This window comes from Natrix helvetica, assembly GCF_964273705.1.
Source record: "Natrix helvetica genome assembly, chromosome: 3".
Lineage (NCBI taxonomy): Eukaryota > Metazoa > Chordata > Lepidosauria > Squamata > Natricidae > Natrix > Natrix helvetica.
This window is the reverse complement of record NC_138549.1, coordinates 173,215,579-173,359,757: the sequence shown is the minus strand read 5'-3', so window position 1 is coordinate 173,359,757 and position 144,179 is coordinate 173,215,579. Positions and strand designations below refer to the sequence as shown.

Genomic DNA, 144,179 nt, shown 5'->3' with positions numbered 1-144,179 from the left:
AATTTGGGTCTTGATTGCGGTTGCAAGGTGAAGGCTACCTGTCAACTCATCTGTCTGTCATTGAGTTGCCATGGAAACGTCTCCTGGGGGCTAGGGGGGCAAAATTAAGCAAAAAACTGGTCTGTTTTTCGCTCATTTCTGCTCTCCCCAGCCCCCAGGAGCACCCTATAAGCCTCCTAAAGGCAATGCAAGGCCATTTCGGTGAAGGGGGCGTGGTTATGGGAGGCAAAAAAAGCAGTGTATAAGACACACCCAGATTTTCACCCTCTTTTTTGAGGGAAAAAGGTGCGTCTTATGCGCCGAAAAATACGGTATATAAAGAAGCTGATGAATCCTGCTGAATCAGTTATCTGTGTGTGCTTTCTGGATTTGATTTTTGCAACCAACTCTGACAATTGCCACACTGGAGATGAGAGAGAGGGAGTGGGGAACGGAGACAGCTGGGGTTTTGTAGCCAAAACAAAATACTTTCCTCTTGAGAACCAAGGACATTCTCACACCTGGTCCGAGAGAGGAGGAGCGACGTTACCAGGCAACCGGGCGGCACCTTGATTGGACCATGTGACTGATTGTTTGGGGGAGAGGAAAAACTTTTAGTTTTAATTAGGTGGGAACTTTCAGAGTCGGTTTTCACCAGAACTGTGCCAATATGATATACCCAATAAAACTATTGTTTGAGGAATCTACCTGCCTCGGAGCTTTGCTTGCTGTGGGTGTATTACTTGGAACATTGACAATTGGTGTGTTTCCCCTCTGCAGACATCGCACCGGCCCTGCTGACTCTTCCTCACCCGTCGAACAAAGACGACAAGGCTGTGGACAGCTGCAGCTTCCTCATCCTCCCTCCGAGGGATCTGCCCAACGTCCCGTCTTCTCCAGACATGACCTACTCCAACCTCAGCTTCCCAAAACGAGGCGCGGTGACGCTATGCGAATCCCAGAGAGTGGACGGAGAAGAAAGACAGGAGATTCATCCTGTGGCAGATCAGATAGTGGAGAAGGTCCCTGGCCACCACACCCAGCCAGGTGGACCGAGCTACGCATGCGTTGTGAAGAAGAAGACGATCGATGGCAAACAAACCTGGGTGGAGGTGGATAAACCTCAAGAGATGTCTCTTCTCACCGGCACGGGGTTATCTCTGCCGGCAAAAGAGGTAGGAGATGTTTTTAAGTGGCCTTCAAGAGAAACATTCTTCTTCTGTTCAAGAATAGTGGCTTCTATTGTCAGAGCTCCCCTCCTAAGCCCTCTAGATTGACCATTCTTTTAGTGAACGTGGGAAATTTATCGATTGATTTATTAAATGTGCAGGGAGTCCTCGGCCTTGGTTCTGCTACCAACTGTGGTCATAAGTTGAGGGCATGCAGGCTGGGGAATTCTAAGTGTTGAACACAACTTGAATGTTGCCAAGGTTGAGAAACTTTGAAATAACACCGTAACATAGATGTCAAGCCTTAGATGATTTGCCTGCTTTGATTTCTGGAGAGCATCCCAATATTTTCATCAAGGCTCCACCCAGATAAACAGAACAGGATATCCTGGGGACCTTGAAGGTCTTCTAGTCCAACCCTCTGCTCAAAGCAGGAGAGCCTATACATCATTTCGGACAAATGGCTATCCAACATCTTCTTAAAGACTTCCAGTGTTGGGGCATTCACAACTTCTGGAGGCAACTTCTGTTCCACTGATTAATTGTTCTAACTGTCAGGAAGTTTCTCCTCAGTTCTAAGTTGCTTCTCTCCTTGATTAGTTTCCACCCATTGCTTCTTGTTCTACCCTCAGGTGCCTTGGAGAATAGTTTGACCCCCCCCCCTTTTTTTTCTTTGTGGCAGCCCCTCAAGCATTGGAAGACCCCTATGTATTCTCCTTCATCTTAGTTTGTTAACTATTTCCCTGTTTCTTCCTACGACTGGAGCTGAATTGAAGGATTACAGATCCATTGTGCTTGATTTTCTAGGGCAGGGGTCCCTAAAGTTGGCAACTTTGGGGCCTTCCATTCCCAGAATTCCCCAGTCAGAATGGCTGGCTGAGGAATTCTGGAAGTTGAACTTGCGGACTTCAATTCCCAGAATTCCCCAGCCAGACCGGCTGACCGGCTGAGGAATTCGAGAAGTTGAACTTGCGGACTTCAATTCCCAGAATTCCCCAGCCAAACTGACTGAGTGGCTGAAGAATTCGGGAAGTTGAACTTGCGGACTTCAATTCCCAGAATTCCCCAGCCAGACCGGCTGACTGGCTGAGGAATTCAGGAAGTTGAACTTGCGGACTTTAATTCCCAGAATTCCCCAGCCAGACCAGCTGACCGGCTGAGGAATTCAGGAAGTTGAACTTGCGGACTTCAATTCCCAGAATTCCCCAGCCTTACCGGCTGACAGGCTGAGGAATTCGGGAAGTTGAACTTGCGGACTTCCATTCCCAGAATTCCCCAGCCAGACCGGCTGACCGGCTGAGGAATTCGGGAAGTTGAACTTGCGGACTTCAATTCCCAGAATTCCCCATCCGGCATGAAGTCCACAAATCTTACAGTTGCCAAATTTGGAGACCCCTGCCCTAAAGCATTGTTGAGACCAGTGTGAAGATCTTTTTCAGGTCTGTAAAGCAGAACAAAAAGGCTGAAGTAAAATGATAAGATGGCGGAGTTTCACTTAACCACGGAATTGACATTCCCAACTGTGGTCACTAAACGAGGACTACCTGCATGGCTACTACGGCCCCTAACAACTCTTTCTTTTGCAGATAGAAGAAATGTACTCGGTGGTATGCAAAGATAAAAAGAAGAAGAGAGCCAGGCGTTCTGAAGGGGATGGCGCAGAGGCAGCCCCCCAAGCAAAGGGGAATCCAGGGCATTGCCAGGAGATGATGGTCAGTCTGGAATCTAATGGCATTGCAAGTTACCAGCCCTCATCGTTCCCTACCGCCACGGAGCCTTACTATGATACTGTGCCGTGTGAACCCTGGGCCAAGGTTGCAAGTCAGCCAGTGGCCGAGCCGGCTTATGAGTCGGTGGACACTTACTGGAACAAGGTGAAAAAGAAATCGAAGGCCCAGAAGAAGAAAATGGCGCCCGAAAATTTGTACGAAAGCATCGACCAAGTGGCCATTTAGGGCGGAGGCCGAACATCAGAAGTGGAAAGCTGACTCTTTCTGTGGCCTTTTTACGGGTTCAACAACCCAGGTTCAACCGGTAAAGGGAAGTACAAGCAGAGAGTCCTCAACTTACAACTAGCCAATCTATCAATTGATGAATCAATCGATTGATTAATCAATCAGGATACAGGCAGTCCTCGAAGTATGACCACAATTGGCCCAAAGTTAACATTGTTAAGTGAGACATTTGTCAAGTATGGTGTCAGGGTTCCAAATAGCATCCAAAATTAAATCAGAGTCCAAGGCAAAGTATTGCTCAACGTTCCAATTTATTAAAGGAGCCATGTTGGCACATCTGGGGAAACCCGAATCTGAAAGCTTCCCTGTTTCCCCCACCCAATTGAAAGTTCAAAATCTTGCCCCCACACCCACAAGCCCATCACATGGGCCAGTCTCCCACTGCCATGCTGGCAGTTCCACCCATCCAATTCCAGTCAGGTGAAGAGGTGTAGAGGCAAAGGATGACCTTGGCTTTCTAGAAAGAATGTTGTTATGGCTACATATCATCTAACTCTATACAATCCCCCCCCTCCCGTTTTCCCACAATAGAAAATGCATAGTAGAATGATAGAAAGTGTGGCAGGCCAAAGACCCAAAAGAAAAGATGGCTGCAGGCCTGACATGAGATTTGCCCCGTTTTATGTTGCCACCGTCGTTAAGTGAATCACCATTGTTGTCAAGCGGGTAGCATGGTCGCTAAGTGAACCCACGACTTTGCTTGTCAGAAGGCGGCAAAAAAGGGATCACGCGACCCTCCCCGGGACATTGCGACCGTCATAAATATGAACCAGTTGCCAAGCATCCTCATGTAACTGCGAAGATGCTGCAATGGTCATAAGTGTGAAAAACGGTCATAAGTCACTTTTTTTCCAGTGCCGTTGTAACTTCAAACGGCCACCAAATGACCTGTTGTAAGTAGAGGACTACCTGAGACTCACTTATCGACCGCCTTGCTTAGCAACGGAAATCATGGTCCCAATTGTGGTCGTAAATCGAGGACTATGTGTTTTATCTTAATACATAAACTTATAAGCTTATGGTCAATAAAATTCAACTCCCAACGGCAGGACCTGCCATGAAGAGGCCATTAACCATATGTGACCAGACCTGAGAACGGTTAATGTGCTTCTGATAAGCTGCCCACCTGTATATTTGCCCTCCTTTTGGTAGCCTCTGTGATTTGGGCAGCCACTCGGCGCATCTCTGCCCAGCCCTCCTTGTATCTGGTGGATGGGGAGGATGGGTAGTGTGGTCCAAACGCCTGTCGAAGGTGCCAGCTCAGACCGGTTGCTCCAAAACCTTTTTCCTTTCTCCGCTTCGACAAACGTCGTTTTCTTTGCCGGCTCTGATATATAAAGGAAATCTGCACTTCCCGCCATTGTGTGCGTTTGTGGGGGTGTCGCGGTGGATAGAATGCAGCATTGCGGGCCAACTCTGCCCACAGCCAGCAGTTCAATCCTGACTGTCTTAAGGTTGACTCAGCCTTCCATCCTTCCGAGGTGGGTAAAATGAGGACTCCGATTGTTGGGGGCAAGAGGCTGACTCTGTAAACTGCTCAGAGAGGGCTGGAAAGCACTATGAAGAGGTATATATGTAAGTCTAAGTGCTATTGCTGTCTATCTATCTATCTATCTATCTATCTATCTATCTATCTATCTATCTATCATCTATCTATCTATCTATCTATCTATCTATCTAATCATCTATCTATCTATCTATCTAATCATCTATCTATCTATCTATCTATCTATCTATCTATCTATCTATCATCTATCATCTATCATCTATCTTTATCAATCTATCTATCATCTATCTATCTTTATCAATCTATCTATCATCTGTCTGTCTGTCTGTCTCATATCTCTCTCCCTCCCTCCCTCCCTCCCTCCCTATCATCTATCTCCACCCACCCACCCACCCATCCACCCCTTTCTGTCTGTCCGTCCATCCATCCATCCATCCATCCATCCATCCATCCATCCATCCATCCATATCTATCTATTACAATGCAACAGTGCAGGCTAATGCAGCTCACTGACAGCAGTTCGATCCTGACTGGCTCAAGGTTGACTGAGCCTTCCATCCTTCTGAGGTGGGTAAAATGAGGACCCAGATGGTTGGGGGCAAGAGGCTGGCTCTGTAAACAGCTTAGAGAGGGCTATAAAAGCACTGTGAAGAGGTATATATGTAAGTCTAAGTGCTATTGCTGACTATCTATCTATCTATCATCTATCTATCTATCTATCTATCTATCTATCTATCTATCTATCTATCTATCTATCTATCATCTGTCTGTCTGTCTGTCTCATCTCTCTCTCTCTCCTTCCCTCCCTATTATCTATTTCCATCCACCCACCCACCCACCCATCCATTCCTTTCCTTCTGTCCATCCATTCATTCATCCATCCATCCATCCATCCTAATCTATCTATTACAATGCAACAGTGCAGGCTAATGCAGCTCACTGACAGCAGTTTGAGCCTGACTGGCTCAAGGTTGACTCAGCCTTCCATCCTTCCGAGGTGGGTAAAATGAGGACCCCAGATTGTTGGGGGCAAGAGGCTGGCTCTGTAAACCGCTTAAAGAAGGCTATAAAAGCACTGTGAAGCGGTATATAAGTCTAAGTGCTATTGCTATTGCTATCTCGTTCTCTCTCTCATCTATAGTATCCATCCATCTATCATCTATCTATCTATCTATCTATCTATCTATCTATCTATCTATCTATCATCTATCTATTTATCTCTTTCTCTCTCTCTCATCTATGGTATCCACCCACCCACCCACCCACCCATCTATCTATCTATCTATCTATCTATCTATCTATCTATCTATCTATCTATCTATCTATCTATCTAACTCTGCCCACTGCCAGGAGTTTGTTCCTGACCGGTTCAAGTTTGACTCAGCCATTCAGCCTTCCAAGGTGGGCAAAATGAGGACCCAGATGGTTGGGGGCAAGAGGCTGGCTCTGTAAACCGCTTAGAGAGGGCTGCAAAACACTGTGAAGTGGTATATAAGTGCTATTACTATTCCTTCCAACCTCCCTCCCCTTCCTTCCTTCAAACGCAGTATAGTAGACTAACTCTGCCCACTGCCAGCAATTCGATCCTGACCGGCTTAAGGTTGACTCAGCCTCCCATCCTTCCGAGGTGGGTAAAATGAGGACCCAGATTGTTGCAGGCAAGAGGCTGACTCTGTAAACCGCTTAGAGAGGGGTGTAAAAGCACCGTGAAGCTACCGATAAGCCTAGGAGCTATTCCTTTTTCTTCAAATATATATTCAATTACAGATTGATGGAAAGCCCAGCGAGGGATGGAGGGCGAAGGCAGGGGGATGCAGCCAGCTGAAAAGCTGAATAGCCATTTTGGGGATAAAAGGGGAAGAGGGTGTTAAGATGAAATACCACGGAGTGAAACCTGGGTGCCAAACGACAGTCATGGCCCTGGAAAGTTTGCAGACGGAGATGAGATAACCTGCACAGCTCTAACAGTATTTTTGGCATTGTTTCTAACAACACTGTGCAGTTACTCCTATCTCAAAAAAGAGACACCCAGGAGTTCAAAGGCTGAAACAGCAGCCAACAAGAATTAGGAGAGAAGGATTTATTTTCCTTCACTTTATTTTTTTTCCTTTTCCTTCACTTTATTTTCCTTTTCCTTCACTTTATTTTCCTTTTCCTTCACTTTATTTTCCTTTTCCTTTCTTTTATTTTCCTTTTCCTTTCCTTTATTTTTTCCTTTTCCTTCACTTTATTTTCCTTTTCCTTCACTTTATTTTTCTATTCCTTCACTTTATTTTTTTCCCTTTTCCTTCACTTTATTTTCCTTTTCCTTCACTTTATTTTCCTTTTCCTTTACTTTATTTTTTTCCCTTTTCCTTTCCTTTATTTTCCTTTTCCTTTCCTTTATTTTCCTTTTCCTTTCCTTTATTTTCCTTTTCCTTCACTTTATTTTTCGTGACTCCCAACTGTTCGTTTACTGACAGTTCGAAGTTACAACAGCCCTGAAAAAAGTGGTTTATGGCTATTTTTCACACTTAACGACCATTGCAGCATCCCCACGGCCACATGATCAAAATTCAGATGCAGGGCAACTGACTTACATTTATGACGGCTGCAGTGTACCAGGTTCACATGCTCCCCTTTTGCGACGATCCTGACAAGCAAAGCCAGGTTCACTTAACAACCGTGCTACTGACAACTGCAGCGAGTCACTTAACAATCGCAATAAGAAAAGGTCGTAAAATGGAGCACAACTCGCTTAAGAACCGTCTTACTTAGCTATAGTAGTTGTGGGCTCAATTGCGGTCGCAAATTGAGGACTAATTGAATTTCTCTCATTAATATAGCTGCACATCTCAGCAAAGTCAATTCTAGGCAGCATAAAACCAAGATAAAGATAAAGGTCAAAGATAAAGATAAACAGTGAATAGATACATGTAATCTTTGAGAACTGCGCGAATTGAATTATAATCCTAAAAATTAAGGAGAAAAGGATGTACTCATTACTCAGAGCTATCAATTGAGGGTGTCTGGCGCCCCCTGGTGGTGGTTAACTTGACATACCTGCAGAGATTTCTGTTTTAAAAAAAGATATTTATTTATTTATTTATTTATTTGATTTGATTTCTAGACCACCCCCTCTCCCCGAAGGGACTCGGGGCGGTGTACAGGTACCAAATTAAAAACCATACACATAATAATAAATATAATTAAAATCGGATTAAACTTTAAACCCCTGTACAAATTTATAAAAATTAAAAACTTAGCCTAAGACCACCCGTGAAATTTAAAAATACAGACTGAGGTGGGAGAGCTTGAATTAGGCCAGGCCGGCTAGCTGAAATAGGTGGGTTTTGAGCTTCTTGCGGAAGGAGCGGAGATCCGTGGTTGTTCTAATATCAGGGGGAAGGTCATTCCAGAGGGTCGGGCCCATCACAGAGAAGGCCCTTCCCCTGGGCGTCGCCCGCTGGCACAGCCTAGTGGACGGCACCCGGAGGAGTCCCTCTCTGTGTGAGCGGATTGGCCAAAGGGATGTGTGGGGCAGGATACGATCCCGCAAATAACTAGGTCCTGTGCCATGGAGCGCTTTGAAGATGATAATCAGCACCTTGAAACGCACCCGAAAAGCTACAGGTAGCCAGTGCAGCCCGCGCAGGAGAGGTGTTACGTGGGAGTATCTAGCGACTCCCGAGACTGCCCGCGCAGCTGCATTCTGAACCAACTGCAGTCTTCGGGTGCATCTCAAGGGGAGCTACAGATAATAGAATGGGATAGAATAGAATAGAATAGAATAGAATAGAATAGAATAGAATAGAATAACAGAGTGGGAAGGGACCTTGGAGGTCTTCTAGTCCAACCCCCTGCCTAGGCAAGAAACTCTATACCATTTCAGACAAGTGGATTGGAAATTTTGAGTAGTTCGGAGTACCGGTAAATACCACCTCTGACTGGCCCCGCCCCATATATTCTCTGCCTCCCGAGTCCCAGCTGATCGGGAGGAAATGCGAATTTTACAGTATCCTTCCCCTTCCACCACACTGATCAAACCACACCCACCAAGCCACAGCCACGGAACTGGTAGCAAAAAACTTTGAATCCCACCACTGTTCTGAAGGCAAATTGTTCCACTGATTAATTGTTATAACTGTTAGGAAATTTCTCCTCAGTTCTAAGTTGCTTCTCTCCTTGATTAGTTTCCACCCATTGCTTCTTGTTCTGCCCTCAGGTGCTTTGGAGAATAGCTTTACTCCCTCTTCTTTGTGGCAACCCCTGAGATATTGGAAGACTGCTATCATGTCTCCTCTAGTCCTTCTTTTCATTAAATTAGACATACCCAGTTCCTGCAACCGTTCTTCATATTTTTTAGTCTCCAATCTCCTCATCATCTTTGTTCCATACAATATCTCTGCTTTGAGAGCTGCACTGATGGCTAAGTTTGTTTCCAGGTGCAACTGAAATCCTCGTTGTCCCCTTTAAAGGATTGCACGCCTCAAGATCTGGCTATTTACAGAATCCCATTTTCCATGTGGTGTCTGGCTGGGAACCACACTTCTTAAAGCTGTGGAGGACTGACAAGAGACACTACGGCTTCCAATTTGATCCAGGGGGTTATGGGATTGCATGCACCCCAAATTTGGGGAAAGGAACAGTGAAAATTCTCCAGGCACTTTAGGCTTGCTACCACCAGAGGGCGCATGAAAGTCCTAAAACTGTTTCTCAACCTTGGAAGATGTGCGGACTTCAATTCCCAGAATTCCCCAGCCAGCAACGGATGTAGTACTTTCTTTGTACCAATCTGCAGGCTCTGATGGAGGAGGCAGAGAGGGGGCCAGGGCCGTCTGACAGTTATCAGCTGCCTTCAGAGTCAGATATCAGTGAGGCAGAAGAACAGCTGGAGCCTGTTCCCAGTGTGCGCATGCACAGAGTGGCCAGATGAAGCTAAAGAACGGGTCGGTTTGGGAGTAAGGCCAGAGGTGGACGATGAAAGGCCCCTCCCAGAGGGAATAAAAGAGGAGCAACAGGGGAGTGGAGTTTGCAGGAGACAATTAGTTTGCTTCATTAGTTCGTGACTCTCCAAGACTCCTTGCCAAGTTTTGCAGATATCGGCCTGGCAGCTCTCCAAGCCAGATGAGGTCTGTGACTGTAAATCCTCCCTTGAAAGACTTTGCTGGATGTGAATGAGCAGAATTCATAGTCAATTAAGAAAAGGGGACCAGGAGTTTGCTTCAGGCTCTTGGGAAGCCTCGGTCAGACTATAGAGAAGCGGTAGTAGAGCTATGCCTCGATGTACGACCAGAATTGAGCCTGACATTTCTGTTGCTAAGTGAGACAATGGTTAAGTGAGTTTTGCCCCGTTTTACGACCTTCCTTGCCACGGTTGTTAAATGCGTCGCTGCCATTGTGAAGTTAGTAACACGGTTGTTAAGGGAATCTGGCTTCCCCGTTGACTTTGCCTGTCCAAAGGTCGCAAAAGGGGGATCGCACAACAACCGTCGTAAAGGCAATCCCGTTGCCACACCTCCAAATTCTCATCACTGACCCTGGGCAAGCTAAAACAGTCGTAAGTGTGGAAAACGGTCATAAGTCACTTTTTTCAGGGCCACTGTATCTTAGGATGGTTGTAAGTTGAAGATTGTAAGTTGAGAACCACCTGTGAAAACACAATAAAAAGTTACAATTCTATATGTGCCGGTCTAATGCAAATATTATTCAAGGGTTTATTTGTAATACATTACGCAACTCTTTTTTTTTCAACCTACTGTGTAAAGTATAAATGAGCCGCATATTTTTATTATATTTGTCTCGGCAAAATCTATGTCTCCAGGCAGTTCACTCCTAGGTTACAATCAGATCTTCAAACTGCTGAGTAAATGAAATCATAGACTTATCTTTTCAGCGCTTAACCAGAGCAAACGGTCGCTTTGCTTAACGATAATGGTGGCCACTTGGAGTCCTGCGTCCAGTTTTGGTCACCACGGTGTAAAAAAGATGGGGAGACTCTAGAAAGAGGGCAGAGAAGAGCAACAATACAATGCAATACAATACAATACAATGCAATGCAATGCAATGCAATGCAATGCAATGCAATACAATACAATACAATACAATACAATACAATACACAATACACAATACAATACCAGAGTTGGAAGGGACCTTGGAGGTCCTCTAGTCCAACCCCCTACCTAGGCAGGAAACCCTATTTGTTTCAGACAAATAGCTATCCAACATCTTCTTAAAGACTTCCAGTGTTGGGGCATTCACAACTTCTGGAGGCAACTTCTGTTCCACTGATTAATTGTTCTAACTGTCAGGAAGTTTCTCCTCAGTTCTAAGTTGCTTCTCTCCTTGATTAGTTTCCACCCATTGCTTCTTGTTCTGTCCTCAGGTGCCTTGGAGAATAGCTTGACTCCCTCTTCTTTGTGGCAACCCCTGAGATATTGGAACACTGCTATCATGTCTCCCCTGGTCCTTCTTTCTCTTAAGCTAGACATACCTAGTTCCTGCAACCGTTCTTCATATGTTTTAGTCTCCAGTCCCCTAATCCTCTTTGTTGCTCTTCTCTGCACTCCTTCTAGTGTCTAGAGAATAGTTTGACTTCTTCTTCTTTGGGGCAACAAAGAGGATTAGGGGACTGGATGCATGCATAGGCGACCTCCCCGCACTCCCCCCTCCCCCCACTCATGCGCAGCAGAGAACTGAAAACCCACTGGCCAGTGGGAGGTGCTCGCACATGCGTGGTGGAGCTGAGCTGGGGCGATGGCTTGCGTACCCGCAGAGAGAGCCCTGCATGCTACCTGTGGCACCTGTGCTATATGTTTGCCATCAAGGACTTAGAACTAAAAATAACTTTCTTGACAGTGAGAATAATTAATCCGTGGAACGACTTGCCTCCAGAAGTTGTGAATGCTCCAACACTGGAAGTTTTCAAGAAGAGATTGGACAGGCACTTGTCTGTAGTGGTGTAGGGTTTCCTGCCTGAGCAGGGGGTTGGACTAGAAGACCTTCAAGGCCCCTTCCAACTCTATTCTTCACAATCACTGCAAAGCAAGGTTGTAAAATTTCACTACCTTCACGACTTAACAACTAACCAATCAATGTCATTTTTAGTTTGTTTGGGGTTATCTTTTTTTATTATGTTTTTATAAAAGATTGTTTTGTTTAACAAAAGAAATTAAAAAAATATATAAATAAATTACAGTGCACCCTGAAAATATTCCGTGCATGAAAAGCTTGGAAATTCTTCCCTTCGAACCCTCGGAGCGCCTCCGCCTTTGACCACGGGCTTTGGACTTCAAAAACCATCTCACAAGCCCACAGAATGATCCTCCTTCCTTCCTGCTGTAGTCAACCCTGCACTGGATGGGGGGCTGGACTGGATGACCTCTGGGGGACCCCCTTCGGATTCCGTGGAATAAATGAATGAGTGAAACAGCTTTCAAAGTGATGCCTGTGCCATCCACTTAATGGAAAAGGAGTGCACGAAAAACCAACAACGGTTGTCAGGCTTCTCACAAAGGTTTTAAAAGAGAAAAGAATAATAACGATATTATTTATCTTCATTTTTTCCCCCAGCCAGAACTGTGGTCCACATTACAGGTAGTCCTTGACGTACGACCAAAAAACTGACCCCAAAGTTTATGTTGCTAAGCGAGACACCTGAGTTTTGCCCCACTTTACGACCTTTCCTGCCATAATTGTCGACGTACAACCACAATTGAGCCCAAAATCTATGTTTTGCTAAGCGAGAAATATCTTAAGAGAGTTTTGCGCCGTCTTTCTAGCCACCGTTGTTACATGAATCACTGCAGTTGTTTAAGCGAGTAACACCGTTGTTTAGTGAATCACGGTAATTGCTAAATTTGTCATACTGTTGTGAAGTGAATCTGGCTTCCCCATTGAATTTGCCGGTCAGAAGGTCGCAAAAGGGGATCAAGTGACCCTCCCAAGACACGACAACCGTCATAAGAACGAGTCAATTGCCCAGCGTCTGAATTTTGATCGCGTGATCGCGGGGATGTTGCAACGGTGATAAAGTGGGAATGACGGAAGACACTTTTTTTCAGTGCTGTCGTAACTTTCGAATGGTCACTAAATGAACCCGTCGTAAGTGGAGGACTGCCCGTGTAGGGGAAGGCGAGAGAAGGAGCGAGTGGGGAAAGCACCCAGCCTGGAGGGGAGAGCCGAGGACATTCGTGTCAAATCTGGACAGCTTTGCGTTAGAGAGGCTCTTGCAACACCCTTCTATTTGCTATTGTGTAATATTTAAATTTTTTTTAAAGCAAAAAAGCCTGATCAGCATTTTTATGTCAAATATTAAACAAGAGCTGGAAGGAAGGAAGAAGTCAAGAGAGAAAAGGAGGCAGGCTCAGAACTTAAAGGGGAAAGGAAGAGGGAGTAAACGAGGAAAACCCACAGAAGGTCTTAGTTTTCCGGTGGTGGTGGGGAAAAAATTAATTCTGCCTTTTTAATTTTCTTGGCAAAGAAATTCCTGGCTTGATGGTTGATTACTCTGTTTGTTCGCTCTTCTCTTTCCCTCCCTCCTTCCTTCCCTCCCTCCCTCCCTCGCTGGGAATCACTCAGCCTTTCCTCCTGATATTAAGCGCAGGGAAATGTTTGTACAACCTTCAAGTCCCAAAAATAAAACTGTTGTAAAAAGTCAGTGAAGGTTTGAGACGAGGGGAAGACCGGTGGTGTTAGAACGGCCCCCCAAGTCTCTCTCTCCCCCTGTTTCTCTCTCTCTTTCTCTCTCTCTCTCTCTCTCTCTCTCTGTCTCTTTCTCTCTCTATCTCTCCCTCTCTTTTTCTCCCTTTCTGTCTCTCTATCTCCGTCTCTTTCTTTCTATCTCTCCTTCTGTTTCTTTCTCTATCTCCTCTGTCTCTCTGTCTCTCTGTCTCTCTCTCTCTCTTTCTCTCTCTGTGTGTGTGTTGACAACCTGACATCTCTTTCTTTCTCTCTCCCTTTCTACCTTTTTCTCTACCTCTCTCTTTCTCTCTCCCTGTCTCTCTCTCTTTGTTCCTCTCTTTCTCTACCTCCCGCTGTCTTTCTATCTCTCCCTCTCTTTCTCTCCCTTTCTGTCTCTTTCTCTGTGTGTGTGTGTGTGTTTCTCTTTCTTTCTCTCTCCCCCTCTTTCTCTCCCTTTCTATCTTTTTCTCTGCCTCTCTCTTTCTCTCTCTCCCTGTCTCTCTCTCTTGGTCTCTCTTTCTCTATCTCCCTCTGTGTGTGTCTCTTTCTCTCCTGTCTTTCTTTCTCTCCCTTTCTATATTTTTCTCTACCTCTCTCTTTCTCTCTCCCTGTCTCTCTCTATTATTCTCTCTCTTTCTCTATCTCCCTCTGTCTTTCTATCTCTCCCTCTCTTTCTCTCCCTTTCTGTCTGTCTGTCTCTCTGTTTCTCTTTCTTTCTCTCTCCTGTCTTTCTCTCTCTCCCTCTTTCTCTCCCTTTCTATCTTTTTCTCTACCTCTCTCTTTCTCTCTTTCCCTGTCTCTCCCTCTTTGTCTCTCTTTCTCTCTCTCCCTCTGTGTGTGTGTGTTTCTTTCTCTCTTTCTCTCTCCCTCTTTCTATCTCTCCCTTTCTATCTTTTTCTCTACCTCTCTCTTTCTCTCTCTTTCTATCTCTCCCTCTGTCTCCTTTTCTCTCTCTCTCTGTCTTCTCTCTCTCTCTCTCTCTCTCTCTCTTTCTCCCTCTCCCTCTCTCTGTTTGCATGGGATGAATCTCTGCAAAAAAACAGATGAATCCCTCCTCTGTCTAAAAAGCCCCCCGCCCCCAAAAACTCAGGAATTCCCTTCCCATAATAGAGAGAGACAGTTTGGGGTAGTGGTTAAGATGCTGGTTCTAGAAGCCAGGTGACAGTGAGTTCTAGTCCCACGTTAGGCATGAAAGCCACTGTAAGTTTGGGCCAGTCCGTCTCTCTGTCAACCCAACCCACCTCGTAAGGTTGTTTTGTTGGGAAAATAGGAAGAGGCAGGATTATCAGGTACATCACTTATAAAGTCATAAAAATCTAATAAATAAAACAAATGAATATATAATGTGGAGAACAACCTGATAAAGGCACCCGGAAAAAGAATTAAGATACAAATTCAGCTAAGCGTCTGAGATGACAGTCTTGTTTGGTTTCATTTATTTATTTAAATTTAAGGGGGGGAAATGAAAATATATTCTCTATATTTCCATTTCCCCCCCCCCTCTTAAGTTTAAATAAGTAAACGAAGTCTCAAAGCGTCCCATTCCTCCAACATAACAAAGCAATTTGTAAACCTAAGAAACAGATAGAAAAAGAAAATAATACATCTATCTTATTTCTTAAGCTTATAATAGTCACCCATTTACTAGTAAATGCCACGGCTGGCTCGGGAATTCTGGGAGTTGAAGTCCAGAAAGTTGTCATAAAGTCCTTCTCTGAGCTTTAGTATGCAACCTTCCAGATGTTTGTTGCACTACAACTCCCAGAATCCCTCACTAAGGGCAAGGCCTGATGGGATTTGCAGTTCCGCCGCAACTCGAAAGCAAATTATTTCCGCAGCTGGCGAGAAAGAAACCAGGATCCATCATAAACCACGACTGGTAAGATAATAATAGGCACGGCAATAAAGAACGACGAATATCTTACATTAAATGTGAGTGTCATTTTAACAATGAGGAAAAAAGAACAACCTGGTTTGTTTTTTCCTTTTTAAAGAAAGTTTTTTGGAGATGCAAAAATTGACACGTGGCAATGACATTTCAACAGGAAGTGTGGGTGGCTTTAAATTTAATAAATCATTTTTTTTCCGGCTGGAATTTGTACAATACTGTAGGAAGCTAGTAAAAGCAAAAAGGATGAAACTAATGCCTAGAGACCTTAGGTAACCTTACAAAGACATCAATTATTTGCCTTAGGTAAAGGTTCTCCTCCTCGCACATATGTGCTAGCCGTTCCTGACTCTAGGGGGCGGGGCTAATCTCCGTTTCAAAGCCAAAGAGCCAGCGCTGTCCGAAGACGTCTCCATGGTCATGTGGCTGGCATCACGTGAAGTGTTAATACCACTTTATAATGCCTTGGTAAGGCCACACTTGGAATACTGCATTCAGTTCTGGTCGCCACGATGTAAAAAAGATGTGGAGACTCTAGAAAGAGTGCAGAGAAGAGCAACAAAGAGGATTAGGGGACTGGAGGCTAAAACATATGAAGAACGGTTGCAGGAACTGGGTATGTCTAGCTTAAGAGAAAGAAGGACTAGGGGAGACATGATAGCATTGTTCCAATATCTCAGGGGTTGCCACAAAGAAGAGGGAGTCAAACTATTCTCCAAAGCACCTGAGGGTAGAACAAGAAGCAATGGGTGGAAACTAATCAAGGAGAGAAGCAACTTAGAACTGAGGAGAAATTTCCTGACAGTGAGAACAATTAATCAGTGGAACAGCTTGCCTCCAGAAGTTGTGAATGCCCCAACACTGGAAGTCTTTAAGAGGATGTTGGATAGCCATCTGTCTGAAACGGTATAGGGTTTCCTGCCTAGGCAGGGGGTTGGACTAGAAGACCTCCAAGGTCCCTTCCAACTCTACTATTGTATTGTATATGACTAAACGCCGAAGGTGCACGGAGCGTTGTTACCTTCCCACCAAAGTTGGTTCCTATTTTTCTACTTGCATTTTGTACGTGCTTTCGAACTTCTAGGTTGGCAGAAGCTGGGACAAGGAATGGGAGCTCACTCCATTATGTGGCGCTGGGGATTCGAACCGCCGAACTGCCGACCTTCCTGATCGACAAGCTCAGCGTCTTAGCCACTGAGCCACCACGTCCCACTTTTTATTTGCCTTAGTTGAGTAAAATATGCCAGGGCTGTGCATTCGATTTCCATCAACCCCAAGCTGCAAATCTAGACAAGTCCTCGCTTAACAACCAGTTGCATAATGACGGTTCACAGTTATGACAGACTAGAAGAAAAAGTTACAAAGTACAAGCAGTCCTAGGTGTACGACCACAAACGAAACCAAAATTTCTGTGGCTAAGCAAGACATTTGTAGTTTTGTCCCATCTTACGACCTTCCTTGCTACCGTTGTTAAGTGAATCCCTGCACGTTGTGAAGTTCGTAACACGGTTGTTAAGTGAATCTGACTTCCTCTTGGATCTGGCTTGTCAGAAGAGGATCACATGACCCCGGGACACGGCAACCGTCATAAATATGAATCAGTTGCCAAATGTCTGAATTCTGATCACCTGATTAAGAGGATGCTATGACGGTCGTAAGTGCGAAAAAAAGATTCTAAGTCACTTTTTTTCAGTGCTGTTGTGACCTCAAATGGTCACTAAATGAATGGTTGTAAGTTGAGGACTTCCGTATGCTGCAGGAAGGAAGGAACCAAGTCAAGAAAACTACCTTGACTTACAACAGTTCGTTTAGTGACTGTTCAAAGTTACAACGGCATTGAAAAAAGTGACAGGACCAGTTTTCACACTTATGACCGTAGTAGCATCCCCACGTGATCAAAATTCAGACATTTGACAACTGACTCGTACTTATGACCGTTGCAGTATCCCGGGGTCACATGATCCCCTTTTGTGACCTTCTGACCAGCAAATTCAACGGGGAAGCCAGATTCACTTCACGGCAGTGATTCACTTAAGAACCGTGGCAAGAAAGGTTATAAAATGGGGTAAACTCGCTTAAGAAATGTTTCACTTAGCCACAGAAACTTTGGCTTCCATTGTGGTCGTAAGTCGAGGACTACCCGTATGCGGGCGTACTCCCCAAGTGCCACCTAACAACCTTAGCTGAAAAAGAGAAGCAGGGCCAGATTTAAGTCGTTGGATGGGAGGCCACCAGGAAACCCAGGGGTTGAAACTAGTCTGGGAAGTAATGTAAGGTTCTACGTTTAGGCAACAAAAACAAAATGCACAGGTACAGTACAGGTGGTACCTTGCTCAATAGTAGTAACTGTGAGAGGGATCTTGGAGTCCTAGTGGGCAACCATTTAAATAGGAGCCAGCAGTGTGAAGCAGCTGCCAAAAAAGCCAGTTCTAGGCTGCATCAACAGAGGGATAGAATCAAGATCACGTGAAGGGTTAATACCACTTTATAATACCTTGGTAAGGCCACACTTGGAATACTGCATTCAGTTTTGGTCGCCACAATGTAGAAAAGATGCGGAAACTCTAGAAAGAGTGCAGAGAAGAGCAGCAAAGAGGATTAGGGGACTGGAGAGTAAAACATATGAAGAACGGTTGCAGGAACTGGGTAGGTCTAGTTTAATGAAAAGAAGGACCAGGGGAGACATGATAGCAGTCTTCCAATATCTCAGGGGTTGCCACAAAGAAGAGGGAGTCAAGCTATTCTCCAAGGCACCTGAGGGCAGGACAAGAAGCAATGGGTGGAAACTAATCAAGGAGAGAAGCAACTTAGAACTGAGGAGAAACTTCCTGACAGTTAGAACAATTAATCAGTGGAACAGAAGTTGCCTCCAGAAGTTGTGAATGCCCCAACACTGGAAGTCTTTAAGAAGATGTTGGATAGCCATCTGTCTGAAACGGTATAGGGTTTCCTGCCTAGGCAGGGGGTTGGACTAGAAGACCTCCAAGGTCCCTTCCAACTCTGCTATTGTATTGTATTGTATTGTATTGTATTGTATTGTATTGTGTGTGTGTGTGTATGTGTGTGTGTGTATTCACAAAAACAATTGCACACTCCTTCCCTATTGTTGTTAAGGGAACGAAGGCAGTGCAGCATGGGTAGGGAAGTGGTCTGTTGATTGCTGGTAAGATGCAAAGATACCCTTCTAAAGCATACAGGTAATCCTCAACATTTAACCATTCATTCAGTGACCATTCGAACTTACTTACAACCATTTTTCACGCTTACAATTTTTGCGGCGTCCCCACAGTCACGTGATCAAAATTCAGACATCGGCTAGCGGCTCATAGTTATGACGGCTGCCGTGTCTTCAGGAATTGTCTAAAACTCAACCCCTCCAAGACGGAGTGGCTGTGGCTTCCGGCCCCCCGGTTCAACCAGTTGCTTCCATCTCTGGCCATCGGGGCCAGCAACTGGCCCCCATGGAACGGGCGCGCAATTTGGGCGTCCTCCTGGATGCCCGGCTGTCCATGGATGACCATGTAACAGCCGTGGCAAGGGGGGCGTTCCATCAGGTTCGCCTGATGCGCCAATTGCGCCCCTTATTGGACCGGGATGCCCTACGCACAGTCACCCATGCGCTAGTGACGTCTCGCCTGGACTACTGCAATGCTCTCTACATGGGGCTTCCCTTGAGATGCACTCGGAGACTGCAGTTGGTCCAGAATGCGGCCGCGCGGGTGATTATGGGGAGGACCAGATACTCCCCTGCAACACCTCTCCTGCGCGAGCTGCACTAGCTTCCTGTAGTCTATCGAGTGCGTTTCAAGGTTTTGATTATGATCTTTAAAGCGCTTCATGGCACAGGACCTAGTTACATGCGGGATCGCATCCTGCCCCATATATCCCTACGACCAATCCGCTCACACAGAGAGGGACTTCTCCGGGTGCCGTCCACTAAACAGTGTCGGGGGGCGACACCCAGGAGCAGAGCCTTCTCTGTGATGGGCCCAGCCCTGTGGAATGACCTCCCCCGTGACATCAGGATTACTTCCGATCTCCGCTCCTTCCGTGTAAAGCTTAAGACCCACCTTTTTCAATTATCTGGCCTGGCTCAACCGTAGTTTTCTTATTCCTCCTGACAGTCCTTTTAAATTTTAAATTGTGTTATTATTAAGGGGTATTTTAATGGTTGATTTTTTAATATTCTTAATGTGATGTAATTGTTACCTCCTCCGTGCATGTATGTCTCTGTATATGTGTGTATTTGGATTTTTATGTGTTTGCACATATGTTTCTATGTTTTTATATCTTTTATTGTACGCCGCCCCGAGTCCTTTGTGGAGAGGGAGCGGCTAACAAATTAAAATTATTATTATTATTGTGCCATTCCCTTTTGCACAAAGCCCCATTCACTTAAAGAACCGTGTTCCCAACTGAAAAACTGCAGGGATTCGCTTAAGGACGATGGCGAGAAGGGTCGTAAAATGAGGCCGGGTTCACGTCCCACCTGCCTCACTTAGCAACAGAAATGTCGGGCTCCCTCGTGGCCGTACGTCGAGGACTTCTGCCGTAGAGAAGGAACGGTGCAGAGGAAGGAGAGATAATGAATTGTTAAAAGAAGGGGGGAAAATATTGGCACCGGTCCCAGCCAAGGAACGGGCCGACCAAACTTAGATAACGATTTTTAATTATTAATCCGATTTGCTGGTCGAGGCGCGGTGGCCTCTGGCTCTCACCGAGACTGTTTTGGCACGAGAAAAAGAGAGGATTAAGCAGACGGCCCTTCCTTCCTTTTTCCCTCCCACCTGCCACTTTCGTGCCCCTTCCCCAATTCTGGTAAGCCTCCCCTTACCCCTTTTAAGAGCAGAAAGCTCCCCCGTTGCGTACAGGGAATCCTCGTTTTAGGATCAGTATTGTTTTCTGTCGTTAAGCGAGACTTGTTAAGTGGCTCTTCCCCAAAGGTGCTTTGTTCAAGAGGCAACTGGGCTGTCTTGTTTTTTTCTTCTGAAGACGTTTCTCTTCCCATCCAAGAAGCTTCTTCAGCTCTGAGTGGATGAAGAGGAATGGAAGTGTTTATACGCCTTGCAGACCGCTGGTCATTTGCATCCTTTTTAGAGGGTCGTTGAGGCCACTTGGAGGTTTCTCTGTGTCATCAGGGTCACCTTAGGGGTGCAAATGGTTCCTTTAGTCCCCAATTTTTTCCCTCTGGAATTCTGTTCCTACTCCTGCATCCTCCCAAGGGTCTTCATCCCAAATTGCATAGGTAAAAGTCTGTAGAGATTCTCCATCATCCAGGTCACGTCATCCAGGTCACGGTTGTCCCAAAGGTGCTTTTTTCAAGGAGGCAACTGGACTTCCTTGTCTTTTTCTCTTTTGAAGACACTTCGCTTCTCATCCAAGAAGCTTCTTCAGTTCTGATTGGATGGCGGGGAATGGAAAGAACCATTTGCACCGCTCAGGTGACCCTGAGGACACAGATCTAAAGATCCAAGTGTTTCAACGCTCCCCTAAAAGGGTGCAAATGATTAGCCGTTCTGCAAGGAGTATCAATCCTTCCGTTCCACACCCTCCAGTCAGAGCTGAAGAAGCTTCTTGGATGAGAAGCGAAACGCCTTCAAAAGAAAAAAAAACAGTCCAGTTGCCTCCTGAAAAAGCACCTTGGGGGACAGCCTTGACCTGGATGACAGAGAATCTCTACTGACATTTCCCCATTTTACGACCTTCCTTGCCACGGTTGCTAAGCAGATCGCCGCAGTTGTTAAATAAGTAAGGAAGCTTTTGAAGTGGATTCAGCTTCCCCATTGACTCTGTTGGTCACAAAAGGGGATCAGATGACGCCCCGGGACGTTGTAACCTGTCATAAATATGATCCAGCTGCCAAGCATCTGGATTTTGATCACGTGGGGATGCCGCAGCGGTCATAAGTGTGAAAAAAGGTCATAAGCAGGGGTGGGTTTCAGCAAGTTCGCACCGGTTCGGGCAAACCGGATGTTAATTTTGCATCTGGTTCGCCGAACTGGCTATTGCAAGGACTGGCTGGCCTCGCCCACCTCTCCCCTCCCCTCCCAGGAGTCTCCATGCAGCCCATTCATCATGCCAGCTGCTGCACGGAGACTCTGGAAAGGTGCAAAACGGGCCTTCCCAAAGTCCGGAATGGGCTTGTTTCTGGCCTTCGGAGGGCCTCCGGAGCCTGGGAGAGGCCATTTTCACTCTCCCGGAGGCTCAAGGAAAGCCTCTAGAGCAGTGTTTCTCAAACTTGGCGACTTTAAGTCCTGTGGACTTCAACTCCCAGAATCCCCCAGCCAGCATAGCTATGCTGGCTGGGGGATTCTGGGAGTTGAAGTCCACAGGACTTAAAGTCGCCAAGTTTGAGAAACACTGCTCTAGAGCTTGGGGAAGGCAAAAATGCACATACACCCCCGCCATGGTACAGGAGGCCGAGTAGGCCATGCCCACCTGGTAAACAGGCAGAGAACTGGTTGCTAACATTTTGTCAATCCCACCCCTGGTTGTAAGTCACTTTTTTTCAGGGCCATTGTAACTTTGAACGGTCACTAAATGAACTGTTGTAAATTGAGGACTACCTGTACCTTGGAAATGTTCTTGACGGGGTGATCAATGGCAGAGTTTCTCAAACTTAGCCACTTTAAGATCAATGGACTTCAGCTCCCAGAACTCCCCAGTCAGCTGGGTAATTCTGGGAGTTGAAGTCCACACATCATGAAGTGGCCAATCTTGGGAAGATTTAAACAAACAATGGCGTCGAACAAAGAGAAGAGTTTCAAAAGGAACCGAGGAATACAAGTGTCAATCTTCCAGTCAAGGGTCTAGACCTCATGGTTGGGAAGGTGCCTAGGTAGTCCTCTGTTCATGACTGGGAGAGACATGGGAATAAGGTCAGCCAATGAATAGGCATAGCAACTAAGTCAGCCAATGGGAGCTTAAACAGATCTGAGTCTGTGCAGAGAATTGATACAGAAACTTAAGCAGTCTGCTGCTCTGAGAAGTAAACTTAAGCAGTCTGTCTGGGCTTGTCTAATGAAATGAAGCTAACTGCTTGTGTTTGCTTGTAACTCTCCTGCCTTGTGTTTACTAGGAAGACCCACCTGTTGGTATTGTACATTTATTCATCGATTCTTATGTATATAAAGAAGTTAATGAATCCTGCTGCATCAGTTAACTGCATGTGGTTCTGGATTTGAATGTATGCAACAAACTCTGACATCCTCGACTTACGGCCACAAATTGGGTCTGGAGTTTCTATTGTAAGTTGTTGCGATTGTAAGTTTCTTGGAAAATAGATGCAATCTTCACAGCTGGATTAGAACAAGGGCCAGATGTTGCCATGCCTGCCATACACAATACATTTCCTAGATTTACGACCTAAATCTCGGTTCCTTTGCAGAGAAATCAAGTGGCTTCTCCAACTCACCATTATTTAGTTATAACAACATTTGTATACCCTCCTGGTTTTTCCCCCCCCCCACAAGGCTCGGGGTAATTTGCATTCTGAAATAAAATCTCAACACAAAAATACAGGAAAGTCCTCACGTTACGAATGTGAGCCCAACCTTTACGTTGCAAAGTGAGACATTTCTTAAGTGAGTTTGTCCCATTTTGCGACATTTCTTGCCACGTTTATTAAGTGAATCGCTGCACTTAATGAGGCTGTGAAGCGAACCCGGCTTCCCCATTGATTTTGGTCCTGGGACAATGCCACTGTCAGAAATGTGAATCAATTGCTCATGTTGTGCATGTGTGTCTGAATTTTGATCATGTGACCGTTCGGAGGTTGCAACGGTCGTAAGAGTGAAGAATAGTCGTAAGTTGCTTTTTCAGTGCCGACGTAACTTTGAATGGTCACTAAATGAGCTGTTGTAAGTCGAGAGCTCCTTGTTGACAGGAACCTTCTCCAGCACCACAGCTCAAAAGCTCACTCAGTTACGTGGTACCAGGGATTTGAAACCGCAGAACTGCCAACCCTTTCTGATCGACAAGCTCAGCGTCTTAGCCACTGAGCCACCTTTAAAATAAAGAATAGATGTATATGAAGAATATTTATTCCCTTAAAATAAAGAATAGACGTATATGAAGAATTTGACTGTAAGCTATAACTAGTATGACACGAAAAAACATGAAGTCAGACGACACACTGATGAAATGTTTGTTTTAAAAGGGGAAAAAAATAGAAGTTTTACACACCCACAGTTTTGGTCACCACGATGTAGAAAAGCTGTGGAGACTCTAGAAAGAGTGCAGAGAAGAGCAACAAAGAGGATTAGGGGCTTGGAGGCTAAAACATATGAAGAACGGTCGCAGGAACTGGGTATGTCTAGTTTAATGAAAAGAAGGACTAGAGGAGACATGATAGCAGTGTTCCAATATCTCAGGGGTTGCCACAAAGAAGAGGGAGTCAAGCTATTCTCCAAAGCACCTGAGGGCAGGACAAGAAGCAATGGGTGGAAACTAATCAAGGAGAGAAACAACTTAGAACTGAGGAGAAACTTCCTGACAGTTAGAACAATTAATCAGTGGAACAGAAGTTGCCTCCAGAAGTTGTGAATGCCCCAACACTGGAAGTCTTTAAGAAGATGTTGGCTAGCCATTTGTCTGAAACGGTATAGGGCTTCCTGCCTAGGCAGGGGGTTGGTCCCTTCCAACTCTGCTATTGTATGGTATTGTACACCAACACACAAAACTAAAGCACGGAGAGCCACAAGAGAAGCAGCCAGCAGCGGCGGCGGCTGCAAGCCGACTGGCAAGAGAACGCGGCGGCTACGTGCCTCCTTTCTCTTCCCCTCGCTTTCCCATTGGCCACCTCGTCCCGACCAATGAGCGCGCGAGCCGGCTCCGGGCAACGTTCCATTTTGGAATGTTGACACAGCGCGGCAGCGGTGACGATTCCCCCCTCCCACTTTTTGTAGCCGCTCGCTCCAGCTCCGAGGGGGCGGAGCAGCCGGGGGAGGGGGCGGGGCCCGGCGGGGGAGCGCCGCTGGCTGGAGGGAAACTCTCGGCGGCGGCGGGGGCGGCGTGCGGGGCTTCACCCTGCAAGCGATCTGCCTCTTTCCGGCCGCCCGGGAGGGGCCCTGGGGCGTCCCCGCACGCTCAGCCAGCCAAGCCAGGCAGCCGGCCGGCGGGCCCCCCGCAAAAAAAGCATGGAAGCCGCCAAACCGCGGCTTTTCAAACGCGCCGCTTCCCCGGGTGGCGACGGCCGGATTTGCTCCCCGCCGCCGGGCTTGACGTCCGCCTGCTGCCCTGACAGCAGCCCCCCGGCCGGCGGCCCCACTTGCAAACCCCTCGCCGCCGCTCCGCCCGGCCCGACGTTGGCGGCGCCACCGCCCGGCAACGCCGTTTACACGGTGCTGGTGGGCGATCCGGCGTCGCTCCGCAGGAGGAGAGCCCGGCGCCGGAGCTGCGAGGACGGCGCCGGCCGGAGACCCTCCGCCGTCCCCGCCACCGGCTGCACCCGAAGCAAAGTCCAGCTTTGGCCCAAGGTAAGGCGAGATCGCGCGGCTGCCGTCCCGTCCCGCTCCGTCCGCCCGGCCTTGGCTGGGTCGGAGGGAGAAGCAGCGGGTGGGTGTGTCCCCGGCCCGGGGCCTACGAGGCTTGACAAGGCGGCGGAGTTGCTGCTTGCAACGGGGAAGCCTCCCCCGGGTTTTTTTTCTTTCCCTCCCCCCGAGGGGGCGGACGGGAGGGTTATTAAGGGGGGGATCCAATCGGGGGCGGGGTCTCCTCTCCCGCTTTGCAGAGCCGGCCGGGGGCGGGAAGGGCTGCCCCCCCATTTTTCTTTCTCCCCACTCCCCGAGGGGGCGGGCGAGGGGGTTATTTGGGGGAGAAGCGGGGGCGGAGGGGCCTGGATCCAATCCAGCGGGGGGGGTCTCTTCTCCCGCTTTGCAGAGCCGGCCGGGGGCGGGAAGGGGTGGTCCCCCCTTTTCCCCCTTTCTCTCCCCCTTTCCCCCCGAGGGGGCGGACGAGGGGGGTTATTAGGGGGAGAAGCGAGCCCGTGGGGAGGCCGGGGGGCGGAGGGTCCGGGATCCAGTCCTGGGAGTGGGGGGGTGTCTCCTCTCCCGCTTTGCAGAGCCGGGCGGGAAGGGGCGTCTGCCCTGCCCGCCCGTCGTGCAGATTGCAGGAAATTTAGACCCCCTAATCCCCCCCCCCCATCACTTCCTGCCCTTTAGGAAAGCCGGATTAGGGGGGAGGCAAAGGACTGGGGTTGGGTAGGGTGTGGGGACCGGCTGCACCCCGGCTGCAACTCTTTGCAAGCGGCGCGGGGCTTCCCAAGCAGGGAATTCCTCGCTCCGGCTTGGAGACGGGGCGGAGTGGAGGAGGGGGGTGGTTTGGATTGCCTTGCGCTGCCCCCTTTGGAAAGCACCCGTCGGCTCCAGTCCCCCAGCCGGACAGAGAGTGACCCCCCTCCAAAGGGCCCCCACTGGAGAGATCCTCAAACGGAGACGGCTGGGAACCCCCCCCCCGACGGCTGGGGCGACGGGCGCCCGAGGGCCCCAAGGGTGCCGCTTCTCCCAGGAACCCCCTCTCCGGCCGGCTTTTTTCCGGGGGGCTCCGGCGGGGCGGGCTGGGGGGAAAAGATGGCGCCCTCCCGGCTGCAGCGGCGGCGGCTGGGCGGAAAAGTTTGACCGAAGGGAGGGGACTGCGAAGGGGCCGGGACTTGGCCAGCCGCCCCGCGGAGCCGCCTTCTAGGCTCGCTCCGCCCGGCTTTGGTGGGGCTGGGGCTGCGCTGCTCGGCCGGAGGCTCCTCATCCATCACTCGCCGCGGCCTCCCAGCCCCGGCCAGTCGGAGGGGTCGGCCGGCCCCGGAGGTGGGTCTCTCCCTTCCCCACCCACCGGGGGTGTGTGCGTGGGGGACGCGCCGCCGCCCTCGGAACTCGGGCGGGCCGCGTTCTCACGTGTGCCGGGCGGGGCGTCGGGGACGCGGGGCCGGGCGGAGGAAGGAGGCGAGCGCAGGCAGGCCGGCGGTGGATCCCGCCCGCTGCCCCTGGGAAGAGAGCCACCGGATCCCCGGCATTGCGGGGCGCTCGCGACACGAGGTGCAAGACCCGTGTCGGCTCCGTTCTCACGATCGCGTCGCTTCCAAGCCCCACCTGGTTGGGTGTGTGTGGGGGCCAAGTTGGTGCCCGCAAGCAATGAGGGTGGCGATCGCTTCTCTGTCCCAGCCGGTCGGGGGGGGGGGAATCCTGATCTAGAGTAGATCTAGGGTCATGAGGACGAGAAACTTGCTCCCGCGGTCGGATTTCGTGGTTCAACAAGCGCAGCGCCTCTCCTGCTTCTCCCTAGCGAGATGGGCGGTCGATAAATGCAATTAAATAAATAAGTTTGCGGCCTTTTAGAGGCAAATGATGGAAGCCCGTTTTACACTTAAGCCCTTCTTATTTAGGGGGGGGGGGGAAACATCCAGGTAAAAACCAAAGAAGGCTCAAAGAAGCTTGGGGAGGTTGGGGTTGGACTAGATGACCTACAAGATCCCTTCCAACTCTGTTAATCTGTAAAGGCAACAATTCAGGTTTGATTGACATTTTTCGATAATCCATGCCAGAAGGGATCACAAGCCAGGATGGATGGGAATTGAAGGGGGGAAGGAGGACCAAAGGGTTCAGGATGATGGGTCTTGCAAGGGAGGGGAAGATGGGTGGCGGGGCCAGTCGTGACCCTGGCTACGGTAACTGCAAAAGAGGACGCTACACCGGTGGGATTTCTGCCATCTAGATATGGTGACCATTGTGGTGCCAGAGTTCAGCAGTGGATGAGGGAAAGCCTGCCACGACTTGAACCCAAGACAGATGGATTTGTTTGGGTGGGGAGCAGGTGACCACAGACAAGGTGCAACCTTAGCTTGTTTTCCCCCCTCTTTGGGTCAACCCAGAGGGACTGACTTTGCAGGACAAGCTTAACTTACGTTAACTGACATTATCCTTTTCCTTTGCTCCAAAGACAACCTGGCCAACATATCCCACACACCTTTCTCTTCCTATTTTCCTCAAGACAACCCTGTCAGGTGGGCTGTCCTGGGTTGAGGGGGGGGGACTGGCCCAAAGTCACATGGTTTTCATGCCTAAGGTGGAACTAAAACTCAGCGTCTCCTCGTGATTGGCCCAAAGTCACCCAAAGAGTTTCTATGGCTAAGGCGGGACTACCACTCAGACTCCTGGTGATTGGCCCAAAGTTCCCCAGTCGGCTTTCATGCCTAAGGCAGCACTAGAACTCACTGTCCTCTGGTGATTGGCCCAAAGTCACCCAGGCAGCTTTCAGGCCTAAGGCGGAGCTAGAACTCACGGTCTCCTGGTGATTGGCCCAAAGTCACCCAGGCAGCTTTCAGGCCTAAGGCGGAGTTAGAACTCACGGTCTCCTCATGATTGGCCTAAAGTCACCCAAAGAGTTTCTATGGCTAAGGCGGGATTACAACTCAGACTCCTGGTGATTGGCCCAAAGTTCCCCAGTCAGCTTTCATGCCTAAAACAGCACTAGAACTCACTGTCCTCTGGTGATTGGCCCAAAGTCACCCAGACAGCTTTCATGCCTAAGGCGGAGCTAAAACTCACGGTCTCCTGGTGATTGGCTCAGTCACCCAAGCAGCTTTCATGCCTAAGGAGGGACTAGAAGTCCCGTCTCCTGGTGATTGGCTCAAAGTCACCCAGACAGCTTTCAGGCCTAAGGCGGAGCTAGAACTCACAGTCTCCTGGTGATTGGCCCAAAGTTCCCAAGTCGGCTTTCATGCCTAAGGCAGCACTAGAACTCACTGTCTCCTGGTGATTGGCCCAAAGTCACCCAGGCAGCTTTCAGGCCTAAAGTGGGACTAGAACTCACTTTCTCCTATTGATTAGTCCAAAGTCACCCAGCCCACTGTCATACCTAAGGCAGGACTAGAACTCACCATCTCCTGTTAATTGGTCCAAAGTGATCCAAGTGGCTTTTGAGCCTGGCAGGACTAGAACTCACTGTTTTCCAGTCCAGTGCCTTAACCACTGCACCATACTGTCTCAATATGAAACGAATTGGATTAAAACGAAAGCTCTTTTATCCATGGGATGAATGCAGATGCTGGATTATCTCCCCCCCCCCCCCCCGCTTCTCGCTTTGCCCCTTCTTCCCCCTTTTTCACCTTATTTCTGCAACTTGGCATGAGTTCATTTACTGGTATTTGTAACTATATATTAAATTTTTATGCCGGCCGTATAAATTTCCGTAAATGTATTAGCTGCAATAAACTGGATGGCAAACAACCAACAACCCCTAACTAGGTTTGCACCTAATTAACTACCATATTTTTCAGAGTATAAGACGTACCGGAGTATAAGATGCACCAAGATTTTGAAGAGGTAAATTTAAAAAAAGGTTTTTGCACTCTGCAGGTCTCCCCAAACCCTCTTCAAGCCTCGTTTTTTAATGAAAAGTGGGGCATGCAGAGAGTTTGAGAGGCCTGCAAAGTGCTCCTGGGAGCTGGGGAGGGCAAAAACAAGCAAAGAACAGCCCATTTTTTGCTCGTTTTTGCTCTCCCCAGCCCCCAAGAGCACACTGGAAGCCTCCTAAAGCCTATGCACGTCCATTTGCGAAGCAGGCGGGGTTTTGGGAGGCCAAAAATGCTGTATTCCGTGTATAAGACGCATCCAGATTTCCCCCCTCTTTTGGGTGGTGGTGGTGGAAGGTGCGTCTTATACTCTGAAAAATAGTTAATCCTTGATGAAGAGTCCAGTAGGAAATTTCAAAGTGAGAAGTCAGCACATAATCCCGGAAGAGAGACGGCGAACCTGGCCAAGAAAATGAGCCCAAGCGAGCTTTCAGATTTGCAAATTATATCGTTGATGCATCTTCATTTCGTTTAAGCTTGGATGTCAACGGGATTTTAATTTTTGTCCCGGCTTTGCATATTCAGGGGGCGTGCAAAATCCGGGACAATCTTTTCTGTACGGTTGTAAGGGAGACCAGAAAAAAGGGCAACACCCCCCCCCCAAAAAAAAGCTCTTTGGATGGTTTCATGCTCGGGCAGGCTGTGCGAGAAATCTCACAATTCCTGCCCTTTGCAGCCATCTTTAGTGTGAGTTTGTCCAGCCTTACGTGTTGCCAAGACTTCATTGTGTTGTTACGTAGCCCGATGGGGTGCAGATTCCCATTGCCAGAGCTGAGGAATTGCACTCCATGTTCCAACATGCTTATCGCTAGAACTTCCCGGAGTCTGAATTCTCAGTTGGCGCACGGGCGAGCTTGCGCGCTGCTCCTGTGTCTACACCTGCTGTGTTTATCTAAGATAAACGGCAGGGACTCCGCAGCCTTTGGGGAGAGGTTCAGGGTTGACTGGATTTGCAGGACTGCAAGCCCCATAAGTCCTCCTGGCTGGGGGAGCGGAAATAAGGGAGCTTTTGGGAAACCAAAGATTCCGGTGGATCTCCCGTCCCGTTCACGCATGTCAGCATGGGGCAATTCCCACGATTTTCAGAGCTGGAGTTTGGGGGAGCTGTTGGAGCTTTCTTAAGAAGGTCCAACTGGTGGGTCCAAGAAGAAGGGCCTTCTCTGTGGTGGTTTCCTTATCCCTGCAGAAATAGGAGAATAGAATAACAGAATAACGGAGTTGGAAGGGACCTTGGAGGTCTTCTAGTCCAACCCCCTGCTCAGGCAGGAAACCATTTCAGACAAATGGCTATCCAACGTCTTCTTAAAGACTTCCAGTGTTGGGGCATTCACAACTTCTGGAGGCAACTTCTGTTCCACGGATTAATTGTTCTCACTGTCAGGAAATTTCTCCTCAGTTCTAAGTTGCTTCTCTCCTTGATTAGTTTCCACCCATTGCTTCTTGTTCTACCCTCAGGTGCCTTGGAGAATAGCTTGACTCCCTCTTCTTTGTGGCAACCCCTGAGATATTGGAATACTGCTATCATGTCTCCCCTAGTCCTTCTTTTCATCAAATTATACCCATGATGGCGAACCTATGGGACATGTGCCATAGGGGGCACATGGAGCCCTCTCTGCGGGCGTGCAAGCTGTCATCCCGCTCTGCTCTACCACACATGCACTGAGCTGGGCGACAGCTCGCATGCCCACAGAAAGGGCGCCACTTGCCACCTGTGGCACACGTGCCATAGATTCCCCATCACGGGTATAGGTTCTCCTGCTTGAGCAGGGGGCTGGAGTAGAGGACCTCCAAGGTCCCTTCCAAGTCGGTTACTCTATGTTTCATGTTGATGGTGTTTGTGCTGAGGTTAGATTGCTTTTTTTAGAGCCCAGCTGTGAATTTTGTTATTCGGCTACTGTATTTTTCAGACTATAACACGCACTTTTTCCCCCCCTAAAAGAGGATGGAAATTTGGGTGCGTCTTATACTCCGAATGCAGCTTTTTTTTGAAGCTTTTTTTCCCCCAGCCCTAATGAGGCGCTAACGATCTTCCGGGCTTTGCCTGCTTGTCTCATTGCTGCCCCCCTCCGACAATCAGCTGTGCTTTAGAAGCTGTTTTTTTATCCCCCAACTAGGGGTTAAAAAGCAAACACGCAAGTGCTTAAAACCAACAAACTTATGTTCTGAAGCTGACCAGGCTAAGGACGCTAGCTGGATGAATAACTGTAGGCAGAAACCCCCCCAACCCCACCCCACCCCACTATTTTCCTCCCCAAAAACTAAGATGCGTCTTATACTCCGAAAAATACGGTAGATGGTTTTACATGTTCTAAGACTATACTTTGTTCTTTTGGTAGTCGTGAATTGTTCTAAACCAGGGGTGTCCAAACTTGGGAACTTTAAGACTTGTGGACTTCAACTCCCAGAATTCCCCAGCCAGCATGGCTGGCTGGGGAATTCTGGGAATTGAAGTCCACAAGTCTTAAAGTTCCCAAGTTTGGACACTCCTGTTCTAAACCGCTTAGAGCAGGGGGTCAGCAAAGTGCGCCTCTTCCATCCCTCTGCTGTGGCTCCCTGTTGCCAGTCGGCACCACAATTTTGAGAGGAGCTTCCGGTTTGGAGGAGGGGGAAGCAGGGTGCGCCAAAAGGAGACTCTACGGCAAGGGGTGGGTTTTCTGATCAGCTCCACCATTGATAGGGCTTTCGGTTAGGACAGGTAGAGTTAAAAGGACGGCGCACTAGGAGGAGACTCTATGGTGGTTGAAACCAGACTTCCGGTCGGCTCCAGAATTGAACAGGGGGCTTCCGGTTAGGACCTTTGTGGCTCTTTGAGTGTTTAAGATTGCTGACCCCTGGTCTAGAGTCATGCAATTGAGATTGGGGGGTTTCAGCCGGTACGGCAGCTGGGAGCAGCGGCCACCGTACCAGAACGGTGTTTTGGAGGGCCCACCCGCCTGCCCGTGTTCCTTACCTGTATTTAAGCCAACTGGGTCTTTTGCGCATGCATGCACAGCGTACGGCGCCTGTGCGACCTCCGCTGAGCAGCTGGAGCATCGCAGAGCTGTGGGTGCGCAGTGCGCGTGCCCAAGGTGGACGCCCGGCCCCGTCGCAGCATACCGGTTGCGACGGGATCCGGGAACCCACCACTGGGGGAGGGGGGTGTCTACATCCATTGAGGCAAAAAAAAAGAAAAAAAAGAAATGCCCTTGGACCCAAAAGGACCGGTGACCTTAAACGTCTTCCAACTCTTCCTTGCAGAGTTCCAACCATTGTAATGGCAAAGCGTTTCCGGCAGAGCTGGAGCCTGCGAACGGCCACCTGAGGCTCGCCTCGCCTCCTGTGGTGCTAAAACAGCCGGTGGAGGAAGTGACGGCTCTGCGACTCGGGACCCCCCTGCACCATTCAGACTACATCCCGGTGCCCCGGCAAAGGTATGAGGTGTGGGGACCACCATTCGTTTCTTCCCTCTCCTCTCACTTCCCTCCTTCACACACACCAGGGGTGGGTTGCCAATTTTTTTACTACCGGTTCGGGCGCACTCCCATGCACAAGGCTTCTGTGCATGTGCAGAAGCGGCCGGGCTAGTGGGCGGAGCCTCCCACAGCCGCTACTACTGGCTCGCACCGATCCAGGCCGAACTGGGAGCAACCCACCCCTGACACACACATACATATGTTTCAGATTAACCTAAACCAATGTTTCTCAACCTTGTCAACTTGAAGATGTCTGGACTTCAACTCCCAGAATTCCCCAGCCAGCGAATGCTGGCTGGGGAATTCTGGGATTTGAAGTCGAAATATCTTCAAGTTGACAAGGTTGAGAAGCACTGACCTAAACGGGTCACCCTGCTCTGCCAATATAATTCCAGAAATCCTCAGCCAGCAGACGTGTAAACTTCAACTCCCAGAATTCCCAGCATGGCTGGCTGGGGAATTCTGGGATTTGCAGTCCACAAGACCAAGGTTCATATTTGCTGTAGTCCATAATCCATAATTCTGGGCGTGACTTATGACCGGTTTTCACTGTTACGAATTTTGCAGCATCGTGTGATTAAAATTCACTCGCTCTTCAGCTGACTCGTATTTATGACGGTTGCAGTGTCTCGGGGTCACGTGATCCCCTTTTTTGTGACTTTCTGACAAGCAAAGTCCATGCGGAAGCCAGATTTACTTAACAACCGTGTTCCTGACTTAATAACTGCAGTGATCCACTTAAGAACTGTGGTAAGAGAGGTTGCAGAATCACTTGCTTAACAACTGTCTCGCTTAGCAACAGAAATGATGGGCTCAAGCGTGGCCGTAAGCCGAGGACCACCTATCAGAACAAATAATCAGAAAAAAAAATACAGTGCTTAATTTTAAAGCAGTGTTTCTCAGAAACTTTCAGTGGTGTGGACTTCAACTCCCAGAATTCCCCAGCCGACATGATGGACTTCAACTCCTAGAATTCCCCAGCTGACATGATGGATTTCAACTCCCAGAATTCCCCAGCTGGTGTGTTGGACTTCAACTCCCAGAATTCCCTAGCCAACATGATGGACTTCAACTCCCAGAATTCCCCAACCGGCATGGTAGACTTCAACTCCTAGAATTCCCCAACCGGCATGGTGGACTTCAACTCCTAGAATTCCCCAGCCAGCATGGTGGACTTCAACTCCCAGAATTCCCCAGCCGGCGTGGTGGACTTCAACTCCCAGAATTCCCCAGCCAGCGTGGTGGACTTCAACTCCCAGAATTCCCCAGCCGGCGTGGTGGACTTCAACTCCCAGAATTTCCCAGATGGCGTGGTGGACTTCAACTCCCAGAATTTCCCAGCCGGCGTGGTGGACTTCAACTCCCAGAATTCCCCAGCCAGCGTGGTGGACTTCAACTCCCAGAATTCCCCAGATGGCGTGGTGGACTTCAACTCCCAGAATTTCCCAGCCAGCGTGGTGGACTTCAACTCCCAGAATTTCCCAGCCAGCGTGGTGGACTTCAACTCCCAGAATTTCCCAGCCGGCGTGGTGGACTTCAACTCCCAGAATTTCCCAGATGGCGTGGTGGACTTCAACTCCCAGAATTTCCCAGCCAGCATGATGGACTTCAACTCCCAGAATTCCCCAGCCAGCATGTTGGACTTCAACTCCCAGAATTCCTTAGCCAGCATGGCTGGCTAGGGGATTCTGGGAATTGAAGTCCCCCCAGGTTGAAATTCCCTAGGTTGGCAAACAGTGACTTAAGAGACTTGTAGCCAAGACAAGACACGGGTTCAAATGCTTCTCTTCTTGGATGCAAGTCCCTTCCAGAGAGGCTGGCCGGTGGTTGCGTTGTGTCTTTTTTGTGCGCCTGCCATGGCTCCGTAGCTCTCAGCCAATGTGCTGCACGCCGGCTGCACACTTCACAACTGCACCAGGCTAAAAATAAGCCATCAGTCAACAGGCCAATTTATGCATGTTTAATCTTCTTAGATTACCAGGGCGAAAGGCTCTGCAATAAAGCCCGTCTGATCCGCTTGACATGGGGGAAACAAAAGGAAAAAAGAAACACCAATGAAGCTGAAGGATGATCAAAGGCAGTGTCGCTTAGTGGAAAGAGGAACCTGTGTTCATTCCAAGCCGGGGAAGAGGAGAAAATGTCAGCTTTTTCTTGCAAAACTACAGCTAGTCTCGTTTTATAACAGTTCACTTAGTGACTATCAGACCGTACTTACAATGGCACTGAAAAATTAACTTACGGCCGTTTTTCACAGTTACATTTCCAGCATCCCCATGGTCACGCGATCCAAAGTCAGAGGCTTGACAGCTGACTCACATTTATGACCGTTGATGTGTCCCAAGGTCCCCTTTTTGCGACCTTTGGACAAGCCAAGTCAGTGGGGAAGCCAAGATTCACTTAACAACCGGGTGACTAACCTATCAACGGGCAGGGGTCCACTTAACAGCTGTGGCAGGAAAGGTTGTAAAACCGGGCAGAATTTACTAAACAAATGTCTCACTTAACAACAAGAACTTTGGGCTTATTGTGGTCGTAAGTCGAGGACTACCTTATTTGCTGCTGGGTTGTAAACAGGGGTTATTTTGAAGTTGCTGTGTCATGTGGGGAATTCTGGGAGTTGAATGTCTCCCCTAGTCCTTCTTTTCATTAAACCAGACATGCCCAGTTCCTGCAACCGTTCTTCATATGTTTTATGTCGTCTCCAGTCTCCAAATCCTCTTTGTTGCTCTTCTCTGCACTCTTTCTTGAGTCTCCACATCTTTTCTACATCGTGGTGACCAAAACTGAATGCTGTATTCCAAGTGTGGCCTTACCAAGGCATTATAAAATGGTATTAAAGTGATTTGAGGCACCCACCATCCGCTCTTTTCGCTTGAGAGTGTCTCTGTGTGTGTGTAAGTAACTAACTTAGCAGGAGTTGTGCTGGGTGGCCCAGGTGAGTTCTTCTACCTGTGCAGCCGAGATGAGGCAAATACTGGATTTAATTAAAAGCACACATTTTGCGAAGATTAAAAGGCAGATAGCTGCTTGTGTTTCCCGCACAGGGCAGGGCGTGTGGGCTTTTTAACAACTTTGAGGAGGAAACAAAAAAGAGCCTTGAGATATTTTTGGGTCCCAGCAAAAGGGAGAAGGGGGGGGGGGGTTTCCTGGTAGGAGGTTACCTGCACAGGTGGATCTGGGTGGCAATATGAATTCAGACCCAGCTCTGGATTCGTATGGAATTTGGCTGCTCCAAGTTTGGAGCTGCTAATGAAATGGATGGCTGTGAAGGTTGGACCATAAGGAAGGCTGAGCATAAGAAAGAATGGAGGCCTTTGAACTCTGGTGCTGGAGAAGACTCCTGCATTGAGTCCCTTGGACTGCAAGGCCATCCAACCGGTCAGTCCTAGAGGAGATCCACCCTGACTGCTCTTTAGAAGGCCAGATCCTGAAGAGGAAACTCAAAGACTTTGGCCACCTAATGAGAAGGAAGAAGGACTCCCTGGAGAAGAGCCTCATGCTGGGAAAGATGGAAGGCAAAAGAAGAAGGGGACGGCAGAGAAGGAGGTGGCTGGACTCCAGAGGATGGTAGAGGACAGGAAGGCCTGGAGGAACGTTGTCCATGGGGTCGCGATGGGTCAGACACGACTTCGTGACAAACAACAACAAATGAAATGTTTGCAAACAAAATCAGGAGGAATCCGATAATAATCCCTTTTCTGACCAAGAAGTTTTAACAAAAGACATGAGCTTTTGGAGGTAGAAGTAGTCCTCGACTTACAACAGCCTGTTTAGTGATGGGATCAAAGTTACAACGGACTTGAAAAAAGTGACTCAGAACTGTTTTCCACACTTCGAAGCGTTGCATTATCCCCATGGTCAAAATTCAGAGCAACTGACTCATAGTTATGACGGTCGCAATGTCCCAGGGTTGTACGATCCCCTTTTTTGAGACCTTCTGACAAGCAGAGTCGATGGGGAAGTCAGATTCACTTAACAACCCTGTTACTCACTTAACAGCTGCAGGGATTCACTTAACCAATACCTCATTTAATAACTGAAATTTTGGGCTTCATTGTGGTCATAGGTTGAGGACTACCTATACTTAACAGCCACTCATGCAAAGATTCATTTGAAGTTACAATGCTGAATGGATTTTTCCACGCTTAACGACCGACAGTTCCAGCATCCCCATGGTTATGTGATACAAATTCAGATGCTTGGCAACTGACTCACATTTATGACTGTGACGGGGTCATGCAAATCCCTTTTGCGACCTTAAGCCAGTGGGGAAGTCCAGATTCACTTAACAACCGTGTGACTTAACCTATCAGCTGCCAGGGGTTCACTTAACAGCTGTGGCAGGAAAGACTGTAATTGAATTGACTAAACAAATGTCTCACTTAACAACAGGAATTTTGGACTCAATTGTGGTCGTAAGTCGAGGACTACCTGCATTTGCTGCTGTGTGGTAAATAGGGGTTATTTTGAGGTGTGTCATGTGGGGAATTCTGGGAGTTGAAGGCCCAGCCCTCTCTGGAGGGACTTCAGGTTGAGACGTCCAGTCTAGGATTGGCATCTCTAAGGCACCAAGCCAACTTGACTCGTATTTAGTCACGCGATCCCCCTTTTGCGACTTTCCGACGAGCAAAGCCGGACTCACTTAACAACCGTGTTGCCAACTGAGCAACTGTAGGGATTCACTTAATAACACGGGTTGCCAACTGAACAACTTCAGGGATTCGCTTAACAACGGTGGCTAGAAAGATGGCAGGCAAACTCACACTTAAGACATTTTTCACTTAAGAAGATAATTTTGGGGCTCAGTTGTGGGTGTACGACTCGCACTCTGGACATTGGCAACCTGTTTGCCTTCCCCTCCTCTGGATCAGGAACTCCTGGAGTCTCTGACTTGGAGAGGAGGGGAAGAAAAAAAAAGGGAATTCTCTCCTTTTGGACCAGCCAGAGGAAGTTATCCGAAGGCTGCCACGGATTTTAACACTACGGCATCCCTCCCACCGGCAACGGCTTGGCCATTGGTTCTCCCGGCCTGGCGGAGGAGGCTTTGAACCACGATCGGCCTCCTGCCTTTCCATGCAGCTGACCACGCCTGCCTTTGGGTGGGGAAAAGTTTTATATTTTTTCCCCCTTTTCGGTTGGTTGCTGGAGCCTCGGGAAGCTAAACGTTTCCAGGCTCCTTTGCATGACAGGCGAGATTTAGAATGCCTGCTATGTAGCACGCATGTGCTTTGCAGGCATGTGCATGCCACATTGTTCTCCCCAAAAAAAAAGAAGAAAAAAAAACCCAAGTAAAACGGTGCGCCAGGAGACTGCAGATTGGGTGCCAAGCCGAGCAGAATCTTGTAAACAGCATAAATCACTCAGAACCGCCTGCATAATTGCACAATTTTAGTTCGCTTCGTTTGGGGTTTTTTTTTTCCTGCTCCCCCCTCCCTCTCTCCCCCTTTCCAAAACGCACTCTCAATTTAATTTTAATTTTTTTTCCCTGGCTCTGTTGAACTGGCTACTCTCTCTGGCTGCAGAAGCTGCAAAAGCCGGGAGGGATCCTAAGAGGGAACTTAACAGCCAGAGCGATCCAAGTTTCTAGTTCTCATCAACAAAGGCGCGAGGGTTCTCTTCTGTGTTAGAGGAAGTCGGATCAAAATGGAGCAGAACCAGTGTATGTTTGTGTATGTGTTTAGTGCAGGGGTGTCAAACTTGATTTCATTGAGGGCCGCATCAGGGTTGTGTTTGACGTGTGTGTGTGTGTGTGTGTGTGTGTCTAGAGTGGGCATGGACAGCTCGACGTCAGCTGTGTCGGGGCTGCCTGTGGTGTCCCGAGCGCTGTGCCAGCAAAAAAGGACTCCTGAGCTCCGTTTCTGGCTGCGACAGCCTCCTGCACCCCTCAGCCAGCCAAAATAGAGCTCTGGAGGGCAGGCCGTGGCCCTTGTGAGCTCCGTTTTCAGCTGTGACGGTCTCCTGCATCCCTCTGCCAGTGGAAATGGAGGTCTGGAGGGCGGGCCGTGGCCCTTGTGAGCTTTTTCAGCTGCGACAGTCTCCTGCATCCCTCTGCCAGCAGAAATGGAGTTCTGGAGGGCGGGCTGTGGACTTTGTGAGCTCTGTTTTCAGCTGCGACGGTTTCCTGCATTGCTCTGCCAACAGAAATGGAGCTTTGGAGGGCGGGCCGTGGCCCTTGTGAGCTCCGTTTTCAGCTGCGACGGACTCCTGCATGCCTCTGCCAGCAGAAATGGAGCTCTGGAGGGTGGGCCTTGTGAGCTCCGTTTTCAGCTGCGACGGACTCCTGCATCCCTCTGCCAGCAGAAATGGAGCTCTGGAGGGTGGGCCGTGGCCCTTGTGAGCTCCGTTTTCAGCTGCGACGGTCTCCTGCATTGCTCCGCCAGCAGAAATGGAGCTCTGGAGGGTGGGCCGTGGCCCTTGTGAGCTCCGTTTTCAGCTGCGACGGACTCCTGCATCCCTCTGCCAGCAGAAATGGAGCTCTGGAGGGTGGGCCGTGGCCCTTGTGAGCTCCGTTTTCAGCTGCGATGGACTCCTGCATTGCTCCACCAGCAGAAATGGAGCTCTGGAGGGCGGCCCTTGGCCCTTGTGAGCTCCGTTTTCAGCTGCGACCGTCTCCTGCATTGCTCCGCCAGCAGAAATGGAGCTCCGGAGGGTGGGCCGTGGGCCTTGTGAGCTCCGTTTTCAGCTGCGACGGTCTCCTGCATTGCTCCGCCAGCAGAAATGGAGCTCTGGAGGGCGGGCCGTAGCCCTTGTTAGCTCCGTTTTCAGCTGCGACGGTCTCCTGCATTGCTCCGCCAGCAGAAATGGAGCTCTGGAGGGTGGGCCGTAGCCCTTGTGAGCTCCGTTTTCAGCTGCGACGGACTCCTGCATCCCCCTGCCAGCAGAAATGGAGCTCTGGAGGGCGGGCTGTGGCCCTTGTGAGCTTTTTCAGCTGCGACGGTCTCCTGCATCCCTCTGCCAGCAGAAATGGAGCTCTGGAGGGCAGGCCGTGGCCCTTGTGAGCTCCGTTTTCAGCTGCGACAGTCTCCTGCATCCCCCTGCCAGCAGAAATGGAGCTCAGTGGAACTTCGGTCGGCCCTATCGAGCGCCGTTTTCACTGGCAGAGACACCCTGGGCCAGTCCTTTACTGTTTCCAGGCCGGCCTCGTGGGCCAGATCTAAGCACCCTGCAGGCTGGATCCGGCCCCGGGGCCTTAAGTTTGACACCCTGGTTCAGTGGTTCTACATTTTGATACACTTTTAAAAGGTCTGTCTAAAAATGGGAAGCTCCACAGGTGGCTCTGATGTTATACAGGTAGTCCTCGACTTACAACCGCTTGTTTATGCACCGTTCGAAGTTACAACGGGAACTGAAAAAAGTGACACTTGTTAAGTGAATCGCTGCATTTGTTAAGTCAGTAACACAGTTGTTGAGTGAATCTGGTTTCTCCATTGACATTTCATGTCAGAAGGTTGCAAAAGGAGGTCAGGTGAGCCCAGAAGACTGGGACCGTCATAAATATGAGTCAGTTGCCAAGCATCTGAATTTTGATCACGTGACTGCGGGGATGCTGCAACGGTCGCTAAGTGTGAAAAATAGTCATAAGTCACTAACACCTGTGGCCTAGTGGGGGAGCTCTCGCCTCACAATCAGGACTTGGTGAGTTTGATCCTAGGTAGAGGCAGATGTAGGGTCTCCTGCTTGGGCAGGGGGTTGGACTAGATGACCTGCAAGGTCCCTTCCAGCTCTGTTAATCTGTACTTTTATAAATGCTGTTTCAACTTGGAACGGTCACTAACGGAGCTGTTGTGAGTTGATACTTCCTGTGCTACTGTTGTTATTAGATTTTAACTTTTATAAAAAATTCCAATATTCTCCTTGTTGGAGAAGGAAGTCAGGTGTGCTGAATGGCAAGGTAGCATTGAATGTCCCCAGCTTGGTCTACCTTGAAGGGCGGACACGTGGCTCATTAAATTAAATTGCTTCGGTGCTCGATTCCAAGTAGAATTGAGCCCTGCCCTGAAATGAAATTAATTAACCAAGTATTTCTCAACCTAAGCAACGTGAAGATGTCTGGACTTCAACTCCCAGAATTCCCCAGCCAGCTTTCCTACTATCTTTCCTAGTGTTATTGTTGTTCTACCTTAGCTGTCATTTGTCTCAAACCTGGACACGGATATAACATCTAAACTCCGCTTGCAGAAAGTTAAAGTTGATAATTAGGGAGGTTGCAGAACTGGAACTCACTGTCTCCTGGCAATTGGCTCAGTCACCCAGCCAGCTTTCATGCCTAAGGCAGGACTAGAACTCACTATCTCCTGATGATTGGCTCAGTCGCCTAGCCAGCTTTCATGCCTAAGGCAGGACTAGAACTCACTGCCTCCTGGTGATCGGCTCAGTCGCCTAGCCAGCTTTCATGCCTAAGGCAGGACTAGAACTCACTGTCTCCTGATGATTGGCTCAGTCGCCCAGCCAGCTTTCATGCCTAAGGCAGGACTAGAACTCACTGTCTTCTGGTGATTGGCTCATTCGCCCAGCCAGCTTTCATGCCTAAGGCAGGACTAGAACTCACTGTCTCCTGGTGATTGGCTCATTCGTCCAGCCAGCTTTCATGCCTAAGGCAGGACTAGAACTCACTGTCTCCTGGTGATTGGCTCAGTCGCCCAGCCAGCTTTCATGCCTAAGGCAGGACTAGAACTCACTGTCTCCTGGTGATTGGCTCAGTCGCCCAGCCAGCTTTCATGACTAAGGCAGGACTAGAACTCACTGTCTCCTGGTGATTGGCTCAGTCGCCTAGCCAGCTTTCATGACTAAGGCAGGACTAGAACTCACTGTCTCCTGGTGATTGACCCAAAGTCACCTTGCTGGCTTTCATGGCTAAGGTGGGAGTAGAACTTGCTCAAGGTGGATTCAGTTTGGATACAGCTGTACACACATACACCGCCGCCCACCCCCAAATTCCCTTTTGATGTAGGAAACAAGCCAGCATTTGGGTGCAGAATCTCAAACACCACATAGATAGACTTCCGATATCAAGAATACAGAAGGAAGCAGTGGAATTATTCACGTGGGGGCCTAGGACTGGTTTATAGGTCAAGGTAAAGGTTCCCCTTGCACCTATCTGCTAGTCGTTCCTGACTCTAGGCAACGGTGCTCATCTCCGTTTCAAAGCCGAAGAGCCAGCGCTGTCCGAAGACGTCTCCGTGGGCATGTGGCTGGCAGGACTCAACCCCAAAGGTGCATGGAACGCTGTTACCTTCCCACCAAAGGTGGCTCCTATTTTTCTACTTGCATTTTTTATATGCTTTCGGACTGCTAGGTTGGCAGAAGGTGGGACAAGTCACTGGAGCTCACTCCGTTACGCGGCGCTAGCCACCTATTTGAGAGCCTCCAAAATATGTGGTCTTCAACTCCCAGAATTCCCCAGCCAGCTAGTTGAGAGCATTCAAAATATGTGGACTTCAACTCCCAGAATTCCCCAGCCAGCTAGTTGAGAGCATTCAAGATATGTGGACTTCAACTCCCAGAATTCCCTAGCCTGCTAGTTGAGAGCATTCAAAATATGTGGACTTCAACTCCCAGAATTCCCCAGCCAGCTAGTTGAGAGCATTCAAGATATGTGGACTTCAACTCTAGGCAACTTTGAAAAACTGCAGTTAAGTCTTGACTCACGACCAGAATTTGCACTGCTAAGTAAGTCGGTTGTTAAGTGAATCCTGTCCAATTAGGACCTTTTTGGTTGTGTTTGTTAAGCGGATCTACAGGGGTTACAGTGGTCATTAAGCAAATCCGACTGCCTATCCAGAAAGCAGTTCAAAAAACAATGATGGAAAGGAAGAGTGTACATTAGAAGAAGCTTTGCATGATAGGATAAGCCTGTTTTGAGTATAAATGGGTTGTGTCAACTGTCTTTGGAAGCAAGACATGAAAAATGAGCCTGAGGTTTGCAGATACCAGGATACAGGGTGTAGAATGGCAGAGTTGGAAGGGACCTTGGAGGTCTTCTAGTCCAACCCCCTTCTTCTAGTCCAAGCAGGAGACCCTAGACCAGAGAAATGGTTGTCCGATCTCTTCTTAAAAACCCCCAGTGATGGAACACCCACAATTTCTGGAGGCAAGCAGTTCCACAGATTAATTGTTCTCGCCATTAGGAAACTTCTCCTTAGTTCAACTTTGCTTCACTCCTTGATTAGTTTCCATCTGTTGTTTCTTGTATGCGTAGTCGATAGAGTTTCTCAGGGACTTCTCCTTTAGTGTTCTGACTTAGGCTTCCCCAAAAAGCACGAGGCAGAGTCCTGGTCCCGACAAAACCCCTTTTTATTAAACGAATGTGAATTCCTCCCATTCACCTTCAGCCAAGGCCTGGCAAACAGTCTTTCAAAGGTGGATTTATGACCACAGACCTTATCTAGCTTGGAAAGCTGCCATGTAAATGTTTTCCAAATGAGGTGCTGTGCAAGGAAAGACTTGGCACAGAGTCTCTGAGATTCACGGACAGATCTTCACACTCCTGAAATGAACGAACAAATTGTTTCCTGCAAAAGCCCCCTCCCCTTTCGCTCCTCTTTTGTTTCCTATGGGAGGGGCCAATCACCTTCCACCTGTGAGTTTACTCCCAAGTTGACCATGATTTCTGAGTTGTTCTTTTCTTCTGGCAGCTCTGTGCATGCGCACACTGGGAACAGGCTCCAGCTGTTCCTCTGCCTCACTGCTGTCTAGCTCCATCTCTGTCTCCGACGCAGAGCCTTCCCCAGCCTCCTGGACTGGTCCATTGTCAGGTTTCCATATAGCATCCAAAATAAAATAAAAATCCGAGGCAAGAGATTCCTCAAAGTTCCAATTTATTAAAAGAGCCATGTTGGCACCTCTGGGAAAACCCGAATCTGAAAGCTTCCAGGTTTTCCCACCCAGTTAAAAGTTCAAGATCCTTCCCCCCACACTCACAAGTCCATCACATGGTCCAATCTCCCACTGCCACAAAGACAGATTCCTCCCATCCAATTCCTGCCAGGTGCAGAGACAAAGATGACCTTGATTTCCTAAGAAGAATGTTGTTATGGCTACACATCACCCCTCCCATTTTCCCACAGTAGAAAGTGTGGCAGGCCTGAAGTCCAAAAAGAAAAGATGGTTTGCAGGTCTGACATCCATGTTACTTCCCAATCTCCTCAATGTCCGACTCTGCTGCCAGCTCCGCAGGCTGCTGGCGGGCCACAACACTTTGACTTGTGAGAAGGTCACCAAGACAAGGTGACCCTCCAGAGGTAGAGATTCCAGAGGGGCGCGTTCATCAGATCCTGGGCAGGGTTGGGTTGCATGCAATGTGGCTTTGATTGACACTTCTTTTTTTCCCTCTGTGCCCTACAGAAATCCAACGGAGAAGGCAGGAATTGACGAAGTCATGGCGGCCGCAGTCCTCACCAGCCTGTCTACGAGTCCCGTGGTGCTGGACCATCACCCCAATGGTTTCGCCACAGGTATTTCCCAAGCTGGGAGGGGGAAGAGGTCATTTTGCAACCATGTTCTGAAACGAATCCTGGCAGTCGTTGAGTTTGTTAAGTGAATCCGGCTTTCCCGGTTGACATTGTTTGTCAGGAGGACGTAAAATGAGATGCCAAGGACGCTGCAACCGTCATAAATATGAGTCAGTTGCCAAGTGTCTAACTTTTGATCACTGGCACACGGGAATGTCGTCAGGGTGAAAAACGGCCCTAAGTCACTTTTTTTTCAGTGCTGTGGTAACTTTGGTCACTAAATGAACTGTTGTAAGTCGAGGACTACCTGCACGGACCCGCCTTCCCTTAAAGCAGTGTTTGTTCTGACCGAGGCTTCACAAGAGCCTGAAGCAAACTCCTTGTCCCGACAAAAACACCTTTTATTAATTTGTTGTGAATTCTGCTCATTCCCATCCAGCAAAGTCTTTCAAAGGAGGATTTACAGTCACAGACCTTCTCTGCCTTGGAGAGCTGCCAGGCCGATCTCTGCAGAACTTGGCAAGGAATCTCAGAGTCACGAACCAATGAAGCGAACTAATTGTCTCCTGCAAACTCCACTCCCCTTTTGCTCCTCTTTTATTCCCTCTGGGAGGGGCAATTCATCGTCCACCTGTGGCCTTACTCCCAAGTCGACCCCTGTTCTTTAGCCGTTCCTTTCGTCTGGCCACTCTGCCCATGCGCACACTGGGAACAGGCTCCAGCTGTTGTTCTGCCTCACTGATGTCTGACTCTGAAGGCAGCTGATAACTGGCATAGGGCCCCCTCTCTGCCTCCGACACAGAGCCCTCATCAGAGCCTTCCCCAGACTCCAGGACTGGCACAGGTTCCTCCCCAACCTCCTCACTGTCCGAATCTGCTGCCAGCTCCATTGGCCGCTGGCAGAGCACAACAATGTTTGTCAATCTTGGCAAGTTGAAGATGGGTGTGACTTCAGCTCCCAGAATTCTCTTCTGGTCTTAAGACTGGTAAGAGGTGGGGCCGCTATGGCCCTTTTAAGACTTGTGGACTTCAACTCCCAGCATTCCTGAGCCAGCATGGCTGGCTCAGGAATGCTGGGAATTGAAGTCCACAGGTTTGGCGTGTGATATCAGCCAGGAGTCTGTTTTTGTCTCTCGCTTACTATTCCCAACTCTTGAATAACAGTCTCAAGCTAGGATTTGGGGCAGCGAGAATATTTTCCACCCAAGCCAAAAAAAGAAAAAAGAAAGATATTAAAGTTCTAAATATAAACATCTGACATGCGGTATGTGTTGTTTATGACTCTTGGCTGGTTTTGTGCGTTTTTGTTATTTATAGGTTCCCCTATCATAAAAAAAAAAAGCAACAACCCACACTAATCCCAAAACCACTTTGGTGTCTCGGGGAATAAAAATAACAAGTTTGAAGTGTGCCCCGCGAAATAAAATAATAAGATGGAAATCAAAGTGAAGAACAAAAGAATGCAGGGAAAAGGAGGGGAGTCAAAGATGTGTTATTGTGGTCAACACTTCTGAATAGCAGAATAACAGAGTTGGGAGGGACCTTGGAGGTCTTCTAGTCCAACCCCCTGCCTAGGCAGGAAACCCTATACCATTTCAGACAAATGGCTATCCAACATATTCTGAAAGACTTCCAGTGTTGGAGCCTTCACAGCTTCTGGAGGCAAATTGTTCCACTGATTAATTGTTCTCACTGTCAGGAAATTTCTCCTCAGTTCTAAGTTGCTTCTCTCCTTGATTAGTTTCCACCCATTGCTTCTTGTTCTACCCTCAGGTGCCTTGGAGAATAGTTTGACTCCCTCTTCTTTGTGGCAACCCCTGAGATATTGGAAGACTGCTATCATGTCTCCCCTATCCTTCTTTTCATTTAAATAGACATACAAATGAAACAAACAAAACGTTAAAAAGTTATGATATTTATGTAGTTACTTACCAAGCACATCTAAATTCTATTGAAGTAACCAAAATATCTTTACAATACCCAAGGGATGTCGCAATCTTTGAGCACCCTCAATGCTTGGAATTTGAAAGTTGAAAAATTTGGAAAATTAGGGGAGACATGATAGCAGTGTTCCAATATCTCAGGAGCTGCCACAAAGAAGAGGGAGTCAAACTATTCTCCAAGGCACCTGAGGGTAGAACAAGAAGCAATGGGTGGAAACTAATCAAGGAGAGAAGATACATAACTCTCTCTCTCTCTCTTTTGTCTGTCTGTCTGTCTGTCTGTCTGTCTGTCTGTCTATCTATCTATCTATCTATCTATCTATCTATCTATCTATCTATCTATCTATCTATCTATCTATCTATCTATCAGTCTTCCAATATCTCAGGGGTTGCCACAAAGAAGAGGGAGTCAAACTATTCTCCAAAGCATCTGAGGGCAGGACAAGAAACAATGGGTGGAAACTAATCAAGGAGAGAAGCAACCTAAAACTAAGGAGAAATTTCCTGACAGTTGGAACAATTAATCAGTGGAACTACTTGCCTCCAGAAGTTGTGCTCCAACACTGGAAGTTTTAAAGAAGAGGTTGTATATCTATTTGTCTGAAGTGGTGTAGGGTTTCCTGTCTAAGCAGGGGGTTGGACTAGAAGACCCCCAAGGTCCCTTCCCACTCTGTTATTCTATTCTAAACCCAGTTCCTGCAACTGTTCTTCCTATATTTTAGTCTCCAGGTCTTTAAAGATAGTGTCCTGGGGAGCATGTGATCACCTACTGCAGAGGTGTCCAAAGTTGGCCACTTTTAAGACTTGTGGACTACAACTCCCAGAGTTCCCCAGGCTGGGGAATTCTGGGAGTTGAAGTCCACAAGCCTTAAAAGTGGCCAACCTTGGACACCCCTGACCTACTGTGACCTCCTTGCAAGCAAAGTCAGTGGTGCTGCCAGATTCTCTTAACAACCATCTTCCTAACTTAACAACAACAACGATTCGCTTAACGGCGGTGGCCAGAAAAGTCATAAAACGGGACAAAACTCACTTAACAACCGTCTTGCTGAGCAGCAGAAATTTCGGGCTCCGTTGTGGCCATATGTCGAGGATCTTCCTAGTTGAACCTTACGATATTTGACCGTGGCAGTTTCGGGTTGGACACCTTCTGACTTCGCCGCCTGTTTTCTGTTTTTGCGACAGAAATGAACTGTGACGTGTGGAAAGAAGCCCCCGTAAGGTCTTCCAGCTGCTCCAGCAGCAACCACAGCGGAGACGGAAGCTGGGATCCCCCGAGCGACCTTTCCACCCCTTCCACCCCTTCGCCGCCCCTGACCGCTGACATCACGACCAGCCTCCTGTCTTCCCTGCAGTCCGACCTGGAGGAAACGGAAGCCACCCAGTTCCTCTTTGGCGAACCCGCGCCCAGGAAGAGGAAGGTGAGGAGGGATGTTGACCCCGGGGGATGGAGGAAGAAGAAACCTTCCCCGCTTTGAGCCTGTCTGAAGGTCGCCCGGTTACTGTATTTTTCGGAGTATAGGACGCACATTTTTCTCCCCTAAAAGAGGGTGAAAATTTGGGTGCGTCTTATACACTGAATGTAGCCCCACCCAAGTATCTCTTGCTCTGTAAGAGTATGTGAGAAAGACCTTGGGAGACCGGAGGAAGGGAGAATAAGATAAGAAACCATGGAGCCCACAGCAGGAGAATGGGCAGTAAGGCAGGGACCCTCCCTAGTTACTTTTGAAATATTTTACTTTAAATTTTATTCAGAAGGTTAAAATACAAGTAGTCCTCAACTTAACAACAGTTCGTTTTATGGTAGGTTCCCCATTAAACAACAACAACACACTAATCCCAAAACCATTTTGGTGTCTCGGGAAATAAAAATAACAAATTTGAAGTGTGCCCCAGCGAAATAAAATAATAAGATGGAAATCAAATTGAAGAACAAAAAAAAATGCAGGGAATAGGGGTGGAGTCAAAGAGGTGTTGTTGTGCTCAACACATCTGAATAGCAGAATAACAGAGTTGGAAGGGACCTTGGAGGTCTTCTAGTCCAACCACTTGCTCAGGCAGGAAACCATTTCAGGCAAATGGCTATCCAACGTCTTCTTAAAGACTTCCAGTATTGGAGCATTCACAACTTCTGGAGGCAAGCTGTTCCACGGATTAATTGTTCTAACTGTCAGGAAATTCCTCCTCAGTTCTATGTTGCTTCTCTCCTTGATTAGTTTCCACCCATTGCTTCTTGTTCTACCCTCAGGTGCTTTGGAGAATAGTTTGACTCCCTCTTCTTTGTGGCAACCCCTGAGATATTGGAACAATGCTATCATGTCTCCCCTAGTCCTTCTTTCTATTAAACTAGACATACCCAGTTCCTGCAACCGTTCCTCATATGTTTTAGTCACCAGTCCTCAGTGTCGGTAAATTTCTCCTCAGTTCTAGGTTGCTTCTCTCCTTGATTAGGTAAAGGTTCCCCTCGCACATATGTGCCAGTCGTTCCTGACTCTAGGGGCCGGTGCTCATCTCTGTTTCAAATCCAAAGACCCAGCGCTGTCCGAAGACGTCTCCGTGGTCATGTGGCCGGCATGACTAAACTGCGAAGGCGCACGGAACGCTGTTACCTTCCCACCAAAGGTGGTCCCTATTTTTCTACTTGCATTTTCACGTGCTTTCGAACTGCTAAGTTGGCAAAACCTGGGACAAGGAACGTGAGCTAACTCTGTTACGCGGTGCTATGGATTTGAACTGCCGAACTCCGACCTTCTGATCGACAAGCTCAGTGTCTTAGCCACTGAGCCACAGCGTCCTTAGTCTTTTTGATGAGTTTCCATCTATTGCTTCTTTTCTAGCCTTCAGGTGCTTTGGAGAATTGCCACACCCGTTTCACTTAGCAAGAGAAATTTGGGACTCAGTTGTGGTTGTGAGGCGAGGACTACCTATAAAAACACGACATTCCTCTTGTCAAGAAAGTCCAGGCCATTACTCATCCATTCCATTATCGCAGAGTTTCTTTCTAGTTTCATGGGTTGTGGGATAATTGTATTTGTGTAATCAGGGTGGCCAGGGATCTGACCAATGGTAGAATTTGAATCTCCAGGAGGACCTTGGGAATCCTGAGATGGGATGAGAGGCCCGCCTGACCTATGTTGCATTTTGTTTTCCTGTTACAGAACTCCACGAAAGTGATGTTCAAGTGTTTGTGGAAGAGCTGTGGGAAAGTTCTCAGCAGTTCCTCAGGGATGCAGAAGCACATCCGAGCCATTCACCTGGGGTAGGTCAACCTCTTGGTCATTTGGAGGACACGTCTGTTTGGTGGCAGGCATGAATGGGTTGACTTCTAAGAAGCAGTTACAGAGAATCGACCACCTGGCTTCACACAACTGAGGCCTAATGTGGTTTGTTTTACTCTGCACCTGGCAGAATCAGGTCAGGGGTCTGTTTAATCCAGCAGGCAGGGTCTTGTGTTGTCTACTGGATGACCTTCAGAAGCTCACCAAATCTGGGTTGGGGTAGGAAGGGACAGGGCCCTTTCCCCCACCATTGCTCCTAGCAGTAAGACTAAAGTAACCAATTAACAGAGTTGAAGGGATCTCCTGGTCATCTAGTCCAACCCCCTGCCCAAGCAGGCGACCCTCCACCATTTCTGACAGATGGCAGTCCAGTCTCTTCTGGAAAGCCTCCAGGGATGAAGCTCCCACAACTTTCGAAGGCAATTTCTGTTCCGTTGGTTGATTCTTCTTACGGTCAGAGAATTCCTCCTTATTTCCAGGTTGAATCTCTCCTTGGTCAGTTTCCATCCATTATTCCTTGTCTGGCCTTCGGGTGCTTTGGAAAATAACTTGACTCCCCTCCTCTCTATGGCAGCCCTCCAATATTGGAAGATGCTCTCCTGTCTCCCCTGGTCCTTCTCTTCTCTAGAGTAGCCATGCCCAGTTCCTGCAACCGTTCATCGTATGTTTTAGCCTCCAGTCCCCTCATTATCTTGGTTGCTCTTCTCTGCACTCTTTCTAGAGCCTCAACACCCTTTTTTATAGCGTAGTGACCAAAACTGGCTACAGTATTCTAGGTCTGATCTTACTAAGGCTTTATAGAGTGGTATTAGTACCTGACTTAATGATTCAGGGTTAGTAAAAAGCCTTCAATAATCACAGTCAGGAACAACCTGATCTTCATGGATTCCCCTTTGGAAGCCATCTAGGTAGGCTTCCATCCGCCACTAGATACTCTTTCCTGGGGTGGGTCTAGGACTGTTCTCCTCGTACCCTTCGCCGCCCCTTTTTTGCCCCCAGGTTTCCGCCCCCATTCATTCACCTCTACCATTTTGCCTCTGCTGTTAGGACCCTAGCTCTTCGTGCCAGCAAATGGGACCCTGCCTCTTTAGTCCCAGGCCCTTCCTTTGGGAGAAATACCGTTCACCCTGGATTTTTGGGCTCAGGTGACAGTTCACCGCCAGCCAATCAGAGGAAGGGAAGGGAGAAAGAGAGAGAGAGAGAGAGAGGGAGGGAGAAAGTGTTCCGTGTGGAGTTTCCTCTCCGGGGGTTTGTTTCTCCGCCCAGTTGCCTCGGGTCCCAGCTAGAAAATCCTTTGCATCCCCCCCAATACACAACGGCTACAGGAAAGTTAAAATCATGACTTTCTACTTGTCACAATTCCTCAAACTCCTTCTCTTACTCTTACGCCAAAGCTCTTAATATTATAATTACTTTAGTCATATAATCTAACTACATTGCAGTAAAACTCAGTCATATACCTTAACATAGAGAGATTCCTTTCTGGCAGTGTTTATCTTTTGTTATTGGCCTATTAACAGCACAAAAGGTGTGAGGATTGCTCTGGTAGTTTGAGTTACTGCCAATTCCTGGAGGGTATGGGGATGGCATTTAAAAGGACCCATGAAGGATCCAGATCCCAGTGCAGGAAGGATGCAACTGACCGCAGGCCCATGCTCTCCCAGAGGCACATGTGCCACAAATGCCCAACAACCAAATGCTCAAAAGGAAAACGCCTTTACAGCAGCACAACACATGTAGTATTACGATAGAACAAACAGCTTCAAAACAAAACAAACTTATTGAGGTATGTTGAGTCAAATCAAAATCTACCTAATTGGATAAAAGGGGCACCAGGTAAATGAGTACATATGTCTCACTAGTTAGTGGTGTTTCTTATTTAGCGCTGCAGATACTGCAATCAGTTTTTGTAGCCTCCTATTCTAATAGTCCAAAAATCACACACACACACACACACACACACACACACACACACACCTGCACCTACACCTAAAAATGATTGGTTGGCATGAGCAAGCATGAAAGTCTGATTGTAGTATGAATGTGAGTGTGTGTGTGTGTGAGATGCCCCAGGGAGTGATAAGTGGAAGGGATCTAGAGATCTGTGATTGCCTGCCCGTATTTCCCCACCCCACTCCCTTCCTTCTGGGTCATTCACTGCAACACAAGTTGCTGGCCTTTTGGGATGGCAGTCATTGCATCCACCGTGCCTGCCATCCCTCATAATAAGCCTGCAAATATCATGGTCCTCCAAACTATCCCTGCTAAACATGCACCCCTCATTCATCCTGATAGAAAGAATTCTATTGCTTGAGAAAGGGGGGGGGGGGGAATGAAAGGAATGGTAATAAATAAAAAGTAATAAGTATTATCACACGAAGTAGAACGGGGTTATCTTATAGGAATTTGTTCTATCGTAATACGTATATGTGTTGTGCTGCTGTAAAGGGGGCGAACAGCTGGCCCCCGTGGATCAGGTACGCAATTTGGGTGTCCTCCTGGACGCCCGGCTGTCAATGGATGACCATGTGACAGCCGTGGCAAGGGAGGCATTCCACCAGGTTCGCCTGGTGCGCCAAATGCGTCCCCTACTGGACTGGAACGCCCTATGTACAGTCACTCATGCGCTTGTGACGTCTCGACTAGACTACTGTAATGCTCTCTACATGGGGCTCCCCTTGAGATGCACCCGAAGGCTGCAGTTGGTTCAGAATGCGGCCGCGCGGACAATTGTGGGAGCTACTAGATACGCCCACATAACACCTTTGCTGCGCGGGCTGCACTGGCTACCTGTGGCTTTTCGGGTGCGTTTCAAGGTGTTGGTCATCATCTTTAAAGCGCTCCATGGCACAGGACCTAGTTATTTGTGGGATCGTATCCTGCCCCATACATCCCTTCGGCCGATTCGCTCTCACAGAGAGGGACTCCTCCGGGTGCCGTCCACTAGGCAATGCCAGCGGGCGACGCCCAGGAGTAGGGCCTTCTCTGTGATGGGCCCAGCCCTCTGGAATGACCTCCCCCCAGATATGAGGACTATCACCGACCTCCGCTCCTTCCGTAAGAAACTAAAGACCCACCTGTTCAATCTAGCCAGCCTGGCCTAATTCCTAATTCCCAATTTTAGTCCCTCAAGCCTGCATTTTTAAAAATTGTAAAAGGGGTATACTTTTAGTTGTTTTTTAATTTAATTTTTAATTTTTACTTTTTGTACAGTTGTATGAGGTTTAATTTGTTTTTAAGGGTATGGGATATTCGTCTTTTGTATTCGTTTTAATGACACACCTGTACACCGCCCCGAGTCCCTTCGGGGAGAGGGGGCGGTCTAGAAATATTGAAAATAAATAAATAAATAAAGGCGTTTTCCTTTTGAGCATTTGATTGTTGGGCATTTGTGGCACATGTGCCTCTGGGAGAGCATGGGCCTGCGGTCAGTTGCATCCTTCCTGCACTGGGATCTGGATCCTTCATGGGTCCTTTTAAATGCCATCCCCATGCCCTCCAGGAATTGACAGTAACTCAAACTACCAGAGCAATCCTCACACCTTTTGTGCTGTTAATAGGCCAATAACAAAAGATAAACACTGCCAGAAAGGAATCTCTCTATGTTAAGGTATATGACTGAGTTTTACTGCAATGTAGTTAGATTATATGACTAAAGTAATTAAAATATTAAGAGCTTTGGCATAAGAGTAAGAGAAGGAGTCTGAGGAATTGTGACAAGTAGAAAGTCATGATTTTAACTTTCCTGTAGCTGTTGTGTATTTGGGGGTGGGGGGATGCAAAGGATTTTCTAGCTGGGACCCGAGGCAACTGGGCGGAGAAACAAACCCCCGGAGAGGAAACTCCACACGGAACACTTTCTCCCTCCCTCTCTCTCTCTTTCTCCCTTCCCTTCCTCAACTGTCACCTGAGCCCAAAAGCCCAGGGTGAACAGTATTTCTCCCAAAGGCCCGTGAGGAAAGGCTTGGGACTAAAGAGGCAGGGTCTCATTGGCCGGCGCAAACAGCTAGGTTCCTAACAGCGGAGGCGAAATGGTAGAGGTGAATGGCTGGGGGCGAAAAAGGGGCAGCGAAGGGTACGAGGAGAACAGTCCCATTCTGCCTGGGGAGGGCTATATACGTATAAAGGAGTGGTGCCACGGTTGAGAAAACTCCATTGTTTATAGTCACCTGCCTTGCTTCCTTTGAGGAGGACATCTGAAGAAGGACCCACAAAGATTTTGAAGGGTTGGGTAGGATATTCGCCCAAGTGAGAGTTATGCATGGGCCAAGGATTACCAGTTTGAGATACTAGAAAGGAGGCTGAGGTGATACCAGAAAAGAGAAGATTGAGAGGATACTAGAAAGGAGATGATACTAGAAAAGAGAAGGTTGAGAGGATACTAGAAAGGAGGTTGAGGTGATACCAGAAAAGAGAAGATTGAGAGGATACTAGAAAGGAGATGATACTAGAAAAGAGAAGGTTGAGAGGATACTAGAAAGGAGGTTGAGGTGATACCAGAAAAGAGAAGGTTGAGAGGATACTAGAAAAGAGATGATACCAGAAAAGAGAAGATTGAGGTGATACCAAAAGAAGGCACTTCTGTGATTTTTCAAGCTTCCCCTTGCCTTTCTTTTTTCCTGCCACTCTTCATTCATGGGTATCTCTTCTTCTCCTTAGCTCCACCATAAGTACTTCTACCGTGCCGAAGATGACAGTCCCTTGAATTCCCAGCAAAGGCTTCCTCTTCCACAGTTGTCTTCTCTTAAGAGATGCTAAGGGCCCTTTCTTCTCTTTCCCCAGGAGGAAGGCTGACCTGGATCAGAGTGATGGAGAGGAAGATTTTTACTACACCGAGCTGGACGTCAACGTGGATTCCTTGACCGATGGTCTCTCCAGCCTGACTCCTGTCTCCCCAACCTCCCCGGTGCCCCTTCCCTTTCCAGTCCTGGAGGAGGTCCAGAAAATCCTGCCTATTCCACTCAACCCCAAGGTTTCCGTGGTGTCACACCTGAGCCAATCGGCACCCCTAAACCTCCTCAGCCAGTCGGCACCCACAGATCTGGAGCACATCCAAACCGATCATGCCTATCAGGTGAGTTTTCAAAGGAGCCTTTCTGTTGTGGCCCACTAGCGGCCAGTGGATCTGGCAGCAGATTCGGACAGTGAGAAGGTTGGGGAGGAACCTGGGCCAGTCCTGGAGTCTGGAGAAGGCTCTGATGAGGGCTCTGTGTCGGAGGCAGAGAGGGGGACCAGGGCCGTCTGACAGTTATCAGCTGCCTTCAGAGTCAGACATCAGTGAGGCAGAAGAACAGCTGGAGCCTGTTCCCAGTGTGCGCATGCGCAGAGTTGCCAGACGAAGGGAACAGCTAAAGAACAAGGGTCGATTTGGGAGTAAGGCCACAGGTGGACGATGAATGGCCCCTCCCATAGGAAATAAAAGAGGAGCGACAGGGGAGTGGAGTTTGCAGGAGACCATTAGTTCGCTTGATTGGTTTGTGACTCTCCAGACTCCTTGCCAGGTTTTGCATATATGGGCCTGGCAGCTCTCCAAGCCAGAGAAGGTCCGTGACTGTAAATCCTCCCTTGAAAGGCTTTGTTGGATGTGAATGAGCAGAATTCACAGTCAATTAATGAAAAGGGGTTTTTGTCGGGACAAGGCGTTTGCTTCACACTCTGGGGAAATCTCAGTCAGAACACTTTCCAGCCAGATCAGTGCCCACCAGATCCAGACGGGAAGGATTCAAATGGATCACTTGTAGTCCTTGACTTAGGACCACAATTGTGCTGGAGATTGACATGGCTAAGCGAGATATTTGTGAAGCGAATGTTGCCCATTTTTACGACCTTGCTTGCCACCGTTGTTAAGTGAATCGGTGCTGCTGTTCAGTTGCTAACATAGTTGTTGAGTGAATCCTGCTTCCCCTTAGACTTTGCTCATCGGAAGGTCGTAAAAGGGGATGGCTTGGGCACTGCAGCCTGTCATAAATATGGACCAGTTGCCGAGTATCTGAATTTTGAATGATGTGGCCATGGGGGATGCTGCAACGGTCATATGTGTAAAAAACTGTCCTAAGTCACTTTTTTCAATGCCATTGTAACTTCAGTCACTAAAGGGACATAAGTCAGGTAATGCTGTACTTTGTTGTTTTCTGCCTATAATGCAAGAATCTTCCCAATTCAATTCAATTCAATTTATTTGTGCTTCTAGACCGCCCCCTCTCCCAGAAGGGACTCGGGGCGGTGTACAGTCCATAGAGAATATCACAAAAATACAATAAAAAATTAAATATGTACAGTTTGGAGGAGGTTAAAATGCAATTAAAAGAACTGTACAAAGCTGAATAAATATAATTTTTTAAAATCCCTAAAACAGACACAACAGATTAAAAAACCCTAAAATAACCAGATAATAATACATTTGCCAGGAGGGACAGTTGTAATTATGCCAGGCCTGCTAATTGGAACAGGTGAGTCTTCAATTTTTGCCGGAAGGAGCGGAGGTCAGAAGTGGTTCTAATGTCGGGGGGGAGGTCATTCCAGAGGGTTGGGCCCATCACAGAGAAGGCCCTACTCCTTGGTGTCGCCCGTTGGCATTGCCTAGTGGACGGCACCAGGAGAAGTCCCTCCCTGTGTGAGCGAATTGGCCGCAGGGATGTATGTGGGAGGATGCGATCCCGCAAGTAACTAGGTCTGCTTGCCTTCGCTTGGGAACAACCAGATAAGGTTCCATGGAATTTAGCGGGAGGGGGTGAGGCCTAAGTGCTATGGCCCGCCAGTTGCGAGCAGAGCTGGCGGCAGAATCAGATAGTGAGGAGGGTTGGGGAGGAACCTGGGCCAGTCCTGGAGTCTGGGGAAGGCTCTGAGGAGGGCTCTTTGTCGGAGGCAGAGAGGGGGCCAGGGCCGTCTGACAGTTATCAGCCGCCTTCAGAGTCAGACATAAGTGAGGCAGAAGAACAGCTGGAGCCTGTTCCCAGTGTGTGCATGCGCAGAGTTGCCACACGAAGGGAACACCTAAAAAACAGGGGTCGACTTGGGAGTAAGGCCACAGGTGGATGGTGAATGGCCCTTCCCAGAGGAAATAAAAGAGGAGCAACAGGGGAATGGAGTTTGCAAGAGACCATTAGTTCATTCCTGCATTCTTGCCAAGTATTGTGGCGTCTGAAAGATATCGGCCTGGCCACTCTCCAAGCCTGATCAAGGTCGGTAATTGTGAACTGTCTTGAAAGACTGTGGGAGAGGAAAGGCTTTGCTGGAAAGGAATTCACTGTAAATTAAATAAAAGGGCTTAATCGGGACAAAGACTCGGCTTCGTGCTACTGAGGAAGCCTCGGTCATCTATGCAACGATTCAAGGCTACTTCCCTGCTTGATGCCTCCTCCTTTCCTTGACTGGTAAAGTTTCCCAACATTCAGTTTCTCCAGTGTCTCGTTTTGACATGTGTCTTTTCGCTTCCAGGCGATGGGTCCCACCGGGATGCTGACGGATCTGAAGGCTCCCCCAGCTGGGATGGAAATCAGCATATCATGGCAGCAGCCAGCCCTTTTCCCTCCACCGCTGCCCCCCGTCCTCTTCAAAAGCCCCTCAGTGAGTAACGTGAAGGCCACCCCAACATACCCTAACCCTAACCCTTGGTAAGAAGAGACTTGATTCTAGAGCAAGGGTGTCCAAACTTGGGAACTTTAAGACTTGTGGGCTTCAACTCCCAGAATTCTCCAGCCAGCCAGCTGGGGAATTCTGGGAGTTGAAGTCCACAAGTCTTAAAGTTCCCAAGTTTGGACACCCCGGCATTAAGCAGACCGAGCATGGCTGGCTGGGGAATTCTGGGAGTTGAAGTCCACAAGTCTTAAAGTTCCCAACTTTGGACTCCCCTGCCTTAGATCAACTCCATCGGGGGAGGGCATTTCCTTTGGCCCCATGAACAGTTGCCTTCTGTATAATTTACTCTCCGCCATAACAGATAGTCCTCGACTTACAACCACAACTGAGCCTAAAATTTCTGTTGCTTAAGCGAGAAGTTGTTAAGTGAGTTTTGTCCCATTTGATGACCTTCCTGGCGACGGTGGTTAAATGAACCATCACCGTTGTTAAGTTAGTAACATGGTTGTTAAGTGATTCTGGCTTCTCCATTGACTTTGCTTGTCCAGAAAGTCCCAAACGTGATCATATGACCCCCCCGGGACACTGCAATCGTCGTAAATCTGAGTCGGTTGTAAAATGTCACGTGACCCTGCGGTGCCGCAACAAGTTGTAAGTGTGAAAAAGGGTTCATAGGTCACTTTTCTCAGTGCTGTTGTAACTTCAAACGGTCACTAAATAAATTGTTGTAAGTTGAGGACTACTTGTATACTGGTGCCTCCGTATACTGGTGTCTCCAATAGTTCTAGTTTGGGAATCTCACCGCAACATCTGGAGGCAACTTCTGTTCCACTGATTAATTGTTCCCACCATTGGGACATTTGTCCTTCGTTCTTGGTTGGTTCTCTCCTTGATTAGTTTCCACCTATTGCTTCTTATTCCGTCTTCAGGGGCCTTGATGATGATCCCTAGTTGGGTAATGAAATGTTTGCAAGAAAACCTCCAAGCTCGGAGAGAACCAAGGACCCCACAGCCATCTTCCTCCTCCTCTTCCTCCTCCTGTACCTCCACGTTCACCTTCTCCTCCATTCTGCGCACCCCACTCCCTTCTAGCACTGATCATGTTCCTTAGTTGGGTCATGAAACGTCTGCAAGAAAGCCACCACCAAGCTCAGGGAGCACCAAGGACTCCACGGTTGACTTCTTAGTTGCGCCGTTGAGATCTCTTCCCTCCCCTTCCCAAATGACCCCCTCTCTTCTTCCTCTTCCTCCTCTACCAGGGCTGCCTGACTCCCATCCGACCTGCCGATTCGGAAGAGAAGCGCCTGCAAGGCTCCCCTGTGTCAGTTGCCAAAGGACAACCATTATTGCCCTCTTCCGTGCCAAAGCCTGCAACAGGCACCAGGTGGGTGGCTATCCATCAGATCTTCTCTTCCTGCCCCTCCCCAGCCTGGCACCTCCAGCCTGTTCTCTGGGTGACCCTAATGCCTTTATTGTGGCCCACCAGTGGAGCTGGCAGCAGATTCGGACAGTGAGGAGGTTGGGGAGGAATGTGGCCTGTCCTGGAGTCTGGGGAAGGGTCTGATGAGGGCTCTGTGTCGAAAGCAGAGCGGGGGCCAGGGCCGTATGCCAGTTATCAGCTGCCTTCGGAGTCAGGAATGCTGGGAGTTGAAGACCACAGGTCTTAAAGAAGCCAGAGCTGCCCACCTCCTACCAGTCTTAAGACCAGAAGAGAATTTCAGGAGTTGAAGTCACACCCATCTTTAACTTGCCAAGATTGACAAACACTGTTGTGGCCCACCAGCAGCCAGCGGAGCTGGTAGCAAATTCAGACAGTGAGGAGGTTGGGGAGGAACATGGGCCAGTCCTGGAGTCTGGGGAAGGCTGTGATGAGGGCTCTGTGTCAGAGGCAGAGAGGGGGACAGAGCCGTTTGACAGTCATCAGCTGCCTTTGGAGTCAGACATCAGTGAGGCAGAAGAACAGCTGGAGCCTGTTCCCAGTGTGCGCATGTGCAGAGTTGCCAGGCGAAGGGAACAGCTAAAGAACAGGGGTCGACTTGGGAGGAAGGCCACAGGTGGACGATGAATGGCCCCTCCCAGAGGGAATAAAAGAGGAGCGGAAGGGGAGTGGAGTTTGCAGGAGACAATTAGTTTGCTTAATTGGTTCGTGACTCTCCGAGACTCCTTGCCAAGTTGTGCAGATATCAGCCTGGCAGCTCTCCAAGCCAGATAAGGTCTGTGACTGTAAATCCTCCCTTGAAAGACTTTGCTGGATGGGAATGAGCAGAATTCACAGTCAATTAATAAAAGGGGTTTTTGTCGGGACCAGGAGTTGACTTCAGGCTCTTGGGAAGCCTTGGTCAGGACAAGATGATGCAAATGGATATAAACATCTGCCAGGTACCAAAAATATGATCCCTTGACAGTGGGGGTGAACAATTAGTTCAAGTCATTAGAGTGAAGATTTGTTTGTGACTCTCGCCCGCTTCCTCCATCCTCTCAACCCAACTTTCTCTCTGCCTCCTTCCTCCAGGAAGCCGCGTGGCGAAGCCAAGAAATGCCGCAAAGTCTACGGGATGGAGAACCGCAGCATGTGGTGCACGGCCTGTCGCTGGAAGAAAGCCTGCCAGCGGTTCGTCGATTGAGCAGCTGGGGGTGGGTGGGGGAGAAATCTTCGTCCGCCTTTGGCCTCCGTCTGCGTTGCGAGATTTGCACTTTGGTGCCTTCCAGCCTGATCTCTCCTTGCACCGTCTGCCGCCCCCCACCCCCTTGCCCTGACCCACCCGTCCACTCCCCCCCTTCTCCAAGCTGGGTGGGGTGGGGGCTCTTCCCCGATCGTGCCTTGGCTCAGGAAAACCAGACTTTCTGGGATGAAGGGAGTCGGGGGACCCTTTGGCCAAAGGAAGAGCAGAGCGTCTCGCCCACTCTGGCCGGCCGAAGCGTCATCCGGGGATCTTCTAGATGGCCTCTCCCTTCATCCAGGGATACCTGCCAATCCAAGCCTCCGTTGGATTTCCCCATCCACACATGTGAAAAATCGAAGCCATTACTTGTCTTTTGATGGTGTTTATTTTTATTTTTATTTTCTTACTTCTGAAATAAGCTATGTCTTTCGTCCGCCTCTTCTTCTTCCTTCACCTCCTGCTACGGATCTCCCAACCTTGTTGAGGTTTGAGACCGCGAGAGTTCCAGAAAGTTCTTCGGAGCTGAGATGTGAAGCTTTGGACATTTTTCGTTCTCTGGGATGGAAGAGCCAAGCCTACCGCCTGGTGATTATTTTTTGGGGGATACCTGTCCTGCAATATTTTTTTTCCCCCCGTTTCTCGGTAAGCTTTGGTGTTCAGGACTTCGAAGCGGAAGACAAAAAAAAAAGGTGTTGGAAGGAGAAGAAACTGTCTCTGCTTTCTCTCCTCTTCACTTTCATTTGCTGGCTGCAAGCAGGTTAGCCTAAAACTCATCCCTCTCCCTTGATTTAAATTCAGTTTGGAAGCAAAGCAATGGATGGAACCGAAGAGGGGGGAAATGCAAACCTGTCAAACATCAGCAAAACGTTAAAAAGTTTTTTTTTTTTTAAATTTTCTGTTTCTTTCCAATTTCGGGGAGTTTTCTGATTTTTTTTTTTTAAACTGCCTCCCTATCCTCCCCCAAAAATATTCCCTTCCCAATGGTGCCTGCCAAAGAAAAGCTCACTTATAGGAAATGTTTTTCCTCGGCATAACCGTCTCCTGAATGGAAACGTTAAGTCTCTCGCAAGAAATAAGCTATGCGCCAAATATGTAGCCTGACCAATTTGCAACCTGGACTGAATTCGCACCCAAGCCGACTCGGACAGCGGGGAGAAAAAAAAAAGATGGCGATTTCCTTTATGTGCAATTTCGATTTTTAAAAAAAAAACATTTTACACAACGGGGTGATGGGGATGGGATGTTTCTGTCTGTTGTCATATCTTCCCCCCCCCCACACACAATCTAAACAGCAACGATAGAATATCGGTAAGATTTCCCACTCTGCTCTCCCGTTCTCCCTTAAGAGAGAGAGAAAAAAAGGCCAGCTTAAAAGTCAATTTCGGAATCAGGATATTTAAAAAAAAAAAAATCAGCCGTGGAGAAAAATTGATCAGTGTTGAAACTTTGGATCTGGGGGCTAAGCTTTGTTTAAAGCCATTTCTGTGGGTTTTGTGGCTCCTTGGAGCAGGATTGGTGGCAGTTTTTTGGGGGCGTGGGGGGCTTTGGAGGGGCAGGTTCAGAATCCGGCATGAAGTTTGCGGGTTTTGCTTTGAAAAGTCACCAGATGGTGGCGCTGTGAGATGTGTTGAAGTCTCTCTAGCAAAATATTTCTCAACTTTGGCAACGTCAAGATGGGTGGACTTCAACTCCCAGAATTCCACAGCCAGCACAGCTGGCTGTGGAATTCTGGGAGCTGAAGTCCACCCATCTTAAAAGTCACCAAGGCTGAAAAACACTGCTCTAACCCAAAGTATTTGGCTTTAAACTGGATAGATCCACGAGTCTTTCAATCCTTGCACAAAATAAATTTTATATAAGCCAGCCACCCTTGTATTTTTTTAAGGGTGGAGACTCATAAGAGAACGATGTCTGGAGTTTTCACAAGTCTTGCACACCTAAACCATCCCTGCCTCTTCTAACTCCGATTGTCTCCCGTCTCCATCGCTATTTTAGCGGGCTTTTCTCCAAAAAGGAAGACCCAAACCGCCGTGCCAATTCTGCTCTGTCACCTGAGTTTTTTTACCGTTAAACTCACCGTCTTATTTCCATGCACCTGTCCTTTTCTTACGGCACCTGGAGATGCTTTAAAAAAATAATTCTCCTCTTCAAACAATAACAACAAGAAGTCTTGTTTTGTGTTTTTGGTGGACATTGGTGGAAATACCCGATTTGGAAGACGTGCAAACTGAAGAGAGGCTCTGAGACCAAGCGGCCCCAAGAGATCGTCCCGCTGCAACGATCCTTGAGTGTTGGTCCAAGCATTGGATTGTGTTCGGCAACTTGCCCTCGCCAGAAATGGGACTGCGGAGAAAAGACTTACAATTCCCCAGATTTCTAATTCTTTGCATATTGCAAACTGCACAGGGGTTTTTAAACTTTTCCTGCCTCCCCTATTTTCTATTCTGTTCCACTGAAGCCAATATTAGCCAGATTCAGGGGTGAAATGCTATCGGCTTGGACTGATTCGCCGAACCGGTAGTAAAAATGCTACCCGTTCGCCCGAACTGGTAGTAAAAATTGCTACCCGTTCGCCCAAACCAGTAGTAAAAAAAATGCTACCTGTTCGTCCGAACTGGTAGTAAAAAAAAATATGCTACCGGTTCGGGCAAACTGATATTTCCGACGATCAGCTGTGACATGATTTATATTAGCTAGAATTGTCGGATTTCCTGCTTTCTAGCTAATGTAAATTGAGCATCTCAGCTGATAGTTGGAAATCGAAGGTTCTCCGCATGCGCGGAGGTGGTGCGCTCACATCGCCTGAACCAGTAGCGAAGGTAAGTTGATTTCACCCCTGGCCGGATTGGTATTTTAACCATCGTGTTTTCAAGAGATTGATTTCTGCGTGTGTCGGGGGTGGGTGTGAGAAAAGAGGGTTTCCAACACACCACCCTGATGTGTCTTCGGAGGACAGGTTTCCACGAAAGCATTAAACTTTTTAAAAACCTCCCCTTTTTTAAAGGTCTTTTTTTTCTTCTTTTTCTTGGAGGGGTCCTTGGTGCTCTTTTGAGTTTGGTTGTTTTCTTGCAGACATTTCATCACCCAAAGTTGGTACGTCATCAGCACTAGTGCTAGGTGATGTAATGTATTTTGGGTAATGAAACGTCTGCAAGAAAACAGCCAAGCTTAGAGAGCACTAAGGACTCTTCGTCTCAACCCTGAGCTACAAATATTCTCCTTTATTGGTATTTTTTCCCTCCCACTGGGTATCCTCTGGAGGAGCTGGGATGTTCCCAACCCATCTGGACCCAAGCAAACTGGCTCTTCCTCTTCCTCTCTCTCTCTCTCTCTCTCTCTCTCTCTCTCTCTCTCTCTCTCTCTCTCTCTCTTTTTGCCCATTTTTAAAGCTTTGCTCTGCAGTCTGGTGGCTGCCCCAAAACCAGCAAAGTCCTTCGACCATGATTGTTAATTTTGGAGATAATCCACTTTTCTTGCTGTCTGCCTGCATCCCAAGTGTTTTTTGTTTGAGGGCTTTGCCATCATCCTGTTGCACACCTATTTAGCCATGTGTCCTATCAAATGCAGAGGGGGGAAATGTAGCTCTGGGAGAGAGTTGGACTTCGCTTTGCAAAGATGTGTAAACGAGTGAACGAACTTTTCGTTTCTGTTAATTCAGGAAGCTTTCTTTGTACACTTAGCCCAGACGTGGGTGCACACCTACTTTTGAATTGGTAAAAAAAAAAAAAAAACAGATTATTATTTTTAACTGTACGAGTCTTGTAGGCTTTACCGTTTGATCATTGGCTAGTCGGGCTTAAAATTGGGGATCGAGCCTCACTATATTGCTAGGAGCGTTCCAATCGGCGAGGACATTCCACGGGGAAACCAGATTCGTTTTAACAACTGTGTTGCTAACGTTAACTGCTGCGAGTCATTTAATAACTGGCAAGAAAGGTGGTAAAATGGGGCAAACCTCACAACTGTCTTGTGCAGGGGTGTCCAAACTTGGCAACTTTAAGACTTGTGGACTTCCAACTCCCAGAATTCCCCAGCCAGCAGAGCAGAGCTGGCTGGGGAATTCTGGGAGTTGAAGTCCACAAGTCTTAAAGTTGCCAAGTTTGGACACCCCTGGTCTTGTGGGAGTTTTGGGTTGAATTGTGGCTGTAGGTCAAGGACTTACCCGTATAGTCGGATCCAGCAGCCTTTGTGTAATAGGACAACGCAGAACTACACAATTTCCAGCCACAATTGGGAAGCAGAATTTCCATGGCTAAGCAGTTTTCTTATTAAGTGAGCCGTGCATTATTTTACCCCCCCCCTTTTTTTTTTGCCATGGTAAAGTGAATGTGGTTAAGTGGACCACACAGTTGTTAAGTGAATCCAGCTTCCTTTGTTGACTTTCCTGGAAAGATGGCTGGGTCATAAAGATGCTGACAGGACCCCCAGGATGCTGCAACTGTTGTGCATGCATGCATACATACATACATACATGCTGGTTGCATGGCCATAAAATATTGAAAACATCATAAATGCAAGCAGGTTGCCAAGCTCATGAGCAGGGGGAGGGGGCAGCAATTTCCAATTCGGATCGGACCATTTTTGGGGTCTGTTGTAACTTCAGTTGCTAAGTGAACACTTAAAGGAACTGTTGTAAGACGAGGACTACCTGTACAGTATACATTGCACCTTGTATTAGTCAATAATGCGACTGACTTTTGGTGGCAGGAAAGAGAGCTGTTAGTTTTGAACTTAGGGTTTCTTAAGAATAAATGTTATGGCACGCGGTGGCTCAGTGGCCAAGACGCTGAGCTTGTCAATCAGAAAGCTCGGCAGTTCGGCAGTTCGAATCCCTAGCGCCGCGTAATGGAGTGAGCTCCCGTTACTTGTCCCAGATTCTGCCAACTTAGCAGTTCAAAAGCACATAAAAAATGCAAGTAGGAAAATAGGAACCACCTTTGGTGGGAAGGGAACAGCGCTATGTGCACCTTTGGCGTTGAGTCATGCCGGCCACATTATCACGGAGACGTCTTTGGACAGCGCTGGCTCTTTGGCTTTGAAATGGAGATGAGCAGCGCCCCCTAGAGTCGGGAACAACTAGCACATATGTGCAAGGGGAATCTTTACCTTTAAGATTAAATTTATCGTAGGAATAGATACCACAGGAAACCAATTTAGGTGGTATTAAAAATTAAACATGGTTACAAGAGCTAATTCCAGCTCCTGGAGAAAAATTTCCTTCACTATTAGCCTTCCAGATGTGTAGATTTAAGCTCCCTGAATTCTCGGCGATAATCATGCTGGTTGGAGAATTCTGGGAATTGAAATCTGTAGCACAGGTGGCACTTGACTTACAACAGTTCATTTAGTGACTGTTTAAAGTGACAACGGCACTTGGAAAGTCCCTTTTTCACACCTGTGTAGCATCCCCATGATCATGTGATCAAAATTCAGATGCTTGGCAACTGATTCATACTTGATGACCATTGCTGTGTCCCAAGGTCATGTGATCCCCATTTGCGACCTTTTGACAAGCAAAATCAATGGGGAAGCCAGGTTCACTTAACAACTTTGTTACTAACTTACCGACTGTATTTAACAACTGTGGCAAGAAAGGTCGTAAAATGGCAAAATTCAGGGTCTCTCCTTAAAACAACATAAGGTTTTGGGTTCAATTGTGGTCATAAGTCAAAGACTACCTATATAGCACTAGCACTTGGGCTTATATACCACTTCACAGTGCTTTACACCCCTCTCTAAGCGGTTTACGGAGTCAGCCTCTTGCCCCCAACCATCTGGGTCCTCATTTTACCCACCTCGGAAGGATGGAAGGCTGAGTCGACCTTGAGCCTGGTGAGAATTGAACTGCTGGAAGTTGGCAGGATTAGCCTACAATACTGCGTTCTAAGTACTGTGTCACACTTTTGAGAAGTCCTTCCAAGTTCATCTAGCTGGGGATTTCCAACCTTGGCAAGTTTAAGACTTGTGGACTTCAACTCCCAGAATTTTGGGAGTTGGGGTCCACAGGTCTTAAAAGTTGCCAAGTTGGGAGCCCCTGATCGAGGTCAAACCCCCTGCTTGGTGCAGGAGTGAATACAGTATCTCTGTTAGTTGCGCATCCAACCTTAGTTTGAAGGATACCTTTTGAATGCTCCAACACTGGAAATCTTTAAGATGTTGGATAACCATTTGTCTGTAGGGCTGTAGGGTTTCCTGCCTAGACGGGGTTGGACTAGAAGACCTCCAAGGTCCCTTCCAACTCTGCTATGGTATTCTATCTGGATTCATACTACTTTGGCTTCCCCCAAAAGTCAACTCAAATTATATTTTCTCAATTTTTTGAAAAGAGCTACCAAGGAGAAAACACACAGAACACTGACAGGGCAAGCTACTGTATATATAAACAGAGAGCAAACCCCACTCCCTTTTAGCATTGATGATGTTACCTAGTTGGGTCATGAAACATCTTTCAAGAAAGCAACCCAGCTGAGAGGGCACCAAGGATCCCACAATCATCCTGTCCACACACACCATTCTAGCACTGATGATGTTACCTAGTTGGGTCATGAAAGGTCTGCAGGCAAACAGCCAAGCTCAGAGAGCACCAAGGACCCCACATCTAAATGGCAAAGCTCGGGAAATTATTAAAAGGAATACAGTGAAATTATAAACGGATACACTTTAGCAGCAATGTCCTGATTTATTGAAAGTGGTGGGTGTTTTTTTTTTTTTTAAATTCATTGAAGTTAATCCCATGACCAGATCTAATCAGACAGGCCTGCGTTTCTCATCCTTGTCAAATTTTAAGAGAGGTGGATTTCAATTCGTCTGTCTGGAGAATTCTGGGTATTGGAAATCCACATCTCTTAAAAGTTGTCCAAGTTGAGAAACACTGATCTAGACGCACAAAGTTTGAAATGGTTTAGAAAACAAAACCAGTTACCTGAACTATGGAGAAAAAAGTACAAAGCGTGTATATCCCCAAGACCTCGGGGCACTAAAATCTTTCGTCCCCCTCATCTCCCCAATATTAAACATTGCCAATACAAACACAAGTTTATCATAATATATAAAGTCAGTGTAATATAGAATATTCTCAAGGGGGGAAAAAATCAGTGCTTAAACGCTGTCCTCATTCGCTTTAGTAGGCAGAGTGAAAAAGCACACCGAAAAATAAATATATATATATTTATGAAAGCGCACACACAGAGTGCCCCTTATTCTGAAGGAATCCTTTAAAAAAAGGCAGAAATCCAATTCATACATTAGAGAACCACAAAAGAATTTTTTAAAAAAACACCATTCGGTATGGCTTTTTTTTTTCATCAACAGTTGCACGTGTCACAGAATGAAATAAAATGTTGTTACTATTGCATTTTTTCAGTTTTTGCATTGAAAAAAAAACACCTGGAGTTTTCAAGTCTGTGGCATTTTAACAGAGGAAGAAGCTGTGCAAATGTGGAAGCACGGAAATGAGAACGGCCTAGCCCCCGTTTTAGCAGAAGGCTGCTGGGATTGAGCCCAAGGAGCACTAACTTCAGAGAGGCAAAAACCAAATTGTAATCCTGTTAGAGACATTCCGCTGACTTTTTTTCTTCCTATGCTGTGTGTCTGAATGAGCCTAAGGTGAATCAAACTTCTTTCAGCCAGCATCCCTAGAAGTTATCCACCATGGCTGATAACGCTGTCCCGAGATTTCTGGCCGACGTTTTTTCCTGCAATAGCACGGATTGAACAGGGCTGTTCTACAAACAAGATTCAGGCAAATCGATCTATCTAATCTATTGATTTCTGTAGCAATCGCTTCAGAGTTTCTGGTGCAAATGCATGTACAAAAGTTCCTTGCAGATCTGCTAACCAAGGGCCACAAGCGTTTTGAGGCAGGCTCCATCTCCTGGAAGAAGACAATCGCCAAGTGGCCTCTTTTCCCTTTTCACCATTCTGCGCAGCAGGGGTCAGGCTTCATTGTAAAAGGGAGGATTGTAGTTTAAAGTCCTGCAGGAGAAGCTCATTCCCTCCCTGCCTTGGACAAGGTGGGGAAGAAAACCAAAGCTAATGGTATTTGAAATTGGAAGGAAATTCATCCCGTGAAGACATGCAAACCTAGTATCTCAGGATGGTTTTCGATCCTGGCATCTTTAAAATGCTGGAAGGATTTGAGCAGATTATTTTAAAACCATAGATTGGATTCCTGTTTGCCTCCAGGAAAACATTTTCTTAATCTGACGATTGCCAAAATAGAATCAGGTGGTGTTTGTTTTTTTCAGATTAAATCTCTGATTGTGTCAATTTTTTCTTTCTTTCTTGCAAATCCAACTTGCCCTCCCTTAGAAGAGGGATGAGAGACAGCTCCTGGATATAGAAAATACTTTGTAGGCAGAAATCTACCCAGTAGCTGCTGCGAAAAACAAAATAAAGCTATTGCCAGTTCGGAAAGATCAAATATATTCAGACGATCTCTGGCTAATTCAGTCAGAGGTGGTATCCTAGCAGATTCTGACCAATTCTGGAGAACTGGTAGTGGAAATTTTGAGTAGTTTGGAGAACCGGCAAATACCACCCGTGGCTGGCCGTACCCCCATCTCTTCTCTGCCTCCCGAGTCCCAGCTGGTAGGGAGGGATTTTGCAGTAACCTTCCCCTGGAGTGAGGTAGGAATGGAGATTTTACAGTATCCTTCTCCCTGCCATGCCCATCAAGCCGCACAAACAGAACCAGTAATAAATTTTTTTGAGCCCCACCACTGCTTTATGTGTTCAAAAGCTGCATGGAGTCAAAACTGTCCCCTCCAGTCCCAATAAAAGGTCTTCATCAAATGAAATGAGAAGGAACGGCCATAATAAATTGCTTTTTTTTTTCATCCTTCAGATCATGGATTGCAAAATACCCCCCAGTGCTTATTGCGTTGAAATACAGAGGAAATGCTTTCAACTCATGAAATTGTATTTTAACGCAGGGGGGGGGGAGAGAACCCGTAAAGCTGGATGGATCTGCCTGACGACCGGTAGGGTTTTCACAAAGATGCAGCTTGCGTGTTATGAGTCCTACCAAAGATGGAAAAGTCACGTCACAGTCTCTTGGGACAAAAGCCAAGACCGACTATCATAATGTCCTTTTCTGAGATCATGAGTAGATAATTGGACTGGCGGTGAAAAGAGTTTCCCTTAGCACAACTGAGGTAGCAGTCCAAGGATTTCAGGAAGAGTTGGGTACAAGAGATGAAATAGCCAGTAGACTGTAGCGCTCATCACCCCAATCTATCTTCTCCCTCCACCCCCACCCCCCCAAAGGGGATGGTCTGATGATAGGGCTAGCCCTGTGGGTCACATCTTTGGAGAAGGTTCGGAGAAAAGCAACTAAGACAATCAAAGGCCTGGAGACTAAAACATGAAGAACAGCTGCAGGATTTGGGTTTGGCTACTTTAGAGAACAGAAGGAATGGGGTGGGGGGAGGGCATGATAGAATTCCAGTGTTTGAGGGGCTGCTACAAAGAAGAGGGAGTCAAGCTATTCTCCAAAGCACCTGAGGGTAGGACAAGAAGCAATGGGTGGAAACTAGTCAAGGAGAGAAGCAACTTAGAACTAAGGAGAAACTTCCTGACAGTGAAGACAATTAACAAGTGGAACAACTTGCCACCAGAGGTTGTGGGTGCTTCATCACCAGAGGTTTTTAAAAAGGGACTGGACAGTCGCTTGTCTGAAATGATATAGGGTCTCCTGCTTGAGCAGGGGGCTGATTTCCAAGGTCCCTTCCAGCTCTATTCTATTCTAACACCCATCCTTCCTCTAATGCAGGGCTTACCCAACTTGGCAACTTTTAAGACGTTGGACTTCAACTCCCAGAATTCCCCAGCCAGCCATGCTGGCTGGGGAATTCTGGGAATTGAAGTCCAGGTGTCTTTAAGTTGTCACAGTGGGCAAACCCAGCTATAATGCTTGGTAGGCAAGTACTACAGCACCCATCAATGCCTCTCATCAACTCTTCAAGGCACCCAGACTGGATACATTTTTTCCCCGTCCTATGGTTTACTATAATCCAGGAGTTCCCAGCTCCAGGGGACTGAGGCCCACTACTGGGCCTTGAGCCATTCAGAACTGGACTACGGAAGTGGCGGGTGAATGCGTGAGTGTCTGCCGCTCACACGGAATCTCCCCTCGCGCCCCCTGCCCCGCAAAGCTGGAAAGGTTGGGGAACTCTGGAATAATCCATAATTGGCCATAAAATGGGCTGCATACAGCACCCGAGCCTCTTTTCTATTTGGTCCTCTATCCGCACCCGGCTATTAATTGCGGGGAATTCGGTGGCAAGGTTTCCTGGCATTTCGAGGCACGGAACCACCAAAATGTAAAATACAAGACCTAAAACATAGTGGTTTGTTTTAAAAACAAAAAACGAAACACCTCCCAATCCACGCCTAATCATTCCTCATCGAAAATCAAAAGCCAGCCGTAAATCCATGTTTACGAACTCCCAGGGCTGGATTTACACAAAATGTTAAGTCTAGCGCAACACGCGAGCCCGGCCTTTGATTTCCTTTGGCATTTTGCCTGTTTTTTGTACAGATCGCCGCAACTGCTGGAACAGCAAACATCCCCGGCTTGTTTGCAGAACAAAGCAAGCATCCCATTGGAGTCAGTGGCGGGCCCGTTGAGCATTAGGATTGCGCAAGATTGATAGAACTCCATTCTAGCAGCTCACAAAGCAACCGTAGATAGAACGACCCATAACAATGCCTCCTGGGTAGAATCCCCTCATCATCATCATCCTTTTAACAAGCCCATAATCCCTTGCTTGGTGGAGTCTGGGCAAACTGAATGGAGCTGGGTATTTACTGGCCGAATGCCCTTCCTGTTGCCAATGCTGAGTTTTGTTCAGTAGATACATTCTCATTGTGCCCCGAGACAGAAATATCTGCCTCTACCTAGGACCGAACTCACAGTCTCCTGACTGTGAGTTGAGAGCTCCACCTCTAGGCCACTGCACCATTCTCCTAGGCAGAATCCCATGAGGTGGACAAAATAGCAGTAGCACTTAAGACTTATATACCACTTCACAGCCCTCTCTAAGCGGTTTACAGTCAGCATACTTCCCTCCAACAATCTGGCCCCTCATTTCATCCTCGGAAGGATGGAAGATTGAGTCAACCTGGAGCCGGTCAGGATCGAACTCCTAGCAGTAGGCAGATTTAGCCTGCAGTGCTGCATTCTAACCACTGTGCCATCATGGCTCTTAAAAGCTGTGCAACATGACTTATGCCCCATAACAGTTAGGTTTCCTTGTTCAGAAACTCCCAAGATGTCAGCTGCTTTTCCAAAACGTCTCTATTTGTGGAATATAAAACACAGCCAGGCCCAATGGCTCAACCTCAAGCATCATGTATTCTACCGAATTTGGTTAGCAAAAATCTGGAGGCGTCCCCCTTGCGCACAAAAGCATTGCAACCGACATCGGCCATAGCTTTACAGACTTTAATGTGGTTGCTTCTCCTCTGCGTTGTTGATAAACAGCTGCAAAAGCAAAGAGTCCACTATTTTAAGCAGAAAGGAGAGAGAAACGAGAGAGTGAAGGACAAAAACAAAATAACCTCTTCAAAATATAATAAGTAAAATCTAACCAGCATGGAACAGGGAAGGAAAAGGGAACGAGATAGTGACTTAAAGAGAACAGGGTGAGGTGGATTGTATTCAAATCTTTTGCCTCAGTTATATGCTAACATTGCAGATTAGACCAACTAGGAACCAATTTTGACCACACAAGGGCAGAGGGGGGAGAAGGCACAAGGAAAGATCCAGGAGAAATTAGAAGTCCTCCCCCATCCCTCTTTTTGAATAGGACTGCACTTCATATATGTAATTGGAAGTAAAACCCAGGGCTGCGGGAGTCCTACTTGAATAAGGCAGAAGAGTGGGAAATCCAGTTCTCAGGTCTGGGTAGGAGGGAAATGGAATGTCTCCAAAACTTGAAAACTGTCCCCCCTTAAACATCAGAATTTGAAGCCAGCTGATTTTTTTTAAAAAGATGCCCGTTGAGATGGAACCAAGAGGGAACTGAATCTTAGGAAGGCTTTTGGAACCATCATTGATAAATGAGAAAGTTGCTAAGGCAAGGGAGAGCCGAGAAACTGAAGAAAAGGTTTCTATGTATCCTGCACCCAGTGAGGTGGGTGAAATTGTTGGTTTTTTCCCAAGCCCTTTAAAAAAGTATACAAAAACCTAATCTTAAAATATCGCCCTCTGGTTAAAATACAATACAAAATGCAAGAAGTTGCAAAGATCTGTTAAAAATTACCCCTTCCCCTCCGATTCGCCCTTCTTTCATTTGAAAATGATAATAAAATATTTGGTTGGATGTTTTCTTCAATGGTTAAATGAACACACATCTTCAAAAAAGTCCACCAAGTATCCCACATTCATGCAAAAGCTGTATTTTCTCCAACCTGCTTAACCAGAACAAAGTCAGACTTAACACCTGCATCTATACGTTTATTTAATTATCTTATCTTTTTCAAAAGGCAACTGGTGAACCGATGAAACTTCTTAGATGAGAAGCAAAACCTCTTCCTCAAGGAAAAAAACAGGCCAGCTGCCTTTTGAAAAAACACTTTTGAGACAACTATGACCTGGATGACTGAGAATCCCCACAGACATTTGTCAAATGTATATGCTGCTCGTCTGGGGGTTGGATGCTAAACTTGGTTACTTTTAACCTTGGTTTTGGTGTCTTAGCAGGTGGTCTGAAGTCTATTAGGTTAGTTTATGGTTCAATTATTCCGTAAACTCAGAAAACAAATTGATGCAGTAACTATGTTAAGCATGTTGGGTCAATGCAGGCAATAAAATGCATTCTTTGACTTCAAGAAAACAGTAGCTTAAATTGCAGCCCTCCAACAAATGGGGAGTGTGGGAAAAATAAAAACTATGATGGGGAAAAGGTGAGAATTGATAGATTGGAAGAAGACACGAGCAGAACAGCCTGTTTCTTAAATTGCCCCCTCGGTTCTCTTTGCTGCAGGAAGAAGGAAACAGCGGAGTTGTGATATGTAATGAAACAAAGATAGGTAAAATATACAGCTTGGAGGAAACTGTTCCTTAGTGCAAACTGGAGTGTCATTTTGGATCGGACCTCCCCAGTGAGAAATGCAAAATTTAAACGGGGAGCCTTTTAGCACCGATAAGCTGCTACTGCCATGGATTGTCTTTCTTTGGATTCGAAGCCCTTTTAGGGGAGACACAAACAATCCACCTTACAAATTAAGTTGCAGGATGCCTGGCATGGAGCCCATTTACGGTAGTCTTTGGGGCAGCCTTCTAGAATCTAAGGAAGCATAAGCAGATGATTCTATTGCTCTTAATAATCCGTTATTTTCTGTCTTTCCATGATCTCCAGTTAGATTACATAGAAGTACAAGCATAGGCAGAGTTTGAAGCAGGGTGTGTTTCAAGGCCAGCCCAAAGTAAGGCACCAAAATTACTGCATTGATACAATAAGGCCTGGATGTATTTTCTTGTCATGATCACAGGGTGGATAATGCTACCTTAAATCTGGCTCTGCCAACTGACCTAGGGCCCCTGATACGGGCATCCTATTTTGGAAGTAGACTAGTACAGATCTCTCGCCTCCATCCCATCTATGCATTGGTTCTTTTTATCTAATGTTACTTTTAACGCTTCAGGGTTTGATGTTTTAATGTTCCAATTCTGTAATTGCTTTATTCAGTTATTTGTAACATCATAAACTGCCCAGAGTCATTTGCAGAGCCATGGGTGGCGTACAAATGTAATAAATAAATTAAAAATAATCGTAAGTACAAACCCCTGCAATTTGGCACGACTTCAGCACTCATTTTCTAACTGGCTTTTAGTATGTTAAGCCAAGGGTGCTCCTCTACAAACCTGCATAGGAAGGTTCTTTAACTAGGAAATGATGCTTTTCTTTCCCTTTCCCTTTTAGAAACATCAAGGAGATTCTTCCTGGAGGATTAACCATGCCGGGTGTCTTTCATTCTTGTACACTTCTCCCTCCTCCACTGACTTATGAAGAAGCTACAATTAAAAAGTAATAGAGAAAATGATACAAAACTCTTGAAAGCAGGATGTTCCCAACTCCTTAGGTTACATTATTAAAGCATGCCAAGATTCCAAAAGTTAGAAAAAGTGCCAGAGAAGGAAAGGATATATTACTCTTTAGAAATTATGATATGTTACCTTGGTTATCAGATCTGACAATACACGGATCCTGTTAACACACACACAGCACCTTTAACTGTTTGACCTCTCTAACTTGTTTTTTTTTTTTAAAGTCAGTTTTAAGAGAATGGTTTTGAGCCTCACAGTCTTCGGAATGAAACTGCAGGTTCTGCAGCTGAGAGCTTTCAGGTGCACTTTTCTCTGCTTCAGTGCAGGAGGCAAAGATGAAAGAACAAGAGTTATTGGCCAAACGACCCTTTTAAAGCTGTCCCGGAAAAGTAGTCAGAAATCCTATTCAATCATTGCAGAGAAGAAAGGACACGAAATATCTTGTGTAAATACAGAAGGTTCCTTCCCCAAATGTGCAGAGCCTAAAACTAAAGAGGCACTGAGGCCTTTGGACAGCGGTGGGATGCTGCCGGTTTAACAACCGGTTCGGTGAGCGCTTTGCGTGCATGTGTGCTTTGCGCACGCAGTGCTAAAAATGGAGCATTTAGAAGCTCAGCTGCTTACCTTCCAAGTCAGCAATGGTAAGTAGAACAGCTGAGTTGGGGGGAAAACCAACTGTGCCACACGATTGAGATGAGCTAGAAAGCAGGAAATAAAGGACAGGACAGAGCAGGGGCAGGGGGGAGGGGGGAGGGGGCAACCGATCATTGGAGCGAACCAGTTCGCTCCCAGCTGATCGTGGGTGCTACCACTTCGCCCAAACCAGTTAGAATCCCACCACACCTGTTTTTGGAGGAATATGTGAGATTTCCTTAGGGCAGTGAAACACATCTGCTATTCAGGCTGGGAAACCAAGTGGGATTTTCCTGCTCACAATGCTTGCTATATCGATGTGGACTTGATTAGCACTCATGCCTTGAGAGGGGACTGTGCCACAGACGATCTGTACAGGCTCCCTACTTGACCCAACGGCAAAGATCGGCCCAGCCGACGTAGTGACTCGATGCGTGGCTTAGTAACCCCAACCCAACCCAGCTATTTCTTAACGGAGCTTGGCCAAGAAAACCTTTTGGTTCCTCACACGGCCACGATGCTCGCTTCCAACATCGCTTCTGTCCCTGAACGAGCAAGAAAGAGACACATCCAAAGACAGAAAAGTGGATTTTGTTTGAGACTCAGCCACAAGGGGGCATGTTTGTGGCGTGGGTGTCTCACTCTGCCCTCATTTAGCAAGCAAGTTATAAATGGAGGCAACCTGAGGTTATTCAAATGCCAGTGGGCTAAATTAATCCTTTGATCAGCCCACTTCAGGGAAAGAGGACAACAGTTCTAGAGAAGGCTGCTGCAGACGGTCAAACCTATTGTTCTCTCCGGCTGGGTTCTCAAACGCTCCCACCGTTTTGTTTACCACCGGTAACCTTGATACCACGTTCCCCTGCTGCTGGGAGGGTAGTTATTTTCAAACATTTTTGATAATTATCATTGGGAGAAGCACATATTCTCTCTGTGTTACATTTGACCGTGGAAAAAATAATATATGTATCATTTTCTTCTTTTCCTATTTTTAAAACGGTTGGAAGGATTTAAAAGAAGGAAGTGACAGCATCGAGGGAAAATGCTTATTGATGCAAAAATCCGACAGCGAATTTATCTTTGACCCCCCCCAAAAAAAGTCCTCACACATAATGCGTTTCTATACATGGGGACAATCGCCAGGCTGCTGCAGCTTTCCTGACACAGCTCTTTCCACCATGCGATCCCCAAACCGGCAGGAAACCCCCCCCAAATCCCTAAGAAATCCAAGCGAAATCCTTCTCGGCCTCCCCAGGGTTCTCTGGGGCAGAGTCAGCGCCATCTTTGTCGTTTTCCAAGATGGCCTCGTCTTGTGAAATCTCCGTCTCCTCTTTCCATTTCAGGTCGTCTTCCTCCTCCTCGTCTCCTTCCGCCTTGAGGTCGTCGGGGTCTTCAGCGTAAGGGCCTTCGGGGCCGAACAATCCATCCGGGGACCCGTCTCCCCCACCGGCTTCCAAGTGGCCAGCCATGCCGTGACCGGAACAGTCTGTGCACACGCCGTGGCGACGGGAACCGTGCTTGATGCCCACGCTGGCGGCGGACATGAACACCCGGCTGCACACTTTGCAGACGTATTTTTTGTCTTTGCTGTGAACCTGGGAAGGAAGACAAAAGTTAAAGCAGGTAAATTAGCGGAGGAACAATGTCCTCGGGGTATAATGTAGGTCCGTGATGGCGAACCTATGGCATGCGTGCCACAGGCGGAATGCAGAGCCCTCTCTGCGGGCACGCGAGCTGTAGCCCCAGCTCAGCTCCAACGTGCATGCGCGTGCACCTCCCACAATCCAGCTGATTTTCAGGTCTCTGCCATGCATGCGCAGGAGCATTGCGCATGCGGGAGACATGCACGCATGCACGGGGGGCAGTGCACCCCACCCCCCGCGACCTGTTTTTGATCTCAGGAGGCTGCAGGGAGGCTTTCGGCACACGACAACAAAAAAGTTAGCCATCACTGATGTAGTTTATACAGGTGGTCCTCGACTTAGGACAGTTTGTTGTACACTGTTATTTAGTAACCATTCGAAGTTGTCATGTCGCTGAAAAAAAGTGACTTACAACCATTGTCCATACTTATGACTGCTGCAGCACCCCCATGATCACATAATTTACATTCGGAAGCAGGGTCCCCGGGGGAGGGGTGTCAGCTGATCTCTTTTTGAGACTTTCTGACAAGCCAAGAAAATGGGGAAGCCAGATTCCCTTAACTACTGTGTTACTAATGGAACAACTGCAGTGATTCACTTAACATACGTGGCAAGAAAAGTTGTGAAATGGGGTAAAACTCGCTTGACAAGTTTCTCACTTAGCAACATAAATTCTGGGCTCAACTGTGTTCGTAAGTCAACGACTACCCGTATTGCATCAAACCCTAGTTATATTCTTTTAAGTACTGCTGAGATTAAATTGTGTTGGTCTTAATATTGTTCAAGTGTCCACACAACCATATATCTCGACAGGCAGACTCTGTGCCAATCATTCTCTCCCTGCCCAGGCGTTTTGTTGCCAGATATAATCAAAGGTGGGGGAAACTTTTAAGTATATTTTGTCAGTGACCACAGATAAACAAATGTTTATTTTGATTTAATTGCATTTTATTTTGCCTCCAAAGGCCTTGGTTATTATCTGCCCTATGCCACAAAAGCATAGCAAAGCACAAATTAAATATAAATATTCTTTATGAAATAGTGTGTTATTGCAACTTTATTACCTTATAAGTAAGTCAAGGCGGTGAACATACAAAACACTCCTTGAGGGATCATGGTGCTCTCGGAGCTTGCTTGTTTTCTTGCAGACGTTTCATTACCCAAACTAGGTAACATCATCAGTGCTAATAACAACATCACTAGCACTGATAACGTTACCTAGTTGGGTAATGAAACGTCTGCAAGAAAACAACCAAGCTCAGAGAGCACCAAGGACCCCACCGCCTTCCTTCTCCTTCTTCTCCTTTCCACACACCTCACTCCTTTCTAGCACTGATGATGTTACCTAGTTTGGGTAATGAAACATCTGCAAGAAACCAACCAAGCTTAGAGAGCAGAAAGGGCTCCTTATGCCAACCCCAAGCTACGGATATTCTTATTAATAATATTCCTTTCTGTTGCTATTTTCCCCTCAGAAACCATCCCTATATATTTGAAAGGACATAAACATACAAGCATTTTCCTTTTTTCGCATCTTTGTGCAGATAGTTTTTATTTTTCATTATCAACTGATGATAGCTTGTCCCCCTTGTACATGCCTTGCAATCTTCCAATTTTAATTTTTATTTTAAATGTACCTGAAATTCAACCACTGCAGTGAGTTTAGTTTCAAGAAAGAACAAAGAAGAGATCGGAGGCATGTGTGTCTGTAGCTGAATTAATATCTCGGGCTAACCAAAGCCCACCCCAATGGAGCAAATCAAGGGGCATCTTGGGAGCAATTGGTCCCTTGTCCAGATGGCCGAGGCAGTCATCCGAATGGACAAGGATTCGCAGGGAGAAGGAAGAAGGCAGCAGGTTCTGGGTACTATGGCAACAGAGTGTAGTGGCCCCTAAACATTGCTGCTGAAGCAATGCAAGCTAGCTGCCCATCTTCATCTACAAAACGCCGCCATTTGGCAAGACAAGATGCAACCTTGCACCTGCGGTAAGCAGACAGTAGCGTATCAGCTGAGCGTTGAAACGTTTTCCCCATGGAAAGGAAGACACGCCATTTCCAGAAGGCAACTGGGTGCAAGAAAGCCTGTCTGCAAAATATCCTGCCCCGATATCCAGAGAACAGCTGGGAGGAAACAGGATTTCTTTCACGGATGCACTTCCTATGTTTGGATCTTGCTACAAAAGTCTTGGGAATGGTTTAAAGACCGATATAAGACTTCCATTCAATATTCACATGCATTTTTTTCTCTTTTAAAAATCTGAAGCATTTGAAATATTCTGATGGCAGGAGGCCTCAGATTTCTTCAAACCAAATACTGGAGGAGTGTGTGGGGATGGGTTAGGAGAGCTCTGGTCTACTCATAAAGCACATTTAACTGGCTAATGATTTAACCTAGTTTTAAATCCAAACTGACTCCTAAAGTATTCCAATGGACCGAATGTGCATGATACGATATGCTACTAAAAACTATAACCAAGATTTAACACTAAACCTGCTAGGGTGGCGATGGCTAACCTTTTTGTCGAGGCGTGCCAAAAGCGTGGGGAGCATGGGAGGGGTCGTGCATACCCACACCCATAACGCAGTGCCCTCCCCCCGCAAATGCACGCACAACCCCGCGTGCCTCACTGAAACCTTCGTAAGGCCAGTTTCTGCGTTGGGCTGTTTTTCTCCCTCTGGAGGCTTCAGGAGGCTTTCCTGAAGGGTACGGAGGGCGAAAAATGGCCGAAAATCAAGGCCAAAATCAGTTGGCCAGCGCGCGCATGTGTGCTGGGGCTGACAGGGCAATGCTTCACGTGCCCTCAGAAATGGCTCTGCGTGCCACCTGTGGTGCCATAAGTTTGCAATCACGGTGCTAGGGCTCTCATTGTTTTGCTTCAATGTGTTGTGTGAGCTGGAGCTGAAACACCACTAAAAGACTTCTTTTCTAGAAAAATGCTACTGTTAAAATAGTATAGGAACTGACTTAAGGTAAAGGTAAAGGTTCCCCCGCACATATGTGCTAGTCGTTTCCGGCTCTAAGGGACAGTGCTCATCTCTGTTTCAAAGTTGAAGAGCCAGCGCCGTCTGAAGATGTCTCCATGGTCATGTGGCTGGCATGGCTAAACACCGAAGGCGCATGGAACGCTGTTACCTTCCCACCAAAGGTGGTCCCTATTTTTCTACTTGCATTTTTGCTGCTAGGTTGGCAGAAGTTGGAACAAGTAACGGGAGCTCACTCCGTTACGCGGCGCTAGGGATTCAAACTGCTGAACTGCTGACCTTCTTTCTGATCGACAAGCTCAGCATCTTAGCCACTGAGCCACCGCATCCCCTTAGGAACTGACTTACAACTATTCATTTAATGAGGATTCAAAGTTACAAAGGCACTGAAAAAAGTGACCCATAACTGTTTTTCACACTTATGACCATGGCAGCATGCCCACGGACATAGGATCAAAATTCGGGTGCTTAGAAATTGACACCCTGACTTCCAACAAGCAAAGTCAATGGGGGAAACCAGATGCACTTTCACTTAACATCTGCAGTGATTAACTTTTTTGCCTTAACAACTGTGGCAAAAAAGGTAATAAAATGGTGCAAAAATTTACTTAACTACCTGGCTTAGCAAAGAGATATTTTGAGCTTAATTGTGGCTGTAAGTCAAAGACTATCTATAATACAATATCTTATCACCAGATAACAAGCAGATCGCTTAATTAGTCTTCCTGCAATAAGTTTCCCATTAATTTATTTCCATTTATGGTTCATTTCTGAAAGTGACCGGAGGTATGTAGTTTTAGCTCACTCAAGAAAAAGAATTCAGAAAAAGTCATGTGTAATATTATGAAAAATAAATGCCACCATGATTACCATTAAACTAGAAAAATACTCTTGTAGTATAAAAGGAAATATTTAGCTACTTAAGTAATCTTTGGAGCATTACATATCCCCAAAGCAATCTTCTCTACCAACCAGGGACGTGCAGTCAGGGGAGGCAGGGGAGGCAGAGCCTCACCTCTCTTCATGAAATAATAGTATATAATATTATATACTATATATATATATATAATATTATAATATTATATACATCCGTCTGGCCGCACCCGGGAGCTGCGGAGGCAGAAATGTTGTCGGCGCTCCCGGATGACGAAGCCACGAAAGTGACTGGGTCGTTCCCCAGTCGCTTTCGTGCCTTCGTCATCCGGGAGCGCCGACAACATTTCTGCCTCCGCAGCTCCCGGGCGCGGCCGGACGGAGGTAGCTAGAATGGCGCTGAGGCAGTCCGGCGGGCGAGCAACCAAGGATCAGACTGCCTCGCTCGCTCTTTCGTCCGCCCGGACCGCCTCGGCGTCGCTGTGGCTACATCCGTCCGGCCGCACCCGGGAGCTGCGGAGCTACGGAGGCAGAAATGTTGTCGGCGCTCCAGGATGACGAAGCGCGAAAGCGACAGGAGCGCGCGAAGTCCAGCAGAGGCAGGAAGGTTCTCGTCGTTCCCCAGTCGCTTTCGTGGCTTCGTCATCCGGGAGCGCCGACAACATTTCTGCCTCCGCAGCTCCCGGGCGCGGCCGGACGGATGTAGCCACAGCGACGCCAAGGCGGTCCGGGCGGACGAAAGAGCGAGCGAGGCAGCCTGATCCTCGGTCGCTCGCCCGCCGGACTGCCTCGGCGCCATTCTGGTTACCTCCGTCCGGCCGCGCCCGGGAGCTGTGGAGGCAGAAATGCTGTCGGCGCTCCCGGATGACGAAGCCACGAAAGCGACTGGGGAACGACGAGAACCTTCCTGCCTCTGCTGGATTTCGCGCGCTCCTCGCAACTGCAATATGCAGTCGCGAGGAGCGCGCAAAGTCCAGCAGAGGCAGGAAGGTTCTCGTCGTTCCCCAGTCGCTTTCGAGGACTGCGGAGCGCGAGCCGGCGGAGCACGCTCAGGAAGGCGGGGAATGGGATCACGTGTGCTGGAGGCTGAGGCAGCCTCAGCCTCCAGCACACGTGGTCCCATTCCTCACCTTCCAGCCTCATCAGCCATAAACCTCACCGCAGGTCACTGCTACCAACACATATATCTTACTAAATACTGATCACATAATTTGGCAAAAATATTGCTCCAGTTTATAAACCTATTGATTTTCAACAACAAAACAATCTATCTGTCAGTTTCATAGGCTAAGTGGCAGATAAGAAAGAACGCTACTCACACATACCAGGAATGGGTTTTAAAAACCTGCTTCTCAAAGTCAATATGTAGATTCTGTTTATATTGAACATGCCTTGTTAATTTTATTTTACTCTTTAATTTGGTCTACTGGTTAAGGAAGCCAGGAGACTGAGAGTTCTAGTCCTGCCTTAGGCACAAAAGCCTGCTGGGTGACTTTGGGCCAATCACTAGGAAATGGTAAGTTCTAGTTCCGTCTTAGGCATGAAAGCTATTGTAGCTGGGTGACTGGCCAATCACAGGAGACTGTACTAGTCCCACTTTAGGCCCAAACGCTGGTTAGATGACTTTGGGACAGTTCCTCTCTTATAGGATTGTTATGGGGAAAATAGGAGGAGAAAAAAAATACTGTGTGTCTTTGCTACCTTGAGTATATACATATGCCGTACGGGTCTGGATGGATGACAACAGGCTCAGGCTCAACCCCTCCAAGACAGAGTGGCTGTGGCTTCCGGCTTCCCGGTTCAACCAGCATATGCCATCGCTGACCATCGGAGATGATCAATTAGCCCCGGTGGAAGGGGCACGCAATTTGGGCGTCCTCCTTGATGCCCGGCTGTCTATGGAAGATCATGTGGCAGCCGTGGCGAGGGGGGCGTTCCACCAGGTTCGCCTGGTGCGCCAATTGCGGCCCCTTTTGGACCGGGAGGCCTTGCGTACAGTCACTCACGCGCTGGTGACGTCTCGCCTGGACTACTGTAATGCTCTCTACATGGGGCTCCCCTTGAGGTGCACCCGGAGACTGCAGTTGGTCCAGAATGCAGCCGCGTGGGTAATTATGGGGAGATCGAGGTTCTCCCATATAACACCTATCCTGCGCGAGCTGCACTGGCTTCCTGTGGCCTACCGGGTGCGCTTCAAGGTGCTGGTTACCACCTTCAAAGCGCTCCATGGCACAGGGCCTAGTTACCTGCGGGATCGCGTCCTGCCCCATACATCCCTGCGACCCGTCCACTCACACAGAGAGGGACTACTCCGGGTGCCGTCCTCCAGAGAGTGCCAGAGGGCAGCGCCCAGAAGTAGGGCCTTCTCTGTAGTGGGCCCCACCCTTTGGAATGACCTCCCCCCAGACATCAGGACTACAACCGACCTTCGCTCCTTCCATATGAAGCTGAAAACCTACCTGTTTCGACTAGCTGACCTGGCATAATTCTACAACCTCTCCAGCCCAGGGCATTTTTAATTGGTAATTTTAGTTTTTAAGGGTTAATTTCACTGGGGTTTTAACTTTTTTAGGTATTGTAACTTATTTATTTATTCTTACCTCCTCTGTACGCTATATAATACTTTTGTACGTCGCCCCGAGTCCCTGTGGGGAGAGGGGGCGACTAATAAGTTCAAGTAATAAATAAATAAATAAATATGTAAATATGGCTGTGCGTGTGTGTATGTTCCAGCATAACTCTGGAACGCTTCAAGCAATTTCAACCAAAATTGGTACACAGATGACCTACTCTCTGGAAACAAATACTATGGGGGTAAGACACCCTTAACACCGCTCGGTGTGTGTGTCTGTGTGTGTGTGTGTCTGTGTCAGTGTGTGTTCCAGCATAACTCCAGAACTCCTGGGCTGCTGAAATGAAAAGGACTGAATTATATCTATAGTGTCAAGTCACAGTACTTTTGACCGTGATAGTGTGCATTTTGGATTCAAGTTCTGTTAAGATACAGCCTATTGTGCCTTAAAATGGCTTCTACTATACAGCCCAGTGGAATTGCCATGGTAACTGCTTTGCAGTACTCCACAAGGGGGCTCCCTCTAATACAGGATTGGGATAAAAACATACCCGGGCTACACCGGATTATCAGCTAGTTATTTATAAAAATATAATGAAAGCAGAATAGAAATAAATAAAAATAAAACCATATTCTTGTTTCGAGTGTACTTAATGTTTTCATAGTTCTGTTACAAATTTTTAAATCCCTCACTATATGCGATGTTGGCAAAAAATATGGCCCAATAAATAGAAAGGAGGATGCAAAAGCTGTGGGCACAATATCTCGGTCAATCATCCCTCTGCTCACCCACATCCTCTTTCACGCAGATCTCAAGTTTCTATCCCTCCTTGCCTCTTGCAACGTCCCTAGACGTCCCAGCTTACCAAGGTGTGCCGCTTCATGTGCTCCCGTCGGGTGAATTTCTTCCCACAAATTTCACACGGGTAGGGTCGTTCTCCTGTGTGGGATCGCATATGCCTTTTCAAGATGCACTGGTGCATGGCTGAGAAGCTGCAATAGGGACACCTGAACTTCTTCCTGATGACCGTGAACTCATTTACTGAAAAGAAGCACAAGGCAATGCAGGTTACAGCTCTCTCTTTTGAGATTTTGGGCACAATTTTGTAAAAAAGAATGAAGGCAGGATACAAACAAATAAACAAACAATAAAATAGCCAATCTGATCATTTTTCAGAGAATCTCTGCACTGTCTCAAACTGTCTGGGTTTGGCTTCAGAAAAAAAAAAGCTTATCTTGTAAGTTTTCAACATTTTAAAGATAATATAACTTTGTCATATTTTTTTTTACTGTGAGCACACTAGGTAAAGGTAAAGGTTCTCTTCGCACATGCGTGCTAGTCATTTCTGGCTCCTGGGGGCAGGGCTCATCTCCGTTTCAAAGCTGAAGAGCCAGCACTGTCCGAAGACGTCTCCATGGTCATGTGGTCATGGTCATGACTAAATACCAAAGGCGCACGGAATGCTGTTACCTTCCCACCAAAGGTGGTTCCTATATTTCTACTTGCATTTTTACATGCTTTCAAACTGGTGGGTTAGCAGAAGCTGGGACAAGTCACGGGAGCTCACTCGGTTATGCGGGGCTATGGATTCAAACCGCTGAGCTGCCGACCATTCTGGTCAACAAGCTCAGCGTCTTAGCCACAGAGTCCCCGCGTCCACACCATGAGCACACCAGCTCACATCAAAAATGAAATTCTGTCGCTCAACATTTTTATTTGTGTTGATGACCATATTATATTTTGCAAGGAAAGAATTGGAACCATAACTGCTTCCTTATTCAGGGAAAGGGCTAAAAGAAAAAAAATAGTTTAAAAGACCCTTTGAGGCCCAGATATGGCCCAACAGCCCTAAGTATTTCAGAATCTCCTCTAGCAATATCTGATCAATATTGTTTTATAAAATGTAATATCTGTTTACACGTCTGTTCGAGCATTCTGTGCTAGATGACTGATTATATAATGAGGCATGGAATAAGTATCTTTAGTGAAAGACCATTTTAACCATTACAATAATTTCCATAGATTTAAAATTATAGGTAATTGAAGAAAAATATTGCTGTACATGTATTGGATTACCTATTCCAGCTGGTGGGCATAGGTGTTCAATGGGCAGGTTCAGCTAATTGTGGGAGACGGGTAATTTAAATCAACATTTGTTCATTTAATGGAATCACACTGACTGTCTTTCAAATGCAATGTATTTATTTCAATAGAAATATCTCTAGCTGTGCTGAACTTAGTTGTTTGTCTGCAGACATTTTATTATCCAGCTAGGTTACATTATCAGGGGTAGTGAGTGTGAGGTTAGCTGCAAGTAGCTTATACTGCCGGTTTGGTAAGGGTGCAGTCTCCTCCTTGGTAGTTCCTGGATTAGAATATTATCTTCTGCCTGATTTATTTCTTGTTGTTATTGTTTTGAACTTTCATTGGTTTTTTTTTTCAAGTGCTTACATTATTTCTAAGTATTTTCAAAGCGTTTATATTGTTTTCTGGAAATGAACAGGAAGATAATGAAAATACTGTGTCCTTTTATGTTGCAAAGAAATTTATTTATTCTGTCTGTTTTAGAATCTGGAATGACTCTCAGAGGTTTACACCTTAAAATAAATTCAGAACAGCCCTTTGAGGAACAGTATTAAGCAATAAAATTGATTTAAAAAACAACCAACATGACAAAGTGATCAATTGGGCAACATTAAACTTCAAATGCCTCAAGAAAAAGTTCTGTCTTAAGGAATAATTTATGGGTTAGAGACACTGGGACTATCAAGGAAAGGCCATTGTGTTAAGAACTGGCTACCCCTGGAAAACTTTAACTGACCCCACAGTTCTCACTTGTACATGTACTCAACTTATGACCACAATTGACTCCAAATTTTTGTGGCTAAGCAGGACAACTATTAAGTGAGTTTTGCCTCATTTTACAACCTTGTTTGCTGCAATTGCTATGTGAATCACTGCAATTGTTAAGTTGTCCCAAAGGTGGTTTTTTCCAACAGGCAACTGGACTTTCTGGTTTTTCTTTGAGGACATTTTGCTTCTTATCCAAGAAACTTCTTCAACTCTGTTAAATTAATACCAGTAATATGGTTGTTGAGGGAGACTTTGCTTGTGAGAAGGTCGCAAAAGGGGCTCACATGACCTTGGGATACACAGCAATGGTCATAAATATGAACCAGTTGTCAAGCATCTGAATTTTGATCACATGATCATGGGGAAACTGCAAAGGTGGTGCGGTGATGACACATTTTTCAATGCTGCTTTTTAACTTTGAACAGTCACTAAACAAACTATTATATGTATAAATATTAATTTAGGATTATTTCTTTAGTACATAATCAACTCATGGCAGGCAGAAGATTGGCAGATCACCTCAAATTCTTGCCAGAAGACATGATAAAAACACAATCTGACAACACATGGGCTATTCTCAACCACAGTCCAACCCCATGGAGTGTCCTCAATCACAGTTTCAAGTGGAAAACTATTAACATCTTGGATCGAATCCAAAAATATTAGGGAGTTCCTGGAGGTTGGGCATTCAGACAAATCATCCATCAATAGACACATAGAGACAAACCACATTTACACACCTTTAAAAAGAGATAGTGCCAAACCTAGGAAGGAAGCAAAAAGACTACGATAGATCCTCTCCGCAGAAGTCAATATTAGATAAGCAGGGATCAACATCAGACAAACAATCAGGCAGAAAACAATTCTTTGATCAAGGAATCACCAAGGAAGAAACAACAACCCCACCAAAACTGCCAGAGCAAACTACTGTATGTAAACAGGCAGCTAACCTCTCACTGTTAATGTTAATGTTAATAATGTTATCTACTTGGGTAAAGAAACATATGCTAGCAAACAATCAGGTTTAGAGAGAGCTAATAACCCCATATGAATGAATCTTTAAGGGTCTTAAGGCTTTTATCTAAATTAATGGCTAAACAACTATGTTCATTTTTTTCTATGACTATTTCACATATTTAATCTTAATATTTGATAATCAAATTTGTTATATCAGTTAGTGTCAGAATTCAATTGCCTTAGAAAGAAGATCCAGCAGGTGAAACTCTAATTAGTATATTGACACTATAGGTAATGAAAAGAAAACAGGATCGAGGAAAACAAGAACAACTTTATAGCCAATAATGCAAAAGATATGGATTTTGTCACAATTCCTCATTTTAAAATCAAAATGAAATTTGGACTTCTGTAATCACAGAATTATCAAAATAAGATAACATTATGTATTTGAGACTAGAAGCAAAGAAATGCAAGGGAGTAATAAATCCACTTTCACACAAAAAAAGCAATTATTCCTCTATTGCCCGATCATCTCTAGAGAAAACCAGCCTATTCCATCATCTGTATGGAATTCCAGGTAGCTACTAGGTGTCAAGATGACATATGCCAGCTTCAAGCATATCAGATTGTTAAAGAGGAAGGACAAAGATTCAAGAGGAAAGGAATAATATGTGAGACTGAATAAACAGGTAGGAGAAAATAGTAGCTATGGCAGTGCATCTCAGAGTGATTTCACTCTTTCCAATCAATAATCTAATCTAATCCTAATCTAATCATTTTATAGGCACTCAAGGCATCTTTCTCTAGGATACCTCTTCCTTTTATTCTCACAGCAATTATCCTATGATATAGATTAGGTTGTTTCATTTGCTCAAGCACACCTTCCTCCCACAAAGAAGAGGGGATCAAATTATTCTCCAAAGCAGGACAAAAAACAATGGTTGGAAACTAATCAAGGAGAGAAGCAACCTGGAATTAACAGTAAGGACAATTAAGGAGTGGAACAGCCTCCCTCCAGAAGTTGTGGGTGCTTCATCAGGTTTTTAAGAAGAGATTTGTCTGGAATGGTCTAGGGCAGTGGTTCTCAACCTGTGGGTCGGGACCCCTTTGGGGGTCGAACGACCCTTTCACAGGGGTCGCCTAAGACCATAGGAAAACACATATTTTCGATGGTCTTAGGAACCGAGACACCAATTTTATGGTTGGGGGTCACCACAACATGAGGAACTGCATTCAAGGGTCGCGGCATTGGGAAGGTTGAGAACCACTGGTATAGGGTTTCCTGCCTGAGCAGGGGATCGGAGTAGAACAGTGGTCCCCAATCTTTGTGGCTTGACGGCCTGGCTGTGGGGGAGTGGAAGTGGGTCGCACGAGCGGCGCACATGCATGCAGCTTGACTTGTGCAAGCAGCAAACCAGCACCCCCATGCACAATTGCCCACTGGCCCACCACTTGTGCAAGTTGAGCTGCGCACATGCACAGTCTAGCCCACCACTGGCACGGCCCAATTCTAAATAGGGCCGGCAGTGGGCCAAGGACCAGAGGCTGGGGAACCTCTGGATTAGAAGACCTCTAAGAAGACCGTCCAACTCTGTTATTCTTTGTCCGGATGACCTCTGGAAGTGCTTGGAATTGGCTCACAGCTTGTAACAATTACCTTGTCAATGAACAAAGTTGCAAGGCTACACACTCCTTGAAGTGAGCCTTGCTGGCATAATCAGCTTCCACTGAACTGTAAACCAAGTGGAAAAAAACCTGCTGAGAACCTTTTGCATAAGGCCAGCCTTTGGGGAATTCAATTTAGTGGGACATGCATGGAAGCCACTCGCAGGCAGCCATTAGCTTCTGGCCTCAGCAAGTGATCTGCTGTCTCCTTCTTAGCCTAAAGAAACCCCCAAATATTCCAGAAGCTGTTCCCCCCCCCCCCCCGAATATCAAATCTAATCTGCTGATCTCTGCCGGGTCTTGCTTTGTTTTCTTCTTTCCCCACCCACTGTTTGCCAAAGAGCACAATAAATTATTTAGCAGTCGCCAGACTGCAAAATTGCAGGCTAGCTGTGTTAATTGGAAGGAGACAGGAAAAAAAACATGTTTGCACACTCATGGCAAACATTTTGCTACCGGTAGTCCATAAAACAGGGTAACAGAAGAGTTTAAAAGATTTTGCTATTTAAAAGGCAAAGGTTGCCTTTTAAAGGCCTCATAAACTTGAGAATAATTTCTACAGATTTCCACATAAGATACCACAAGGGGGAAAGTTTGCTTGGGTTTCCCCCCCAGTTCAACTCAATACAATTTGTATAAATAATAATAAATAATAATAATAAATATTTATTTCTTAGCCGCACCCTCTCCCGAAGGACTCGGGGCGGCGTACAACAAAACATAGGAAATAAATATATAGACAAACATACATATAACAAAAACATATACCAAGACATATACAAAACATATACTAGGAGGAGGTGAACTGGTAGATAAAAACAATTAAAAACACAATGTTTAAAAACCTCTAAGTAAATTGGATGCAATTAAAATATCCCAGATAAAAAACCCGTCAGGAGCGATATAATTGGATCAAAGTTGAGCCAGGCCAGCAACTTGAAATAGGTGGGTCTTGAGCTTTACACGAAAGGAGCGGAGGTCAGAGGTATTCCTAATATCCGGGGGGAGGTCATTCCACAGGGCTGGGCCCGCCACAGAGAAGGCTCTACTCCTAGGCGCCGCCCCCCGGCACTGCCTGGTGGACGGCACCTGGAGGAGACCCTCTCTGTGCGAGCAGGTTATATTATTTATTTATTTAGAGAGGAGGGGGAGAGTGAAAGATTATTTGCAGGTCTCTATTTAAGGCAGCAGGCTTTCAAAGATCATTGAAATTTGGCATATCAACCGCTATGTGAAGAATTCCAAGATTGAGTATTTATGAAAAGACAACAGGACAGAATTTCACCATTCTGTAGCTAACATATCTGAAAACTACCTTAATCAAGAAACATAAAAGACACGTTTTTAAATTATTCTAGTAATATTTGGTCCCTGAAACTTTTTTCCTTAGCTGCTTCTATGATTGGTGCCTCTGTTTCTATACACAACCAAGTTAAATATATTTCAATCAAGATAGCTCATTTAAAGAGGCTGTTAGAGGAAAGTACAGGTAGTTCTCAATTTATGACAACTGAGCCCAAAATTTCTGTTGGTAAGCGAGACATTTGTTAAGTGTATTCTACCCCATTTTATGACTTCCTTGCTATAGCTGTTAAGTGAATCACTTCAGTTGTTAAGTTAGTAACATAATTGTTAAGTAAATCTGGCTTCCCCATTGACTCCGCTTGTCAGGCGGCCACAAAAGATGGTCACATGACCCTGGGACAATGAAATGGTCATAAGTATGAGTCTCCAAGTGTCTGAATTTTCATCACATGACCATGGCGGTACTACAACAGTTCTAAGTGTGAAAAAAGGTCCTAAGTCGCTTTTCCAATGCCATTGTAACTTTGAATGGTCACTAAATGAATTGTTGCAAATCGAGGATTTCCTATATCTCTGAAAATATGACTAGGTCTTATATTAATTTTTGCTCCAAAAGACACTTTAGGGCATATTTTCCAGTTGGGTCTTATTTTCAGGAAAATGTGGTAGTTAAAATGCATGTGGTCTGGCTATATTAACTGGGTCTTATTTTGGGATAGGGCTTATATTATGAGCATCTTGAAAAATCATGCTAGGGCTTATTTTCCAGTTAGGTCTTACTTTCAGGGAAATGTTGTTCAGGGGTATATTGTTTTAAGTACATTTGGTAAAGCAAAATCGACCCATTATTTATTGGCATTATGAAACTAAAGGATTATGAAACTGCTAAGATTTAGACTTCCGGGGAAGCAAGGTTGAACTGAAGATTGAGCCGGCAACCGCAGCAGAATGGATCAGGTTCTTCTCTCCTCTCCAGACAAGGAAGAGGATTCGGGATTGCCCAAACACACTGCATATAGTAGCTTCCTGCAAGGATACCAGGGGTGGGTTGCTGCCAGCGTTTCAGCTTTGCACGTGCGCAGTTGACTGTAAATTATTCTGCGCATGTGCAGAACGTGAAAAATTACTAAAAAATATGCCGGTGACCAGAGAACCGGCTTGAGGGTGTGGTCAGCCTGAGTCGCTGTTGGTTCTGCAACCAAGGCCAAATTACCACGACTGGTTTGCCTGAACTGGTAGCAACCCACCTCTGAAGGATACCTCAAAATACAGGTAGTCCTTGATTTACGACCACCAACATTTCTGTTGCTGAGCGAGACATTTTTAAAGTGAATTTTGCCCCCTTTTACGACCTGTCTTGCCACAGTTAAGTGAATCACTGCAGCTGTTAAGTTAGTAACAAGGTTAAGTGAATCTGGCTTCCCCGTTCACTTTGCTTGTTAGAAGGTCACAGAAGGGAATCACGTGACCCTGTCATAAATGTGAATCAATTGTCAAGCATGGGAATGTAAATCCCATGGCCCCATGAGGGATGCTACACGAGTCATGTGAAAAATGGTCATGTCATTTTTTTCAGTGCCATTGTAACTTTGAAACTGTCACTAACTGAACTGTTGTTAAGTTGAGGACTACCTGTATTTCAGGTAATCATTTCTGGAAATAACTAGTTAACTTTTTGGGGATATTAAGAACTTTCAGAAAGGCAGGTTGCACCACACCAGGCGAGTTTCCTCCAATCCTTGCCAAAAAAAGGTTTTATGCAAGTTTTAAGGAGTTAAAAATACTTTTGCTTTAGGATAAACTGCAAAAAGGTTGATCATTGATTTTGGAAAGTTATAAACATATTAAAGCATCAGGTAGAGTTGAAGCGATTTTGAAATTAATTTCAAGAATCTTTCCTGTGGGTTGTTTTGAATTTTATTAAAAAAATACAAAGAATTTGAAATTAATTGTAAAAACCTACCAGCGGGAAGATGTTGTTGATTAAAGAAAAACATTAAGGGATTTTGAAAGTTGGACTGTAGTACTGGGGATCAGTTACTGAAATCATATTTTCTTTATGAAGTGGAAAATAACTTCTTTATATCTTTTTTATTATTATTTCTTTTTCTTCATTTTTAATTTTGCTTTTTATATCTTCCTTAGTTTGTATTAGTGTTTTTTATCTTTCTATCTGTATATATATGAATGAAACTGCTAAGATTAGATTATCTGCAATTGACTAGAAAACAGGCAAAACATGAAAGGGACTAGGTCTCAGGGACTAGGCCTCCCCTACTGTTTCTCCCAAATGATTCCTAGGAAAGAAATAGAGTTATGCATATCAAACCTCAAATATTGCTTTCTTCTGTGTCTTGATAAAGCCTTCCACTCATTGTTGATTCTTGGTAACATCATGGACACATTCATGTAGTTATCTTGCCTTTTAGGATTTTTAAACATTTGTTCTCCTACGTCTAGCATATTCTAGTGGTCTCCCTTTCAAGGGATAACTAGGTTCAGCCTTTTATGTTTTCAGCCAATGATGGCTAGATGCAGACAGTCCTGCTTCTACAAGTTCAAAAAAATTCCTGTCCAAACAGCACGGCGAAGCCTAGCAAGACTAGCTTATCATACCTAACTGACATGATGAGATACCATCTGAAGTGGATTGAGATATGAAACCCGCTAGTCTAGAGTAAAGCATTCCCTTATTGTATTAACTGCACAGATTCACTTCTTTATGCTTTATAGAATTACTTGTACTTACTAATCACTTTTCTCGGGATAAAACAATCAAACATACTACAAAAAGAGAAAAATTACTTCAAGTGACACCCATTCTTGCACAAAAGTCCTTTCCCAAACAAACTTGCGCATAGATAAGGGAAAAAAAGAAAAGACCACCAGCAGTTTGTGTGACAGACAACACAATTTCCTCACTAGTGCATTTACTACAAGAGAAAGCACCCACTCTACCATGATAATCCACTATCCAAATTGTCTTCCCTGTGAATGAATCCATGTTTTAAAAAGCTGCCTAGAATTATTCAAGGGTTTTTAGTGACCCTTGGCCAGCACAAAGCCTCCTTCACAATGTGTTTTTTTTCATTCTCTTTTCAGCTGGGAGCTTAACTCTGTGACTTAAGTGTTAAACGAATTGATCTTGCCTTGAAGCAGATGATATTCAATTTGACCTGGAAGCCAGGCCTTTAATTCTACAAATCACACTTACACACAACTGTTTTGCAGATGGGCCTGCAAGCACATTGATTTGGCAGTTTTGAAGGGAGTTGTGTTTCATAATTATAGGTGAGGACCTGAGGTACCAAGTTATTTTTCAGAAATCAAGTGTTTTTCTCACAGTAGCATCCTGTTATCTTATTAGGTATATCCTTGCCTTGCATATACAAGTTCTTCACTCTCTTGCAAAAAGAATAAAGGGCAGCACAATTCAGGGCCTTTGTGTACTTGTATTGATTTGAATTACGTCAAACAACTTAATGCAATGTTGCTCTGGTTTTTAGTACATGAGTTTGTAATTGAATCAATGTAGAGAAATGATAAATATGAAAAAATACATAATATATTGACAACTATCAACTTTTTAAAAAAGGTTATGATAATAAAATAATTTTTGACAATTTCTTCCAAGTAAGGATCAGGATGAACAATAATCATTTTTATGTTTTAGCCTGCTCAACATTTTCCAACAGTTTCAAAATCACTATGGATAAAATTGTCAAATGGGTGAAGAAACTGGATTTCAGAAAAGTAGATGTTGGCCTAAGATTAGGAAATAAAACTTTTAACACTAAATATTGCAATCGGTTCAGCTGTTCCTTTCAGGACCTACTGGATTCCTACTCCTACACCTGACATTTCATTAGAGTATGTGGCTACAAATACAACTCTCACTAATGAGAAAAATCTTCATAAACACTGATACTACCATCCTTAGAAAGAACGGTTTGATCACTAAGTTGTCTATAGAGCTAGTCTGGTTTAGTGGTTAAGGTGCTGGCCCAGAAATCTAGGGATGTAAACTGTAGTCCCACGTTAGGCACGAAAGCCATCTGGGAGATCATGAGCCAGTCACTTCCTCTCAGCTCAACCCACTTCATAGGGTGCTGGTTGTGGGGAAAATAATGGGAGGAAGGAGTATTACCATATATATGTTTGCCACCTAGATTACGGTACTGATAAAGTAATAAAGGTGGGATAAAAATCTGTAGGAGATGAGCAGGCTGAGGAGGGCGGGGTTAAACCCTTCATCAGTTTGAAATCATTGCACAGCAGCAATAGACATAAGTCTACCCCCTCCCCCAGTGAATTCCATTCATCCTTATCTAGGGTCAATTTACCTTGACCATTATAAATGAGATTCTTGTTATAGGTGGCAAGAATAAATTCTTCGCGCTTTGAATTCAATACAATACAATACAATACAATAGCAGAGCTGGAAGGGACCTTGGAGGTCTTCTAGTCCAACCCCCTGCCTAGGCAGGAAACCCTATATCGTTTCAGACAAATGGCTATCCAACATCTTCTTAAAGACTTCCAGTGTTGGGGCATTCACAACTTCTGGAGGCAACTTCTGTTCCACTGATTCATTGTTCTGTCAGGAAATTTCACCTCAGTTCTAAGTTGCTTCTCTCCTTGATTAGTTTCCACCCATTGCTTCTTGTTCTACCCTCAGGTGCCTTGGAGAATAGTTTGACTCCCTCTTCTTTGTGGCAACCCCTGAGATATTGGAAGACTGCTATCATGTCTCCCCTAGTCCTTCTTTCTATTAAAGTAGACATATCCAGTTCCTGCAACCGTTCGTCATACGTTTTAAGCGCTCCGAAGGCTTCAGGGAAGCCTCCGGATGGTCCCTGAAGCCTCGGGGGGGGGGGGGGGCTCTTTTCGCCCTTCCCAGGCTCCTATAAAGCCTCTGGAGCCTGGGGAAGGCGAAAAATAGCTTTTAAAAAGGTGAACTCAGCTGGCCAGCGCGCGCATGCGCACTTGCCAGCTGACAGCGCAGCGCCTCGCGTGCCCTGACAAATGGCTCCGCATGCCACTTGTGGCACGCGTGCCATAGGTTCGCCATCACTGCCCTACCACATTCATAGACAATCTATTACAAATGAAAAATCTACAGAACTACAAAAACTACTTTTTTAAAACTTTCAGAGTCCTTCATTGGATACCCTCATGTAGGTGATGGACTGCTTCCTTTCTAACTTATTTTAAAAGGCCAGAAGAATTTTGTAGGCCTACATCAACAGACGCAGAATGTACGCACATATCCATGAGGCCTGGTGGAGAAAAATATATTTCAGAATAAACGTAGCAAGATATAAGGTTCCAATGAAGACAAAATATGAATAATGTATTTTTACTCTGTTGAAGAATCAACGCAGATGTACTTCTAACTAGTATACTGCTACTAAGGCAGAATTACACTAGGATTGCAAAGTGCTAATATCACACAGCGTTAAAATGAAATATATTATAATTTAAACCAAGTGTAAAAATATAGTACAAAAATATTTTAAATGTTTTCTCTAAAAATTATGCATACCAAATCTTTAAAAAATTAAAACTTTCACATTTAAGATTTATGAATAGAATTTAGAAATAGTAAGAATGAACAATCCCTTTCTGTACCTGATGTTAATCAGGATTTACTTTACATTAAACAGATTTATACCGCAGTACCAGCAAAACTTAATAGAGGTAGCCTTCAACTTACGACCACAATTGGAACCAGAATTTCCTTTGTTAAGCAAGGCAGTTGTGAACTGAGGTACATCCCATGTTACGACCTTTTTTGTCACGGTTGTTAAGTGAATCACACCGCAGTGAATCATGCAGTTTGTTAAGTGAATTGGCTTCCCCCACTGACTTTGCTAGTCAGAAGCTAGCTGGGAAGGCCACAAATGGTGATCACGTGACCCCTGAATAAATACATGTTAGTTGCCAATTGCCCCAATTTTGATCATTTGATAGCAGGGTTCCTGCAATGGTTGTGTGTGCGAGGACCAGTTACAAGTCTCTTTTTTCAGTGACATTGTAATGGCAGTAAATGAACCGTTGTTAAATGGAGAACTACCTGTACACTACCCAGATGAGGTGTTAGGTATTTCAAGGTCTGAAGAGCTGAATTCCATGCCACTCCTAGTTTAAGATCATATTCCTGATTTTGATCAATATTCTGTCGTAGATGTTCTTCAGGTGGCTGTGTGGAAATTAGTAGCAACCTTTCTTATAAGTAGTCAGGTTTTTCCAAGTACGAAAGAAAGCCCTTCCCACAAGAAAAGACATTAGCTGGAGTGTACAGACATAGGATGCTGATTTAAGTCTGCTTTGTCTCGAAATAATTTGAGGCAGTGAGGGCACTGCATCTTCCTCCAATTGAAAGGGGTTGTTTTTTCATGCCGATCCATGTTTGACTTTAGTGTGAAGCTTGTGGGACACTTTGAACACTGGAAGCGGGCAAGGTGACAAGGAGACGTGTGCTCAGAAGAACCAGCCAGGTTGGGCCTAGGGTAATCAGTCATTGCAAGAGGAATAATCATAGGGAATGTGTGTTCTTGGAAATGTCCCTTTAGTTTTGTCAAACATTAAAAAAAAATCCTGCAGGAAGTACAGTACAGTGTCCTGGGTCCTGGAAAACCCAAAAACAAATCTTCATGGTCCAAGTCCATGTCTTCAGATTGTGCAGTATTCATATCTAAAACAGGAGTGAATAAATTAAATTTTAGTTTTTATACTTAGAATCATACATGACTGAGCTTTGGTTTTTTTTCATTTACCTGTGTGAAAGCCATCTAAAGGCCACAATCTATCATGAGTGATCTGAAATAGAAAAGCATGATTATATTCATGAACAGAAATTCCTTGTATTTGGTTTGATTCGTTCATATCCTGCAGCACTGAAGATACAAATAATATCTATTTCACAAATAATTTGGTACTGAATCTGGCTGTAATTTCATAAATATTAATAAATCTTCTCCACAATATTATTTTTATCCCAAAAAGCTAAGCATGCTTTTCCTGGACATCCAAATTCCAAGAACGAGTCATTGAACATCTATAATTTTGCTCAATTTTATTGTTCTTAAAATCAACTTTGTTCCAAGTGAATAATACAGAAATCAAACCTTTCTTTAGATATTACATTTAATATTTGGACAGAGAGTTGACTATAATTTCATATCAATGCACCTTTTTAGGCTATGAGTAAAACAAGTATTAAATTTCCTTATTAAAAAGTAGTAGTAGAGCAACAGTTGTCTTAATTACTTCATTATAAATTTTGATTAACTGAAACAGATTGATTTATATAGATTTACATCTTGTCATTCATCAAAGAAGATTAAAATGCCACCTTGGTTCTCTGGCCACTAGTGTTTTTACTCATTCATTCTTGAACTAGCTAAGTTTAGGGTTAGGGTTTAGGAGATAACAGGTGATATTTAACCCATAGATTTTTGGCCATGCAATGCAATTTTCTCTTCCTTCTTATAATCCCACCATGTCCTCAAAAATCTGCTCTGGAGGAATGGAGTTGGCCAGCTACAAAGAATCTTCTGAGGGTGACTGCTTAACTGCAATAGAAGGGAAAATCTTATACATCCCCTTTCGGCATGGACACAAATATTTTCGCTTTCAAACAACCAACAAGACTCCATGCAATGAAGTGCTCAAGAGCTCCCACAATGCTTTCTAGCTGTTAGGAGATTTGGAATACTTTCTCCAATGTATTGATTCTATTTATAGAAGACTCAGCTGGTGAGAGGGGAAAGTGAAACTCTCTCATGCCTTCTCACTTGCTGCTTTTAGAGAACATTAGTGAATTTCTTACAAAATTGTTTCATTCAACGTAATATGAAACTGTTCCTATACTGTTCCTGAACAGAAAACAAATCTCCAAATTTGAATAATTTATTTTGAAATTTCCAAACAAGGGCAAAATCAGACCCATTTTTGGTGAAAATGGGATGCGTAGAGGGTTTGGGAGGCCTGCAGAGTGCTCCTGGGGGCTGGGGAGAGTAAAAGTGGGATGTGCACAGGGTTCGGGAAGTCAAAAATGGGATGCGCAGAGGGTTTGGGAGGCGTGCAGAGTGCTCAAGGCAAAAACTGGACACATTGAGGCCAAAATCTATTTTTTTTCTTCTTTTCCTGTTCGAAATCTAGGTGCGCCTTATACTCTGGTGTATCTTATAGTCCGAAATATACTGTATATCTCATGTGAAAGATCGTTCTTCTTTACAGGATTAGCAGATATTAAGTCAGGACACTAATCACTGAGAACACTATGAAACTTTTAGCTAAAAATTAAATGTAAGTCTTTTAACCTACATTTTACAGAATTTTAAATTACATTTTACAGTTATCAAACAGTACTTCTCTCATGTGTTTGTGTTTAGAATAATAGCAAGCCTAAAATAATTCCCTATATCTTGATCATATATTTATCTAAACAATGGTTAGTGCTTTATGATATCTGTGGTATAAGGCTGGCTTCCAAATGTATCTTAATCTGTCCAATAAAAACCTAAAAATAAAATCTGTCCAATAAAAACCTGTATTTCTAAGCAATAAACAAATGTCTTTTCATGTTTATAATATCATTAAATCCAGAATCCATTGACTTCAATTAGGCTTATTTCCAGAAAACTATACAAAATAGCTGTCTAACTGGTCTATATATTTAAAGCAGACCCACTACTGTTTCAAGTGGAAGGCATAAATCACCATATATCTCTGCATTACAAAGATATCCTTAGCCTTTACAAGAGGCAAAAGAGGTATACAGGTAAGCCTCGACTTACAACAGATCAGTTAGTGACCGTTCAAAGTTAAACAGCATTGAAAAAAGTGACTTACGACCATTTTTCACATGTACCTTTGTAACATCCCCAGGATCATGTGATCAAAATTAAAATGTCTGGCAACTGGTTCATACTTATGATGGTTGCAGCGTCCCAAGGTTATGCGAACACCTTTTGCAAACTTTTGACAGCAAAATCAATGGGGAAGCCAGATTCACTTATCTACTGTGTTACTAAACAACTGCAGTAATTCACTTAACAACTGGGGTAAGAAAAGTCATAAAATGGGGCAAAACTCACTTAGCAAGTCTCACTTAACAACAGAAATTTTGGGCTCAATTGTGGTCGTACATCGAGGACTAGTGTATAATGTTAGCAATATAATGTATTTTAATAATTCTGTGGTCATAAGACAAGAACGACTGTATAGTGTTAGCAATATAAGGTAAATAATGTATTTTAGTAATTCTGAAATATTACCCCATCTAACAAAGTACGGTATGCTACCTTAGGCCACAGGTTCAGGATTAATTCTAATTATCTCCCAAATATTTGACAATACCTGGCCCCATAAAGCATAATCATAGTCAATTATTATCTTACCTGAGTTGAAGATAACACTCTCTTAAGAGTTTCTGGAGATACGTTATCAGACGTGGTAATGATAGGAGTGGAGATTTGAGTGGCAAGCTGTGATGAAACCAGCTGCGGAGGTGGTACTTCCATTTTGCCATTACATTCACCCCTGGAATATTCAACTGGGTGCCAGCCCCTGAGGAACACAGGAAACGAATCTCACCCACATGAATTACCATCAGCTGATGGTTTTACAAAAGTCAGAGAATGGATTGCTGCAGCTTAAATCTTCTGTCAGTAGAGGGGAACGAGGAGACAAAACAGTCCAGGACCACAGGTCATTTAAAATAATCTCCCCACCCAAAAGTGCAGAGGGAACCAGGAGACAAGGAGATGAGAGCAAATTCCAGATGCCCTTTGATATTGGCATACTATTCCGTCATCATCTTTCTTCAGCATTCAGTAGCATTCAAAATATTTTCAAATCTGTATCGCTTTTCCAAAAGGTTTCTCAAAACTTTTTGAAATAAAAATGATGCCATAACAACAATGATTTTCAAGTTACTCTCAATCAAATGCTGACTTTCAGATGTTTCCAGAGAGGGATTCTCCTATAAATCAAACTGCTTCGAAAATTAATTTTACAAAGAGGTTCAGATGTCACTGTCTTCGAGGTATAACATAATTGTCCTTTTCTATTCTTTGATCCTATCTTTTTTCTTACCACAAAAATCAGTATTTGTGAGGAAAGAGTGTAACAGATGCAGTCTGCTTTTTTATTAGATGGTTTGGAAGGTTCATAATTATCCTATCTAGTTGAGCTTGATGCCTGGCGAATTACAAGACTGTTTTTCGGTAACAATACAGAAGCCATCTGCGTGCCTGTAGGAGGGTTTTTTTAAAAAAAACTTCTCAACATAGACTGAAACTCTGGGATTTCCTGGTGGTCTCTCTTCCAGGTGACTGAACCGACCCTGCTTAGCTGTTCCAGTATCATCCAAAGTTGGATATGTGCTAATATCTGCTGTAACAGAGCTTCATAACAAAATATATATGAATCTCAACCAATAAGAATGAAGATTTGCTTAAAATACCAGTGGAAAAATATCAATTTCATTAAAAAAAAGAATGAAATGTTACATGAATTTAAATTTTATGGTACCTGTGTCCCATAGATTATACAGGCTGAAGTGGATAAAATATTCCTACTGCTGGAGATAATAACATGCACCAAGATAGAGCTGAGTGTAGCTAAACCAAGCATAAGCGCTCACTGGAATCACAGTAGTTTTACATTTTAATAGCAAATAACCTATTCTATAGAAAGACATTCAAGAAAATATAGCATGTAAGGAAAATCATTTCTCAATCTCCCGCATTAAAATATAATCTAATTCATATATCATGCTGAAATCTAACATGGTTTTCTAGCTTAAGCATCAGTGCTGAAAGAAATGAACTGCACCTTATTGTAAAATAATGTTAAAACTTATAGCAGATTCTTATGAAAAGAAACAACAATAGCACAGCATGATTTGGCTGAAGGAAACGTAAGACTTGTTTCCAAGATATGAACATAACAATGAAGTGTACCAAATATGCAAAGCAGTTGTTCAAGCATTAGGGATGCCAAGAAAACAGTTCTACACCTTGTACTTCCAAAGCAAAAAATGAAGAGCAGTGTGCAAACTTTCATCTTATTATCCTGGATCTTATTTGTTTAACTTATGTAATATATAGAATAAGTAGAGAATATAGAGGCATCTCAGGTTGGGGGGGAACCACACCTAATGATTTCAATCCCTTCCACTAAATATTGTATACGGTTGTATTAAAAATGTTCCAAGACAGTAACTTCACCATAACTCTATGCTTGTTCCTATAAAAGAGGTACTTGAACATCAGAGCATAACCCATATCTAGAGCAGTTTCTAAAAAGAAAGCCGATAGAAGGAGCTGAAAGAAGATTATAAGGTTATCTAAGTTAATTAGGCAGACAAGAGCTTCTTCTAAAAAAACCCAACAGATATATGATTAATAGGTTTTAATGCTATAGTGTATATCACCTTCTCCTCCCTCATTTTAGAAGTTTCAAAAATCAAGCAGGCAAGTACAGAAATATTTAGTTTTAAGTTGTAGAAAATTTGCCTACTTCATATTTATAATAATGAGCTAATGAAACAAATACTGCAAATGTAAAGCTGTGAATGGCTTAACTCTGGATAAGCAGAAATAGTAATATTTGAAACACTGATTACAAATAATAAGACCTATTCACCATACTTTATATGAAAGCATATCATATAATCAAAGGCAAGGGAAACCACCTATGACTGTTTCAGTATCCCTATTGGTCATGTGCTCAAATTTTTAAGGAAGATCTTTTGTAAGAGGAGAAATATATTTTCAGGGTATTACCTTATTTTTTGCCTGGGGAGGAAAACACTCATTTCCAAATAGGTTCCCCCCTGCCCCCGCGCCACACACACACTGACAGCTACAGCCCTGTCTGAAAAATAAGTACTGTAATTCTTCTGTGATGGTTATTTATGTAAAGCCTAAAGGAAGAAAAAGCTGCATTCCAGGAACCAACATGTCTTTTCTGACTCTAGCTGCCATTGTACCCAAGGCCTTGGAGCGCACTTAAATATCCTGTTCACTTTGTCAAGAGCTCCCTAAGGATGATAAGACAATTAAGATATTACACAATGACCCCAGGGAGCAGGAGTGCACAAGATTACAGATGTATCTTGTGTTTCCAAGAGTAAGAAAAATGAAAGAAGACTAGTTGTCTTACTGGCAAGGGACCACTGATAAATAAGAAAACACACACACAAACACACACACACCCCGCCCCTCACACACAGGATGAGAAAAAATGAAAGTCTGTTCTCATTCTCTGCATTTCTAAACAAAATTAACAAACCAAATTGAACTGCTTACATAACATCCTTTTGCTGGCTAATTACGGTAAGTAGTCATGCAGACTGCATAGTTACCTAGAGGTTGGACATGGCCCAAGAAATGGAGAAGTTGGAGCCCCATGTTCTAGGTGTTCTTCAACAGTTGCCCAACATAGTGTGCTTCACTGTGGTGTCAACATGATGCAGTCAAGTCATGCTTAACTGTTGCCAAGTACAGGGCTGTATGCTAAGTTTAGCTAGTAGACTAATTTCAGCTGTGCAAAGTTCTCCTTGCTGCCTATGACATGGAAAATTCAAGGCGGAATATAACCAGAGAGCTCTTCAAGCTATGCAGTTGATTTTTCTTTAGTGGGAGCACAATCCTTCCAAAACAGCTGAATCCCAAATTCTAAGACACATTTTCTATTGATCAACACTATAATCTATTATGAATATAACTAGGTCCATTATTAATGTTACAGTACATGAGCAGGTACAACAGGGCTTGAGAACACCAGAACATTGATGCCACTTCAATACTAACCTCTAAATTAGCTGTCCCAAATATTCCATTTAGGTATGAAGCAGAAACCCTATTCAAAACCTGAACTCAGATTCCATCTTGTTAAACAAAAACACGTTTTAGACTGATCAGAAGAGAAAGGACTAAAGTCACTGTGGGAAAACATTCCAAGGTTCAATTCTGTCAGGTACTTCTGAAAGATATCATTGTTTAATGGTATTAAAGCATACTGAGAATTGCAAAAGAAGTAATAGCAATGAACTCCACCCTACTCCCTCCCTTACTGAAGTTCCTAGCACAGATCATTCATCAGACAAAAACACCAATTTCATTCAATACACTGAATTGGCTGAAATGGGGTCCAAGTTAGAAGCATTAACTATATCCAGATTTTGATGCCACTGAACTGGGCCTTCTATCTGATATGTTGAGTTGAAAAACATGATTTTATTTTTCAAAGAGTAATTATTGTGGTTATAAAAAATAAGCATTTCATTTTCTACTTCAGCAAAAATAAATTAGTAAGAATGGAAGGGGAGGGGAGGGGAGGGGAGGGGAGGGGAAGGGAGAAGAGAAGAGAGGAGAGGAGAATTATTTATTGACCAAGTATGATTGGACACACAAGGAATTTGTCTCTGGTGCATAAGCTCTCAGTGTACATACAAGCAACAAGTGATAAATCATGCTCATAATCATAAAATACAATAATCGTAAATCATAAGATACAAACTCAGTGATGGTCATAAGATACTAAATAAATAAACAAGATAAATCATAATAGGATACTAAATAAACATAACCCATGAGATACAAACAACAGATAACAACAAAGTTATAGTTATAAGAAGCTAAGGTAATAAGAAAGAAAGTTATAGTTATAAGAAGCTAAGGTAATAAGAAAGATGAAAAGATGAGGACAATAGGTAACACAGCTCTACTAGGTGGTTTGACATCCTAAGGTGTAGACAGTTTTGTCGGAATTAGTTGTTTAGCAGAGTGATAGCAGGGGGGGGGGGGTCAGTATTATTACTCAAATGCTTAATTTCTTTAATAATAGGCACCAATACGTGCCAGGTAACTATTCCAATTATTTCAGTATCTATTAAAATAAGCCCATATTTTTCCTTCTAGGAATCAAATTCTGTTTTCCTCTCTATAGTGCAGCAATCTGAAACACTCTTATGGACTAGCTTTTTTATATTAAATCAATATTACAAAAACAGTATTTATAATGCAGAAATTGGAGACTCATTCCACAAAGCTTTTGACATGTTTACAAGTCTGCATGTTGCACTACAGTTTGAAATAAAACCACAGGATCTTCCTGTCTGCTACAAGTAAAATGGTGAATGAAATAAATGTAATTGATTTATCAAATTCATAATATGCTTAAATCATAATGAACTTAGGCAGATTATAATAAAATAAAATAAAATCCAAACCACTATATCAGCAAGTCAAAGTAAACAAATTAGAACAAATAAAACACAAGACTATTTATTTATTTATTTATTTATTCTATGACACATTCACACCACAGCACAAGATTAATAAATAAGAATCAAGCCAAATTTGGTTCCAATAACAATCTTCAAAGACTTCCAGAAGAATATCATTTCACTACATTCTGGAAGATCACCAATGAAGGGGACATCTACCTTCTGAAGGAAAGTTGTTCAAGTGTATGGGAGTCATGATGAAACAACAGTATTTTCTGGTTCCACCTCATCTCACCTCATGAAAATGAGGGACAATAAGCAACGTATCCTGGAAGGATATCACTGGAGTAGACAGTCCTGAAGATATCTACTTTCCCAGATATATTTACAGGTAACATGTGAATGCCCGCTTCAAGGAGGAATGGCAATAATTGACCAGACTGATGGCAAGTAACAAATTTTGTCCAAGTAACAAATTTTGCCAAGAAACAAAATTCCAATATTGCCTAGAATTTGGATAAAACTTGGATGCAGAGCTTTTAAAAAATAAACCTGCAAAACCAAGGTCCATTAAATCAAGGTGTATTCTCAAAGATGCAAGATTTTAGCTACTTTGAAGAGAAAAACTTTGGGGAAATGATAAGGCCATTCAGGCATGTATTCTGTGGTTAACAAAAAGCACCAATGGCAAATCACCAGTTATTATCTCTCTATATATATACGTGAAAACACTCATGCAGGAATCACGAAATCTCCAGAACCGTAAAGCCTACAAACTTGAAATTTGGCACGTATGTTCCTCTTGGCTTCTAGGTGCTCGGTAACAAAGGATTTTTCAAAATGACCATCAGAGCATTAGTATTTCGTATATTATTATTAATACACTCTGATGCTAAGGAGTTAGACGTTCTACTCCCCCTCCCAACCTGAAAACTTGGGTGTGGGCATGGCCAGCACATGACTCATGCGGCCTGCTGGCTGGGAGTTTGAAGAGGAACCTGAGGGAGAGAAGGTAATAAGATAGGTGGGCTCCTGTAGGGCAAACCTGAGGGAGAGAAGGGGATAGGATAGGGGAGGCTTCTGTAGGGCAAGCCTGAAGGAGAGAAGGGTCTAGCTTCAGAGAAAGAAGAGAAAGAAGGGTCTAGCTTAAGAGAAAGAAGGACTAGGGGAGATATGATAGCAGCCTTCCAATACCTCAGGGGTTGCCACAAAGAAGAGGGAGTCAAGCTATTCTCCAAGGCACCTGAGGACAGAACAAGAAGCAATGGGTGGAAACTAATCAAGGAGAGAAGCAACTTAGAACTGAGGAGAAACTTCCTGACAGTTAGAACAATTAATCAGTGGAACAGCTTGCCTCCAGAAGTTGTGAATGCCCCAACACTGGAAGTCTTTAAGAAGATGTTGGATAGCCATTTGTCTGAAACGGTAAAGGGTTTCCTGCCTAGGCAGGGGGTTGGACTAGAAGACCTCCAAGGTCCCTTCCAACTCTACTATTGTATTATAAGGGGATAGGATAGGGGAGGATTCTGTGGGGCAAGCCTGAGGGAGAGAAGGGGAAAGGAGAGGTTGATGGCAATTACTCATTAATTTTCAAGCTGTAAGTGTTTATTTATCAAGCTTGATCACATAGTTTTGTAGTGGAGCATGGGTATTCAGCTAGTATTTAATAAATTTACTTTATTGATCCTTAGAATAATATGGTGGCTCAATCAAACTCTTGACATACTTAACGTTAGGCATTTTAGCCACCCCAGTAAACACAACATACACATTAATAATCAAAAAAATAAATCAGCCCAAGGTGTTCCTTATAGAAAGCCAAATTTGCCTCTCTGTGTGCATTAGTCTTAACTAAACACAAAAGAGTTAAACTGCAACATTAGAAATACTGCTATCTGACCAGCAAATGAAATAGTACGGATACCACATATCACAGATTCATATCACTGAATGTTCTCAAACAATCAAATGGGAAAAATAACCTTAAATCTAAAAACATGCCATCACAAGAGGAAAGCAAGGGTTATATAGAGGCATTTTTCATGCATTATGAAAGGTACAATCAAAACATAAATGCATTGCCCGGCCTAGCCACTACTTGTGAGACCTGGGATCTAAAATGTTTTAGACACAGAATGTAGATTCTAAAGATGGCTGAGAACATTTCAAGTGGTGTCCATCGCACAGGGACATAAATTTAGAGTGACCTGGATTTGATTTAACAGCTCTTTTATGAATGCTAATTAACCTTTTAGTAGCATGCACAGAAACAGCAACTTACAAGACAATGAGTGTGTGCCTTTGGGTAAATATTCAAAGAGCAGAGAACTCTCTTCTCCCAGCATGTCAGCTTTCAAGGACAATAAGCTATTCTTGCTCATAAGAGCTGCCCGCAAGTTAGCAACTGCTAGAGCCTGAAGTGCATCCTCTTTCTCTGGAGTAAGTGGCTGAGAGAGATAACTCACATCACCTCCTAGGAGTGCTTCATCAACCTTTGCATAAAGATCCACTCTCTCTATTCTGTTGTCAGAATTGTTGGGCTCTGCCCCTGTCAAATCCACACCTGAATGAAAGAGAAACAAAGAAACAAACATAAATTTACATATAAGCATGGAGAATTAGCAGGTGCATTTGTAAAATCACAATTGAACTCACAGTCAGCACCAGTATTCAGAGTTAAAAGGCTCAAAATATATGCTCCCCCTCATTGCATTTCATATCCATGTTATGATCTTTTCACTGATATTATTTCATAGTGTACACTTTGCAAGTTATACAATATATATATACGGCACTTTGTTGTATCTTTGCTGCTATAGTGCAGAAGACTAATTACCCAGTTTTTAAAAATTACTCCAGATTAGCTTTTTGTTTCTTTTGTTAATTCTGCTAAAGTTTAATAAAAGAATGTATTACTGTTAAATAACAATTTATATTATTTCCTAACTTAAAAGGTAGATTGAAAAAGCAGGTCTATCATGAAATTTATTACTCCCATAGCAATATATCTTCATTTTTTAACAATAGTTTTCAAAGATTGTAGTAGAATGTGAAGATTATGATAGATCTGACAGGAAGTTATTATAGGATGCAAATTGCCAAGTTTTTAAAATCGATCAGCTTAGAAAAACAAATACTAAAAATACTCCAAAAATCATTTTTAGAAGTTAAGGGTATGACTTTGTTAGCATCTTAGTAGCATCTACTATGTATGGCCCATTGAAATCAGAGGTTTTGTTGAGTTTAAAACATGCATCCCTTCCTACTTTCACCTAGTATTTTTTACTAATATCATGTGGTACTTTTGGGCAGAGATACAAAAACCCCAGCTTAAGAAATTATGACAAAAATACTTACGATAAATGCTAAAGAATCGGAACTATACCCTAGCTAGCCAGCTGTCTAACATACATTATCAGTGAGAGGCTCTCCCATTTTCTTTCTTGTTTTTTTAATATATTGGAAACGGCACCTAAAGATACCATTTGAATTCAAAGGTGGAACTGCCACTCATGTACAAGATCTATTTTCTCACATCGTATCTGATGCACTGATAGTGTACAAAACACTATGCTGGCCAAAGCCGGCCTAGATATCCAGAACCTGAGAGTGGTTACAATGCAGTATTGCAGGCTGATTCTGTTGACTGCCAGCAGTTCAACCCTGATTGGCTCAAAGGTTGACTCAGCCTTCCGAGGTTGCTCAATGAGGACCCAGATTGTTGGGAGCAATATGCTGACTCTGTAAACCGCTTAGAAAGGGCGGTAAGGCACTGCGAAGGGGTATATAAGTCTAAGTGCTATTGCTACTGATGCCTTTGCATGATTTCCCCCTATGATTTAATGCAATTAAATAGTCTTCAGTTACAGATTTCTCACTGGCAAGCCAAAGGCCACAAGGCCATATAGCAAGTTGATAGAACCATCTCCTGAATAATTTTTTTCAGAAATCAGGACCAGAAAAATATTATTGCCAATAACAATAAAGTCACTGAGGTCTGTCAAAGACACTCTTGCTCTGTCTAGTTACCAGATATTGCCACTGAAATCACACTATCGCAATCAATTAAGCAACTTGGAAACAAGGTTTATTTTTTTTTAAAAAATCAGGGTAATCAGTATCTATAAACAAGCATTGAACTACCTCACTGCCCTTCATCTTCTTTGGAAGCAGAAGAACAAACCATTTTCAAATTCTTAGTACACAGGAACCAATTACACTGGAAAGCCAGGAAAATCATTTCCAGATTTTTGTTATCCTGTTTCAGCATTCTATTTTCACACCCACAACAGGGAACTGATGAACCAAGAGCTGTACTGTCCAAGATTAAATTTACTGCTGCTATATGAAGAAGGGCAAGACCATGAACTATGATACAATGGTGATAGAAGTTGACACAGATAAATGAAAAACTTAATTAAATTGTGGGAGCTGTATCAGGCATTGCAGGAATACACATTGAAAAACCTCCTCCATCTGTTACAGAAAGGAGTCGGAGCAGTTAATAACTAGAAACTCAAATTTTAAAAAAATAAATAAAGCTTCCATTTTATTATGGGTCATTTATTTTTTTTTAAAAAATCTGACTTCTGCTTACCATTATCAACCTGAAAAACAAACTGAATAAAGTGATAGAACTAGATTTCTGATATATGTAGAGAAAAAAGTTGTGAAGACATTCAAAACGTTGGTCTTGATATATGATAGAGAACTCAATTTATAGGATTAATAAACCCCTTAAAAGAGAAGTAGACCCAACTGTTTTGGTCATATTCAGTCTTCTAAATTTTGCTAAAGTCACATTCCCGTAAGTGGAGAGAGTCAAAATAATTTTAAATTATAGCTAATTTTCAATGCCATTGTCTCTTCTTTTCCAATGAAAATCATTAATTTAAAAATATTATTTAACCATTGTCATAAACAACTATATGCCTTGTCCCATAATGGTATTTATTTTACCACACATTTACAATATTGAAATCAGTTCTAGTTAGTTCACAGGGACTGGATTTATACACCTTCCAAGGTCGGTAAAATGAGGAACCAGATTGTTGGGAGTAATATGCTGACATTTGTTAACTGCTCAGAGAGTACTCTAAAGCACCATGAAGCTGTATATAAGTCTAAATACTACTGCTATAGTAACCAAGGGTATGCTGATGAGACATGCTTATTTACAACCAATTCCTCTTCCATTTCCCACTTAACTGATTGTTCTACTGCTGTTCCCTATTTCCCTCTGGCATTATTCTTCAGTACTAATTCAATTCATAAAGCCAAATTAATCCTTGATGAGGAAATTCAATATATTAATAAGATGGGAGGGGGGCTAAACTGTGTGGGATTATTTTAAACTGATTTTGCACGTAAAAGTTCATGGTTCATGATCATCCTAGGCTTGGGCATTGGGGTACTGTGACCCATAGAGCGTCCATTTTGCTAAGCAGGTGACGTCTTGACCATGCAATGAGATCAGAGAGACAGATGGGAATTGCAATTGGCCTGCCTTCCACTGTGTTACCCAATGGGCTTTCTGCATGAAGTGGCTGAAGTCATTTTGAGAATGAAGTCGTATGCCTCAGGGTAATTTTCTAAGGGGACACTCATGCTGTCTTGGATAATCCATTTGGGGATTTTATGGGCTCCATGGCAACCACCAGGCCTTTTGGTGCACTGGGAGTCACAAACACAGGACAGGCAAATCTCTTGATTCCATCTCAAACACTCTTGATCTGGAATTCACCCCATTGTGTGAGATGGGTGATTTGATCGTCGCCATGATGTAAAAAAAGATGTGGAGACTCTAGAAAGAGGGCAGAGAAGAGCAACAAAGATGATTAGGGGACTGGAGACTAAAACATATGAAGAACGGTTGCAGGAACTGGGTATGTCTAGCTTAAGAGAAAGAAGGACTAGGGGAGACATGACAGCAGTGTTCCAATATCTCAGGGGTTGCCACAAAGAAGAGAGAGTCAAACTATTCTCCAAGGCACCTGAAGGCAGGACAAGAAGCAATGGGTGGAAACTAATCAAGGAGAGAAGCAACTTAGAACTGAGGAGAAATTTCCTGACATTTAGAACAATTAATCAGTGGAACAGAAGTTGCCTCCAGAAGTTGTGAATGCCCCAACACTGGATGTCTTTAAGAAGATGTTGGATAGCTATTTGTCTGAAACGGTATAGGTTTTCCTGCCTAGGCAGGGGGTTGGACTAGAAGACCTCCAAGGTCCCTTCCAACTCTACTATTGTATTATTGTATTGATGACAGGAGGTGTTGAAATCACATGATTATATAAGAACATTTGCTGTTAGTTTGATTTTAGCATTAGTGTTCTGCCACAGAGATTAAGGGAATCAACCTCAGAAACTCTTGCAGAAATGCAGCCCATCTTAGAACCTCTTGACTATTGACATCATAGCTTATTAAAAATAGCCACAGGCATTGGCCAAATGGGCTCAAAGAATGGAGAATGCATCATATGCAAATGTGGAGCCGTTCCTGGAAAAAAAAACCTTGGAGTTCTTGAAAAATGTTGCCAGAAACCCTTGGTAGAATCCCCTTCTGCATAAGACACCAGTGATGGCATAATTTCAGTATCTCTTGGAAAAGAAAGAGGACTACAATATGGCTTCAAGGCTGATTGCTTCATCTTTCTATAAGAGCACTGTGGAGACAAATAAAATACTATTTTGTCCCCAGAACTATTTAATACGGGTGCAGTCACTAGGTAATTTGAGATCAATATGCCACTGTGGGTCTGAAAAAACCTAACAGAACAGAGAAGAACCTGAAATGTCAAAATTTTGACATAAAAGTCAATAATAAGGACAAGCTATAGTTAAAAGAAGCTGGGTTGCAACAATTAGAAAGGATAGTAGCAATTTATTTTAAAGGGCAGCATAAGTAGATTAGTGAATAGTGTAGTCTCTAATTAAGCCAATCATTAAAGCAAACAAGAACAGCATTCAAAAATAGAAAGGAAGCAAACTCCAATATAGAGAGTTAAATGCATTATTGCAGGAAAGGCAGTTCTTATGGGGAGTAGATGCAATAGATGATTTTGAGTTTGAGGAAAATGGAATACAGGGTGGGGAAGGGAAATAGACACAGATAAAAATGGGGTTGGGGTGGAGCCCATTTAAAACTAGGGTGTAGTCAAACAAAAGTCCGAGTTTCAAGCAATCTCTCTTAGCTTCTTTTTAAAAATAACTTGACCTAACCCTTTCATAAAGGAGCCTTAAAATAGAGTTATTCCCACAGCCTCATTGCTTTACTTATCCTGTAATTGTTCCATGAAACCCGAATATTATAGTCTACCAATTATTGCTGTACAATTACTCAGGGCTTCCGCTATTCATTTTGCTGAAGTTAGTGACTGTTCTGTGCAACATTTTTTCTACACACTGCTTTATCTTCAGCTTTTCCTCTTCTAATCCCCTCCAGCTGCACCTGGTAACACAATTCCACAACCTCCATCAAATTATCCGTCATACAATTCACATGTCCTCTCCAACCCTGCTCTCGGTGGAAGGTCGGCGTGCCTTACCCAACCCACTGCCCCAGTCCCTTTCAAATCCCATCGTCACCTAGATCAGGTAGAAACTAATCTTTTCCTTCCTCTTAAACCTAGTCTCTCTCCTTCTCACTGCTGAACAATGGAATAGTTTATTCACAATAAACCTATTTTTCTTAGAAATGAAAATATTTTATTATTTTGTTAATCTTTTTTCTCTTTTTACTCTTCCTTTTTTATTCACTACCGAAAGTCATAAAAATAGAATATATTTTTGAAAATCACTCGGTCAAGCTATTTTATTAATTCAAGGAACATTTCAGTGGGTATACTATAGTGGTGGGTTCTGGATCCCGTTGCAACCGGTATGGTGCAACGGGGCTGGGTGTCCACCACATGAACGCATGCAGCACATGCGCACGGAGAGCGCATGCGTACTTACCGCCTGTGATGCTCCGCGACACCTCCGCCATGCTCCAGCTGCTTGGCAGAGCATCGTGCAGGCGCCATACGCTCCGTGCGCAGAAGCCCCAAACAGCTCAAATACAGGTAAGGAGCATGGGCGGGTGGGCTCTCCAGAGCATTGTACCGTAAAGGTACCTGGTGCTCCCAGCAGGCACCGGTACGCCCGTACCGGGGCGTACCGGTTGTATCCCATCACTGGAGTATATATATACACACACACACACGAAAAGAGTGTACTAATTCAGTTGGGTTTTATACTATAGAAATCATAAGACTCTTGCAGGTACACATGAACAGAACATAAAAATGGGGAGTGATTTTTGTATAATACAAAAATAATAGTCAGGAAGAAGATCCTGATAAAGCGAGAAAGTGCTAAAAGATCTGGGACATTAGTTTGTATTTGACAAACTGATTTGCAAATCATTAAATTACAGTTCCAGTACTATTTAGTCTTAATTCCTAGAGAAATTGATTACCAATCGGCACAATATACAAATAAGGAAGATGCTGCAGATGGCAGCATCTAGCCAATCCCATATTATCTAGAAAGCTAAGCAGTTTCCCCCTTGTCAGTTTTTAGATGGGAAATCTAGGGCTAGACTGAAAACCCAAACGATACCCTGGAAGAAAGTCATGCCCAAAGTGCTTTCATTTCATTAATCCGTCTATGTAAATCACCAGGAATTGAGTTTCACTCAAAGATAGCTTCACATTTATTAGAATCAGCTTAAAGATTGGTGATTCTGATCTTGGCTCACCTAAATTCATTAAACAGCCACTGGAGTGGTACTAATTTTTCAGTTCCCAGTCTCCAATGTAATAATGGTAAACAGGGAAAATATTGCTTAAAATCAGCTACTGCATGGTGTTCTAAGGACTGCCAAGTGAGAAACACTATTAATGAGCAATAAATGTATGGTATTATTATTATTAAGATTTATTTCCAGTGCTAAGGAATAGACTTGAATGTAGTAATTGACAGTTTGCAAACTGGAATGCTAAATATTTAATTCAGAGAGATTTGGGTCTATTTAAGATTTCCTAGATTTCAAACAAATATAGATTCTGTTCCAGTTCCAGGTTAAATAAAGCTTCATACAAAGTTGTCAGACTGTTGATATATCTACTTCAACTACCTGTGTAAACAATCAGAAGCTATCTATAAGGTTTCAGAAGATTTTTCCCAGATCTAACGTGACATGCCAAAAAAAAGGAATCTAGGACCTCTTGAACGCTAAGCATATTTTCTAAATTAACAAATAGCTGTGGCCATGTTTCCCAACAGTATACATTTGAGAAGGTAAAATATACAACCTTTCTCACAGCCTTACCCTTCTTTCCGGATACGGATGCAATGTTAAATAACTTTCATTATACATTTCAGAGAGGACTAGCTAACAGAATGTGTTGTACTGATCTCTAAAAGCTTCTGTCCTTTTTCAAGGACTGCATGAGACGTATTTTCCTTTAGTTCTTTTTGTCTTTCCTCATCCTCCAGTTTGTTTCTGATGATTCTGTAGGTGATCAGAAGCAATTTTTTTTTGACTAAGCACTGCATCTTGTATTTTTTCTTTTGAATTTGTTTGGAAGCAACCCTTTATTTCTCTCTTCAACAGAATATGTTCCCATTTTAAAATCTACAATTAAAAAGAAACTTCATATTTTTACCTTTAAATAAAATTTAATTTTGTTTATCCCTGGTAGGATTAGCCAATCTCATAAGGCAGTGCTTTTTAAACTGTTTGTAATGATCTGACATGACAGTTTAACCCAATCATCTGTTTCATACAGTCATTACCCCCACCCCAAAAACCCCCAGAATCTGTTGTTTTAACAAGTATCTCGGCAACAATAGGGCTAAGTTGAACCCCTGACTGACAAACAAGCAATTACAAATGGTTCTATACTCCAAAGATAAATCCAAATTACTCCTTGGGGATAGTTATCCCCAATTTTTTTAAAATCACTGTCTTAATTATTCTTATAGCAAAGCACCTGATAGAAGCACACAATTAACAGGCAAGAATTATGCATGGTCTCATTAATCAGGTTCAATGCCAATTTCGAAAAAGGGGCTGAGCTACAAGTTTGTGCAATCTAGACATACTCCATACCCTGATTTGTGATTATATTAAATCAGGACCTCTGCGAGTTGCTTCAAGTGCATTGTCACAGAATCCCTAACGGATATGGGATCCTTGCTTATAAGATAAATATGAAATGTTTCCTCATCTGCCACATTTAAAAATCCTCCCCTTTCTTTCTCAGATCAAAGAAGTCAAGTGGTTGTAGCAGGAATAGCCAAGGCATTATCCTCAAAAGCAGAAAGGCAGGTCCAAGGTAGGAAGATTCCAGGGTTTCTGGGTGAGAAGATGTCAGCATTCCTATCTTTTACATTAAAGGTTCAGCTATGCTGCCACTATTATGCACTACTTTATTCAAAATGTTTCTGCCCTTCCCGTGAGAACATTTAGAGAGGACATGTTCAAGATCCTACCCCATCGAATGGTGAGAAGGATGTGAGGCAAAAGACTGGTTTTCTCTGTGGTTGCCATGATCTTATACAATATGTGTTTCTTCCCTTTGTTCTTGGTATGAAGAAACTTCTTCTTAAACAGACATTTCCACTTAAGTACAAGGGTGACTTGCCTGGCCCTTTCTGGTTATGTTCTAATATTTTTATGGTGGAGATACACATTGCTTTTTGGAAAGACACTGATTTTTAAGGAATAGAAGTTTTATTTCTTCATATTTTTAGATATAGATCACCTAGTGAAAGGATAGTGTACAATTTTAATAAATAAAGTAAAATAATGTTCCCCAGGGTTTTGATTCCTTGATTTCTTTTTCTACTGATCACATTCCCTTTTTTGTTGATGTACTGGTTAGTTTAAAATGGTTTTAAATACATTTGAAGTAATTCATCACCTTAAAATCTATAGACACCTTGGTATTAATGTCCAATTAGAAATCAAGACACACTTTTAAAGAACATTTGTAACTGAATCCTAACCACAAAGGAAAAAGAAACAGACAAGCATTCACTGAGAACTGCTTTCTCTTTTCTCCTATTCTGGGTCAGTTGGTTAATCAGAATGTTAGGAGGCACTGAGGAAATGACTGCAGCAGGTTTCTGTACAAGACTGTTCAGTTGTTAGATGTAATGCATACTTCCTGTACTCCGTCAGGTTCAGTTTTCTCTCCCTTTCTTATTTTGTTTTGTTTTCCTTCATGTATTTCTCTGAGGTATCTGAAAATGTATTCACCATTCTGTGAACAACTGATTGCTCCCCAAAATATAACAACCTGGCTTTTGAATGTATCTATATTTATGACAAAAACCTAAACAGCTCAAAATTACATGAAATGTTTGACATTTTGGCTTATTTGGTCATTTTATGTTTATGTATTTTTGTTCATGATAAAGAACTGACTTAAACCTGTGACAGCATAGCATGCTAAAAGCTAACTCTCTGTTGTTTACATGTCCTTAAGACACACTGCTGTTATTCATCACTGGACAGCAATGAAAGAAGTTAATTGAGAATCAGAATTTGAATTTACAGTAGTTACCATTCCAAGATTATTGAAAAGATAGTTGATAATTCTTCTAGTTAGAATATTTTAGTCTAATGTGAATTATTTTTACTGTTGTAACCTGACATACAGTATTTAATTCAAGAAAGTTCATCTTCCTGTAATATGATGACCATTGCTTTTATTATACAGAACCTACTGAACACTTTGTTCTTAAACCTAATACAACAGCATGCATAACTATAACAGTATATGCAGTACAGAAAAAGTGTATGCACAAAATTTCACAATAATATACTCCAGAAACTGATGAAGAACTGTCACTGTGCTATATAACCCCCCCCCCCAAAAAAAAAACCATCAGGAAAGAAAATGTTACAAATATCTTATTACTGCTTCCTATTCACAGAAGATACATAGTGTGATTTAATAAAATACAATTACACTAGCAATAATAAAATAGAAATGAAATTTGGCCAGAAAGAATCAGCTTTTTTGTCCCAAATGCCCTCTAATGTAGCACAGATTTCTTACTCTCTACATTTTATTCACAGGAGATGGAAATCAAAAATGACATTCTCAGACAGAAGTTTCCTCATCAAGATCCTGCTTGAGAATTGCTTTCCACTACATACAACTTGGGACTAAAGAAGGGCCTCCAAAGATGATCCTTACAATACCTTGATTTCAACTAAACAGGACTGTAAAATCCAAACAACATTTGGGACTAGATCAGATTTTATTCTGCAATAGTTCTGTTCTGCCTTATTCATAGAACCTGCCAAAAGAGCAGGGGAGGAAGGAATCAAATTGTCTTTGATTGGTCATACTGCTGCTTCCCAGTACCTCTCAATTTTTTTCCTACTCACAGAAAATATATTAAATGTATTAAAGAGAAAAAAATAAAATAAATATGCAAAAAGTTTTCATTGATAGTACAAAGTAGTAATCATCTAGGAGCACCCCCAACAAGTGCTTCTGCCATCAGTGATCAGCACTAATAATGTTTCCGATTTGGGTAAAGAAACCAAGCAAACAGCTAAGCTCAGAGAGCACCATAAACTCTACAGGGAGCTGTAAAGATAACATAAAAACTGAATTATATGATCCATGGGTATGTAGTCTGGATAATATTCCAGGGCAGTATTAATTACATTTCCAAATACTTTTTTTAACATTGGCCACACATAGTGCACTAATCTAACTTGGATACCAATAAAACCAGACTGTTGCAGATCTGCCTTTTTCTTCTTCTTTTTTTTTCTTAGGGCAGCATTTGATATGATAAAAAGCATTCCTTGCATTACCTTTGCCCACATCTTAGGCTAAATGAAGCAACATTAAAACACTATTGTATTTGAGTCTTCAAATAATCAGATTTTTTTAAATCCTCTTTTTAATGAAAAGTGAAGTTGTGTAGAAAGAGACAGACATACAATTTCTCTTTATTATGATGGCAGGAAAAAATTAACCCTTCGCCAGCTATAAATCTGGAACTTCTCCCCTGATAGTATGCACAGACCCTATCCAAAACAATCTGAAGGAGCCTCCACTAGGAAATGGTTTGTAATGAAAGACTGACATTTCCATCATAATTAGATAATAAATGTGGAACAAATGGGGCTATTAAAATGAAATCATATACTTAAAGCTTTCCTACAAGATGGTGAGTGCCCAGGATATTGTTTTCATTATGTCAGAAGTGCTGGCTCATTCATCATTTAAAACCCAAGTTGTTCATTACTGCCAGCATGCACCTTTGGACGGCTACCAAAAAGACTGCCTTCATCTGTTCGGACTTCAAATTGGAAGAATGACTTACAGTAAGTGGTCTGAAATGCCAAAAATAATCCCGATATTGGTAACATATGCATTTCAAACCTATTCTTGATGTTATATGAATATAAAATTTAACCTACACATTTCTCAAATACATCAAAGTTGTAGAAACTGATATGAGTAATGTATATTAAAAATGTGAAAAAGTCGTTTTCAAGAAACAATACAATATTTTCAAAGATGCTCCTCAGTATATATACTATGTGATTTCCTATGTTCAAAGTATCTTAATATTACTGTTGTTTTAGAGTATGAATTGAAAAACCTTGGCTGGGAGTTTGAATATAAAACAGAGGATTTCCCATTTAACATGTTAAGACTGAATCCAAGTCACACCCCTTCCGCCTGCCTTATGATGAGAAAGAAATGGGGTCACTTCCAAATATCCGTAATGTCTGTAAACTGCCTTGGGAACTCAGGCATATATACATTGCACACATAAATAAAATAAGTAATTGATTGGGAAAGAGTCTCCCTCATATTTCAGAAGTGAATTGTGCTGTTTTCAAGAATTTCTCAATTTGAGCTCTATTTTTCTTAATAATTGCAGTCAGTCACATCAATATGGATTTCAGGGATAAATAACATACAAATCAGAAGAATATATGTACACGAACTAGAACATCTTATCCAGCCATAGACTCTTACATACTTGCATTTTGCAATCATCAGTGTCTTGCCTGAAGCATGATAATATACGTATATAAAAGTTCCTTAAGTAAATTACTGTATTTTCATTGGCTGGAAGAAATCCTTGCTTTTGTACCTATAATCTTCCATGGCTTGGAAGTTGCCCCAGGCCTACAAGGCATGCAAGGGTTCCATGGCAGACAATGTACAATTTGATGGTGAGTGATAGAAAAATGCAAAATTGAAATTATGTTCCTTTGTGAGTTTGTTTCGATTCTAAAAGTTCCTCCAAAATGCAAATGGAAGTGACAAGAACAAGTGTGACCAAAATTGGATGCACTATTCCAGGTGTGGCCTTACTAAGGCTTTATAAAGTGGTACTAATACTTCACCTGATTTTGATTCTTTGCCTCTGTTTACAAGAATTGTATTCACCTTTTTGACTGCTGCCGCACACGGCTGGCTCATGTTTAAGAGATCATCCACTAGGACTCCAAGGTCCCTCTCACATACTGTTTTTGAGCCAGGTTTCGCCTAATCTGTACTTTCCTGCCCAGGTGTAAAACTTTCCTTTTCTCCACATTAAATTTCATGTTGTTGGATAGGGCCCATTGTTAAGTCTCTCAAGATCTTTTTGGGTCCTGAGCTTGTCTTCTGTTAAGAAGGAGTAAAAATATCAATGGAAAATTAAAGAATTTTGGTATGCTAGCAGATTTTAAGATTAATGAGATACATTAGTAGTGATAGTAATTTTACTAATAGATAAATATAATAAATATGAATTGTATGATATTTATTAAATTTAGAAACAGCCCGCCACCCTTACAGAATGTTTCTGGGCGGTTATTGTGGCCCACCAGCTGCCAGTGGAGTTGGTGGCAGAGTCGGACGATGAGGAGGTTGGGGAGGAAATTGGGCCAGTTCTGGAGTCTGGGCAAGGCTCTAATGGATGCTCTGAGTCAGACACAGAGATAGAGCCAGGGTCATCCAACATTTCCCAGCCCCGGAGAGGCAGCTGCCTTTGGAGGTTGATATGAGTAAGGAGGAAGAACAGCTGGGGCCTGTTCCAGATGTACATATGCGCAGAGCAGTTAGAAGAGGTGAGCAATGGAGGAAATAGAAGGAAGGGGGAGTAGTTGTCGTAGGAGACAACAGTTCGTATTTCTGAAGATTTTGCTCATTGTGTGTCATGCCACAGAGACTGCCTGCCAGAACTTAATTTGAACGGATAAGGTCTGTTACTGTAGTTAACTCCTTGAAGGACTTATTGCCTGGACCTTTGGGTGGGTGAATGCAATTAATTCACAAGAGGTAAATAATGAGGGGTTTTTCGTGACAAGGAGTCTGTTTCTTGCTTCTGCTAAGGCTGGGTCAGAACAGTGACATACAAGTAAAATATTAAAACAGAAGCAAAAAAAATCAACATTAAAATTTAATGAAAAGGTGGGTGGGCTTTCAGGGTACTAACCAGTCCCATGGCCCCTGTGAGCGCCAAGCTAGGGGGCCCATCTCACTTCTTGGAAGAGAATGTTCCAAAAAGCAGGGGCAACAGTAAAGAAAGCAATGGCATAATTGTGTTAATACATGAAATGAAATGAAGAAGGACATGTTAAGATGGTAGAAATTAAAATTGACACTGTTGAGAATTTCTGTAATTAAAAATGAATGTTTTACCTAGAACAATGATTTTGTTTCAGATGGTGTGTTTTGACGATTGATGTATTTTCAAGTAATGGAAAAAAGATATCTCTAAATGTGTATGACAAGGGAAAAATGAGTTAAATATAAAATATTCTAAGAGCCAATTTGGCCTAGTGGTTACGACACCAGGGTAGAAAGCATGAGAAAGCAGGACTGCAAGTGTAAGTCCCCACCTTAGCCATGAGAGCCAACTGTGTGACTTTGGGCCAATTACTCTCTGCCCAACCCAAAAGGAAAGTAGTAGTTGGAAAGTGTGTTGGGTATGTTTACCACCTTGACTTATTTGTAAAAATAATAAAACTGGGACACAGATAAATAAGTAAAATAAAAGAAAGAGGAGAACTGGTCTACCGAATTTGAAATTTTATATTGCCTTTGTTGTTTGGTTTGCAAGAAGGAATGAGTGTTGCTGAGAAACGAAAGATTTTTAGAGTTAGATTATGAACTGAATTTTGGATGGCATGGATGTTTATGGTACAATAAAAAGTGGATTTTAAAAATCACTTTATTAGATATGCCATATTGAGAATATGGAATAAATATAAACATTCAAATGAAGTCAGAACATTTCCTTTCAGGACTGATGGATATACAGTTTTTTAAAAAATCATGGAAGAGTATGGCAATATAGGATTACTGTGGTGAGATTATTTTATGCATAAAGATGGAAAGATCCAGAACTACCCAACATGGAGAAAATGGGTTGGTGAAACTGAGGGAACCTGATGACAAAATTGACAAAATCTGACTGGAGAAAGATCATTATCGATATTCATCTAGAGACCCCTTTTGGATTTTTTGTGTGTAAAAAATGATTTTATGACATTAGAAAAATCATAGAAAAAAGAGGAATAATAATATCTTAAAGAGTGTGGTTTGATTAGAATATGTATAACTGTGAGAGGAAGATCATAAGTCACTTCTTTATATTTCTTTTTCATGTTTTCTGTTCTTTTGTTTTCTTTTATCTATCTCTTTCTCTTTCATGTTTATCTTTTTCTTTGAATGGACTTGTTAAAGATGTAAAATCTTTTAATAAAAACTACAGTATTTAAAAATTTCTGTTTTTTTTATAAAAATTAATGTATTCTAAACAGTTATTCATGAGCATTATAGAATGCTCATGATTTCTAGCATAGAAATCAATTTCTAGCATAGAGATTGAATTAAATGTTCTTACTTGCTTCTTGATTACTGTATGGCCATCCAGGGGCAGTCAGAAAGGGTGGCACTGGTGAAATTGTCCTGCTGTCCTCTCCAAGTTGTTGTGTGATATGCCGCACAGTGTCCTTATTTTTTCTATTCTTTCTACGCCTTGTAGGCTGCCACCCATCTGTAGCTCCTTGTTCTGAGAAAGCATTTTGCATTGCACTGTCTTTGGCAGACTGTAATTCATTCACTTCATAATGAGCGGGAGAGATCTGTTCTTCTTTGACACGCAAAGTCCCATAGGCCAAATCCGTAGACCAAAGAGACTGGGATGAAATGTCCTCGTGACTATCTGATTTTGGCTCCTGATCCTCTTTTCCACAGGTGCTTCCTCCTTCGTGACAGCTAGCAATAGCTGAATCTCCAGAAGAGTTTGCCGGACTTGTCCTTCGAGCCAGCCAGGGAGAGATGCTCCTACCAGCTACAACAGCAGAAATCAGAGCATCCGTACTGTTGCTAGAGGAAGCCCCAAATTCATAATCAATAAGGTCATCCGATGCATCAGACTTTATGCTTATGTCAAGAGCAGCCTTTATGAAATTGTGGCAAGCTTGCACAATCTCAGTCATTTGAAGATAGCTGGCAGCTGACATCACCTCAATAACATTCCTGCTGGTCAATGCAAGGTGTGCCGAGTACATGAAGTCAATGATTGCTTTAAAGCCCTGTGCCGTTACAATATCCAAATGAGTGACTGTGGCTTGGTCAGAGGTCTTCTGCACCTGGCAATACAATGTCTTGAAGTAACGACTACTCCCAAGTAAAATATTTTTATGAGCCTTGAACATCTTTCCTTCCACTATAATACAAACATCGCAGAGGATACCATGCTGCCTTTGTTCGTTGAGTTCCTGAAGCAGATGATGATAATGGGAGGCAATCTCCATGTCTTCCTTCTGATGATTCATTTAGAAGTATTTGCACTCCCACGTCTGCACACTCTGTGAGGAAGAAAGAGAGAGGTTAACACCGTTGGCACCAATGGACATTTTTCTCTCAATGCAGACAGAAACATCAATGCCAAACATCATGGGGGTCATTAGTGGGAGGGAAAGGCTAAAAACCAGTATATCTGCTAAAATTCCTATAATGATCAGCATTCTACATTAGTAAAACCATTTCAAAGGCGTATTTACAATGGGTTTGATTCAGCTCTGACAGATGATTTCATCAACTATTATTGTTGTTTAAAAGCTGAGTTATAGGGTATTGAAATAATTACCTTAGCATTTTGTACTATCTTTCAAATATAATTAAGAAAAGAATGAGCAGTTTTAAATTCTAAGAAGAATTTATAGTGTGCAAAGATTATATCAGGCTATTGCCCCAGAAAACAAATTTATAACGAAAATGTATAAATATTTATTACAAATAAACTTAGAAGAAGAAATAGTTAAAGGATGTATGATAGCATGGGCCAAAAATTTTGGTTATAATATAGATCTAGCGGATTGGGGAAAAAAATTGGAATATAAATTATAAATTAACGAGATCAGCAACACTGAAAGAAAATATATATAAAATGTTTTATCGTTGGCACCTACCACCAACAAGATTAGCAAAAATGTACCCAACACTGAAACCAATATGTTGGAAATGCAAAAATGAACAAGGGACATACTACCACATGTGGTGGACCTGCCCGCAATCGCAAAAATACTGGAAAAGAATCTGGAAGTGGGCACAAGAAATTACGGGGGAACAAATAAAGTATAAACCTGAAACCTTTCTACTAGGAATAATTAAAGGGAACTATACAAAAAAAATTAAATAGTTAACATATATTAACTATAGCTAGAATTGCCTTTGCCCAATGCTGGAAGCAAAATAATACACCGCCAGACAAATTAGTGATAAAAAAAACCTTGGAGTGCGCAGAGATGGACAAACTAACTCAAAAATTAAAGGACAAAGAAGAATCGGAATACTACAAAATTTGGAATAAGTGGTATGAATGGTTGGATAATAAGAAAAACAATTAAGCCGAAAACAATATACATAAATAAACATAGAATTGTATATAAAAATAGGTAAATATGTTAAATATCATAAAAATGTATAGATAAGATGACATAAGGATTGTAATATATGGTAAAGAGAGGAAAACATACACAGATACGACGATGTAACATTGTACAAACTGTTGATATAAAGATTGTAATATGTGATAAAAAGACAAAAACAATAAAAAAAATTATTACAGGCTATTGCTGAAATTGTCTACAAATACAGATTCTGTTTTTCCAGAGATATAGCAGTAGCCGTCGAGAAAGCAATTGTCAGCAAACTATGTACTGAGAGAGCTATACATTAATTCACTTCAACCTCAGTTTATTTACATCTTCAGGTGAACAATCCTTATGGTAACCAGCATAACGTAAGCTATGTCTTTTTCCCTTTTATTGTTATAAATCTTAATACATTTATTACCTCAATACAATGGTATTTGTGCAATATTGATTATATAAACTTACATAACGTTTAGATGACTTGGAATATGAGAATATGGGAAATAAAAATGTCCCTCTGTTTGTGACACTCAAGCAAGGAGCATGTTGCCATTGCTTATACTACTCAAACATACAGTGTATCATGCACAAAAATATAAAGAGGAGGGAAAATCTTAGATAGAAATACAAAACCATGAGAGAAAAGTCTCCAGTCAGGAGTCTTACATTATATATTAAAACAATACATATACAGGTAGTCCTCGAAATACAACACAGTTGTGCCCAAAATTTCTGAGACATTTTTAAAGTGAGTTTTGCCCTGTTCTATGATCTTTCTTGCCACAGTTAAGTTAGTAACACGGTTGTTAAGGGAATCTGACTTCTCCATTTGCAATGTACCCTATGACTATCATTAAGTGTACCTTATGATTCTTGATGAATGTATCTTGTTTTTTATGTACACTTAGAGCATCTGCACCAAAGACAAATTCCTTGTGTGTCCAATCACATTTGGCCAATAAAGAATTATATGCCAAATGATCACCAGAAAAGCCAAATCTTCAAGGGGAGGGAAAATCTCTAGTTCTAATGGATAAGAAAGTTTTCCAAAGTAATAAGAAAGTCTAAGTCCAGGCCCTTGAAGTGGGCTTAATCTCAGCAAAGGGACTCTTAACATTCTTTCCTTCCCAGGTCTTACCAAATGTTGTAGACAGATTCCACTCACAACAGGCTGTCTGAAAGATACCAAGCCTCTAAGCCATATATGGCTTTAAGGCCACAGCCAACACCTTCAATTGCATGTGAAAGTTAACCAACAATCAAGGCAGGTCCTCCAGAAAAGGTATTAAATAACCTTAGTGTGTCCATAACTAACTAGGCTGCCCCACGCTGAATCAGCTGTAAAGGTACTCCATGACTTACAACAGTACATTAAGAGACTGTTCAAAGTTGCAACAGCATTAAAAATAGTGATTTATGACCGTTTTTCACACTTATGACCACTGCAGCATCCCTGTAGTCATGTGATCGAAAGTCAGATGCTTGGCAACTGACTCATATGTCTGATGGTTGCAGTGTCCTGGGTCATGTGATCGCCTTTTGTGACCTTTTGACAAGAAAAGTCAACAGGGAAGCCAGATTCACTTAACAACTGTGGCAAGAAAGGTCGTAAAATGGGGCAAAACTCACTTAACAAATGTTTGACTTAGCAAAAGAAATTTTGGGCTCAATTGTGGTTGCAAGTTGGGAAACTACCTGCAGTTTCTGAATGGTCTTTTAAAAGGCAGCCTCATGTACAGCAGTGTACAATAATCCAAATATCTTGGAGTAGAGAAAGGTAGCTATGCAGGAATCCTGGACAGAAACACACATAGTATTATTACTCATTCAAATTTAGGTCAAATATATAAGTATAACCAGGCTAGTTTCCATGCTAAACACAATAAAGTGTTTAGCTAACTAAAACCTAATCTCTTCAAGCTCTGAGGCTCAACTGAACTGGCTTTTTCCATTCTGACTTGTAAATCTAGATATTCATTCTTGACATAGCAATATGGTCTTCAAGTCAACAGTGACAGTCAAACAGAAGGGGAAAAGTGACATGCTACTTTGAGCAACACCTTGGGAATAGACCATCAGATTGAATCTGCAATCAGCCTTGACCAGTGCCACTGGGACTGGCTGGAAACCTCAGCCTAAGAATTTTCAAGTGTTGAAACAATATCTGTAACAGACTGATTTAGAGTATTTTATACTTTGAATTCATCCCTTATGACTACCACGATAATCTAGTCCTTTTACCTACGTTGGAAATGCTTTGGGACAGCTTTTTTTAAATCTAAGATTATATGACTTTGGACTTTTATGTGAGAGCTAAAAGAAGACGCAAACTCAGGCTTAAAAGTTCCTGCTTTTTGGAATTCCATGAAATGCAGGTCTGATTAGCATTTAGATTCAGAGATTGCTTTGACAACATATGTTCAGAGATTGCTTTGACAACATACAGTATGTGTCTCATGAAGGCATAATAAGTAAAACTAGAGAGATTCTGGTTGATATGACTTGCCTTTTCTTAAATATTTTGTACATGTTCGTACAAAGAGAACAATGAATGCTTCTTCTCCCCCAAACAACATTAATCCAATAACCATAATAGAGTACCTTTGTTACTCTTAATTTTGTGATAGCTTCCTTGTAAACACATGGCTCAATTTAGATGAACATTATTTTGTTAATGTAGTATTAAAGGCAACTCTGCTGGATCAGGCTAAAAAGCTGCCTACTGTAGCATCCTGTGCCTATAGTTCCTGTGGGAATACGTACTGTAAACAGGCCATGAAAGCAACAGTCTTTCTCTGCTATTGTTCCCCAATGACTGGCAGTCAGAGGCATGCTACCTCAGACCTGAAAGAAGCATACAAGCATCATTAATTGTATTATCCTCCATTAATTTGTTTAATCCCTTTTTAAAGTTGTCCAGCTTGGTAGCCATTGCTACATCTCAGGGAAAGTAATTCCATATGCAGAATATATGCTGTGCAAAGGATATTCTTTTGTCTATCTTGAATCTTCTATCATTCATTTTTTTCCACATGACTTTAAGTTTTTACTTCAAGATTTACTATCTGATGGTAAAGTGTTTTGGTCCAAGCCTGTCTTTCTTGCATTTAATATATTAGTCTTGTCTGAAAGTATCTGTCAAGTTTTCTTCATCTGGGTCAGAATTTAGACAGTTGATTCATAAACATATATACATATAAATCTGTCAGCTATTTCCATTTGGAATAGAGAAAAATTATACAAAGCAGAGACTAGTAGTAAGAAATATCCTAGTTACATGCAGGATCGCATCCTGCCCCATACATCCCTACGACCAATCCGCTCACACAGAGAGGGACTTCTTCGGGTGCCGTCCGCTAAACAGTGTCAGGGGGCGACACCCAGGAGCAGAGCCTTCTCTGTGATGGGCCCAGCCCTGTGGAATGACCTCCCCCATGACATCAGGATTACTTCCGATCTCCGCTCCTTCCGTGTACAGCTGAAGACCCACCACTTTCAATTATCTGGCCTGGCTCAACCGTAAATTTTTTCTTATTCCTCCTGACAGTCCTTTTAAATTTTAAATTGTGGTATTTCTAATGGGGTATTTTAATGGTGACTTTTAATTGTCTAAATGTGATGTAATCTGTTACCTCCTCCGTGCATGTATGTCCGTGCATGTATGTCCGTGCATGTATGTCTTAGTATATGTGTGTATTTGGATGTCTATGTGTTTGCACGTTTTATGTTTTATATGTTTTATTGTACGCCGCCCCGAGTCCTGTCTGGAGAGGGAGCGGCTAATAAATTTAAATGTATTATTATTATTATTATTATTATTATTATTATTATTATTATTATTATTATTATTATTATTATTATATGCCAAAGAAATTAAAGGCATGTGATAATAAAATATAACTAAGGGGGTACATTTATATTGTTATCTTACCCAATTCCTCTCCATACCTTTTTATATGTGTAAATTATTCTTGTTTCCACTACATCTATATAATCACTTCATAGACTGGCCTGGAGAAAAGGCAAGTTTTAATAGAATAGAGTAGAGAACCAACCAAAAGTTCAGCAGCGAACTTCCGGTTGGCCTATTGGGCCTGTTTTTCGCCCTCCATGCTCCGGAGGCTTTCCTGAAGCCAGAGGCCCTCAGGAAAGCCTCCAGAGCCTGGGGAGGGCGAAAATTCCCCCGGGGCTCGCTTGCACATGGGCGGTAGGGGATTGCTCTTGCGCATGCACAGGTATATGGGCACACCACACACGCAATAGCGCGTGCACACACACAGTTTTGGCACACCTTTAGAAAAAGATTAGCCATCACTGCTCTATAGTGTCGTTTGAAGGTAGAAGTTGAAACAATTTATGTCCAAGATGTGAGGGGTCTGTAGATATTTTCACAGCCCTCTTTTTGACTCGTGCAGTGTACAGGTCCTCAATGGAAGGCAGGTTCGTAGCAATTGTTTTTTCTGCAGTTCTAATTATCCCTTGAAATCTGTGTCTGTCTTATTTGGTTGATGAGCCAAACCAGACAGTTATGGACGTGCAGATGACAGACTCAGTAACTCTAGTAAATGAAAATTTCACTATCAGTGAGTTAATGAAAACTTAATGGGAGCAGAATATGCAGTACAGTATTCCGATCCAAACAGAGATATGCTTTGGTTCTGGCATGGGTATCCTATGCCAGGAAAAGACATATCCTCTTTAAACAGCAGCCAGGGGAACTGAAAGGAAGAGAGGAGATGCATACATCAGCTCCAAATATGTTCAAGCTCATATAGTATGATTGTGTATTACCAAAACTACCAGTAAGAAGATTTGACAAGATTAGTAGTAGACTGAATTAAGTGTGTTATAGAAAGATCACCCAATACTCATCCTCTAAGGCAGCCCAAATATATTACTCTTCAAAAACATGCTATTAACAGTCAGGGCTGACATGTTGCCACTGAAAATCAAAACATCATTTGATGTCTTTTGATTGGGAGATCAGCTATGTGAAGTACAATAAAAATGACCTCAAGCCTCCACCAGTTTTAAGTCAATGTAAACACAATTTTACTGATGAGCAGGTACCATAATGACTACAGCAATATTAATCTGTGGCTGCAAGGAAATGCTATCATGCTTTTGATGTAATATATCAGCTAAAAGGTTCTTTGTATATATGGAAGTGAGCACAGCTGTGAATCAAGGCTGGTCTAATACTCTGGTATGAATGCTACGCTTGCTACTGAAATTAGAATCTTAGCCCAAAGAACATAGGAACAATTACATTAATGAAAGCAGTTCCTCTCAAAATCCAATGAAAATATTCCTAGGTTCAATATATTATACAGGATTGTAGTGCATCTTAGTTAAAATGTTAAATACGACTACATTTCAGTATATTACTTCTTAAAATTCTTTCTCACAAGTTAAACATTATTTTAAAAGATGTGAGATTCTTCTCAAGACCTCTTACTCTATTCATGAGAATTATACCAGAATTTATTAGGCATGCACAGTCTTGATGGGATGATTATAATTATACTAAGCTACAATACCTATTTTTCTTAAAACATGCAAAACATCTGAATGAGCCCTTTATTTTCCTACCAAAGATGCAAGAAAGATAGAAGAAAGCAAAAAATCCCATTTATGTTGGAAAAATCTTATTTTTCTAGTAAGCATATGGAGGGGGGGGGGAGAAAACGAACAATAGCAAAGAAAACAACTGTAACCTCTTAAGTTCAAGTATATTATTTAAGTGGAATCTGAACTAATGGCTGGAATTAACACTTCTCAGTGTTAGTATCAGTGGTGGGTTACGACGGATACACCCCGGTATGAGCATACGGGTGCCTGCTGGGAGCACCAGGTACCGTTCCAGTACAGTACTTCAGAGGGCCCACCCACTGGCCCGCGTTCCTTACCTGTATTTGACCCAACTGGGCCATTTGAGTAGCTGGAGCATCGCAGGGCAGTGGTGTGCATGAGTGCACAGCACACACAGTGGACGCCCGGCCCCGTCGCAGCATACCGGTTGTGACGGGATCCGGAACCCACCACTGGTTAGTATAATGTATGACTTTTACCAATGCTGCAGCATAGAATACGTAAGATTCTTCCAAGATTCTTCCATCTATCCGTGGCTTCCTAGGTTAAAATCCTATTTCAATTTATTCAAATTCATTTGAATAAGGGCTTGATAGGCCTTAAAATCTTGGGATTCTATATGTGGGCACCTCCTAGAAGTTCATGCTGGCTGGAGAATTCTGGAAATGGAAATTCACACATCTGGAGGATGGCCATGTTAAGGAGGCATAAAAATACCCAGTTCTTAACCTTCCATAACATTATGGAAGGTTATGTTGTTAAGTAAGACATTAGTTAAGTAAATTTTGCCCCATTTTACGATCTTTCTTGCCACAAGTTGTTAAGTGAATCATTGCAGTTGATAAAGTTAGTAACATGGTTGTTAAGTGAATCTGGCTTTCCTAGAAGCATTGCTTGTCAGAAGATTACATTACCCTGGGATACTGCAACCATCATAACTATGAGTCAGTTGCCAAGAGTTTGAATATTGATCACATGACCATGGGGATGCTGCAATAGTTGTGTGAAAAATGGTCATAAGTTACTTTTTTCAGTGCTGTTGTAACTTCAAAGTTACAAAAGTTACAAAGCAGCCACCGCCCCGAGTCCCTCTGGCCCGAGTCCCTCCGGGGAGAGGGGGCGGTCTAGAAATCTAAATAAATAAATAAATAAATAAATAAATAAATTAAATTAAATAAATAAATAAATAAATTAAATAAACTGTTGTAAATCTAGGACTACCTATATATCTTCCTTTGTATACTTCTGACTATTTTGACTACCTTCCTCTAAATTCATTTTCTATCCTCTTGTTAAAATGCAATACCCCAGATCTTGATCTAGTATTTCAGATAAGCCAGAATAAAATAGAATGATTGCTTCCAATTCATTGTACTGTGGTTGCTTTATTGTAACTTATATCGCACCAGGGTTTTTCTTTTTTGTGGTGGCATATTGTCTATTCATGTTTAGTTTTCATTTGTGATAAACAACAATCTCATTTTTAAAGTAAATGGCTTTCAAGAGACATATCTATGTCCCATATCCCTTTTTAACTATTGTAATGCTAAATTTCTTCATTATTTCTAATTTATTTTATGTCATGTTTTATGTTATTTTGTGTTCACAGTTTTCATTCTAACAAAATTATTTACATTTTATTTTCTTTAACTAAGATAATACTTGTCCATTCTGGCTTTGCCGTCTGCAAAATTGAATACAATTCATTTGATCAACTATCACTAACAAATGTAATAAAAACCATACAGCTCTGAACCAAGCATCACACTTCTATAAACATTTGCTGGTTGGATTCATGCACTGTCCTGGTTTTATTATAGTCCATATATTTTTATGCAGTCTATGGCTTAACTATATATTATATGCCCCCATTGTCCTGTTTTCTACAATATAAGACATGGAATATGGTTAGCAGATACAAAGACTAAATTCACATGAAACCGATTACGGGGACTAGATCTCTGAATACAGTACCATTTTCCAAGATATACTATTTTCTATATAGAATACTTACAAAACAATGAACTAACATTCTGTTTATAAAACAAATGTGGAATAATTAATCTGGCAGGATATATATTCTTGAGAATGTTAGTTTTTAGTACTACTGTAACATTGAAAGTTTAGCTTTAAATGTTTAATTTGCACTATTACTATTTGGGGGGAAAAACTTAAAACAGTTTAACTAACAGATTTTGTGAGAATAACTACTTTAGCCAACAGAAATTTGAGAATACATCAAATAGTCTACTAAACCTGTTATGGCCTTCTATATAGAAATAATTAGTAATTCTGGGAATTATGAATATAAAAGATAGCTAACAGGAGATAAAGGGATAGGTAAAGAAAAGCTTTCAAAGGTTTTAACTGTTTTCATCTTTTTATTAACATTAAAAATATAGCCAAAATAATAGCTAAAATTACTTTTACATAATAAGCTAGAATGAGATAAATTATATGTAAATGTGTGCAATCTTTTATTAATAAGAACATACAAGAAAGTGAGGTATTATTGAACAGGTTCACATAAAGTATGAAATTTCCTCATGGAGTATAGCTCTCTCCTATCAATGCTAGCTTCTTTTTAGTAAGGTACTATCCTAGTTTCCCCACAAAAAGTGTGCCAAGATTGTATTATAAAGCATATCTTTTAGATAACTTAATTACTACCATAAAACTACCCTAAAATTACAAGCCATGGGGACAATATGCCCCATTTCCTTTTTTCCCTTATATTTTAAGATCTGACCTGTATATTCCACATCAGTTATTAAAATGTTTGTTTAATTACTAAACATTACACTTTTGAAAAGACCAAATAATTTGGATCAGTTTTTAGAAGAGTTGCACATATGATATCACAACCTGAACTAAACCCTTTCTATTAGAACAAAATTTCAATCAGTGATCTAATTTACCAACAGCAAAATTAGTATTTCATCAGAGTAAATGACAGCCACAATTAGTGCTGAGGCTGATACTGTAAATGCAGCACAAGTTCTAAATCAAGACATAAGTATTTTACAGAACGCAATCTGTCATGTGATATAATTACGTGATAATTGTTCATTAAATAAATTAAAACTGTAAATGAGGAGTCCTTGATGCTCCACTGTTCAACCCTGAGCTACATACATTTTCTTCTATTGAAACTATAAAATCCAGACACGTACATATATACTGTATCACAAAATTTCAAGAATGAATTTGACTAGTAGCAGCTTATTCAACCGCTATAAAATCATTCCAAATCAGCCAGTCAATAAAACAGAATCAGCTGTCCAATACTATGCACTTTTATTTGTGAAATATACTATAATTATTAAAAGTAACCCAAAACAGCCAGAGTTTTTAATACACATGGAAAAAAGACTCTTCTGAGAATTGAAGATTTGTGTCTCGTTTTTTAAATCAAACGTTTTGCTCTTTGGAAAAAGCCTTTTATAATAAAAGCAATACCCCACACATATATACAACAGATGCATAGGTAAGTAGGTAGGTAGGTAGTAAGTACTGCTTTATGATATATACAACCAGTTCAGCTCAGTATAGGTACTTTCAACAGCACAACTTGCTATAATATCCTTTTTATAATATCATGAAATAAAGCTGATAATCCTCTCAGTACTCTATGTCAAACAAATTCAAGAAACTGAAGATAAGGAGAAAACTCAATTAAGAATGAAACCGTTCTTGCGTACACATTTCTTGTCCTAAATTAAATATATACAGTATATAACTTAGGTTAAGTACTCAGTTTCTCAATTTACTCCAGTTAATCCACCACAAGAACACTTCATTGTGCTTTATTTGTCATCAGGGATTTCCCTATAAAAGGCTACTTACATCTATGGAACAAACCTAGCTATTTACACATACAAAAAGAAAATGCTAACTTTGAAAACTCTTCCACACCTTTACTATCTTTTTCTATTCTTTTTTAAAAAGCAGCCTATAACTTCTTCTTTCCTCTACTAATCGTTCTCTGAGGACAGCCCTTCCATTAAAACGTCCTTACCTGCCTATATTTTCAAACCGGTCTCTTTAAGTTTTTGCAAGTACTTTGAACAACTTCCAGAACTTAAAAGGTAACTAAATTCTGAGGCTGAGTTTCAAGGTATGGGGGTGACTTTCAATGTTTACCATCTGCAATTAAAATGGAAGCAAAGACCAGGCGATCTGGTCCAGGTTTTAGGGAAAAAGACAATAATCCCAAACAGAACCGGCATGGCTTTTAAAGAGGCAGAAAGAGAAAGCAGAAAGTGAGAAAATATACATGTTTCATCAACATTATTACCTCATTCCCTTTTTCTTTTCTTTTCTCTCAAGCAGTTTGGTGTCGCTCTATCCTCTCCCCTTCTCTCTCTTGAGTAACTCTTGGTCCAACTTGCACAAATGCTTAGTTTTTAAAAAGTTTTTTTTTAAATTAAATATCTCTTTTTATCAGTCCAGCCCAGCCGGGGTGGTTGGTCCTCTTTGGCGAAGTGGCGCTGCTATGAAAATGCCCCCTTGTCTCCCTCCTCTCCGCTCCCTCCAGCTGGGTGTTGACGCAGCAGAAATTACCAGCTGGAAAATTCCCCTTTTGGAGGTGGGGAGGGAGGGGGAGGGGAGCAGCAGGAGGGGGTTAACCCCCTGCCAGTCAGCCTCTGCCGGCCCTCAGCCCTCCCACCCCTTCGGCACCCCAGCCCCAAATAAGGCAGCGCGTCCAGGGTCGAAAGGAGAGCAGAGGCGCCCCCTGCCCCATTTGCAAGGGGGGGGTCATCTCCTCTCTCTCATCTCCCCCCTCACCACTAACCTTCAGGATATTCCAAGAACAGTCCTCAAGGTGGCTTCTCCCCACCCCCACCCCATCAACCTCAGGGGACGAATTGGGGAGGGGGAATCTGCTCTCTCTCTCACACACACCCCATCTTCCTTCAGAACAGCCCGAAAGGTGGCCTTTCCCCCCTCCCACGGGGTTTGGAGGGGGGCTCCTCTTTCACCCCCAAACTCCTTTCAGAATAGCCCTCAAGTTGGCCTCTTTAAGCCCCCCCCCCTCTCCCACTTCAGGGGGCACATCTCGTCTCTCTTTCACCACCCCCCACTCCTCTCAGAATAGCTCTCAAGGTGGTCTTTCTCTCTCCCCCCCTCAGCCTCAAGGAGCGCTTGGGGGGTGTCTCCTCTGTCTCCCACCCCCCCATATCCCCTCAGAACAGCCCCCAGGTGGCCTCTTCACCCCACCCCTCCTCAATGGGCTATTGGGGGTGTCTCTTCTCTCTTTCACCCCTCAGAGTAGCCCTCAAGGTGGGCTCTCTCTTCTCTCTCTCTTCCCCCTCCCTCAGCCTCAGGGAGCGCTTGGGGGGGGTTCTCTTGTGTCTCTCACCTCCCATATCCCCTCAGAACAGCCCTTAAGGTGGTCTATTCACCCCTACCCCTCCTTAAGAGGCTATTGGAGGTGTCTCCTCTCTCTTTCACCCCCACCTTTTCCCCTCAGAATAGCCCTCAAAGTGGTCTCTCTCTCTCTCTCTCTCTTCCCCCTCAGCTTCAGGGAGCGCTTGGGGGGGGCGTCTCTTCTGTCTCCCCCCCCCAATATCCCCTAAGAACAGCCCTCAAAGTGGCCTTCTCAACCCCCCCCCGCCTCAAAGGGCTATTGGGGGGCGTCTTCTCTCTCTTTCACCCACCCACCCCCATTTCTCCTCAGAGTAGCCCTCAAGGTAGTCTCTCTCTCCCCCCCCCCCCAGCTTCAGGAAGCGCTTGAGGGGAGGCATCTCCTCTCTCTCTCTCCTCTCCCCCCCCTTCTTTCAACCCGCAAGGTGGCTTTTTCTCCCACCCAATTTCACTTAAGCCTCAAAGCGGGGGGCAAGAGAGGGGGATTCACCTTGAACCCCGCCGTGAGAGAAGAGAGGAAGGGGCTCCTCCGACCCTCCCGGGCACTGAGGGGACAACACCCCCCTCCCTCCTTCCCTCCCCCCCCCTTCCGCGAGGGAAGTTGTCAAGTTGCAAGCGCCTTTCGGCCCAAGCTTACCTGAGGGGGCAGCGGTCACTCGCTCTCGCCGCGCTCCCCTCATGGGGCTGGGGGTGGGGGGGAAGGGGAGCCGCGCGGAGGAGGGGGGGCGAACCGCCGGAGCGCGTTCCCGCCTCCTCCTCCTCTTCCCCCCTCCCATCCCCCCAGGACAGGGGGAGGGGCGCGCGCGCGCGCTCCTGCCTCCTCACCCAATTTGGCCGGAGAGGGTGGGGGGAGGGGCCATTCCCGAGCCCGGTAGAGCCGGGCAAAGGCAAGGCGAAGGAGGAGGCGGGGCCCGCCGGCGCTTTAAAAAAGAAGAAGAAGAAAGAAAGCAGGCGATCTCGTCCCTGATTGGGTAGAGAGGGGACCCCTGTCTCTTTAAGCCACGCCCCGATGGAGCCTCGCGCTTGTGTTTCTCCCCGAGAGAGAGAGAGAGAGAGAGGTTGGGAGCAGCGCAACTGTCAAGCGGCCGGACCCGTGGGGGGGGGGGGGGGCGCTGAGCATGACGGGATACTGAGAGCGCGAGCGCAGCCCTGACAAGATTGTTGCCAAGGGCAAGCGGGGGTTTCCGTTGTCCTGGCAACGGTCAGGGCCTTTCCTGCCCTCGAAGGAGGGCGAAGCGGCAGGAGGGAACCGGTCTCCGCGGACAGGGAAGGTTCACACGCGCTAGTCCGCTACCCTCGGCCCGAGGTGCCGTGTTCGGGGGAATAAACCTCAAGAAGCCAGTGGATTCCAGACCTAGGAAGGTTCCCACAGGTTTCCTAGCGCTTAGCCCCCCCCCCAAAGGAATAGAATAGAATGAAATTAGGAAAGAATGAAGTTAGAATAGAATAGTATAGTATAAGTAGAATAGAATGAAATTGGGAAAGAATGAAATTAGGAAAGAATGAATAGAATAGAATGAAATTGGGAAAGAATGAAATTAGAATAGAATAGACTGAAATTAGGAAAGAATGAAGAGAATAGAATAGAATGAAATTAGGAAAGAATAGAATAGAATGAAATTAGGAAAGAATGAAGTTAGAATAGTATAGAGTAGAATAGAATGAAATTAGGAAAGTGAGTAGAATAGAATGAAATTGGGAAAGAATGAAATTAGAATAGAATAGAATGAAATTAGGAAAGAATGAAGTTAGAATAGAATAGTATAGTATAAGTAGAATAGAATGAAATTGGGAAAGAATGAAATTAGGAAAGAATGAATAGAATAGAATGAAATTGGGAAAGAATGAAATTAGAATAGAATAGACTGAAATTAGGAAAGAATGAAGAGAATAGAATAGACTGAAATTAGGAAAGAATAGAATAGAATGAAATTAGGAAAGAATGAAGTTAGAATAGTATAGAGTAGAATAGAATGAAATTAGGAAAGTGAGTAGAATAGAATGAAATTGGGAAAGAATGAAATTAGAATGAAATTAGGAAAGAATAAAGTTAGAATAGAATAGAATGAAATTAGGAAAGAACAGAATAGAATAGAATGAAATTAGGAAAGAACAGAATAGAATAGAATGAAATTAGGAAAGAATGAAGTTAGAATAGAATAGCATAGAGTAGAATAGAATGAAATTAGGAAAGAATGAGTAGAATAGAATAGAATGAAATTGGGGAAGAATGAAATTATAGAATGAAATTAGGAAATAATAGAGTAGAATAGAATGAAATTGGGAAAGAATGAAATTAGAATAGAATAGAATGAAATTAGGAAAGAATGAAGATAGAATAGAATGAAATTAGGAAAGAACAGAATAGAATAGAATGAAATTAGGAAAGAACAGAATAGAATAGAATGAAATTAGGAAAGAATGAAGTTAGAATAGAATAGTATAGAGTAGAATAGAATGAAATTAGGAAAATGAATAGAATAGAATGAAATTGGGAAAGAATGAAGTTAGAATAGAATAGAATGAAATTAGGAAAGAACAGAATAGAATAGAATGAAATTAGGAAAGAATGAAGTTAGAATAGAATAGAATAGAATGAAATTAGGAAAGAACAGAATAGAATAGAATGAAATTAGGAAAGAATGAAGTTAGAATAGAATAGTATAGAGTAGAATAGAATGAAATTGGGAAAGAATGAAATTAGAATAGAATAGAATGAAGTTAGGAAAGAATGAATAGAATAGAATAGAATAGAATGAAATTAGGAAAGAATGAAATTATAATAGAATGAAATTAGGAAATAGAATAGAATAGAATAGAACAATGAAATTTGGAAAGAATGAATAGAATTAAATTAGAATAGAATAGAACACAACAGAACAGAATGAAATTAGGAATGAATGAATAGAATAGAATTAACAGAGTTGAAAGGGACCTTGGAGGTCTTCTAGTCCTGCCCCCTGCTCAAGCAAGAGAACCTATATATACTATACACAGGGTTCACACCACAGGCTAGACTGATAGGAAGCTGGACAAATGATGGGTTCCGGGTGTCTGCAACAATTCAGGTAAGTCCTTGACTTACAGCAGTTCATTTAGTGACTGTTCAAAGTTACAAAATCGAGGACTACCTGTACTCTTGTGACCTTGTTGGGACTCAGTGGCCTTTTCATTTCAGAAAACAAATCAGAATAACGGAATCAGAAGGGACCTTGAAGGTCTTCTAGTCCAACCCGCTGTTCAAGCAAGAGACCCTACGACACCATTTCAGACAAATGGCTGAATTTCTCCACACCACCAGGACTTGCTGATAACGTGCAGGTAGTGCTCAATTTACAAGTTTGTTTCACCACCGTTCAAAGTTACAGCAGCACTGGAAAAAAGGACATGACCATTTTTCGCAGTTATGACCTTTGCAGCATTCCTCTGGTCATGTGGTGATGTGATCAACATTCAGACTCTCGGCAATTGCTTCACACTTATGACGGTTGTAAAGTCCCGAGGTCATGTGATCCGATTTTGTGACCTTCTGACAAGCAAAGTCAATGATGAAGCCAGATTCACTTAACAAACGGCTTACTGACTTATCAACTGCAGTGATTCACTTAACAACTGAGGAAAGGTCTTAAAATCAGTCAGAACACACTTAGCAAATGTCTCACTTAACGTACATTTTGGGCTCAGTTGTGGTCATAACTGGACTTTCCAATTTCTGGCAACAAAAACCAGGTGAATACTAGATGGCAGTACAGAGAAAGAGGAAACTACTTCTTTGCTGACATCTAGTGGCCAAACATATTTTTACATCTTGAATATTGCAAGGTCATTTATGTGGAAGGATGGAAAACAAGATGACTGCAGGTAGTCCTTGAATTACTACCACAATTTTTGTCACTAAGCTATTGATTGTACAACCTTTCTTGCCACAGTTGAGTCAGCTGGCAGGAGGTATTCTGGCAGCTGAAGTCGACACATCTTAAAAGTGGCCAAGGTGCATGGCTGCTTGGGGGAATTCTGGGAGTTAAAGTCCATACAGCTTAAAGTGGCTGAGGCTGAGAAACACTGCACAAAGGTATCCTCATTCCAGCTGCTTATGACTCCAAACAGTCTTCGATACTCCTCCTGAATTCTTGTAATGCCCTTTGCGATCTTTGACTTCAGGCATTCATGCTGTACTTCCCACCCTCCAAAATTATCCCCTCCTCCTCAATGTTATATTTATTTAGCTGGCAGGGTTCAATCCCCTGCCAGATACAGCAGTTGCAACCCATCTTCTGAATAGCAATTTCCCCCAAGTGCGCAGGGCAGACCAAGGCAGCCCTGGGTAGGAGGGTGTTCTTGGGGAGACTCAAAAATGTAAGAATCTCCCCCCCCCCACTTCAAAACCCAGGAAAGGTTTTGCCTCTGCCACTTCTGGACACTCTCTGAGGTCTCTGTTCTTCACTGTGGCGGATTGTTTTGCACACAAGCAGCTGGTCAGGAAAAGGGAATGCTGTATCGGCATTTCGCATCTGCGTTTGGCCCCAGATTTGAGACGGCTTCTCAAATAACACAATCTCTCAGCAGAACGGGAGATGATGTTTTTTTAGGCAGGGAGTTCCTGTGAGCCAGGGCGAGCGTCTTTTGGTCCTATTCACACATACAGTCATCCAGGTGCCAGGAATGGAGAATGTGTGGACTCTCTTAACCCAGCTCTTCTCAAGTATTTTGATCTCTCGACCCTTTGCCTTCTTAAAAACCACTGAGGACCCCAAAGAGCTTAGGAATGATAGGAGATAGTATAGTACAGGGGTGTCCAAACGTGGGAACTTTAAGACTTGTGGACTTCAACTCCCAAAAGCAATGCTAGCTGAGGAATTCTGGGAGTTGAAGTCCACAAGTCTTAAAACTGCCAAGGTTGGATACCATGCTGGCTGGGGAATTCTGGGAGTTGAAGTCCACAAGTCTTAAAGTTCCCAAGTTTGGACACCCCTGGTATAGTAGAATATAGTATAGTATAGTCAATAGGGGAAGTCAGATTGACTTAACAACCATGCTACTAATTTAACAATGACAGTGAATCACTTGACAACTGTGGCAAGACAGTTCATTAAATTAGGCAAAATTCAATTAAAAAACATCTCGTGTAGCTAGAGAAATGTTGGGCTGCTTTATAGTCATAAGTTGAGGACTACCTTTAAATTTAATAGATGATGGATGGATAGATGGATGAGGGAGAGAGATGGATGGATGGATGGATGGATGGAGGAGAGATGGATGGATGGATAGATAGATGGATAGAGAGAGATGAATGGTTCATGGATGGATATGTCTGTCTGTCTATCGATATGAATGGAGGGAGAGAGGGAGAGAGAGAGGTATTTTCCTAAAGAAAGAATCTCAACCTTTTTACCATGTCCTGTGAGAAGTCCTGCTGTTTTTTTGGGGGGGAGGGGGAATAGATTCATTGCACCCACTCTCGTGCTGGGCAAACTTACTGGGGCTTCATTGATTCTCCCGGCTCCTGAGATTCTATTGCAGAAGCCCCTTTGCTGAAAACAGGGCCTCTCTAGGAACTCCCCCTCTCTGGCCGCTCTGCTAATTCCTTCCAACCCCACCCTGGCAGAGCCTCAGGGTTACTGAGGACTCCCTCAGCGTGGAACCAAATGGGAGCCTCTTCCCCTCCTTTGTGATGGCTGAGAAGACAGAAGTAAGGGACGCAGGGTGTTTGCACAACTGTGCAAACAAAGGCTCCCCCTGGCTTTGCTCCTGTCTCCTGTCTGCTGAGTCTTCCCGAAAGAAGACTCTGGGCTAAGGAACAATGACTCAGTCCCAGGCTGTGTTAAGTCAATGTGCTTGGGTCCGCACCCTGGATGACCGAGCCAAAACTAACCCCGGTTAATAATAAGCGACTGGACCAAAATTCCAGAGGATTACCCGGGTAGAATTCCTTTGCAAGGATACATCAACCATTCAGAGAACATAGAACAGGGGTGGGCAACGCTGGTCCCTTTAAGGACCGGTTGACTTCAAGTCCCAAAATTTCTGAGCCCGCCATGCTCGCTTGGGAATTCTGGGAGTTGAAATCCACAGATCAGAAAGGGTGTCAACCCTGAAGCTGACCTGACCGAAGCCATCTTGACGGCCTCAGCGTTACCACACTGGAGCTGAGGGATAGCAAGGGGGGGGGGGAGTTGAGATAGAGGGGATTATGTAGTCAAAACAAAATATTTTCTCTTGGGAACCAAGGACATTCTCACACCTGGTCAGAGGAAGGCGGAGTAATGTCACCAGGCAACCAGACAGCACCATGATTGGACCATGTGACTGATTGTTTTGAGAGACTAACTTTTACTTTTAATTAGGTGAGAGTCGGTTTTCACCAGATATGTGCCAATATGATATGTCTAATAAATCTATTCTTTGAGGCATTCACCTGCCTCGGAGTTTTGTTTGCTATGGGTCTATGACTTAGAACCCTGACAAAGGGGTGACAGTTGCCCATCCCTGACATAGAACATAGAATAACAGGATTGAAAGGGACCTTGGAGGTCTTCTAATCCAACCTCCCGCTCAAGCAGGAGGCCTTGTACCATTCCAGACAAATGCTCGTCCAATCTCTTCTTGAAAACCTCCAGTGATGGAGCACCCACAGCTTCTGGAGGCAAGTCATTCCACCGATTGATTGTTCTCATGGTCAGAAAACGTCTCCTCAATTCCAGGTTGGTTCTCTCTTCTGGGAGCATCTCCTGATTGGGTCTTCTCTTCTTCTTCTACATTGGATTCACTTCTGCTGCCTTTTGGGATGTGCTTGACTTCCCACCTCACATAAAACTTTGTGGTTTGCAGAGAGGTGGGATTCAGTTGGTTTGGACCAGTTCAAGTGAACCTGTTGTTAAAATTCTGCCAGTTCAGCGAACCGGTTAATCCCACCACTGGCTGGCCCCGCCCCTGCCTGTTTTTTGGGCTGTTTTTGGCTGTTCTTTGGGCCGTTTTTGGATGTTCAGTAATAGTAGTAAATAAATAGAGAGGGAAATTGTTCCTTGTTGAGGCCTTTGAGGCGAGTGGCTGCGAGGCGGGGCTGGGTTAGGGTGTGATGAGTGACATTGAGTTGGCCACGCCCACCCAGTCACATGATCACCTGGCCTACCCAGCCAGTCATTAGGGCAGATAACTGTTTGTAGCCTCTCATCCAAGCACGAACTGGGTTCGATCCTGGTTAGTTTGGGTTAAGCCAGAAGAAGAGAGAGCTTCTTGAGATACCTGGTGAATCCCATGGACCATCAGAACGGTCAGTCAGTGGAACGGCTCAGTTCCAGAAGTTGTGGACGCTCCGTCCTTGGAGGTTAGAACCCAGCTGTATCCTTTTTGTCCCCAGAAGCTTTCACATCTGGATGAAGTTGCAGGGGGGAAGGCAGTTTGGAAATTGGAGGTCACCACAGCACTCCCACTAACACTGACAGGGCACATTCCTTGCATGTACACAAAGAGCAAACCCCACCCCCTTCTAGCACTGATGGTGTTACCGAGTTTGGTAATGAGACGTCTGCAAGGAAACAACTCTGAGAGAGCCCCAAGGAGTCCATCTCAAAGCTAACCCTGAGAAGGTTGGGTTGACCTCCATCTTCATTGAGCTGTAGGGAGCCGACAAAAGTGACATTGGGTGGATTCAACCATTCTTGATTTCTTCTATAATCGACTCGACTTTTTCATGCAGTGGTTTGTAAACCATCTTACAAAATTTTCCTGGTCTGCAGTAAAGCACTTTCCCACGCCCAAATGCATAACCCCAAAACAAAGGGATTTGTTGCTCTCCATAAGCACACTGGATCCTCAACTCACAAACAAGGAATTACAAATTGTTCTGTTACCCCAGGAGATGCCCAAATTAGCCCCAGTGGAAGAACCAATGGTTTATTGTGGTTGTTTTTAAGATTTATAGCTCTTTTTCTCCCCGTTTCTCTCTCTCTCTCACTCTCTTTTTCCCTTTCTCTGTGTCTCTCCCTCTTTCCATCCCTCCCTTTTTCTCCCTTTCTCTTTCTCGCTCTTCAGCGCTCTGTCTCCCTGCCTCCTTCCCTCTCTCTTTTTCTCCTTTTGTCTCTTTCTTTCTCTCTCCCGCTCTTTCTTCCTTTCTCTCTCTCCCTCTCCCTCACTTTCTCTCTCCCTCCCTCTTTTCCTCCCTGCCTCCTTCCATCCTCCTCTCTTTTTCTCCCTTTTTCTTTCTCCCTCCCTCCCCCTCCCTTCCTGCCTCCTTCCCTCCCTCTCTTTTTCTCCCTTTCTCTCTCTCCCTCCCTCTTTCCCTCACTACCTTCTTCCCTCCCTCTCTTTTTCTCCCTTTCTCTTTCTCTCTCCCTCCCTCCCTTCCCCCCTCTCTTATTCAACCTGCATTTTGCCTTGGGAGCTATTGAGATGAAAAGATGATTCATGCCTTTTTAAACAAACAATACGTTCAGGGATATAATTATTATCACTTGGAAATCCAATTCTTGGCTGCAGGAGGGGGTCTCTCTAAAGGAAGGATGTCCTCTGACCACCCCACCCACTCTCTGAATGGAAGAGAGGAAACCTGTCCCCCTGTTTCAAAAATCACTGGGGGGGGGGGGGAAGGGCAGGGGAGGGGTTGGGGCAACGCTTTCAAGCAGCAGCATAAGCAATCAACTATGTGTCCAACCAATGCCACTTGGTTTGCAAAGAAACAGATTCTTGGTATAAATACTCTTCAACATCTTCATCAATGATTTGGATGAGGGAATAAATGGGGAACTCATCAAATTTGCAGATGACACCAAGCTGGCAGGAATAGCCAACACTCCAGAAGACAGGCTTAAAATACAGAAGGATCTTGACAAACTTGAACATTGGGCACTATCTAATAAAATGAAATTCAATGGTGAAAAGAGTAAGGTTCTACATTTAGGCATCAAAAACGGAATGCACAGGTACAGTATAGGTGGTACCTTCCTCAACAGTAGTAACTGTGAAAGGGATCTTGGAGTCATAGTGGACAACCATTTAAATAGGAGCCAGCCGTGTGCAGCAGCTGCCAAAAAAGCCAACACAGTTCTAGCCTGCATCAACAGAGGGATGGAATCAAGATCACGTGAAGGGTTAATACCACTTTATAAGGCCTTGGTAAGGCCACACATGGAATACTGCATTCAGTTTTGGTCACCATGATGTGGAAAAGATGTGGAGACTCTAGAAAGAGTGCAGAGAAGAGCAACAAAGAGGATTAGGGGACTGGAGACTAAAACATATGAAGAACGGTTGCAGGAACTGGGTATGTTTAGCTTAAGAGAAAGAAGGACTAGGGGAGACATGATAGCATTGTTCCAATATCTCAGGGGTTGCCACAAAGAAGAGAGAGTCAAGCTATTCTCCAAAGCACCCGAGTGTAGAACAAGAAGCAATGGGTGGAAACTAATCAAGGAGAGAAGCAACTTAGAACTGAGGAGAAATTTCCTGACAGAACAATTAATCAGTGGAACAGAAGTTGCCTCCAGAAATTGTGAATGCCCCAACACTGGAAGTATTGGTCTTCTTCCCTCTAATTCATTATCTCTCAACCTTGCTAATTTTAAAATGTGTGGACTTCAACACTCAGAATTCCTCACGGAATTGGTTGGGGAATTCTGGGAGTCAAAACTTGCTAGAGAATTCTGGGAGTTCAAATCCAGACTACAATTCCTTTATGACCTGTGGACTTCAACCCCCAGAATTCCCAATGGAATTGGCTGGGGAATTCTGGGCATTAAAACTTGCTAGAGAATTCTGGGAGTTCAGATCCAGATATCTTAAAGTTGCTGAGGTTGAGAAACAAAGTCTGAGACCAGGGTGGGCAATTACAACTCCTACATGACCTGCGGACTTCAACTCCCAGAATTCCTGATTCAGCATGGATTCCAACCCAGCCAGAATTCTGGGAGTTGAAGTCCACTGGTCATAAAGGGGCCCTAGCTGCTCACCCCTGCCTTAGACCTAGATATCCTAATGATGTGGCCAGCATTTTTCTAAACTAGTTCCAAAGGATTCGTCAAGCACCCTCTGCAGCATCTAAGTACAGGCAGTCCTTGTCTTACCGTATTTTTCAGAGTATAAGACGCACCGAGATTTTGAAGAGGCAAATTAAAAAAAAATTTTTTTTTGCACTCTGCAGACCTCCCCAAAACGGCCCATTTTTCAAAAAAGGGCATGCAAAGCCTTTAGGGGGCTTTCAGAGTGCTCCTGGGGGCTGGGGGGGGGGCAAAAACAAGCAAAAAAGGCCCGTTTTTCACTCATTTTTGCCGTCCCCAGCCCCCAGGAGCACTCTGAAAGCCTCCATAAGGCTCTGTACAGCCATTTTGGTGAAGGGGACAGGGTTTCGGGAGGCCAAAAATGCTGTATTCAGTGCATAAGACACACCGAGATTTTCACTCTCTTTTTTGAGGGAAAAAGATGCACCTTATATTCCGGGGAAAAAAACGTAATGACCGTGACGGAGCTCAACGTTTCTGTTGCTAGGCAAGACCATTGTTAAGTGTGTTATGCCCCATTTTATGACCATTTTTGCCACCATTGTTAAGCGAATCAAGTGAACCATGCGGTTTTTCAGCGGATCTAACTCCCCCCCCCCACATCAAGTGTGCTTGTCAAAAGCCGCTGGGAAGGTTGATCACATGACCCAGGGACAATGCTGTTAGAATATTCATGACTGGGAGAGACATGGTGACTAAGTCAGCCAATGGGAGACTTAACAATAAGAAAGGAAAAAAAGAGCTCAACTACCCATCGTCTCTTGCCCGCTTTAACACCTCAAGATGCAGCTGTCACGCACCTTTTGCTATGCTTTTTTTTTTGACCTGTCTCCCCCAGGGATGGGGATATCATATTGAAAGATGCAGCTGTCACACACCTTTTGCATCCAGTTAAGCACAGGCAGTCCTCGACTTACGACCGCTTGTTTAGTGACCGTTCAAAAGGCCACTGAAAAAAGTGACTTAGGACCATTTGTCACACTTACGACCATTGCTGCATCCCCATGGTCATGTGATCAAACTTCGAACGCTTGGCAACTGACTCATATTTATGACGGTCGCAGAGTCCTGGGGTTGCATGATCCCTCTTGTGACCTTCTGACAAGCAAAGTCAATGGGGAAACCAGATTCACTTAACAATCAGATTACTAATTTAAGAACTGCAGTGATTCATTTATGGGAGCTTAAACAGATCTGAGTCTGTGCTGAGAATCGAAACTGAAACTACTCTTCCTGCTCTGAACTCTGAACTGAAAACTCCTCTCTGCTGTACTACTGCTTGCATTCTTCTTGTAACTTCTACTACGTTGGAGAAGGCCTATATTGGTATTGCACATTTATCTTCATGTGTTAGTATGTATATAAGGAAGTGAATGACTCCACCTGAATCAGTTATCTGTGTGTGCTTTCTGGAAGTGATGTTCTGCAACAAACTCTGATAAATGCAACCGTCATAAGTACGTGCCAGTTGCCAAGCCCCTGAATTCTGATCACGTGGCCCCCGGAAGTGTGGAAAAACAGTCATAAGTTGTAAGTTGAGCAATACTTGGACCTTGTCAGCAAGTCCTGGTGGCGTGAAGGGGCTGGAGAAATTCCGCCATTTGTCTGAAA

At 44.0% G+C, this 144,179-nt stretch overlaps 3 protein-coding genes across 8 annotated transcripts in view; 2 read left to right on the top strand and 1 right to left on the bottom strand.

Annotated features, from left to right (window-relative positions):
* LOC309390247 (uncharacterized protein) overlaps positions 1-4,489 on the top strand; it is a 14,943-nt gene extending 10,454 nt beyond the window's left edge. For both annotated transcript variants that reach the window (XM_081949408.1, XM_081949407.1), the window contains exons 5-6: positions 760-1,154; positions 2,735-4,489. In XM_081949408.1, the coding sequence (XP_081805534.1) occupies positions 760-1,154; positions 2,735-3,103 (764 nt within the window). In that variant the 3' untranslated portion in view covers positions 3,104-4,489. The remainder of the gene's footprint in view (positions 1-759; positions 1,155-2,734) is intronic.
* A 19,698-nt stretch (positions 4,490-24,187) lies between these two features.
* Positions 24,188-62,680, top strand: SLC2A4RG (SLC2A4 regulator). The gene is made up of 9 exons (XM_081949723.1): positions 24,188-24,697; positions 31,801-31,973; positions 43,359-43,468; positions 46,594-46,829; positions 48,567-48,667; positions 53,469-53,760; positions 56,124-56,252; positions 57,524-57,648; positions 58,777-62,680. Exons 1-9 carry the CDS (start codon positions 24,359-24,361, stop codon positions 58,886-58,888), a joined length of 1,617 nt encoding a protein of 538 aa, XP_081805849.1. The 5' UTR covers positions 24,188-24,358; the 3' UTR covers positions 58,889-62,680.
* Positions 62,681-65,586: 2,906 nt separating this feature from the next.
* On the bottom strand, positions 65,587-133,406 carry ZBTB46 (zinc finger and BTB domain containing 46). 5 transcript variants are annotated; one of them, XM_081949708.1, is made up of 6 exons: positions 133,214-133,406; positions 131,507-131,775; positions 119,580-120,549; positions 104,992-105,273; positions 82,551-82,726; positions 65,587-75,208 (listed from the first exon to the last, which is right to left on the bottom strand). In XM_081949708.1, exons 3-6 carry the CDS (start codon positions 120,514-120,516, stop codon positions 74,831-74,833), a joined length of 1,773 nt encoding a protein of 590 aa, XP_081805834.1. In that variant the 5' UTR covers positions 120,517-120,549; positions 131,507-131,775; positions 133,214-133,406; the 3' UTR covers positions 65,587-74,830. The 5 variants fall into 5 exon arrangements, 4 of the variants coding, with proteins under 4 accessions (XP_081805834.1, XP_081805835.1, XP_081805833.1 ...); XR_014175122.1 differs by lacking the exon at positions 133,214-133,406 and having other exon boundaries at positions 71,896-71,910; positions 72,798-75,208; positions 131,507-132,323; XM_081949709.1 differs by lacking the exon at positions 131,507-131,775.
* Positions 133,407-144,179: the final 10,773 nt, after the last annotated feature.

Excerpts from the sequence above, each read along its gene's own strand:
- ZBTB46 (XM_081949708.1), bottom strand. The coding sequence starts at position 120,516 with ATGAATCATCAGAAGGAAGACATGGAGATTGCCTCCCATTATCATCAT. Across the intron at positions 105,274-119,579 it reads ATACAGTAATCAAGAAGCAA|GTGTGGATTTGACAGGGGCA; the intron begins GTAAGAACATTT and ends TCTTTCATTCAG. Across the intron at positions 82,727-104,991 it reads AGGCACACACTCATTGTCTT|TAAATGAGTTCACGGTCATC; the intron begins GTAAGTTGCTGT and ends GCTTCTTTTCAG.
- SLC2A4RG (XM_081949723.1), top strand. The coding sequence starts at position 24,359 with ATGGAAGCCGCCAAACCGCGGCTTTTCAAACGCGCCGCTTCCCCGGGT. Across the intron at positions 48,668-53,468 it reads ATCCGAGCCATTCACCTGGG|GAGGAAGGCTGACCTGGATC; the intron begins GTAGGTCAACCT and ends CTCTTTCCCCAG. Across the intron at positions 56,253-57,523 it reads TCCTCTTCAAAAGCCCCTCA|GGCTGCCTGACTCCCATCCG; the intron begins GTGAGTAACGTG and ends CTCCTCTACCAG.